General features: G+C 32.1%; 2 protein-coding genes across 7 annotated transcripts in view; both read left to right on the forward strand.

The window, feature by feature from the left end:
- Positions 1-16,068: 16,068 nt before the first annotated feature.
- LOC107164101 (transcription factor CP2 like gemini) lies at positions 16,069-120,507 on the forward strand. Of its 6 annotated transcripts, XM_089218587.1 has the most exons (15): positions 16,069-16,459; positions 25,188-25,969; positions 83,775-84,191; positions 94,621-95,623; positions 96,815-96,957; positions 97,716-97,878; positions 103,559-103,670; positions 109,600-109,694; positions 110,277-110,333; positions 111,266-111,364; positions 115,125-115,304; positions 115,413-115,603; positions 116,307-116,520; positions 117,987-118,051; positions 118,577-120,507. In XM_089218587.1, the coding sequence occupies exons 2-15, from the start codon at positions 25,395-25,397 to the stop codon at positions 118,707-118,709; spliced, it is 3,447 nt and encodes a 1,148-aa protein (XP_089074713.1). In that variant the 5' UTR covers positions 16,069-16,459; positions 25,188-25,394; the 3' UTR covers positions 118,710-120,507. The 6 variants fall into 6 exon arrangements, with proteins under 6 accessions (XP_089074713.1, XP_089074718.1, XP_089074714.1 ...); XM_089218592.1 differs by lacking the exon at positions 117,987-118,051; XM_089218588.1 differs by lacking the exon at positions 117,987-118,051 and having other exon boundaries at positions 116,307-116,566; positions 118,577-118,718.
- Positions 120,508-136,241: 15,734 nt separating this feature from the next.
- LOC107172055 (trehalase-like) overlaps positions 136,242-142,824 on the forward strand; it is a 17,657-nt gene continuing 11,074 nt past the window's right edge. Inside the window, exon 1 of the mRNA XM_089220456.1 lies at positions 136,242-136,820. The gene's annotated coding sequence lies outside the window, so the exon portion shown is untranslated. The remainder of the gene's footprint in view (positions 136,821-142,824) is intronic.

Raw genomic sequence — 142,824 nt, forward strand, 5'->3', positions numbered from 1 at the left:
AACGATTTAAATATTATATAGGAGGAAATTAGGTAACTAATCTGAAATAGAGTAAATGTTAAATAAACCTCGTTATTGAGTAAGTCACTCTAATGTATGTGTTATTGTGTTAAATTTGAATTAACTGATAAATCATTCAGATAAAATGACTCTAAACGAATAAGGTCTTTGGTCTGTCATTATATATTCATAAATATTTTTTATGATATTATTTTTATTTTTCTTAAACATGAATTTATTTTATTTCTCAGTAATAGATTGAATCGATTTTTTCCTCGAAAACATTGCATTTATTGTAATAAATAATAAATATTTTATCATAGTATTAGTGTAAATAATATATTTGTATAGGTGATACGTTATGTAGTGTTATTAACGACTACTATTGAATTGGTTCTCAATTTTGGATAAATTTGAAGTCAATCCTGAAAAATTTATATTTGAATTGGCTCCCGAAACTGTAAAATATTATTATATGACCAGGGGTTTTCATATTATACACGTTTATTTTCTAACGCTTTATATACCAATACTATTAATTTATACAAAAATGTATTAAATATAGTCTATGATATGATCTATATATTAGCCAATAAATGTAAACCTCGAAAAATAGTTGAATATAATATTTTTATTTAACTTTTTAATGAAAAATAAAATCGAAGCATAGAGTTTACATTGTCTGTGTTTCAATTTTTTTATAATTTTTAATTTATGAATAATATACATAATACATATAATTTATAATGACGTGCTTAGATATTATAATAACTTTTGTGTTTTAATTTATTAATTATTGTTGAGCTTTTATTATTTCTCGTTTCTTGTGAAATCTTTGTATTATATTTACATGTTATAATCTAAAGTAGATATTATATAACTAAGTAAAATATACGAATGCAAAATCGTATACCCGACGTCAGCATTTCTAGAAAATAACGTCCAAGTTCAAATTATTAATAATATTTTGATAACCAATATATTTTGAAAAAAAAACTTTAGGAGCCAATTCAAAGATAGTAATTGAGTGTAAAATATTGACTACCTGTATTCGGGAGCCGACTCAATTGCGCCCCTATTAACTTCTGAGTCAATAGTAACTTACCGTGGAACGGTTGACAAGGTATAAAAAAAGCAATAGCATACAATTAGTCTAAATATTTGGATAATATCATTGTGTATCTATATAAAATATAATAATAAATGTAACAGTTGCAAATCCTCAAGAAAAATATTTAAAATAATCATCAAATCGATTATTTTGAGAACTAGTTTTGAGTAAAAAATCTCGTGTTTATTTTTTTCCCCCAATTATATCAAAATTGGCATTTTTAACTTTCTACCCTCAAAATACCAATTAGATTCACTATTCCACTAGCAAAAATAATAAAATCGAAAATCGAAGCATTTTTTCAATTATAAAATATAAATCATGTTTTACATACACAAAAAAAAACACATTATTATTGTAAAAACAAAACATTCACAATTTGTGAGATAGAGGGCAATTTTTAATTTCAATTTTTAAATGCTTGAGTAGGTATCAACTAATTTGTAATACCTACATAGCACATAAGTAAAATATTATATTATACAATTAATACTGGTACATTATACTTACTGGTATATATGTATATATATTGTATTTTTTATTGTTATACTTTATGTCTTTATTATTGTTATAGTTTTTATAAACTTATCGAACTGATATTCTTTAATAATATGCTACTTTAACTATAAAAATATAAATAAAATAACGCAATTGAGAAATAATATTTATTTTACATTATATACTCGTATTATTATGCAACTAAGTAGATATAATTACTATGAATAAATGCCTACTCAATATAATATAATTTACAGCATTTATCAAACTTCGTGGTGTTGATTAATGATACATTAAATTGAAACATTAAAACGTTTAACAAAACAAATTGTGTATGTAACTGGAAACGATGGACATTTTTAGCTGATTTATTGAGAATTGAATTAATTTTATAAATCATGTGTATCTACTAGTGTGGAATCAATATTTACAATAAGAAAAGTGGTATTAAATCATGTATTTATTATTATTAATTTATCTAATTTATTAATCTAATCACGGATTGTGGTTTCTATTCATAAACCAATTATGTACCGTACACACACATCAACTTTTCTATACCATGTTTACCTTTCATTTATACTAATATTTATTATAATGAATTCCAAATAGAAGATAAATTATATCGATGAAAACGTTCACCTCAGAGAAAATCGTATATTAGAAACATAATGATGTAAAAATGTTTTGTATAAATAATTGGTCGAAATTATCGTTGAGATTGTTGTAAAATATTTATTTTATCCCATTATCAAGCTATTTCGTTTAAGAAAACATGCAACATAATATAATGGCTTTAGTAATATAATATGTATGTATACTGTATAGGTAATAACACGGTTATCCATTGCAGGCGTATATTGAAAATAGGCCGTACGGCGTAACTGTTGTATACATTTCTCGTCAACAGATTTAAATGATAACATTTTCAAAATATTTTATAATCAGTTTTTATGAATTCCCAGAATAATACAATTTACAGTTTAAATTTAAATACAAAAATAAATGAAAATAGAAAATGTAACATAATAATATAGCAATCAAATAAACATTATTTTTGAATTGGATTAAAAATTATACAATAATATACTATTTAGAGTTTAGACTTTAGACTATTATAAAACATAATAATTTATTAATTTTGTTTTATTAATATAATAAACTTTTCTAAATAGTTAGGAAAAACAAAATGCAGATTAGGGAAAACGGGAATTATTATGTAAAACCAGTTTTTGACAAAATCGATTTTTTTACTTTTAATGTAATTTAAAAAACAATAACCATATACCTACTTTAAATTGTTCAATATGTTTATGTATATTAGCATTTTCTATACATATTGGTATAATTTATAAAATATTTTGACCCATTTTGAGCTATTTATAAGCATGTTAATTTTTCGCTTGATCAAAAATATTTAAAATTGAAGACAAGGTTGTTATTAGTGAAATTGCGAAGATAATGAATCCTACAAATCAAGTTTAAAGAAGAAGACAAGACTCCAATATTTAAAACACAAATGCATCTTAAAATCAATATTAAGTTTATAAATATTAATAAAATTATAAAATATAATATTATGTTATACATCGAATATTATAGTTCGTATTTTGTTATCTTCTCATTTTATCCTTTCATAACTATCTAAACAAACTGCTGTTGATGCCAAATATATTTAATTAAAAATCAAAATCCTGTTTACCAAAATACTTTGATAATAAATTATCAAAGTATTTTTATGGATATAAAATATATAGCATACAATCAGAAGGTTAGGGGTGGTAGTATCTTACAAGTATCAGTATAGTTTTCTCATTTACAGTCGTTCACTCACGTCACCAATTAGTAAATATCAATATACTTATATTTTATGTAAAAGTATAATAATTGTATATGTTTTGTAGGTATTTTTGAATGTTACAATAACTTTAATCATGTAAGATATAAGACATTTCTAGGCTAAAAACATGTGTTGTTGAAGCCTTAAAAATCTTTAAAAAAAAATAAAACACATTTCTATAAGGACTGTTTTATGATAAAACAATTATTATGTACCTCCTTTGAAACAGGATTATCTATATCAGAATCGTCATTCAACTTGGAATAAACTTGGTTTGGAGTGTACTCTGGAACGTTGTCAGAATCATAATAACATATAGTATATCTGTTTTTGAATTGCATTCAAAATCATCACTACTCATAGCACCATACTCATACAAACTAAGTATACTGTCAATACCAATTATTGATTTACCATCATTAAATTCCTATTTAAAAAAAATATATTGTGATTATACGGCACAAATCAAAACAAAATAAAACGTTGAAAAAAATGAACTGTTACAGTGTTCATTATGCTGTAGTATTACGAGTTTAATAATTATAGTATTATGCACATTACCAACTACTACAGACTACAGTAATCATAGAATCCTTGTTTCAATGACTTATTTTCCTAATAAAATTAATGCCCACCTATTTTGATAGATTGTTAGTATAAAAGATTTATTGACACTTACAGTTTTTTTTTTTTATGATTATATTAATCCAAAATGCCACAATGATGGTAACTATATGATGGAGGATGATTATAGGGATGTCGAAATTAGTAGGTAAATAAAATCAAGATACTACTTTTATCGCCAGTAATTATTTTTTTCAGGTCGTAATTAAACATACCTTTTTTTCGTTGAAAACTTAGTTTCTGGGAGATTTTATAAAATATAATTTACAATCTCTTTGGCTAATCTTTAGAGTTTAAATACAACCTTATTCGTTGGTGATTGATAAAATCACGCTCTATCAAGTGGTGATATCCCAAAACTGCCAAAAACAGAATTACGACCATTTTCGCTGCAGGTTTCGATTTAAGATTCTAACTAGTTTTTGTTTATCCAAAAAACGCAGGTATAATTCACATTTAGGCTAATAACCTAAGATGTTAAAGCCTTATCATTATTAAAAAAAAATTCACATGGATGACACTGTAAAGAAATTCTTTTTGATTTTGAAAACAAATATTATCATCCTGGCTGAGATGTGAATTGTGCAACTGAACTGAATAGTCACTATACACTATACAATCTGTGTTAAATATCAATACCTGCATACACATATTATATTCCATCACTGGCATCACTGTACCACTGAACCAGCAGTATATGTATATCAGAGTAGAAACACCTGTGCCTAATACTTTCTAGTAAAAGTCTTATTGGTTACACTGATGACTGATCAATGATCAAAGTGGAGTCCATGAAGATTAGAGATAAGGAGACCAAACTCCGTATACAAAATATGGCCCGACAAAAGTCGCACGGTTATTCTGCCACCAGGAGCGCGTCGTTCGATTAGAGGGCTATGTTTTACCACATATTATACGTATTTTACTATAAATGTACGTTTTTTTTTGTATTTGAATGAAATATAAATTATCATTCATTACTTATTACCTGCTTATATTAAAGTGTACTTAAATATATAATTAAAGTTCAAAAGGTGTTTCCTGTAAAAAAAGTTCTTTTCATTGTATGCTTCGTTAGATAAAATGGCAAGTTTGGAAATATAGAAGGAACTGCCCCTGCTTTTAATATGGGTCTAATTCTTTTAATTTTATTGACTGTTCCATCATTTAAGATAGTCTCGTCAAAAAGTAGAATATCATTCTCTTCGAAATGCAATTCACATATATAGCACTTTTCCGTAAGCATTTTGTCTCTTCTAGGTATAGCTCTATGCCATCTTGCTAAAAGCTCTGTGTTCTAAATAACATATTATGTAACAAATAATTAAATAGGAAAATTATTATTCATAAATAAGGTTAAGATATTTTGTTTTTTTTTTTTTTACTTTGGGTGCTTTAAATAAACTTTTATTTTTTAATCCAATTGATTTTTGTTGTTTTACATCTAAAGCATAACCAGTATTACACCCTGGTACAAAACAGCACTTAACCATTTTTATTTTTTAATGTTTAGGTAAAAAAAATAAAAAATACAAATTACTCTGGTTTTATGTATAATTATTGTATTTAAATAATCAAACTAATACAAAATAATAATAAAAATTATTTGAAACCTTATCATTGTATACATTGTCTATTTATAAATTTAATATTTTGATGGATTCAATAAATAATCATATGGAAATCATCCATGCCCATGTGTTTAATAGTTAATTATAATAATATATTTGTTTTTTATTATTGAACCAATTTTAACCAATATCCCCCTTATTCTGTATATATGTTTTAGATCTGATCTAAATCATAAAGCAAATAGCAATACATTATTTGCAAGGAATAATAAATCATGTTTAATTCGAAAAACATACATAATTCCTATTATAGTACATGCTATAATTGTAAAATGTAGCCCTCTAATCGAACGACGCGCTCCTGGTGGCAGAATAACCGTGCGACTTTTGTCGGGCCACTTTATAAACTGGCGGCTCATAGGAGTTTGGTCTCCTTATCTCTAATCTTCATGGTGGAGTCTTAGTTACAAGGATAATATATTATATTATACAGGTAATGTTCAGTTCTGTAACAAACATAGCATTATCTAAATATTATGTCCAACATATATATTAAACACCTGCGTATAAAATATAAGATATTAAATTATACTCATAACTTATCAGTCACTTAATTATGAAAAATAATTCATCACAAATTATCAGTCACTTAAAGTTCAAGAAATTATTTATTTATTTACTAATATTCAATAATATTTATTTATATACTTACGAGTCAGTGGCGGTTTTTAGGGGGGGGGGGCGAAAGGGGCGTTCGCCCCCCCCCCTTGGATTTTTTTGTGTCAACTGTTATGTTCTGTAAGTTATATATACATAATTATATAAGTTATATATGCAACTATTATGGAGGGTGGGGGCACAAAAATTGAAAATAGCCCACCCCTTGATGTTTTATCAAAACCGTCACTGTTACGAGTTACGGTTTATAACGACTTTCTAATAATATTATACTTTTCAATAAATGCATAACGCATAGGAAAATGAAGTTTTTAAAAAAAATGTTTGCACCAAATCGTATTCATATTTCATGTAATTTGTTTGTAGGTATATGTATATTGTATATAAAGTACGATACGATAATAAATAATTACATTTAAAATCACTTCGTTCAGAATCTAAAATGAAGAGATCTTAATATTTACGTAGGTATATGACTAATGTTTGATATAAATTTATTGATTTTTTTTTTTAAACACTTAATATTTATTTAATAATTATAATAATTATAATAAGTTACAACGAATATTTACTTAAAAATATATTTTAGTACTTTTCTCAATTCTAGATATTTCAATAATTATATTATATAAATATATTTTCAAAAAATCTGAAGTGCATTATAATAAATTAAAACTTAAAAAATATACAACGCATTTGAAGTATTATTTATTCGAAATCATGGAATAACCAATGATAAGTTTTATTTTAGAAAACACTTAAAAATACTATTTTTTTATCTTAATGGCTTAAAAGCATGTACAATAACCAACCATCATAAAATTATATTAAACGTTTAGAAACATTTCTTTATTAATGAAAACATTTCGTCTGTTTGAATATTTTTATGTAAATTAATAAACATGCATAATATTATTAAATTATTTAAATTGAACATACGCCTTTAAAACGTTAAAACAGATTAGTTTTATTTATACTTATTTCCTAATAGGTTATCGATTTATAGAACGATTTTCATATTTTTGTATTTATAAAATTACTATATTTAATAAAATATAAACGTATAAGAAAGATTTAACGCATTATTATATGTTAAGTGCAGTTATTTCTTATTAAGAGCTAAAGCTAAGTATGGACATATTTCTAATATTTGTCAAAAACATAATCAATATTTGAATAAGTTAGACAAAAATGTTTTGGCTTGACTAATTCATTAATGGTTATCACGTCATATATTTTTTGGTAGGCAAGTATGAATTCATTTCTGTCGCAATATCATACTCAATCGATTCGGCTCTATGCCAGCATCCATCTTGTTTTTTTCTTCTGTATAATATAACGACTGTTAGCGGTCATGTATGAATACAGACGATTTGTGGTTTTTTCATCTCTGTCGTATAGTGGTGTTTTTTTTTTGTTTTAGATAAAAATCGGGACTTCTCTCTTCTCTTCTTCTCTTGCCCACATCAAGACCCATGTCCAAACACATAGTCCATTCTTTACTCAGGATTGATTTCTTATAAATTATCATCATCGTCGTCCGGATGATAATATACACACACGCACACACACAGGTACAAAGAAGTATTTTTTAAGTCATCGAGATCTCGGCGTACACGCACATGCATTAATCGACCGGTGCCCGGTACTGGTGTGGGGATAAGAGCGGGGTGAAAAGACCGCCTGCCGGTGGTTTTTAAGAGGCGACAGAGACAGACGTACAACGCAGGTAGGATGGAGAGAAGGATTGTAAAAAGGTTTTGAGAGAAGAAATAAAATATATAAATAATATAGGTACAATATATATAGATATATGTATATGCCGGTCGGCAATAAAACGAATACGTACCTATATAATATTATATATATGATAGTGTGTATGTGTGTGTGCGTGCGCATAGATGTATGTACAAACGTCCAGATGAAATAAGGCTGAACTCACACCAGACGAACCGCACGGTAATTTTTGAATTATTTACGGCACAACGCTTTACACACTAGACGTATTGATTAAAAGAAATACATAATAATATATATATATAATATTATTGATTGTAAATTCAAAAATTATGAATACGTTTTCTACTATGAAACGGCATTAGTTACATAAATATTATATTTTTTAATTTTCAATTTCTCATACAATAATATTGGACCAATATTAATGTTTAACCAAGGTAAATTAATTAGTCGTTTTCCTAACATCACATAGGTATATGGATGGTATTAAAACAATGAAATGCTATAAATAAATACTCATTTATTACAATTAGGTACCATACCTGCAATTTGGTGAAATAATGAATAGTGAACGGACCCTACGTGTCAAATGGACCCCAGTCCCCAATATGAAACCATTAAATCGTGTTAAAGAAATAAAACAGCCTATATTATGTACGGTCTTCATTCCTTGTTATGTAATAAAATATTTTTCAAAAATTATTTTTGCAAACTTGGTGTTCAATATTAGTTTTTATTTAAAAATTATACATTTTAATGTATGAAGTAGTGATAACTATATCATTAAAAATTAGTATTTAAACTACCGTGAAATTAATCTTTGACCTAATATACTCCATACTTTGATACTAAACGAGACGTGAGTTTATTGTATATAGGCATATTATTATTCGTTTAAAAATGATTACATAGTTAACTTACTTTTCAGATAAATTGTCAATACAATATAATTTAAAACCCATTCATATTTCCTTAACTCTCTTAATTTGCACAATACAAATATTTTTATATAATTATATTACAATATATAATAATATTCAATACTTGTTCTAGATAATTTAGTAATGTTTATTGAAAAAAAATAATTCTATAATATTACATGATCGTTTATACTACCTACAAGAAAATTAAAATAGTATTACATATTCCCTAAAGTTATAGGTTTACATATTACATTATTCACAAAATACTTACATTTGTATGATTAAAATTACAAATATTTTATTTTTATTTTGTATTAAATTATAAATTCTATGACAATAATGGATTTTATCATTATATTATGTTTGATGTATCTGATAATATTGCTACTTTAATAATTATCAAATCAGCCAGTTATTGAAATATATATGATATATCTACTATTTATTTATTCTATATATCTCTACCTATATAACTAATGTATAGTGTATTTGCAAAATAGTATAATATATTGTGATCGAAAGGTCCATACACTAATAAAACGTCAACAAAATATTACGATACTTGCTAATATGTATTATACTATTAGCCATTAGGTATGTATAATACATTAATGATTATAGAATACTAGTATAAGACATTTTTTAAATAATTTTATGTTAAAAACAAATTTAATAACTTATTTGGGTTTTGGTATATTTTTTTACATTCAATTTCAATTTTAAAATATTTATTTTTCAAAATCACCGAACAAATATCTATACATAGTGTCTTTTACTCTTTTATATAGAATCAGGTATATGCATGTTTATAAATACCTATACACTATGGTCGTCCGTCCATTAATCTTGATAATAACCAAAATATAACCATTCCAACCGACAACTTATAAGAAATTCATATAATTAAAAATATCAGTGGGTCCGTTGTGATAAAAATGCCAGTATTCAAATTTATAAACATTTATCTTTACTCTAAATCTCTAAATTCTAAATCGCGCGGAGTTGTATATTATTTGTTTATATATATAATATAATGTACACACATAACTATAGTGGAAGAATAATGTAATATTTTTTGTCGAGTTTTATTTCGAGGTAGAAACAAAATGATTTAAAACGTTGGGACCATTAGTTTGAGTCGGCTTTCGGCCTTTTTAGCTTTTTGAACATGCAAATGTGTTTATCAGCCATTATATTATAACTGATTTATTACGGACTTGTCATGTTATTTTTAACACGAATACGGATCGTCGTGTCGTTTACTATCCCGATCAGATATCAACATCTCCACCACAATCATATACATTTTGATGTAATGAAATTCCAAATTCATTTGTTTTTCTTAACTATGTAAATAAATAGTATGCGTTGTATTTTGAAACTGACATTAAAAACCAAAATAATAAATTGTCGAACAGAAACTCAATTCCACTCACCAAGATACTAAAATAATCTTTTATAAAATTATAGCTAAAACATTTTTATTTTATCAAACATTTACTTATATGCTCAATTTGTGTGTATATGCGTGTCGTCAACAAATAGCAGTAAAATTACCTTTAACATTGAAAAATGTATTCATTCAATATAGAATATATTGTAAATTATTTGTTCATTTTTCGTACGTGTTAAACCCTGGTAAATACCTTGGTACAGTGGCGTGGCGAACTCGAATATTTTCAGAGGCAAGTATATTTTGCGATACCCACCCACCCATCAACCATAATTTTGTCTCTCAATTGGAAATAGAGTGGGGGGGGTGATTGCTTTTCACAGACAATTGTACTTATTATGTAGGTATTATTGCCAACTAATGGTAAGTAACCACTGCCTACTGGATACTAGCTTTCGTTTATATCAATATTAGACAATATTTAAATATCATTTTCTGTGTTATTTTCCTAAAATTTAAAACGAATTTAAATTATTTCCCATTCACCCAGTGTCACCCATCACCCACCAAAAAAACTGAGAGGCGGCCGCCTCTCGATTACCCCCATCGCCACGCCACTGCCTTGGTAACTACACCTACTGCCTACTGATTGTAATTACCATAAATATTATAAATTATAATGTTTGGATATATATGATTAATCAAATTAATTTAGCTCTTTAAAAATTAATATAAATTGCAAATCCAATACATGTAAATCAAAAATGGCCTACAATCTACACCCATTTAATCTAAATATCTAATTTACACATCTAATGCTCTTATCATAATGGTTTGACTCTGTTCAAATCTCTTTTCGTTTTTAAAAGTACCTAATTCATATAGCCACCTCGGGCGATTTAATAATGACGTATACTGCTGAGTGACAGCCAAATATACCCGTAATTTTTGTTATCTATAATTTACACGTTGTCTGTTATCGTGGGCACATAAAGTTTTTGAAACTAGCGTCCTAATAAAATGAATTATCCCTTCTAGAGTTTTAAAACCCTATTATTTTTTAAGTTTCAATACTGTATGATTATATGATATATTAATTTTTTAATTAAATGTACGGCATTACCAAGATAATAATGTTATAAAATATTTATTTTTATTTTACCTTTTTATTATTTTTAATATTGAATTTTCTTTATAGGGTGTTGTCCATGGTATGATTTTCATGTCATTGTTAAAGATACATTTTTATATAAAAGTTTTAATCCGCAGTTAATATAGCATAAGCATTAAGCAACATAATATATGAATCACCAACCATTCTAATATTATTTTTGTTAAGTATTCAAGGTAAACCAACGAATATTTCCTACCAATTATAACTGAATTATTAGAGTACCTAACTATAAAAACAATATTGAAGGTTAATGATTTTTAAATTTAATTTAGGTGATGGTGATTAATGGATGTGAAATAATTAAACTGATTAGTTACCGATATGTACAATATCTGAGAATTATGTAAGAAGGTAAATTTTATCTTTTAAGGACAGACACATTTGAGGAATGAACACATAGGATTTCTGTATAAAATGGATATGTCGTAATATAATACAATTTTAATTTGAAATTGTAGATCAAAATGAAAAAATTCCAACAAAAGAAAAATGTATACCTTTAACTGAAAATAAATAAATAACGTAAATAATAAAGTAAAAACATATTATGTATAAGTGCATTTAAATTTTGGATCCACGCTATAGTTATAGGTATATATTTATTTAATTTGATTTAAGGTATAAAGATACCTAGTCAAATAATTAATTTAATATTTTTATATAATATGAATAATGATTATTATTATTAATTGAGCGTTATTGCAGGAATTACTTTTTATTTTCATAATATTATATTGTATTAAATTATTTTACGCAAGTTTGTTGGATTCCAGAATTTGCTCGACTCAAATATTATTTACAAGTAAGATTCATAGGGATGTAATGATTTCCACTTAAGCAAAACGTCTTATCCTATTAATAATAATATTACATCGATAATGTGTATATGATTAGTAACTATTGTAATTAGTAGATGGTGAAACAGTAAAAAACATGATACAGCGTTCTACTACCTGTGGTCTTTGACGCATATTTATAGATACTATGTACGCCTAAATAATAGAATAGAATGGATTGGTAATTTCTATAATACTGTATGGGGTAGCAAGCAAGGATATCACCTAAAAGTCCGACGAACAAAAGTTCGGTAAAAAGTCTCGGGAAAAAAGTCAGATGTCGTAAAATTCTGGTTTATTTATTATATATATTCATTTATAAGTATACATTTTCAGCACTGTATATAGTGTATACAACTAAAGGAGTTTAAATATAATTTGTAAAACTTGAAAATGTAATGTTTTATCATAGCCTATATATTTTTTTAGTCCCGACTCCCGGATCCCAATCTCTTCTATTCTATATATCATATAAAAGTCTAATATTGTGTACACAAACATTATAATTAACTTATAAATAAATATACAAATATAAATAAACCGGACTATTGTTTGCCGTACTTTATATATATATATATATAAACGTGTGTTGCTTGAAAAAAAAATGACTTACGTTAATGACATAAAAAGTAAATTACACATAGCTTATAATATTCAGGAACTCTCAGGTATAGTCCTCCTCCTCATATCAATTTCTTTTAATTTATATGGTGATACTCCGGATACTCGATGATGAACTCATAGGCTATAAGTATGGGACTTCGTACTGTTACACTGTTCGGCGATTCAAGGAAATCGTTACTTTACAAGTGCTTAAATATTATATATTATATACGGTCCATTATAGACGTAACGTGCAGTGGAACAGCACAGCCGCCGAAAATATCCCAGATTCATTGTTGATGCTAAACGCTACCGTTTGGCGTTTGTATACTTACAATTTGTGACGTAAGCATAGTCAATATGGCAATTACGATAATTTATTTTTACCAAAATTAATATAAGCCAATCATTACAGTTTTTTGATAAACATCCTCTGCTCATTGCTTAACCTTTATTGTAGTTCTCCACGTATATTGGCTGTCAATCATATACATACATATTAGTAATATACTAATATGTTATAATAATATATATTAATAATATATTACATATATAACGACAACTCAATTAATATAAATGAAACATTTTCCTATGACTTTTGAGTTTTATTAATTATAACGTACAATAATTATGTTGTTTTTAATGTATATACTGTATAATGAGGTAGGCATGATTTTCAAATTAATTGCTAACATTTTAATTAAAATTGAAGAACCTACACTTTGTTTGCCGTGTTAAAAATTCAAAAGATAAAATATTATGAAACTTGTATAGGTTTATTTCTAAATCTTCGATCTAATTAACTTAAATACTGAATTACCTATGTAATTTTAAAATTAAATTTCTTATTATTTACTTCTTATAAAGTATTAATATAAATAAATGTTGTATTTATAAAATAACTGGTACCTATATAATAAATTATGTAGCATCTTACTGCAGTATCTCACTGTAAATTGCACAATATTAGAGTACATGTGTGTTTTAGTGACAATTAAATTTTTTTCCCACTACCTAATGCTAAATTTTTATACAATCATTATTCATTATTCAATCTATCTATAACTACATTAATATAATATTATGTTGGTATTGCAATATGTTTTTAATTACTTTTGAATAGGATGTTGTCATATTGGGTTAATTGTTTGAGTTTACTTCTCTCAAATTGCCCGCAGTGTTCAATGAAAAACCAATACATATTAACACTTAAGTAAATGTGCTGGTATTACATACCAATAATTAATAAGTAATAATATGTAATAAACTCGGTGCCTTAATTAATATTATACACGTCACCGAAATGTGGTAGGCGTAGCCATCAAAATTAATGTTTGAGTAATTCAAAACTGTCGTACTGACCGTTTTTTCCAATTTCGTAATGTATTGAGCACTATATCAATGATAAGGTATAATATAATATGTATGATATAACTAACACATTATGCTTAAGTTTGGTTAATTTAAAATTGAAATGTTTAATAAATACATTATTAAACATCATGGTTTGTGTACTCTTGCTCTATAGTTTATAGGTTAGATATATCTACGCAGTGGCGTAGCCAGGATTTTTTTTAGGGGGGGGGGGTTTAATAACAGAATACATTTTACCACGACCAAATGATTGTATTCCTATATTATAAACATTATATTTTTGATATAAATACGGCTGAGGGGGAGGGTTATAACACCCAACCCCCCCCCCCCCTGGCTACGCCACTGTACCTACGACATAAATACAGTACAAATCGGTACAGTACTATTTACATTTTATACTCATATATAATCGAATATTTTAAAACGTTTAATAAGTACCTATTACCTAGTATATATTAATATAGTTGTATAATAACTTAAACGCATACTTAATAAATATTTTAAGATGTTTATATCACGAAAATCGAGGCGTCGCAGAAGTAGCTTATTTCCCATAATCGTATAGTTTTTCGCCATATGGTGTACATGCAATTTGTGGGTAAGTACATTATAGGACTATTATATACATCACATAAGATTAAAAATACAAAATTATGATTGAAAAAAAAAAATACGAAACTTTTTCCTTCAGATTCATATAATATTATCATTATGGTATCTGATGTTAAGCTGTAATTCATAGTGCATCAAGGTTTGCTGCTCGGAGAAATGCCTATAACATAATATATCTTTGTTTTTTATTTTTGCTCGGCGGATTGTCACACACTACTTCGAAGACGTTTGCACAAAACATCCAAACAGCAATTTGGATGCCTTCCCCCAATGGAGTTTGGTGTAGGTAACGATGATTTTACAAGGGTCTTGACTCGTGAGATGAGAGCAAAGCCATCACGGCACAACAAATTTATCACCGTCGTACTTACACGGGGGACAATAATCATAATAACAATAATATTATTGTAATATTATCATAGTAGGTACTTGGTAAGGCGGTGGTCACCCCATACCGGTGCAGTGGCGACGAGGAATCCGATGCAGCGAGACCGACGCGCGCACTTATCGCGTTTGGACCTCGGGGCTACAACACGGTCCGCCGCCGTCTCTGACGGTTAGTCTTGACCCTCTCACCCCCCGAACTCCCCACCCCCACTAACGACGATCGGCGACCATCAACCGCCACTGCGTCGCGGCCGCGTAGGAGTGTCTGAACGTGTGCACGAGCGAGCGAGACGGCCGGGTCGGTTAACCGCCGGGCGCCCGACGGAGACGGCTGACTTGTACCGCGTCGAAGCGGCGGCCATCGCACGCACACGCACACGCGCGCGCGCGCCCGTACATAGTACGATCACCGCCGAGTCCGAGACAACGGGCGAAGGAGGCGGCGGCGTCGGCTGCTGTTGCACAGGTGCGCGGCGGTGGTGGGGGTGGTGGTGCGAAGACGGAGAGCGCGCCGCACTCACACGCACACACGCGTACGCACACTACACACGTATAATAATCGTACACGCAAACGCACACAATAAAACCATAGACGTTAGCTGGCCAACTCGAGCGCGCGCGCGCGCGTGTGTGTGCGCGTATAGGTGTGTGAGTGTATGTGTGCGTACGTATGCGCGCGCGCGATTCCTAAATAAGAAATCCGACCAGTGCCATACGGACGTAGAATGCACCACACGTATTCGGCCGCCGTTGCCTGTTGCTCCGTGGTTACCGTGTAAACATATTAATAAAAGCCGATAGTCTTTGTCGTCGTAAATAGGCGAAGAGTACGCGCACGTACATAACAATATTCTCTTCTATACATACATATGAATGTGATATTATTTATATAATACACGTATACATAATAAAATATGTTATAAATCGTTATTCGTCAGTATTGTATTAATTTTATGTTTTCGCGGAGAAAAATTGTTAAAATTAAATTTTCGTCGTTTTCCTAGTGCATGTGTGTGTGCGATTTTCGTCTGCGCGCCGCCGATCAGATTTGCCTAAAAAAAAAAAACGGATTATACACGTCCGAAACCCGAGGTAAGAGACAACTGCAATAATAAAATAACTCGGTGTATTGCACCACAACGACTGCGGCCACTACTATTATAACTATGTTGTAGCATATCGCTCTTAACTAAACTTGAACTTAAACAATTCATTAACGACTAGCACGTCATGCACAACGATAAACAACAACGGTCGATTTCGTACGGATTTTAATATTATATTGTAGACACTACACCGTACGGGATGACTACCGCGACGTTACTATTGTGCATACAATGCCATGCCGGTGGTGAAACAATAATGCGACTGACTAGTAATATCATAAATTGGTGACCGTGCACGCCGACCACTATGTACAAAACAAGCTGCGATACTAGTTACTGTGCGGCACGCGCGAGTGTGTCGCCGCCGCCGCCGTCGTTACGAGTTATTAATTGAAAACGACGACTAGGACTGGGTCGGAGGTGGCCCCCCAACAAATCAAAAACCTGTACTCTGTAGTAGTCGTTTCCGACGGAACCTGCCGAGCGCGGAGACCGGCCCTGCGCGGCGTCTACCGACAAGGCGGCGCGTGCTCGCGTATATCATAATATCGTCGTTGTACACGAAAAACTGGTTCTACGCGGTGACCGTGTGCGCAGTGGCATTTGTGCCGCAGCCGCCGCGAAGGGGTTTCGGCCGGAGGCGGCGCTTGGCGAAAAAACCCGGACCGGAACCGGAACCGGACCCGCCGGCCGCGGTGGGGGTGCGCGGTATCTGGCCCGATGGGTAGAGGACAGGCCTGAGGATTTCGTTTTTATTTACTTTTCGTGTTTGGTCCAGTCCGTTGCATAACCTGTTGTTCCCGTCGTGCGTACAATACTCGTTTTCGAGATCTTTTGGTCGCCCCCTCCTCCTTATCATATCCATCAACCACAACCAAACTCAACCAAGGTGTCAGTGGACGATGGTCCCGATGTCGCGTAACTGTACCAATAATAATATTGAATTATTATTTACTTTTTCCGAAGACACGAACCCGTTCGGCCGTAACGTGTCGGCCCGCGCTTTTGTCCATTGTTGTTTGTTGGCTCCACTGGTGCTGGGCCGAGACACTTCCGACACCGGCGGTGATGACCTTGAGCCCCGTCTCCCTCCGCCGCCGGTCGACCGGTCCGTCTGTGCGGCAGACACAAATACATAATGCGCCGACGACCGCACAATAGCCACGGACAAGTGTATTTTCCGAACGGGTTGTTTATCGCATAGACTTTGAGACTACGCCACTACGGTACATCCGATTTGCAACGAGTTACCGAATGTGATCTCTGCCTGACGTTCAAACCTCGCGGTGTTGAGTCATCGGACGACGACGAGTCATAGGGTTATTATAATATTATTTTGGTTGTTATCAACAGTCGCGTTTATAAATCAATACGTGAAGTCCCAATTATGTAACTTTGATTTCGTCTGATACTCAACAACGTATCCGACACAGTAAATTATTTATATAATGTGCAGGTAATCGACAAATAGTTGTCATAAGCGTAACACAATAATTACGGCGTAATTGAAATCGCCCGTCTTGACAATTATAATTGTTAAATATTGCAAGTCGATAAGTATTACGCACATTATTATACCTACCTATACCGTTTCAATTTGTATAATATTATATCTAATTCCAATTCAACGCGAAAAAGAATTTTGTGTACAAAACATTATTATGTGTTTAATGTTATTAATATTATGATATCGGTACTTTCGTTTATATTGAATGTTTACCCATGACGGACTTGTGCAGTGTACCTGCACAAGCGCAAATTTCGTCACGCATATCGTTCGGTTCGTTTATACATTTAATTATGGATTATTCAGAGGGATTTCAAGCGATTATTGCAGACATTTATAATAATAGAGAATCTGTGTACATACGCCTTTATAGCATTCATTTTAATATTGCCTTATGTCACATTTGTTACTCTTATAACATACAACATACAAGGAAGGTAGGTCGTTGGTGGTATAAATAATTGACCGAGTTCCAATAACACTATAATAGAATATGTTGTTTATTGTTGCTATTATAATGAAGGGATGTATTTTGAAGAATTCCTTCCCCTCCTTATTACTTGACCATTACCGTAAAGGAAACCTTATTGTGTGGAGGTACCTACCTATAGTTCCTACACTCTGACAGGCTACAACACTGTACACCATCGTTGAGCGTTTTATATTTATTTTATTTCTGTGTTACTAATGAAACGTTTGTGATCAAATCGATCGTAATAATGCGGATTCATTCTTATAGTATATTAAAATACGTTTTAACCAGTGGTACACGAAACGGTATTCTTCATTTACTTTCTCTTGCGTGTAATCGTTAACAATTTTCAAATGGGGTGTAATTCGACGAAGGTCGTTGTTTTACGGTTGCCGTGTGTGTGTAAATATTATCAAGTCTAATATTATTCAGGATCTAGTTGAAAAATCCGTCAATTTTTCGACAGTCATTCGTTGTTAAGTGTACACGCATACCTTGGACTAAAGTAGTTTCACTCCAAATCGAGGGTCATAATAACTGTAATATTGTAAAGTGAAAAATTCTATTACTAGATTATAACTTTAAAAGGCAAGTCCAAACACGGTAAACTAAGTGTCTCGGGTTTAATATTAACAAGAAAGAAATATTATTTCATCTTTAAAAGTTTACGCGAATCTAGACACCGCTGCCTTTTGGAAGGAAATTACAATTTTTTACAGATTAAAAAAAATAAACAACTATTTTCAACATATTTTTAAATATGATATCATCGATATTTAAATTAAATTATGTTTTTGATAACTGTCTGTGATGTAGGTATGATATGATTATCATTATATTATAAATTATAGTGCAAAGGGGAATTTTTAGTCCATTTTAATTTTGAACTACTAAATATTTGTTTGCATTATCTCTTAGTTCTTACTCAACGCTTGCAGATAAGTATAACTTATACTCAATACACCATTAGTTTATCGTACATAAAGACCATCTGTTGTTCGAAACACATTTAATTTTTAATTAATAGCTTGTCAAATTTTTACGATTTCTAGTCTATAATGAACTGGAGATTTTGTTTTTGAACTGTTGTAAATATAACTTATATTAAGTCATTGAGCCATAAAACATTGAAACTAATAATAAATATTTAGGCACTTTTTACGATCGTTCCCTTTTGCTATTTTTTTTAGTGTCGTGTCAATTCATTGATAAACCCGAGTCGGAACAACGAAATCATGACATTCTTTGTCATGTATAGTTTTGAAAATGTATTATTTTACAGTTTACAGTTTAGTTGCGAAATTTCAATTGAAAATAAAATTTCTGTTTGTAAGGTCGAACATGGCTTAATTGTTAAAAATGTTAAATAATCAGAATAATATAAAAAATGTTCCTGGTAAATTATGTTTCTCTTAACTCTGCATATTATTATTGAAAAAGGATATACCTAACCTCGATAGTTATGGTTGCTCTATTTATAATAGTAAATAACAAAATAATAATAATAATATATTGTATAATATTATTGGTTGTTTATATTTCCTTAACTTTAATAAATTAATTCCATGCAGATAGTCAGATAGTCGTCTATTAGAAAAAGTGAATTTCACTATTATTGCTGTTAATACATTTTTGAAGGTAAAATATCCGTTGGATAGTTAAATCCAATTGAATATTTTGAATTATTTATACTTTTAGGGATTGTTTTGATTATAACTTCTAAGTTTATAACTATACCCAAAACTATTTTAGCTGATAGTATTATTATAACATTTTAGAGGCACGTTTTAATTTTAGTTTTTGAATCGTTATCGTTATGGAAATGTTATTTATATAATTAGGTTATAGACAAGTCTTAAAAAATATATATTACAGGTTTATGTGTTTACTTTTATTTCAAATCCACTTTAGTCTCTTAAAAACTTTTCTAACTATTATTAATATTAAATCACCAGTATTATATTGTTAATAACATTAACTTGATATATTATATTAAATCCTTGGTTAGGAATCCAAATACAGTGTCGGTATACAGTAACACTGTTCAGTATTCAAAAAAACAATTTTGTATAGTATCAACATAATTTAACAATATACAATTATAATGTTCCATACCATGTGTTAAGTTCGGATGCTCTTATTTTATATAATACATTAACATCGTATTTCGTAACTCATTGTTAGGTTATGCATTTAATGTTTATTATAGTAGGTGTAATGTGTTTTTTCGTGATGGTAATTTTGTTTAAAACAAATGTAAAACAAAACTAGTTGATAGTACTTGTTACCTCTTAATTAATGCCTACAACTTCATTATTTATCATTTATGTAATCATTATTTTGATATATGATACATATTTTGATGTTGTCCGCCTGGAAATCTGTATTACTGTGATCAAATTCATCCGTTTTATATTCTCTATCAAATCGTCAAATATGAATTCGATTAATCGTTTGTTTGTAATATGTATTGCACTTTTACAGTTTATATCGTTTATTGGTTCTGTATGACTGTACTCATCTCCTCACTCATAATTTTTGGCTAACTTAACATCTATACGTAGGTTAACTTCCCATGTCTCTTTATTTGTATACATTTTGAATATATATATATATATACTATATAATATGCAATAATATGCAGAATATCAGCGCCAACCCTCAAGGTAATATAAAATTATCAAAAACGCTAAATTATGTCGAATAACAATTAAATTACAATAAAATGATTTGATAAACACCTTACTGTTTTCAGATTCATGCATTTAAATAATTTATGATAGTAAGTATCATACAATGAACAAAACAAAAATGTATATAGGAATATAGAATAGAAAATCATTTGATAGTTGACAGTCTGTAAACTAAAATAATATATACTTATGCATCAGGCTTAATGTTTGAAAGTATTTCGATCAATTTTATAAATCTATTTATTACTATTATGATTTATAAATTATTGTGTTTCGTATAGCACGTTGTATTTATAATCAAGATGAAGTGTCGGTAAAAAGTGTTCGTTGCCGAAGGTCGTTGTAAAATGTTATTATTTATAATAAAAATTGCATTTCGGTAGGATACATTTTATAGGACCTCCAACGTCAACATATGTTAGAAATTTCTTCGACCCTTGTTGATTATTATTATATACGGCACCTGTAGACGCGTTCCGATGGGATCGGTCGGTGGTGGCAGTGGCGTCGGCTGCAGATAGCCAGTGATGGCGTTGGCTGTGGTGGGGTCATAAACTTGGCAACGTACGACTGACTACCTACCTGCCTACCTACCTGTGTGTATTTTTTTCAGGCAGAAAAGGAGGAGAACAACAAAGACGTATAATATAATATAAATGTGTGATCGAGTGTGCATACGATTGAAAAATCGCCCAAACACCACTGTATAAGAAATTTGTCCGCACGTTCGTTTATATGCATATGATGCTCATAAGCACTCTGCACACATATTTATGTACACATTAATTTCTCCCATCGCCACTATCGTTGTATATATTATCGTGTATCGTCGCTCTCGTTATAAGTTTTATAGAATTTTAGGTATTACATATAGATTATGTAATATTATTATTATTATAATATACCATGTATAAGTATTTTTTTTTCAAGCATAAATGTATTTTTCTCATATATTTACATTTTCTATACTTACACACACACTGTCTTATATTATATACATACATACCTAATCTGGTCGGTTATGGTAATAATCTTCGGATTCCTTTCGTGCGGGCCATTAAATTTACATATTATTATTATTGCCCGGCAGGTCGTTTCACCGGTGCCAATCGCTGTCCAGCTTCAGCCGCCGCCGATTTTGCGTGCGCATCCGTGAGAGAGTATAATATATGATATATATATATATGTGTGTGTGTGTGTGTCTGTACTTATATATAATATATTAGATATGTATGTGCTTATGTGTATACTATACTCGGGCAGATACATTATCGACGACAGCGACTTAAGACCGTTATATTAAACGCGATCGACCTTGGCCCATGCATTTAAAGAAAAAACAATTTTAATGTCAAATACGGATAACGACGATGGCGTTTCTTCTTTTCGGGTAGAAATCGAATAAGTGTTTTTCTATTCGTTTTCTACGTGCCTTCAATAATTATGTATATAAAATAATAATAAAAACCACTCAGATTTTATTACTCTAGAGATTTGTTCTTTTTTAATTCGCACCTGCAGCGAGCTGCCGTCTTTTTCTTATGCTCACGAATACGGGATACTTATTATATGCCATATTATTATATTGAAATAACTAAAATAACTCAATATTGGATGTTTTTCTTCACACCAAATGCAATCGTGTAAATAAAAAATGTTATGCTTTTATGTACGAATTATTTCTAAACATGTGGCTAACATACTACGCAGGACGAACTATAAATTTTAGTTAATAATATTTTTTCAACAACACCGTAATTTACTCGTTATAACGAATTATAGAACCCAAATACTGTTAAGTCCATACTTTACTATAAATTTACCGAGTTATAATGTTTGAAAATTGTTCAAGCTTAATTGTTAATTATTATAGATACTACCGAGGACTATTGTGCGAAATATGTATACTGTTGAGTATGTGCTCATTATTTAAGCATTAACACTTCGAAATAGTTTATAAACATAAAAATGTACACTACCTAGAACGCCTATAACATCGTCAATCAATAATTATTATATTTAATACGATTTAAATGTTGTTAAAATAGTATTTCACTATAAACTTCTTGATAGGTACCTGAATTATTTAAAACTATTTTTGATCTATTTAACGTGCCATATTCCTCGGTTTTGTAAATAAATTAAATTTTTAGACTAAATGTCTGCTCATTTGAAGAACCGACTAGGTGTTATTGAACATTTAAATTAATTTCCACTGACATATTATCATTAAGCTATTGATCGATCAATCAGTACTTTGAAGGTTTATGTCAATGACCAATTGTGTATTTACGATTACGATTCAAAACAATTTGGTAAATCTATATCCATGGGAATGTTGAGGTTTATGTATAATGATGTTTAATTGATTTTATTGTATGAATGGCATTAAACTCGGACAGATATTGTATGACGTTGCTCTTTTCCATACAACTACTGCCGTAAACCGTCGAAGACTATGCGCACCTGGGGATATTGTTATGGAAAAAAATGAAATATAAATCTATTGTTTCTTTAATGGCTTTGGTCGTTTTAAATAATTCGAGTGTTTATTGCTTCTTAGCATACAAAATTTCGTCTTTTGATCTTGAAAATCGTAAAATATATTTCTCGAGAACTATTAATTAAGGCGATGCACTTAAAAAAAAGTATTTGTACCTGTGGTACTTAGGTAGTCTCTCTGGCGCCTATCATGTTTTGAGACTGTTACGGTCTAATGCGCGCAGATGCTTTCTGGCAATAAAAAACGTACGGCTAATAATAAAAAAAACATATTCTATTGTATGTGAAAAAATAACAATAATAAATAAATAACAACCGCAAGTAATTGTAGTATTCCGACGTACCTAGTAACTATTTATTTCTTCTTACACATTTTGAACAGATTATTTTTACTTTCAAATTAATATTATGTCGTTGCTAGGAAGTTAAGATGTAATTCCTCAAATGTTCTGTTTTTCTTTAATTTAGAACTATAAATTTATTGATCGTCCCTGACACGAACATCTACCTAGGTATTTATTTTAGGAATAAATATATTTTTTTCATTCAATGACGAAACTCTAATATGAAATTCTAATAGGCTGTGCCTGTAATAGGGAAAATAAGAACTATATTGATTTATTATATGTAACATATACATTATCAATTTTAACATTGAAATCTCTAAGTTGATTAATGACAAAGAGTGGCGTCTGTATCTCATTGTTACTGTTTTTAATTTCAACCCGTACACTTACCAAGATATTACTACGATTCATATCTGCAAACAAAAAGATAACAAGTTAACTATAACAATACGTTTTCTTCCTTCCAACCCTCTATATTATTATCTTCTTAAATAATTATGAAATAACAAATTAACCTATGCAGTGAAGTCAATTACATACTTACTACGCTTGTTACAAAACAAGAACACTGTTAATTTATCAGATTACTCGCAGTTTTATACTTTTTTCTTATTTACGCTCAGTTAACAAGTTAATAGATATGTTTTATGTCAATTGTCGTAAAAAAAAATACGTATATATTAAGGACTTATGTGAGTTTATATAAGAAGCAGTCGTTCGGAGAGAAATGTCGGTGATTGCTTTTCATCGAAATCACTATTCGTTTTGATCGTTCGGTTGTGTGCCCGCTGTTCTCCGGTGCGGTTGGTGACTATTTCCACAGCAGCTGTCTACTGAATAAAATCATAACGAATGGTTGTCATCGCTGTGACTACACAACCTTTTATGGCAGTTTTCTCGATCTCGAAAAGATTTATTGCTACAGGACAAACGCTACGTACCTATATATAATAATAATAATAATGGGTATTTTATTCGAGAACTTATGTTAGAATGAGTAATTAAATAGCCATACACAGCGACAGTATAAAAACAATATTTTAACTTTTTTATTGTTCACTGCCTATTATTTCGAACAAAGACTTCATTCTAACCCAGGTCTTAAGACAACATAGACGTATAAGATTTTAAAAAAAATTGTGCGTCGTCCATAATACGAAGACAACAATAATTGTATCATAAACGTGTTACAGGCAATATGTGGAACGGAGTGGCCGGTTGCACGAGAAGCAGAGATTCGGTGACTCAGTGATAATTTCCGCGAACCAGCGGAAGAAACCGTCGTCGAAGGCTTACCGACACGACACAGGACAGAAACCTGAGCAGATCCGATCAGCGCTGTCTTAGTGACGGTGGTGTCACCGCGTGTATACACACCACATAACCGAGGTGATAATCACATGTCATCCGCGGTGGACGGACAGCAACAACAGCCGCTGGCCGGTGGTTCGCCGCCCATGTCAGTGGCGTTGACCCGAGATTCGCCTGGCGTATCGCCGCCGCACCCACAGTCCGTCATGTCTCCGACGTCCGTCCAAGACATGCCGCCCGAGAGTACGTCACCGGTGATGCTGGCCACCATGCAACCAGTGAGCGTGGACGATTTCCAAGCGTCCGAATATCATCACCAAAACCACCATCAGCAGCAGCAGCAACAGCAACAACAGCACCACCACCACCAACAGCAACAACATCAACAACAACAACACCATCACCAGCCGGACGATCCGCTGGACCAGAAGACCGTCATTTACATACCGGGCACTGATCCACAGCAGACCATCATCTACGATCCGCAGAATCCCGAAGGGTCGCTGCCTCCGGGCATCACGATCCAACAGGATCCGGAAAACGGTTCAGCAGTGTCCGTGTTGGTCCAGGGACAAGCCGGACACCACCAGTACCTGGGAGCGCCGGGTACCACCGTGTTGGTCATGCAGGAACTGGTCGACGACATGGGTCACATACTCCACAGGTTAGTCTAGTCTTATTAGTACTTCGTATAATATAAAGTCTGGTATTAGGTTTTATGTTTTCTGTTTACAAAATTGTATACCGGACCGATTATGACATACGTTTGGCATAATATGTTGTGTGAGGGTATACAGTGTATCGCAAGAAATTCCCAAGGCACCTTTTATTGAATTTAAATATGTTTGTAGTATATTATAAATGTATAATTTATAATTATATAATAAATTAGCATGTGTGTGTGTGTGTGTGTGTGTGTGTTTGTTATGGCAATGCCAAAAGTATCCAATGCCAGTGTAGCCGTGAGGTCGTTGAACGCATCGCGCGCGCGAAACGAACATTGCGAGTGTGTTGAACCGACGCTGCCGCCGCGTTCACAAATGTCAATCTCGCGTCAATCGTTTGAAAGTTCTCCGCATAATAGTTATATAAATCGTCGCTAAAGTATAATACAATAATTAGCCATTAGGTGAACGTATTTAAAGAGGATGGCACATCTATATGTGTGTTGTAGTAACATGGCAATTTTGTGATAAACAGTTCCACCTGAACGTGTTTTTTTTAGATAAAATATTAAAACTAATTAACCTATGACTTAGTATAAAAATATTACTCGTTTTCGTAACTGGCTTCTTTCGATATTTCAATTTTCTGTACGTAAATGTAAAATTGTTAGTAAGACATCGGCAATATTCAACTTTCTCATAACTTTGGAAACTAATAGATTATATTAAATCGTTGCGTTCGAAAAACGATTATACTCAGATCTATACAGATAATCGGGGATAATACGTAAGTACTACTGCACAGCGTGAATACGATAAAGATTTATCTTTAAAACGGACGCTTGTCAATCGTTCATGTTTCTTCGGAGTTTGGCTTTGAGGTTCACTTGTAAATTACCATAGGAATGTTCTTAGCAGCGTTTTTTTTTTTTTTTTTTTAATTTCCCTAGTGTCTGTAGAAGAATCGTGTTATTAAACTGAATAAAGACGACGCTTCGTCACTAGATCATTATAAATCGCTGTACAGCCAGATTTTTAAATCAATCGAAAACTTTTCGATCATCGATTAGTCGAAATATAGCATTGGCTTGATTTTCAGTATACATTACTCTAGATTTCTATCAGCAAACGAAATTTATTATAATATGGGTTTGCATGAATGATGTGTAACGTTCGCTTGCCCAATTGTAATTATTACAATAATATATAATATTATACTAATCAGTGTGTGCGTGTTGCAGTGTGGAGTGTGTGTGTGTGTGTGTGATTTTTCACTGTGTTTTTCCATGGCATTCGTATAAACACGCTAATATAGGCGTGCGCGCGCGTGTGTGTGCACCTGAAAGAATTAAACGTAATCATTCCCAAGGTCGTTACCGCCGCACAAGAAAGTTCAACATAATATTCCTATATAAACTACACGGCAATAAGGCAACAATATAATAATATTATATATTGTAATAGTTGTAATACGTACACACACCGAATCTCGCTTGTTACGATGTATATTTACCTATATGTTTATAATGTATACTGTATTGTTATATTTACACGCGCTCGGCGCACGTACAAAATACGACACCGGCTATTTATATTAGAATATTAATACTTGAGTATTACTCCGTTTAGCTTATCGTCCCTCCAGCACCTCACTTAAGAGCTTTTAGGTGTTAAATAAACCCAATGACGTCCAATATATTTAACGAAAAATGTGAATTAACGATTTGGATCAACATTTTCGTTGATTATATGAATGTAAAAAACACATATATTATACTTATAATAAAACGCAGATCCTCCGATTAAGTTTCACTTTAATTCCTGTTTAATACAATGCCCGGGGAAATCTAGTGATGTTTTGTTAAATGCGCGGTCGATATATTATAAATATGTATATACATAGGACACTTTGAAGTGTAGGTATAAGCCAACACAATGACTTGTACGCCGACGGTTGACAATATATATATATATAAATATTTTATAGCTATAGGTACCTGCCTACTAAAGATCTACGGCGATTATCATTTAAACACAAAACACTCCGTAGGAATCGGATAGGCAGACAATAAAACTTTTTTATTTTATTAATGATATTCGGTAATCGTAAAAAAAAAACGAACGCGTTTTCCCTCCAAGCTATTGTAGAACAAAAAGGAAATTTACTGTTTGTACATTTTCACTGCGCACGTGCGCAAACCGATGTTTACTAAGTAAACTGTACATTAATGTAAGAATATATGGTGTATTTTAAATGTGTTACCCACCTATTCCCATCTTATCGAAGGATGTAGTGGCGGCAACATTCAATCAAAACTGAATATTTTGGTGTCATTAATCAGATAACGCATTAATTTTTTATCGTGATTCGTATATTGATAACAACGTGGGTTGCCATGCCGTATACGTTCATACATAATATATTGAGTTAAGTGCACCTGCCGAAAACGCCTTACCGCAACTCTCTGTACGAAATATAATATTATATAGCGGCTGTCATTTTCGACAAATATATTTACTCCCCCTGATAACGAATTGATGATAAACACGTTCAAATAAAATATATCGATTATCATGCTGCAGAAGCTGTCATGACTTGCTAAATAATTTTCCCATTTTTAATAGTCTCGATATACCTACCTGTAGATCCATACCTCATGCACTGGTAATTTTATGTAAAATATTTATTGTATTAGTTGATTCATTTTTTTTACATAGGATTACAATAGTACTATTAGTACTAGTACCTATCTAGCTGATAATTTTCACTGAAATTCTTATTTTTGTAAATATAGTAAATACATGATCTTATTTACGATAAATTTTTCTAAAGTTTATCTTTAAAGTAATGTTTAGAGCAATTATGATAAGTAAATCTAATACACTATGTAGTTATACCTGTAGAAAGCATTTTTTTTTTGGGAAATTGGCTTCTTATGAGGATATATAATTATATTCTTAAATATATTGATGTAATTATGATGACTAAGTGGCTCGATAAAAAATAAGTAATTATGGTCCGTTCGAGTCTTCAAGGTAACGTCAAATGCTATTCTGATGGTTTTTTATTTTAGTCAGTTTGGAAGATGACGTAACGTAACGAGAACGACGAGCATCGAATTGCCAGACAAAATGGATAGATCATATTAGTAATGATAAAATAATATCTAATTGATTATTTTCAGACATTATTTGGTTTATAAATTTACAGGTAAAATCTGAATGTATGTGATTTATCATATCTGCATACAACAATGAGTAATAACAAAATGAATATTTGACATGTAAGACAAATATTAAGGTTTGCTGTATATTGTATATAATATACAGCTATAAAAACGTTGATCAACTAAAAAGAACTATGGAGATGGGCGTCATAGTCGCGCTTATTTTTTAAACGAGACCTGAACGAAAGAATAAAGTCGTGATATTAAAGTTGACCTCAATTGTATGGTAAACATTTATAACGACATTGATCCTCCGTAGGCGGCTGCCAATGTATTTCGTACAAAATTATGCGCAGAAATCGTTGATATAAATGTGTATGTACATTATACAATGTACATAATATGATGCAGAGATTGCAAGGTTACTTAATTGATAATTAAATATAATATATACACGGAAGGGGGCTTAACCTCACCTATATCTGTTAAAATATAGAAATTTCGTTTTCGTATACTTTTGTTGAGAGTTAAATTCAATTACAAACAAAATTGTTTACTCTATGCACGTTATAAAATTGTATTCTATTGTTAGAGCTTCGAGCGTTGAAGTCCTCAATGACGGCGCGCGGCGGTACTACATAATAAGAATAAAAAACGTTTTCACACCATCATTCCCGCGCTGCAGTATTGTAGCTTTACGCGTTGTATTTTTATTATTTGTATACGACCGTTATCTCATCAACCCTTAGTGATTAAAATTGTCTATTGTTTTTCGTTCGTTCCCCTATAGGGTGCAGCATGCATAATTATCATCACGTGTCAATATGATTAATACCTAGTGTACACCGTTAGGTATACGCGGGTTTTTTATTTTTAATCTCTCCTCGACCTTTACTAAACATAAAAACATAATATCGTCTGTTACTCGTAACCCACGACAACTTGCTTCAGCCCTACCAACCATATCGCATTCTCGCAGAAATCATAGATACCTACGATCATCGCCGCCCGACTTAACTCGTTGAAAATACAATATACATTTATATGCGTTTTTTCTTCCCAAGCCAGTGCGACGACGAGGTCGTATTCATTCGGTCGTCGTCGCACTCGCATTGTCCAATGTTCTATTGTGTTTTAAATTAATATATATATATATTTGTATATATATAGATGTATACATATAGATGAACGTGGTTCCGATATAATCACAATAATGCGTGCACTCCGCTAGTGAGATATCTGTTATCGATTAAATCGTTTTTCTTTCGAACACGGCATCACGTGTAAAATATACAATTATTGTTCCCTTGAAACACTTATAATAATGCGCCCATATGGCATTCAAATATATAGTATATATATATATATATATCTGTTTTATTGTAATTAGGTTTGTTGCAAAAACCTTGGTCGATTATGTTGATAATGAAATTAATATTTTCGTCAGTTTTTATGTTTTTAGTATTATTATGTGAATAATAACAATATGACCATCGTTGTTTGTTTGTGCGTGTAGAACAATAGCTGTGTATAATAAATACAAATCACTACGAATCCTCTAAAAATACTTGGTCTGGCGCCGTTAAGACTGCGCTCTCCATACGACCATACGTGATGCTAGGTAACAGGTATGCCGGAGTCGAATGAAGGGCCCAGACAGGAAGTCTCCCTACTCCCGCCCACCATAGTCGTATACCATATTGACAAATGCATGCAGACGAATAATGTAACATTTTGCTGTGTTCTCATAATATGACGAGGTGTTTGATAATAATAAAATATGTTGCGGCGTTCGCGTGATTAAAATGTAATATTATCACGGCAGGTCTCGCGTCACGATCAAATCGTACACGTTTTTGTCGTGTTCGCGCCAATCGCTAAAAGAAGGGGACTTGAGCGGCGGCGTGTATATCGTCGCATAGACATATTGCATATTTTATTACCTTGACATTGACAAATTGTATTTTAACACCGACGTGCCGTTATATAGGTACGTACTACGTACCATATGTACCCAATCGCTTAGGACGAGCGGCAGTTCCTATGTTATATTGTAATACACAAATCATCTGTCTCCATAATATTATTATCATATAGTTGAGACTTGCGGTTTAAGTACCTCGAAAAGTGAACGGATTATGATCACAATATAATATAATATTATGTATACAATGTACGATGTACGATATTGATAAGTCGAATACTTGGATTTTTGTTTATAATTTGAAAATCGTTCATTGTGTATAATATAATATGTTTGGTATAATTCAAGAGTAATAATTTAGTATTATTTTGTACGTGAACGAGTAGACGATGAGCGAATAAAAGCGAAACGAGGGTTGTTGGTCACGAACCGTGTGGTTTTGTTAACCGGCGTCTAATCGAAGCATATTGTGTTATAATATTATAAAATATGTATACATTATTATATTATAGTTTGATAAATTAAATGTGTGTGTGACCAGTCAGCCGTCTGTGCACAATGGTGACATGACTATACAAATATATATAATAATATTAGAACATTTTGGGAACCCATCTACGTCGCGTTGCGATCTAGTAAGTCTCAGAATTCGCGGCAGCAGTCAATTAATAAATCCTCGGTGGCCCCATCGGTCCCACTCGAAGAGTCTTCGCCGTCGTCGGAACATTCGTGACCGCCGCGGCGCTGCCATAAAGATTTCATGTACAAGGTCGTCGTCGACAAGGATCGCCGCTGCGTGCATTATTTTTAAAAGCGCGAAAATCAAGAACGTTTTGTTCTCACATTTCCATAAGCACACGTCCTCGTAGTTTTGCAGCGATTTTATTTATACTGTATGAGTAGTTGCGTCTCCATAACGAAAATTTTCGCCAACCATACTGTAACACGTCATCGTGTATATTATGTATATATTACATATTATTTATATTTTATGTTTAGATATACAATACACTTAATCATAGAGTGGTGTTTTATGGCGATATTTTTTGTAAATCCAATTTATAGAACGTGGTATTACATATAACTCGAATGTGGACAAACAAATACCGTAACTATTCGTTTATGATGTATTCCGATCGCATATTTCCACAATAACTACAATAATCGCGATTCCTTACAAAGCAATCTACTAGTCATCAGCATCATCATCATCAACGTCGTCATCCGATGGCGTGTACTTAATATATACGGGAAATCGTTATTTTATTAATCATCGCACACCATAATATTGTTGTCACATATTATTCTGAACACTATATATAATATATTATGTGTATAATAAAAATTTCTTATTTTGAACAGAAAATTTCTTCGAGTAAATGCTGTGACTTGTAAGGCCGCTCTTTAGCAAATCCATTTTTGTTCAGTGTCGTTGACGCGTTTAATTATTTCTAAAATCGTCAAGATTAACCAAAACACGCGCTTTTTACTATGTATATATATATTGAACGCATTTAAAACACTAACGTGATTTTAGGTACAAGGTTATTATATCTACTATATATATTATAATGTGTGACTTTGAGTGCCAAAAATATAATAACACTATTTCTTCTCAGTATATCTGTATAATTTTGTAGGTTGTATGTAAAACTTTATCTTTATTTCCATCATTGAGCCGCATACAACAAAGAAAAAATTTGCATCCTTTCATAATGATATTAAACATTTTGGTATTTCGATGTTTTGTGCGGTGTGGGGTGCTTAAACGGTCAAATGCACTTGTTATAGTTGTTTTCTATATTGTAATGTACAATTTTAAACAGAGATTATATTTCAAAACCTCAGATACGAGGCCAAATTGGGTGGTTTACAATGTTCTATTATATTCGATATGCGAGAAAAAAAAATTTTGAATTTCGAACGAGCGATTATTATAATATATATATTTTATTTAAACCAATAGATGGGCTATATGCCTATTTATACAGTCACGATGTGCGTATTATTATAATTCGTATTTGCAGTGAGGTCATATTATTATGATTTGATGGTGGATTCGGCGAAACGTACGAAAATATACTCAGGCCGCCGCAATGTAAATCATTTTATTTTACAACCTATTGTACAACAAATATTGGTGTGTTATAATACACACGCGTATGGGTTTTGCGTTATTATTTTTTGTTTTTACCGCGTCCGTCACGACCGTTGTCGGTTGAAATGATGACGTGAAATATTACCGAACATTGCGGCGCGGGGGCCAACGATCTCCAGCGATAATATCGTATATGCGTAATAATAATATATAGGTAGATAATATGTGTGTACAATAATGATGATAATAATAATAATAATAATAATAATGGTAATTATTATTATTTTAAACGCGCGTGTGTAATATTTTCGAATGGCTTATGTATCATTTCCACCGAAACTGTTTCGCCTACGCCGCCAACGACGACATGATGTAAATTCTTGGGTATATAGACATATAGTATTATATACGGTCCATTGTGGCGACTCGGCGGGATGGTGGACGGAAGGGGGCAGGCAGGACCACGCCTGGTTTAAAAGTATGTCCGCGTTTTAAAAATAATATATTTATAGCAGACATAACACCATAATAATAGTAATAATAATCATATCTCGATTGTTCTCGCACGCACTCTAATATGCGCTTTTTATTCGGTGGCGGTGATTTAACACTAGAAGCGAATAAAAAATCCGTTTCGAAAACACTGAAACTCATAATTTATACAATAAAATACGCGCGTACCTATTCTTATATATAATTATCATGTATATTGTATGGTCGTATAGATATAATATTATGTATATACCATGTGCGTGTATACTAGTATACTCGTCATACCTATACCGCTACAGGTATGGCGCAACAAGAACGTTTTATTTTTATAATATTATAATTTTTTGTTTTTTAATATTTCTTATAATTTTTCTGTTTTGTGAAAGTGACCGACGGCTCGCGCGTATGGAAATTCGTTCGTCACACGTACCTCTATACATACGTGTTATACCTATATATGTATGTGGCGATTTAGTTCACGGAGGAGATACATCCGCCGCCAACCCGATAACAACTTGGAATATAATATATACCAACGATCGAAATACTTTCTCTGTAATATACGCGCGTTTATGTTTATATTGTGCACCGGATCATTGGGGAATATTATAACGACACTGCTGTGCACCGCTCTCAGTTCAAATGCAAAACACCTCATTTCCCCGCGAGTCGTTTTCGTTGCCTATCGTAACGTTCTAGTCTCCGTGACGTCTCGTTTAATTTATATTGATATTTGTGTTGGTGTGTGTGTGTATCGTACAATTTATTATATTTAAATATATATTGTAACACGTATATTATGCGTTGTATATTATTATTATTATCATGTAGTATGTACGGACAGCGAACGAGGTGGTCGCGGGCCATAAATTTTCTCAGCTTCTGTCACGAATGTTACGACCCCGAGATGCATACGTCATGTATATTATTATAAAGTGTGCGGTGCCGCAGTTTGTGCACTCCTCGTTTCCACTCATGTACGCCGCTTATATGTAACAAAATAATATTATATTATACTATGACCAACGAAATCCGAACCTTTTCGCACGCGGCAGAGAAATTTTCGATGTGTCTCGTTCGTAGGTAACGCGATCCTAGAACCACAAACCATCGAATACGTTTACAGATATATAATATACGTATGCCCACCACCACCACCCACGCTTAGACGGTTAGTTTTCACCGAGTTTCCCGTGTTTAACAGTTGGCCTATATGTATTTGGTTACGAGCTTATAAGTCGTATAATCCTATATAGTGTGCATTATACTAACGTACTTTAAACATATTATTATTATCATCGTCATTATTATGTTGTATAGTCGCTGTCGTCATTACTCGTTACCACGGTTGTGTTGAGGTACACACAGATGATAATAATAATAATAATACGAGCAATTAACTGCGACTTGCAGTCACGCTGTTAATTGCTCGTATTGTATACCTATATATCTTGGCTCGTGAGACTTTCGTATGTAGCAATAAAAATATTCCATTACAGTTATTAAATTATTATTACAATTTAATTATAAACCGTTTGGAAACTGATGTGCATTGGTTATATTTGTATATTTAATAGTAAGTATACATACTATTTTACATTCTTTATGGACGACCCGCATACACTTTGCTTGTTTAAATTATACTTGCGCATGAAATCAATACGTATAAAAACCCACGTTCAACGCGGTCACCCCGCATATGTATGGTGGTACGAATTAATCGCAAAAGTTCATCGAGCAAAAATTTGCGTTCTCGATTTGCCCACGAGTGCCTATGCCGCCGCCGGGTCGAAACTAAATAACGACATCGTATCCACCTTCCGTCCGACTCATTGATAATATTGTGATAAAAACAACAGTATAGATAGTCATAACCTCGGGGCGTAATAATATTATAAATGGATAGATAGTGTTATAGGGATATAGACGTAAAGCCCTAAAAAAGAATTTAAAACAATAATAATTGTTGGTTACGAAAGGATCGTATGCATAGATTTGGGATAGTGATCGGAAAGCTTGGTGGCACCGCTGTCACCCCCCAGCCCATACACACACTACACACGCAAACATACCCCGGAGGGTTCTCGGCGTGCATAGGTTTCACGATAACGACGGTTTACGTTACACTGCTGCCCGAGGGGTTACCGTCGATGATGACGAAGACGGCGGCGGCAGTGAACATAACCGCTTGCGCAGCAACGACAAAAAAAAAACAATGAATGTATCTTTCGGGTTATTATTTTCGTTCAGCCGATTATCGATCGTATATTATTTATATATATATATATATATATATATACGGGTATTATAATAGGTAATATACGCACACGCGTTTGATACTCGCGGTATATAACATATTAAAATAGACGTGTGTGTGTGTGTGTGTGTGTGTGTGTGTGTATGCCTGCCCGGTGTGTAGAACAATGGCCGTAATCAGATGGCGGTGAAAAATAAAATATAATAAAATGATCGTATGAAAACCTAAAGACACGTCTTATTAATTTGAGGAATCTGCGTAAAACTGATACTTATAAGTTTCCTATAATATATGATGATTCATATTATGCATTTTACGAGCTTCGGCGGAGGGGTACCCAAACAGGTGTCCAGGACGGGACGGCTACGACGACAACCTACTTTCGGACTGTCACGGGACTGACGCATTTCATAGTTCCACACATAGACAAAACGATTTGACCTAGATAACAGTTATTTTTCCTAAATGTGTGTGCAACGTGTATATGTTAGGTTGTTTACAGTGGACACCCAACATTAATTTATGTATTTATAATTTATTCGTCGTATAGTCCTAAAAAAACAATGCGTTTTAGGTATTTCAGATTTTTATCCATTAGTTTTTCTTTGTAAACGGTATCACTGGTATTAGACATAGTCGCTGTTTCTATAATATCTATGACATGACATTTTCTTTCTCGATAAAATTACACTACTGTAATAAACACGTGGGTGATGTTAACGGTTTGAGTAAAACCATGCAATTATATTGTAAAATGTTTATCACCGTCGTTATTTATGTGTGTTGTTCAAAAAAAAAAATATATATATATGTAGCTATTATTATAATAAGTTTACTATTGGTCGTAAACTCGTATTATAATATAGTATAAAAATTATAATATAATATACGATAATTGTTTTTTTTATTGATAAATTTCCATCGTAAATTCAAATAGAAGTTGAATGTAGACTTTTCCACAAATAAATAATATGCTATTTCTATTCATAACGTAAAATTTTAACTGTAATTTATTGGTTGAGTAGGTAATATTATTCTGCTGACTTTGGCTTAGATAAAAATTCGATAATGACTTAACCTATTATCCATATACCTGATTATCTTTTGAGGATGCAATTTTAGAAATGAAATGAGTATTTCATAATCTACAATCATTTGAGTCTCATTACTCGTATAAAAGCGTATTTCAAATGATTTAAAATTGTAAAAAGTTGTCGTGTCACAAATTTATTGCGATGACACTCATCTGAATATGTACACCTAATTCGTATTTTATGCCATACCTACAATTGGTTGTAATTCATTATCCCAATCACGGAATGACAATCTACTATTAACATCATGAATTCATGACACTTAAAATATTATATTATTATTGTTTGGAAATCTTCAACGCATGCTAAGCCTCTTTTTTCCGATTATACAAGAAAACATGACAATTATCAATTTCATTTTTATACATTAATATTTATTATTTATGTGAACGGACTTTTTTCTATATATATATGTAGTGGCAGTGTGTGCAAAATAGGACGTCATCATCTACACGTGTAAGACGTCATTCCCTTTTATAAAACATGCATATAATGTTAGACATGCGTTCAGTGTACACTGAACGCCTATACATTTACCTGATATATTGTATGTATGCACATGTATACAACGGGTAGTTTTCGGACTACACGACTTATAGTTTTCTACGATGAGGACCGACAAAACGTAACACACATTATAAACATAAATACCTAACCTAGGTATATTGTTATATTTATAATATGTACGCACGCTTACATATAATATATAGCAACCGGTTTTCCACCCGGCGTGCATTGTTGTAAATTCTCGTGCAACAGATAGAGTCATCTTTTTCCAAACGGGATAAAAAATAGTCCTCGTCGACTTTTTTGACGTCCGCATTGGACACGGGTAGTACATTATATTTGAGCGGATTTTTTCCTCTCCAAAGTTTTTTCCTTTCATTTCTTTTTATATATATATGTAAAATGTACATCATGCAATACACATATTATATGTTTGTATATATGCACACAATCTTCCCGAGTCTTTGTAACGAAGAACATAACTCATGCCATTTTTTTTTACTACGATAAATTATAATCCCAACATTCACGGATTTATATAAATAATGATGATAAAAAAATATTTCTCCCTCCCCGTGTATCCACCCGTATTTATATTTATGTTCTTCCTCTACCTTTCCGTTTCTTATACTCGTAATATAAATTATGCTGCACAAGTAATAAACGTTTATAATACATCCTTATAATATATACGTACATAAAGCTTTACCTATATTTTGTTTTGCTTCTCACCAACATTATAATTTGAATATGGCTAAATATAATATCATGCCTGCTATTAAATTCGCTGCGATGTATAAAGATGAAACATTTCGTGACACTATCACTTCGCGTTAGGTTAGTATAGTACCTATATATAGTTTATTCTCACACTATTAACTGGTCGTTTTCGCATTATGTGTGTATAATATAATATATTAATATATGTAATAATATGTATGATAGAGATTATTAAAATATTTTTGACGTTTCGGAAAATGCTATCAATCTCCACTTTCATTACATATGATCCCCTCACGTCACGGTTTTATTGGCTGCTTAGTGCCTTACAATTGGACGGCCTTAATGAAGAGGTTTTTTTGTACGTGGGATGCGTATAATATGGGGAACGCCATCGATGATCTCATTATTGGACGTCCCACATTGAATAATTATGGTAAAATTTGTGTACTCCTTGTCGTTTTCTCGATATCACTACTACGCCGTAAACAATTTTTGTGATTTATTTTGGAATCATACAATGTTGTAACTGTAGAATGAATATTTACATTTAAAACTATATAGCTAGAATATTTTGTAAGCTATAAGTATATGCAATAAACATTAAATAGATTTCGTTTTGTCGAACGAAAATTATAGTAAATATCGCAAAAATCTGTATATTTTGTTTATGCAAATGAATATAGTGTATGTGCTATAAATATATATGTATACAATTTGCGTTTGGGCGTTTAGTTACCTAACCTAACAGAGTCACACGGATCACACGAGTTACAGGTCCACGAGTTTAGTTATTTTTTCACCAATAGGAATTACAGCTAATGTAGTTTATAGAGAAATATTATATTAACGATAAAAATCAGCTTAATAAACAATTAATATAATATAACATATTTTTGTAAACAATCTTATTTAAATTTAATTAAACTAGACAATATTTAATCTTACCAGATAACAACAGTTAATAAACCCGGAAACGACGGGTAATTCAGGTAAGTATAGTAACTGTTCACTATAAATTTTGAAAAATGAGTTTTGTTTATAAAATGAATCAGCGGTGACCAAGCCTCGGCTCGTATCTTAGTTTTACTATTATAATAACAAGTATTATTATTTATTCCTACTCCTATTATTCCTATGTTCTTCAAATATTTTTTTATTTTAATGGGTAGATCTTGTCACCCCTGATACATCCAGTCGTATAGAAACTTAAAGAAATGTTGTTAGTTTAATAATCATAATATATTCTCATTGCAGGAAAACAGTTAAGTCTCATACATAATCAGTTTGAGGCATTGCTTAAGGATTAAGGTATACACTGCATGTCATGTAATTTGAGTCTATCTGTCATTTGATTTTTTTTTAATTGGGCCGGTGAAAGTTTTACAACTACTACGGCTACTGAGCCAGTCATAGTAGGTATATCCCTCATTACCATTTGCCAAGTAAACTTATTGGAAAAAGTAATCAAACCATATTAATGTGTTTTAGACTGTAAAAACTATATAATTAATAAATAAAAAGATAATAACTTATTAAATTCAACATTCGATTTTTACATATATATGTATATAGTATATGTGTAAAATATATACAAACAAAATAGTTGTACACGAAAAAATGTGTAGAAGTGTATAAATAATTATAGCATACTTTCGTGACATTAATAATATTATGTTAAAATATCTTAACCCAATATCTTTTATTATTTTTAGTTATTATTAATAATAATAATAATAATGAGTTTTAGTCTAGATTAATGAGGGATATATTATTATATAACATATAATTGGTATATACAAATAATGTATACGGTATACCAATCTAATTTGGCAAATATATTAGCATGCACCCTAAGGTATCCCATATGCCCTCCTAAATGTCGCTTATGTTGCAATACGCATGTATTATGGATTTAAAAGACAAGACACTAAATTCAGCTAAAAGTTCAAAACAGTTATTGACGAGTTTATTGATATACTGTTGGAGAAATTATAAATAATTTTTTTATTTTTTATTTTGAATTAAGAACATTTAACAATCTGTACTCGTGGTACAATAAGCTTAATAGATATTTGAATTACAATAGTAATAGAATTAATACAAACACAAACGCAACAGCATTAAATTTATATGTAACGCTATTCTTATTTTACATAAAAATCTTGAATTGAAGAGACTGTCCAGCAACAGCACTCCGGCGAGAATTTTTTTTTTTTATAGTTAACGTATAGTCCTATGTATTATGCTAACCAGTCTCTGGGCCACTTACGCTGGAGTCTCCTTACCGTATTACCCGGAAGGGAGTGTGATGAAAGATCTTTAATGAGAGGATTGGTGTGGTTTATAAATAATAATAATAATATTAGTTATATTATAGTACGATTTTTACTGAATTCCAATTAGTATAATTATACATAATATTTTCTCCAATACTAAAACAATGACTTCTACTCACATTTGACATTTTATTATTACGTAATTGTTGATTTTTATCTGAAAAATGTTAACATATTTAGTACTTAAGTTTTTGTTCGATAAAACGTGTCTTCTATATTTCATATTCAGTAATTAAATAATTACTGAAGGGACCGTAGATCATATTATATATCAATTATTAATCATCGATTAGATGATTCTGATTCATATTATGTATATATTTCGTGTTGACTAACCGAAAAAACATTAGCATTCACATCAAATTTACCTCTTGACTGATATATTATACATTAATAATAATAGTAATTATTAAATATTATAGTAATAGTATAGCATATCCGTTAACATTGTAACATAGCGGTCGCATTTTGACAACGGTGGCCTGAATGTATATTATTATTATTCTTATTGCTGCAGTTAATAATACCACATGTGTGATATGTATATCATGGATATAGGCGACATATGCCTCGGGTGGCATCTGTACTCTACAGATAGAGTTTTCATGTTGTATACACATCGATATCGGGCCGAATAGACTACAAACCAGTGCTAATTGAACGGTAGAATATACGTATAGGACATAGGTGGTACGTCACGACGATGACTCGTGGATATTATTATACTCGTGTATGCGCGTGTGTTTTAGACGGAGAGTTTTAAATTTTAATTCTTACGTGTTATATCTATTATTAGCCCGAACATAAGGTATATTATGCTTCGTGTTGTCCGTCTTATATGTCGATGTTTCATGGACAATTAGATTTAATTATTAAGTGTTATATTCGCGTAGTAGGTATATTATAACTGAGTGATATATTTAGGTATATATGTATGTGGCCTACTGTGTATATCAGAGAAATTGATACAGCTCCGAGTGATGACCGAGGACCTATAACGCTTCTCTTTTTAATGGGCTAGTCTTAATGCTTCTTCATGACCGAATTTTACATTTAGTAGTTACAAATTAGTATTTTTTTTTCATAAAACAAATTCTGTTTTTTTGAAGTAGGTATTCCCAATAGTTACTCCTTAATCGTATTATATTAAATTATGAGTTTTCGAAAACATATCTTGTCCTTATTCGTGTAAAAAATACGCAATTGCATGCATTGTGTACCTTACTACTCATAACTATTTAACAATGACGACAAAATGTTAATGCGTAGGCGGCGCGGTGGTTAGTCCTACCTCAACTCGGTCGGTCGTCTTCGTGCGACGTTTTTTACAAATAGGTAATTATTTTGTTTCCGGAGATGATTTCGCGCCGGCGCTACAGGAACAAAAGGAAACTCGCCGTCAATTAACCTCCGCCGACGATAACAACAATGACCGCAGTGTTTACGACGAACGCCCTCGCGCTCGTGTTGTATATGCGAGCTTATATGGTATATTAGTGTGTTTACAGCGTTTACGCTTAACATTCAGATACTGTATTAAAATAACGTGTTGCGGTATTATCGACCGTGACTTGTCCGAAACGTCATTTCGACGACCAGACGCCATCACAGCGTTAAAAATATTTATTACGTAATCGCGTGAAAACTGTTTGTGCCAGTATATTATAATATATATTAGTATATTAGAGATAATTGGTCGACCACTGCTACTATAGTGTATTACTATTTAGAAGTTGAGTATGATTGCTATATGAAAAATCCAGGTTCTCCTCCCTCTCTGTTCACAACTCTCATGTACGTTAGGTTAGGTTAGGTCATAATGGTGTTTTTTTTTTTTTAAATTAGCCAAAGTCGACGAAGTTCTATGTGTGTGATCTGACAAGCACTATTTCATATATTATACCATCTAAGGTGAGTGGTTAGTGAAAATAATTAACCTGAGTTAAGATTAATTAAAGTTAAGAACGTTAAAAATAATAATTAATATTAATTAATTCGTAATATTTAACTACAACGTTGTTGATAAGTATAAATATGATATTTTCCAAATTAATTGGTAAAAGTTATGTCGTTTTAATGGGTAACCGCTACTTCTTAGACCCTAGCCTAGTTATTAAGTTAGATAGATAGTTAGAAGTTATTATCTTAGAACACTGACCTATTTGTAGGTACATAACAATTTATCAATAGTGAGACAGAAATAATGGCACTGATTTTACTGGTGTAAAATAATCATATTTCGGTTTATACGAATTTGAATCATGAGAAACAATAAATTCAACAATACCATTCATTATTTATGATAGCAAAAATATGAATAGTGCGTGCGTAGCGCACATCATAATAGTATATAGGTTGTTGGCCGCCGACGTACTACACACCACTGACACACAGACAATAAAACGTCAGTGCATAATAACAGTGCAATTGTGCGTCACTTGGTCGTCCTGATAAACGTGTTGGTACATTATGATTATGACGGCGGCATTACGCGTATGCAAGAGTGCCTTGTGAAGGTAAACTTGTTGCGGGTAGACCATCGCACGCCCGCTCTAGACGGCGGCGGCGGCGGTGGTCGCTAGCAACAGGTACCTATTCCGCCGACTCTATTGTCATCGTCGGATCCGCGCCCTTGTAGCGGTCGCCGCCGCGCGGGTGGCTGACCCGTGAAATCGCGCTCGCATATTTAACCAAATCCCGAGGGCGGTTTACTACAGGTGCCACCAAACCGGCTCAGCCACTTCTTCGAAGACCGTACTGCTTTTTTTATAATAATAATATCATACTTCCTCGTTCCGGTGCACTTTAATGCAGCTTTAGCCGTTGTTTCTACTAGGTAAATACACTTGTTGTACGACTTGTACGTATGCATATTTCAATAATTGCATCAGTTTGCAATTTAGTTCACCCTCTCTCCGGGCTCCGATATTGTTAGTAATTTAACACGATGTATCTCACAAAATGTAGATTATAATTTGAGCGGGTACTCCAAGATGACAAGAGTAGCGAAGAGTAAATATCACTCCGTACTGGTATTCACTGTACACGTCATATGTTTAGTCATTTATGCGGTCAACTATCGTTAGTGTATAAGTAAATTGTTTTTAAGTTGCCCGTGTATTTTTATAATTCTTCAATTTTTTTCAAGTAAAATTGAAAACCAATATTGAGCAAGAAAACCTATTTGATAAAAAATCTAAATCCAAACGAAGTAAAGTAAACAGTATCTAGAAGAGATGGTAATAGATTTATTTTTAATTGAATAATTTTAAACAAAATATCTTGTGACAAACTTTTTATTTTTAGTAAAGAGTGTACCAAACAAGATTTAGTGATTGTCGAAGTAAGGTACTTACAGGATATTTACAAAAATTGATGTGTCGTCACAGAAAATAATAAATACACGATAATATGGTATATGCATAGGAATATTAGGAATCATCGGTGATCGTGTATTCGTGTGCCTACGACATAATTTAAAACTCGAGGTTTGCACGTGTCTTGCAATTAAGTGCATTGTTTATAACAATGTTCTAAGCACCTTTGACGATTATGCCTCTGTCGTGTGGCACGTGTACGGACAATCGGGACGAAATATGAATAATATGGTACGAGTATGAGGAAACACACGTGTACAATGTATAAATAATGTAGGAATTACGTTATTATTTATAGGTCTATAGTCAATACTATTTGCAGCATTAGTATTAATTATTAAAGTATAAGTATATTGAGATTGCAGCTAATGTCTGAAGAAGACTGTAAACAATAATTACTATTACGTTAGGTATATTAATTGCTAATAACAACGACGATCATAATAATGTGTGTGGGTCTCACGTACCTATTCGCCGTCTCCAGCGTATATTTTACTTATAGACCCCGCCTAAAACATCCTTTAACATAAATCCAAGGATTGCGTGCAATTTCGACAGCTCCATAATGTAATTATAATATAATACTATTCCGCGTTTTTACGTACACGTGCGGAAAAATAATAAATTCTGCGAGTAATAATATCAATCGTTTTGCAATCCATAACTGCAGCATTATTGTATATTATTAAAAAATATTTATCATGCGATTTTTAACCACAACCGACGACCGTGCATTTCTGTTCGTTTTCGTAAAATTATAATTATACAATATTACTTGCACAGAGTACCTCCCATAAATTCACAATTTGATAGTCAATATCTGTTGTTAAACTATAATAATATGTAGGTACAGTGTACGATAATTATTTACGAATAAGCGCAACGAGAATTTTATACTAAATCATCGCGTGCACAAATCTTATATTCGTACGACACATTTTATATTTTTATCCGACCAGGGATCGATTAGATGTGTATAAAATAATAATAATCAGCCGTTAACTATTCAAAACCAGTTATTAAAAACGTTCTAACTGCCTTTCATCGACGCTTGAATTTACCCATTTTATCAACCGTTTTGTTGCCATTTTTTGTCCGAGAATCTTCTAAAATAATGCAACGCCGCACCTTTAAACACTTTATATATATGGATGTAAATTTATTCCTATTGACGCCACTACGTCACACGTGTGTACAACAGAAAAAATAACGTGTTGTATATAGATTTGCGCGCTCACAGATCAAACGAACTGAAAGATTTACGTTTTCCTCCTCCGATCACCGTGCAGCAATGTTATATTTATATTTTTACTGTACGTCGTCGATTCATTATTATAACGTGTTGTGCGTAAATATATTATGTACGTGTAACTTGTTATCATATGCACTTAAGCAAAAATAAAATCACCTGCAATAGCTAGAGTGTTTATTCACGAATCTAATATTTTCTCGTGGTATTCATCACCAAATAGATAATATTATTTTTGTTTTTATAATCAATATAACAACCGTGTTTTGTTTTACTTTGTTTCAAGAATTGAATGATGAGATGTAAAATATTATTATTATATATTTTAATATGTCGTGCAATGATGAAATTTTATATTTTAGTCTATATAGTACCTTTAATGTGGCTGTATAATATAATGATGTGTAGTATATAAACATTAAACATGCAGTGGTATAGTGCATACGAACTATTATAATATTATGTTTTATATACGTACCTATGTATATATTATAATATGTCATGCTGTATGTCGGCACTGAGATATAATTTAGGTTTAGGCTCGTGATTTATGTAAATTGCTTTTGTTTAACCACTTAAATGATTCTTGGGCGCCACTATATGTAAATAGGTGAGTGACCCAATCGTATGATTGTAATTTGTATTCGTGCATACATGGTTTGTGGTGGAAGTGGTCTGAGGTCATCTATAAAATAAAAATTTGTGGGGATCTATAGTTTTTATGTATCAAATTAAAAATACGACGAAATTATTTTATTACCTATAGATTTACTTTTGTATTTCTAAACAGTTTTTTAATATTAATTTCTTTGAGATCAATATAATATTATAATCGTTACCTATCATTAAAAAATGCAAATAGGTAGGTATTATAATAATTCTTATATTCAATCAAATAAACTGGTTGTTTTATAGCTTTATTATAAATTACAATACTATAAAAGTTACCTATTAAAACTTCTTTTCAAAGCAAAAACGCATAGTTCTTTTTTTACTGCACACTATAGAAAAATAAAAACACGAGGTGCAATCGCGGTTGTGCTCCTGTTAATACATATTAGAACACATGAAACATAAATCGTGGCATAATATATTTATACACAAAATATTTTGCATAGTAATATGATATTTTTCCCATATTTTTGCTAAGTATAAACTTATAGATAAGAGAATGACTTATTCGGCGGTTACTGGATCCGGACACTAATCGCGGGTTGTAGCAGTCCGCAAGTTTGCATTTTCAGAGACCGCGAGTATGATCTTAAATAATAAATATATTTCAATAACAATAATAACACGACGTACATCACATGCGAATACATACGTGAACAGGACCGGGGACGTCACTTGATCAGTCACTGCTCGCTTACCGTTATTAATGCACAACTGCGGAGGGTAAAAGGTTAAGGCGTTCCGCTGGCCCGGTTCCAGCGCAGCTCCACCTCGGAGACTTCCAATATTCATATATTTGCCTATAAATATAATATATAATATTATATTATATTATCATTCCATATATATATGTAAGAATGAATTTACAAGTTCTGTGCTTCTATATGGTCCCGGTGTGCGTTTACAACAGTCCGCTCGGATATATTATACAACATTATTTTATACTCACGGACAGACGCGATTTGTTATCTAGCACCCAGACGGTTAATTACAAAACGTGACCGCGGGTCTTACCCTCTTTCTCTCTCTCTCGTGAATCCATCGATTACTAAAGTAGCGTGAATTTTAATTAACTGTTTTTTTACGATTATTATTACTTTTTATTCCTTTCTTTATATATTTTATGCATATTATATATGTTTGTATCGTGGCCGTTGTCGTGTACGGCCCGGCCCGCCTATATAATATTATATATATATTATAAACTGGACAACCGGGCAATACTTATACACACACATGCACACACGTACACGCACGCACGCTAAACGGAGACTAAACGCGGCGGTAAAGAGAAAAAAATTATTAACGCATGTTTATCTCGGGCATAAGGTTAAGAAGAAAAAATAATGATAATAATAGCGTGCCTTCGGGTGGTTCGGCCCCCTGTTATTATTATATCCCGGGTGGAGGGTTGGAGAAGAACATAACACTCGATATCCCATAGTCATAATACATATACATATATTATATATATTTATAACTTGTGTGTGTGCCAGTGCGTCTTTTATTATGCGTGCGAGAGTGAGTGTAAACCAATTAACATAACTCGATCGTTTTTCTGCCTCCCGATAACACACCAAAATATGATTTTCGTCAATTAATAATATACGTTTGTGTGAGTATAAATTATGTACCCGCAGCTGTACTATTATAATTATTATAATATATGCGCGCAAATATCTACAGGTGCTTAATAACGCAGTATAATGTACACTGTACACCATACGGTATACTACAATGTATGCTGTATGCACGATGTATATATCTATATATTTTTATTTTTATCACATAATATAATACTATATAAATGATATTATACAACAAATTCTTGCCATTGACGTAGTAACACGACAATTCAATGTTTAACCACGATCGAAATCGTTTCCTCTCCATAGATAATATATACATGGATAGGACATCCCTATACTTAATACACACGGTATAATGTGACCGAAGAGAATATATGTTACCACATTGGTTACATGTGGTTACATTAGTGGTTAGGTTAGGTTAGGTTAGGTTAAACTATGTTATCAACACAGAGTATAAACATAGATAATAATTTGCGAAATCAAAAAAAAAACGAAAAATTAAAAATTAGTTCAACATTTACTAAACTAATTCTTTTTAAAAACCAGTAATAACAAATTGACAAATGAATAAATGATAGTATAATAACTATAGTCTATAATATAATTTTACTAATAAAAAATGAATTTATTTTTACTTTTTAAATTGTGACGTAATCAATTATCAATGTAGGCTATTGAGGATAACACAAGTGTTAACCAGACATAACCATTGTGGTAACATATATTCACTTTGAGCACATACCAAACCACCTAATGTCCTATCCATGTATATATTATCTATGTTTCTCTCCCCTTTTTAAAATTGTTTTTAACCCGTCACGCAATCTGACGTCTAGCCGATGGACCTTGATCGCTCCTGCGTTATCACGAATTTTACGAATTTGCTCCTTCGTCGTATACTTGTCTTCCTCCTCCCTACACCATCTACATTATCGTCTGGTCGACGCTCGGCGTGGCCTAAGCTGCAGGACTAGGGTGACATCTTTAAGTCAGTTAGTCGATGTAAAATAAATACATTCGACTTCGATAAAAAAAATGATTTAATTCAAATTATTACCCTTATGCCTTATAAGAGCACTTGGCAGTACTTATACTACTTAACAACTCTTCGTTTGTTTAAAACAGGATTGCTATGAATGACTGCGATAATTATTAGGTACTCTTTGTGACGTGTGTCATATTTTGTAATAAAAATAAGATAAGAGTGGTTTTAATCTCTACGCATGAACATTTAATATTTTATTTTGACTTGGTAATAATTTTACGATACACTCTATATAGATTTATAGTTTCCAATACACGACGCCTTACGAAAAAATATTGGGGATATGTTTGTATATCGTACATGCCAGTAGTGTGCAATGTTAGATTTTGCAGAACTGTGCACTTTTAATACTCGACTTGTTTATTATCTAATACAAAATATTATAACATTATATATAGTATAAATAGTAAATACCTTTGCTTGCTTCGATTTAATTACTTACTTTAATCGTGTATGATTAGTTTAAGAAACAATGTCTCCAAAAATAGATACTATTTGGTGCACCTTTAATCTAGATATTATAGTATATATAAATATTTGACAATTCAATTTCCTTCTCCTTATCGTGTCAATATTGTGGTGTCTTAATACGTTAATAATAGATTATATAAATATTTCATATTATTTAAATTATTACATGCATTACGTCGATACATTATACCTATTATTATTGATAGTTTCTCTTTGGTTTTGTAACACATGAATGATGTTAGTTAATATAGCATAATACAATATAAGAATATAATTTCATTATAAATGAATAGTAAACTGTTTTATTGAAATATTAATGAATGCTTATTAAATTGTAAATCATTGGAGATATTCATCACCATATTATATCTTATATAAAATAATCTAATCTACCTAATATAATATAATATAAGCACTGTGCAATTATTCTTAAAAGTAAATAATATGCAGAACACATCAGAATAACATTATGAAATGATGTACATGTATCATGTGACAATATATTGTTCATACCTTGGGCGTTCTATTATAAAAGGCCCCACACTGTCTATATCATATTTATTTTTTGGTATACGTGCACATCACAGAATTAATGCACATTCGCTGTTTGGGTTTTGAACATGACTTTTTACTTAGTCAATTCAAAGACATTGTTAAGCTGCCGTATAGTCATATAATAAATCTAAACTCTGGTTAGGTGTAAAAAATGTCGGAAATGCACAATTCCTAGCTTATGTTGACTTCCGTGGTCATATCGGCGCTGTCTGATAAGCAAGTCAAGTGATAATCGCTCAAGTCATGAAACCACGAAAACGTGGACAACCTTCACCGGCTGCCGAGCACACCGTGTGTCTTACGCCAAAAATGCACTTCAAGCAGTTCAAGCACGTGGTGAAGTTCACGGCCAAGTCTAACCGGACCGGACCCGGTATGTCGTAACCGCGCTGATACCACTGACAAACTTTGGTGACCAAACATTACTTTAAACACCTTCAGATACTTCGTATATGTTTACCTACCGTGTGTCGAAAGTTAAATGAATAATAAGTATAGTCAATATTATTAATATTATAATTTTCGTGGAATTCTAGATTACCTAAAGATTATGATAATAGTTCGTTCGGATTGATCATGCACAAGTAAATTAACTAAAATCGAATATTAAAGTACATTAATCAGTACCTATGTTCTTGAATAATATAACCAGTCTATCATCGATGATTTAATTCAGATTTAAATTAATATAAAAAATATTATACTATACATGATCGTATGACGTGTAGCGTAGTGGCTGCAGGTGACCGCTGCTGCATCCAAATATGCATAATTAAATAGATTATACATAATAATAAAGATGATATTATAATTTACATAGTTTAATAATATTATTCTCCCGCTCCCGTCACCCAGTGGGGGGGGGCAATTATGGTTTTATATTACAACTTTATCCGAACCCAAGCGCGTATAATTTATTTTTGTGGTTTGAAATTGCGTTATTCGAACGATTTAAAACATCGTCCGCACTTACAAAAATGTATTTTGTTTCTTAATGGACAATATATGGACTAATCATAACCAAACTAAAATAATATATGCTGCCCGTGGTCTAATCGAAGTGACTACTGGTGGCTATGTATATGAATATCATATATATTATTACACACGCCACTCTATATAAGTACACAATACACTGTAAACAACATAATTCGCATACATAAAATATTATGATACATTCGTAAGTAGAATTTTGCACATTTTACTAGTTCGTACCTATATACTGCATAAACATAAACATTAAATTTTTCAAGGGGTTTTTTTAACTCTCCTGCAATCCTGTTTATCAGTTATCGCCATAACTTCATTGTGCATATATAATCCTTTACCTAAACATTAAATCAACTTTAATCGTTGACCTATATTGCACGTTCCCTAACATGTGTCTAACAGCTTGTTTCTTTTGATATCTTAAAAATATGCATATTTTATCATTCAAACCGTACCTACTATAAAAAACTTCATCATATTTGTATCTATCAATTCGATGAAAAAAATATCATTGTTCCGATCATTGCGCTGGATGGTTGTTTCAATTATAGTTATTGGAATTCATCGTTGGATAAATTCATTATAACCACAGGTCAGGATTGTGCATACTTATACTATACCCTTAAAAGTCCTGAATGGTATATAAAATATAGCTGACCACGACGCTGTACAATAAATCTGCAATATATTGTGAAAGTCAGCTTTAACCTTGAGTGGTGCGTTGTTTGATGATTTCTGACAACAAGTGTTTGTCGAAAAGTAGCCAAATATCCACTCTTAAGTTCACCGTCACACCGGTTGGTTAGGTTAGTAGTTTTTAGTCGTAAGTTGTAACCATTGCCGTTATACGGCTGTCCTCGCAGTTGTCTTCTTAAGAGCTCCAACCATATCGCCGGCGTCCACTATAGTGACGTGAACGTAACTGATGACCAGTTGAATATTGTGGTAAACGTCAGCAGTGGGTATTTTTATTGGATTCCTAGTGTGCGACAAACACGAACAGTCAGCAATAATATGTGTCTAGATCCCGGTTGGTCATATTCTTATTATCCGTTACCCGTTTATATTTTAATATAAATTTATTTAGATTTTCTTCCACCACCATCATTCACCATTCACTCAAAGACGCTGAGACTGTTTGCTTGCATAGTAAATTACATTTAGTATCACTTTTCGAAAATAAAATATAATAATATTGTAAACTTAAACTCCAATACATAACAAAATACGCCAATATCCCCACATAATTATTATTCATACGTCATTGTATAAGGAAAAAGATTCTAAGCCAAGACGGTTCGTCAAGCCTACATTATTAAGTGAGTTCCTATATTTTATGATAAAGGTTACCTAATTCTATTACTATTACTTATAAAGTAATTAATTTGACTATTACTAATATGGTAGGTTGAATAAATTTTTCTGAAAACATTACATTTATTAATATTAATAAATAGCATTATATATCATTAAAATAATATATAATATTTGTATCATATCATTCGTATCTTATCGTACCTATAACGGTGAGTGAATGTGTTCATGGTAGTCAATAGTATAAAATTAAACTAAATGATTTTTTTAAATTAATATTATTGTTATTATTATTATATTATATTATATAATCTGTATACCAAAATGATACAGTAAGTATTTGATCTTATATACTAGGCGTGGTGACGTAATAGAAGGAAGCATCATCTATTGACACTACTTCAATTCTAAATGTTTTAAAAATGTCGTTGTGGATATACAATATTATATTATATAAATATTTCATGTTCCAACGGATAATATTTTTGAATTTAAAATAAATTAAGAAAATCAATAATTCTGAAAACTAGCTTAAATAATGTTGTGTCTATAAGTTAAATGTATATACATTATACATTATAACGTATAAACATTAAACAAACGATATTTATTACCATTCAAACTTATAATATACATATATTTCAATAAAGTATATTATTACTAATTATATTTTATGGCTGCTTGGTATAGCTAGGTTCCTCAAAATATTTATGTGCCACATAAAAAACAACTTAATATGAATGTCATTTGATAATATAAATGAACGTAATGTAATATTATGCAAAAAATATTAAAAACCTATATGGTATATTTGAATATTTCTACAAAATTTATTGATAATTTGGATTTTCATTTGAAACCTGTTTTGGTCGTCTCAACTATTTGAAACCGTTCTTAAACCGAGCGCAATGATATAAAAAATAAATCATTAACTCAGGACTTTATTATTCTGTAAAACTGTGTCATACACACACGCAAGTGCGGTAGGTGTATAGTGTATAATATATTATATCAGACTAATAAATAATCTAACATATAAATGTCTATGATTCAAATTCCTACGCACTTAACGCCAATATAATAAATATGTATATACGCACACACGTCATAAACCGATGGTAACCCATCCGAAAGACTCGTTTTTACACACATGCGGAAAAGACGCACTTAAACGCATGATGACGTATGTATTATATTAGTGTATAACCTACATATACAATATTTTAATATGGTGTATGTTGTGGATAGGAACATCGAAGAATTTCACACGCGGCGTGCATTGTAGTTTATAAATAAAAAGTAGCCATATAGCCGGCCCAAAGATCGGGTATCTCGGAATACGGTCGTAGACTATTGGATTATGTTTTTTTCATTTTATTTTTTTCTTTAATTTGATCGTTTGGCCCGATAACCTTTCGCTGTCGATCCGGGGTCGTCGTTTATTTTACACAGCCGATATACCTATGCATGATACGTGCAACAACGTCACTTTATAGACATATAATAATAATAATAATAATACTTATAATATAATACTATGTTAAGTACTATCGGCGGTCGCTGATCTCCCGTCCTAGGTATATGTACGTATTCATCATCTATGCACGGTAGAGGCGTCGCAAGGCGTCACGGGTCGAATCGAGCAACCGTTAAGTCGCGCACAATTAAATACAAATACGGTATCCTCACACCATCCCCCGACTTAGGGGCACGCAGGCGATAACCCCGCATCCGGAATTGGCGGTGAAAAAAAATACATTGAAACACGCACCCCATATAAATCTTTCTCTCCCGCCGCCGTCACCGAGACGACCTGTTGCGGTTGCTGCTGCTGTGCGGACGTTTGCCGCATCGGTTGGTAGCGTTGCGGCGGCGGTAGGACGTGCGCCGAGCCGGTTTAGGTGGCGGGCGGCACGCGTAATCGTCGCGGAATCTGACGCTGCGGCACGGCGTGGCGTGCACCCGAGCTTATAACAATATAATAAATATGCAGTTGCAACATTGATTGTTAAACACTAAATTAATTCGTTTTCCTTACGCCGTTTCAATACATGACGATTATAAAAATCGAAAACAAAACAGTATGTGATAAAATTGCAATGTTTTAATTAAATAAAATAATAGTAGGTACGATTTACTATGTGTTTAATTACAGCACTATATTATAATATAATGCGTTACTTATGGTCTTTGCTGTCGATGTTATTTTTAGAGATCAATAAAAAAAAAAAATAATAATATAACGCAGTACCTTGTATACTGTATTTAGACTTTAGAGGTACCAGGTACATTGACATATCTATACGATAACGTAGTTTGTATAGATGCATGTAACAAATAACATGATATATATATATGTAATAATTAACGCTGCAGATCAACAGAAGCTCGACCGTATAATATTGATCCAACGAAATATAGATATTTAATGGTCCGCATTTATGTAAGATAACGTCTGAACACGACAAAAGTAAGTTCACTGAGATCTGTCGTAAGAGATTCGAAAATAATTTCTAAGCTAAGCCGTTAACTAAAAAAGAGAGACAATATTTTCTATTGGATTTCCTATAGTTTTTTTTTTATATATTAAATATAAATATAACGCATCTCGCAGCATATTATACATTGTTTTTATTGATTTATTTTCTGGTTATATTATTGCTATAAATACTAGTTTATTGTTTTATATTTTAAACTAAATGTGATTTATGCAATTTCCAATAAAAATCACAGTCTTTCATCTTGTTTTTAGCAATTTTCAAAAGTATTTAAGAAGGATAGATCAATAAAGAACATTGGTGTGATGAAGCGACGGCTCTTTTAAGTATACTGCACATATTATGAACTATTTGCAATAGATTGTATTTATATAATCGTATAAAGCATATCTGTATTATCTTGTTCAAGTTGGCTGAATAAAATTAATCACGTATTTTCGTTTGAGCTCGACAGTTGGAGAAGACGTCTTGAAAAAACGAATAACGGATTAGCTTATGAACAAAAAGCGCGATCATATTTTGTGAATAATAACAATAATATTATAAAACCACCCTACAACAGCTATTATATTTTATTCCCCGCGTATAGCTCGTATAATATAAAATGTAATAATAATAATAATGGTCGAACGATTTTCTTTTTGCCACGGATACCGAACTGTACGTTATACGACACCCTCCGACTACGGGTTACATAACAATATTTCATCATAGTCATCGTGTACCTATATGGTTACTACGAGAGTTGCACAGAGGTCTTTGATGTGGGTGGAGGTAGAAGAACCTGCAACAGCAGCTTCAGGATAATACACCTCAGCAGGAACCCCTTGATCGCACATAATTTATTCATTGGCTCTTTTTCTCCCCTGCGTACACGATACGAGGAATATTCTCCCTCGCGCTCTTTTTGTATTTCTTCAGCCATGCATTGTATCGTAAGCGCGCAAAGTCGATTAGTAGACAATGCACCGCACTACACCATCTAAGATTTTCGTTTTATTTCTTATATAATACATATATACATATATTATATACACACTGTATAAGGTAGGTACAAGACATTGTATGGAGAAAAGATAACAGTGCGTGAACACCAGACCCAGACAAAAAATAACAAAAAATAATAATAATCGTTTTTCTGTTTTTTTTTTTTTATATATATATATAAATAATATAATACAGCGCGGCTACAATATATATATATATATATACTGTAACTCAATAGTATTGCACTACGCATCATATTATCGTACTTACAATCAATAATATGATTATTCAGATTGTATCATTGATGCTGCAGATAGAACTATTGATATTTGCAAGCATTGCAACGATTAAAAAATTATGGTTACATTATTATTTAGGAATAGCCTTATAACGAATAAGCCACTGCAGAATTCTCCAATATATTATATATAATAGCTAATATATACTATATACTCTAGTCAGCGAGTAGGTTTGTATAAATTACTACTTGGTCGAGCTGATTATAAAGGCACACAACTATTTTTCAAACTCATATAACAATAACATGTCATTAACTGTTATGTGATAATATTTCGTTTTAAAAATATTTGGAATAAATTGCATATTATGTTTTCCTGCCAAAACTGGCGTTACACAATAATAAAACTCGTGACTGTATTATAGTTTATGGTCTTGTTGTTTCGAACACCGTACTGTTGATCACGAACGTTTTTTTAAGTAAAGGGTTTTAAAATCCCAACTCAACGTATAGCGTTTGTCTTGACTTTTTACGAGCACTTGTGGTTCGGTGGTCCATTGTTTACGACTATATGGCTTAGTCATGGTGAAAAATGATGCAAGGGTTCTAGGTTTGAAGTGTTTGTTCAGGACACGGTTGATGTTTAAAAATAATAATAATAATAATAATAATAATAAATAGTGATTTAAAAGGTCTTCCGCGTGCATATGCATGAGTAGTAGGGGAAAATTATGTGTTTAATGAATAAATAATATCTTGAAATATATATTCAAAGGACTCGAACTAGAATTATTCATAAACAAAATGATTGATGAACCGCAAATGGCAATGACATGAGCAAGCTGGTGTCTATATGCCCATACTGTTTTCTGAAAATACCGTTTTGTACAACGGACTTTTTTTCTTACTCCCGATAAAATCGATTTTTCTTCTTCTACTCCGGTGGAAACGACTAAAGAGAGCTGTATTTTTACTTGCGCCGTTAAAGTCTTTATAATATGACATGTGTAAACTATGAACTATACATTCTACGTACGCGTTTTCATTGGATGGTAAAAAAAATACGGTTCTTATATCGCTTATGAATCCTCTACAGGGTGTATAGTACGATCGGTCCCGTTGATCTCGGTTCTCGGATGAATTACTTATCTATGTAATATTGTGTGTCGTATACTAAGTTATAGTAATAATATATTAGCACATAAAAAGGGATTAACGTTTCATAATAGTATTAAATTTAAACCTAGCTGTCTCTTTGAATTATTATACTTATAACTATCTTTTTTTTTTTGTTTCAGGTAAATATTAATGTACAATCATTATATTATACGGACGGCCAAGAAACATGCATGCGTGATTTATTCTACGGCTTGGTAAATTATTTAATTTTTTTTTATTACCTTCGTCTCGTCCACGCATGGCGTGTCGCTATTTCGGTTATTTTTATTTTTTTGGTATGCACGTTTTGTGTTACATATAGTTACGTGCATTATTACTATTTAGCACGTGATTTGGGGAAAACGCACTTCAAACTGTTAAAAAGACTTATACCATAATATGTGTTAAATTGAACCGAGTTTATTTTTTCTAATATCCCTGTGTAGTGTATAGTATATATAATGTATATATGTATGATAAATGTATATAAAATACTTAATTTTTACTAAATAATATTATAATATATGTTAGGTAACTTGAATTATGTATTTTGGTTAGTGTTAGGCTTTTTGCAGTGGGATTTTAAATTTTTTGTCAAATTAAAATCTGTGATGTCGGTTTCACAATAAATATTTATAATTGACATAGAATAATTATTATAATTAATTAGCTGTACTAATGCTGCAGTGAGTAACACGAAAGTATACATATTATTCATACTCTTTTCAAGTATAATAGATAAAAATCTACTGTAAAATAGTATGTACCACACTCTTATGATTTTTAACTGAAACCTCTGTCACACAGTGTCGTACTCTATTCTCAAGTATGATTATGGTTATTTATTTATGTAAAAGAAAAAACTATGTCATGATGATGACATAGTCCAGTAAATGACGACGTACAAATTGTTATCCTTTCTGTAATATGTGCGTAATAATATACGTACAGATTACTAAGTTATAATAATATAATAATATTATTATAATACATTTTAAAGCAACAACTGTTCGTATTCCTAGCATGTACCGTATACCTGTATGGTAGCAGGTAGCATCATGGGAAAACTATTAAACCCGGAACCCGGAGTACCTATTTTAAAATGACTTAATTGCTTTGCGCCCTATACGTATAAACCATAATAATATTATAATAGAGCCTACATTAAAATAATAAATTAATAAAACTATAAAATAAACCGGCTACATACGTCATAGGATACTAACTATAGTTTGACGTTGTCCAATTCTATATATTATTATATTAATGTTATTTATGTATGAAATTAATTTTGTTGTTCCGTGTACATAAATGCAATAACAGTGAATAACAATAATATTATGATATCGAATTAACTTAAAACCATAAGAATTTTTTTGACCAGTAGTCGTAAAAACCGAGTGGACAATAATGTTATTATTGCGGTAATATTATTATGAGTTATGAGTCTGTTTTATGACAAACTCGTTTCAACTTTCAACTCGTCAGTCGACGGTGAAACGTCACAGGGTAGCAATTATTATAATTATTGTTGTCGGTAGTCGGTACTCGGTTGGTATTCGCCGAAATCTGATTGGATAAATTCGTGCCGCAGTACACTATATAATATCTGATATCATATAAATATATGAGATGGTATTGTTTTGGACGGTTTCACAAGAAAAGTATTCTAGGGCTCTATGCCTATAAAATAATGTCACAGCTCTTTTCGTATGAACGCCATTTATATATTTATAAGTATTCTAATAAAACAAATACATACTTGTTTAATGTATAATATGTCACATACTCACATATTATTAATTACTACCTATAAAACATATTTTGTAGTGATCTTCCGATTTCCTGTCGATCAGGGGTTCGTAATGGGATTTATGTTTTATACTCAATGCTTGTTTAATTGCTTGTATACGATACTTTATATGATAATATATCAAGCCTAATTATTGTTCGTTAAAAAAAAGACCTAATGTGTGTAATATATTAAATTTATCAACCATCGAGTTAATGGTTTTACAGTGTTTTCATCGATTTGTCCCCTGAGTGTCTTTCGATTATCGTTTTTTTACACTAATGTCATGTATTTCTGAAGCCCATGCACTTGTCAGTGGCGGCCATTGAGGCACTGAATGCGCATTCCGTGACTAGTGATTACTTAACATATTACTGTTATATATATGGAGATTATATTAATAATTAATAATAATAAGTAATAATAACATACACTTGCAGAGATGGATCGACTGTTTCGCGAGTTTTTCTTTCAACACAAAACTAGAACGTATATAACCACAATATCGTACAACAGCCGCGAGTATCGCTTCTATGCATATTATTCCATGTTGTAATCGGCAGTTATTATGTATAATATTTACTATGTACATATGTACCCGTCGGTAAATATTCTATGGAAAATCTCAAATCTGGCACCTTGAGACTTTACGCAAAACGCTAATAAATTTACCGTTCGAGGCTGCCAATGTGTCTCGAATAGTTATTTTCTTCTCTATGGAATCATAATTAAGTAGTATAATATTATAATAAAAATACATACACGTTTATATATATTTGAATTTGTGATATTATAATTTATACGCATAAAAATGTATTCATACGATATGAAGTCCTTCGGCCATTTAAATAGTATCGTTACACCTAATACACATATAAAGAGAAAAAGCATAGTTATTTATTCTTTAACAACATAAATATTACCTATCAATACTCTATAATAATAATAATATAATATAATGATGTATTGCAGAACGCAATGGCTATAGTGTCGTTATAATATGGAAACACAAACCCGCGCGCATATTACGAAGTATATTATAAATTATAATTATATTATATATATATAGTATTTGGTATAGCATAGACTTACATAACATAACGAGTCAAGATTTACATTAATTATCGTGGGCAATTTCCATCGCATTATTGGATTCAAAAATAAAATAAATAAAAATCTTTGGGAAATTACCAATATCCACCTAAAAAAACACTTACGAATGATTAACGACTTAACGACAACGATGCGTGTACCAAAGCGCGTGTACAATCTGACGTAATTGCTTTTTCATGTAAACCAATCTTGTACATCGTCCGTCGTCACCGCCGCCGTTCTGCAGCCAGCGATATACAATAATATACCCTGTTACAGCAATCGTTTCGTAGGCTATTATTATTTATATTTTTCTGATATTGTTTTCGTTTATAAAACATTGTTCATTTATTTTATAGCACTATCGTCACTCAGTAATCGTATAATTATCCAGAAAATATTGATGCGGCCAATGCGGAAAAATAATGTATTGAGTACCAATTGAAAAATGCATTAAACCGTTCCTATATATTATAATATATTGTTATTATACCATACAATTTTCAGATTTAGTTATTTTTATTATTGCATTTATATTTTAAAATGTTAAACCTAGATCGTATAATCACCACGATTATTCTTGCACCAATCCCATTCGTTGTTTAATTATTTTATTTATTTAATCATGTTATTATAACATATACATTAGACAGCTCGCCAGGCGTACCCGGGCAGGCAACTACTAATGCACGGTTTCAGTTAATCATGCGGTTAGTCATGATTCATTGTACACACGTTCCGCTGGTTCATAATCCGAAACATTAAATCATTTGTAGGATCATGTTATACCTACTTATTTTCTGTACCCAGAAGTAGACGAATTAATTGTGTTTTGTATTAGGTAACAATTTTGAAATTAATCGAAACAATTTACAAAAATGTTTGGATTTAATTTTTAAAAACCGGCCATTATTTATGCAGACGTTACATTATATCTAAATTAATACTCGTAAGAACAACGCCAACAGAATTAATTCCATAATATTCTTATATCAAATTCATGTTTTAAATTACGCATCATGCTATAATCGAAAATGGGATCTTGAAATATAAATAGGTAAGTATCAATAAATAATTATACTTATTCTCGAAGAACCAATTTTATATTCCCGTGTATATACTAATAATTCAATTTAAATTGTAGATTCGAGTTTCTCGGGCTAGCATATTATACTCGAATATTATTATGATTAAATTGTAAAAAAAAAAACGATATATATTTAAAAAAATAATGATTTTGATAATTTTGAGATCATGCGCTGAATAATTGTGATGTGCACGGGTGCATACAGCTTACATTTGACAATTATTTTAATAACGTATAGCTTCTATAGCTATAATATATATTATTATAAACTGTGTAGTGTAGTTTTGTACTACCCGTATTACACGCAAATATTTTATTGAATAATAATTACTAATTAGCGAATATTATATAATGCATACAAATAGGTTTATTATGGAATTAAAACAATAATGTTTTACGCTTGATAAATAATCCACGCTTTGTATACATTGATCAAATACAAAATGAAAATTTAAAAAATAAATCTTATACCTGAGTCCCAGGAGTCGGTAGCGAAATAGTGAGAGAGAGAGAGAGCAAGAAAAGGGACTATTTAAAAGAAAAACAATAACAACTGCGCTGTCCGTGCAGAACAGATGCGCCGTTTAAAAACAATGTTGAAACTATAGAATGTATAAGACATAATCCCCCGGCCATTGTTTATACTCTATATTATAATAAAGTTGCAGTCCATAACGCAGCGACGTGTCTTGCGCCCATGAGAATTCCCCAGACATACGCGTTCCGTTATAATTTTGTATATATTCCGGGTATACAGGTACATTAAGTATATATTATATTATATGTCTTACATTATGACTAATAATAACAATAATAATAATAATAGGCTTGTGATACGGCGGTTATTTTTATTTTTGAGTGGAAATCGACCGTTTCCGACGTGATCATTGCTCTCAGTTTATATTGTTTGAAAGCGTTTATTTACATAATTATTCACATCATATATATTATATATATATATGTTATGTGACGTCTTTTTAAGTTTGTTGTGTTTAGGAAGCGATAAAATACAAAACAAAAATCATTTTCATTACCACACCTGAGTCCGAGTGGTGTCGTTGTTTTGTATGACAATTACTGTAAGTACTCCCTACCTCTAATATTATGATACAGCTATATTTTTTAGTTTTTTTTTAGTATTCATTTGTATGTATTAAATTTTTCATTTGGCTGTCAAGACTGATTTCAACGGATGAAACGCGGGAAAGAGACATTATACTATTGCTGTTATTTATATTATTATTCAGTTTGTTCCCAGAGTATTAAAATAATATATTCAATGAATATTTTACGTTAAACTGTATTATATGCTAAAACCGACTCAGAGCCAATACCAATTTAGTTAAAATATGTCGTCGATGCTTTGAGATAATATTCCTTGTTAGTAATTCCTTGCTGGTAATAGCTGCAGCTATTTTATTATAAAAATAATACTTTTTTTTACATTTAGTTTTATTCATATTACTTTTGGATTGCTATTGCTACATGTTTTGTGTAATTTAATTTAAAATTATATTATTCAGGTTTATACATATCATGTATAAATATTTGGGAGTACTGCAATAGTAAATTATACAATAATAATGCAATACGATTAAAGTATTATACATTATATTTTTTGTATATAATATACCTACAATAACTTATTTTGTATCTACTATGTTTGAATAAATAGGTAAATAATATTTATTTAGTGCTTGGTGGTTGTCCTCAGTCACTTATTACGTGTTCTGAGGGCAAACATCGGTCGGCGTCGCTATAGATCCCGGATGGGTGATTTAGTGACGAATAATCGTCTCACATATACGTCATACACGTAATCCTCAACCAACCGTGACCCCCTAAAAAATGCTAATGGCCATAATATTTCCGATGTTTAAGATTAATAAAAAAAAAGTGGGTATCGCTCTGCTGTATAGTAGATATGAAGAGTAGTTCATTATAATGGTCAGGTTAAAATTGAATGCAATGACAGGTATCATTATTGTATGCGAAAAACGATTCTGAACGGAGATGATTTTTCAGTCTAGGATATATTATATTACCTATATTTAAATTATAATTACATTTTATACGTACCCAATATTTAAATATAAATTATATACGTTCACAAAGTGTTTTCTATATTGACTCTGGAGTTTTTTTTCACAGTTATTTAAAGAAAAATTTATGGAGAATTTAGTGTTAGAATTTTTAACCTTAGGTATAATAAATCACAACAGTTTTATGAATTTTCAACTTTATGATTTTAACATATTTCGTAAACCATTTTAACTTTAAATGCTTATAAACAAAAATTTGTGACTAACGATTTTGATTTTTTTTTTACTTCGATAATTACAACTTATAATAAACCTTGTAAAATTTTTTAAAGATTTTTCTAATCTATATTATATATTATTATATATTTTTTGTTTTATTGTTTCGTTAGTGACACTTTTTGACTTTCTGCAAAGACATTTGGCGATTATTACCTAAATATATATATTTAAATAACGGTTCAGCTGTATTTATTTTTCAAAAGACTACAAAAAAGTTTTACCAACACAATAAAGAAACGACATTCCGATCATCAAACTCCGAATGATTTAACGTGTATATTGTAGGTATAAACATACGCTTATTAAAACATAATAACACTGTGGTGTAATTATATACGAATATTATATTGCATCAAAATTCAAAATATATATTTGACTCGGTTTAATTACGGTGAATATAAAAGCGATATGAATATCTTTTCAGAAGTGACGGCGGAAGTATTATTAGTAGTAGTATTATTTATTAAGTATATATAACGTAATATGAATAATATGCATCAGTGGCCACAGACATATAGAGTGATTCACCATGCAAGCATACTCCCCGCCATTTTAGACTTTTAATGTAGTGATTAATGTACCTATTGATTTTACAATGGTGTTTTTGATTTGTGTCTATCAAGTCGCTTTATAGTAAACAAAAAAAATCGAAGGAAATTTATGGTACCTATCAGATTGGATCGAGTTTGGATGTACTTGAAGGTTTCAAATATACCTAAATACATGTTCATATTAGTAAAAATTAGGAATCATAAAAAAGCTTAATATGTGTTTATTATTTCTTTTTAATGTTACATTTAGGAGCAGTAAAAATGCTCCAACTTCCAACTTTGAAAATGCGTGGTTTCTGCTAGAAAATTTGGATCTCGTATAGTATTCGGAGGTAATTCAAAGTACTTACCAATTTTTTGAAAAAAAAAAACATTAACCAATGGTTAATAACCATGGACAATTTAATTATTTACGTTAAACCAAGAATCAAATCTGATTTTCGAAAACTACTATCGGAAACTCCCCTAACAGTTATTATTTGGACCGGTATAATATAATATATAGTACCGTACACATAAGATAACAAACAAGTAGCAGCGAAAATAACAGCACAATAGTGTGCTAGTCGTAGTAGTGTAGGAGCAGCAGCAACAGTAGTAGTAGTAAACAGTAGTAGTAGTAGTAGTAGTTGTAGTAGTTGTAGTAGTAATAGTAGTAGTAGTAGTAGTAGTAAAAAGTATAGTAAGGTAGGGTGAATAAAAATTTTTAAAAAACCAAACCTGATTTTCGGTGTGAGTATTTAATACATTATTATCATCGTTATTATCGTGTGTGTATAAGCTTGCGGTAATTTAATGGTGGAGAGGTGGACGTGGTGAGAACATGTGGCCGTCACGTCTTAGAAGGTGGGGGTTTCGTCGTGGTTGGGGGAGGGAGTTGGCGACCAACGGGAGCGACGCGCTTCGCGCCCCTCCACGTTGTTGAGCGCAACCCTTACAACGCTAGTAAACATATCACGGGGCGGGCGAAAGGGCCGGACCGAGAGTGTCTACTTTGTGGGTGTCAGGCGGGGAGGGATCGGTGGTGGGGAAAAAACTAACGAACAGCGAAGGCGATGATGATAACGAAATCGTATTGATTAGGTATGGGTTCGCGCGCGCACGCTTATAACCGATATTCGTCGCCGCTCGTTGACGCATTATTTCTGGGGGTCGGCCGTGTGCGTACGCTACTATGATATTATAATTTTATGATAATAATAATCATAATAATAATAATAATAATTAATAATATAAATATAAAATATATAATGTAAGAAAATGCTGCTGCATAAAAAAAATACCAAATAATAACAATAATGACCAAATTCCAAGGGCAGTGGTCTTCGTCGCGCGCACGCGGTCAGTAATAATATCGGTCGGTCGCCACCGAGAGCAGTAGTGGCAGCAGAAGCATCACCACCACCACCACCACCACCACCACCACCACCCTTCGACGACGGTGACGTAGTTCTGAGCGTTACACACGCGCACGCACACAAACGCAAAAGGACGACCCACCGACCGCAGATCGCCGTCGGCCGCCGACGTGTTCGTGTTCGATTTTTATTATTATTATTATTTTCCATTCCGCCGCCGCCGTCGTAGTTTACGCGGGACCGACTGATACCGCGCCGGGCGCACGCACACACTTGTTGCTGGGACACCCGCGAGTGCGACAACGCCGCGGCCGCACAGTAGTTGTTAGTCGTTGCTTACAACGCCGACCAGTCGCAACGACACGCGTGTGTATTTACGCCGTCGACACACCGCCCCGCTTGGCACACGCCGTGTGATATAGTGCGCTTTTAATTAATTACATTTTTTTAATTATAATATTTTTTCTCGTGCCCGACGAAAATTTCCGTTCGTTTGTGCTCTATACATTTCAATTCGACTTTATCGAATTTTTATTATAAGTTTTTTTTTCGTGTCAATACAGTTTTTATTTCGATTGAAAACGCAGTTGTGTACGTGAACTTTTAACAGTTATTGTGAGCTTCCCGAGGAGGAATTATAAATAAAATACCCACGTGTACAACTTATACGCCATCCTTGTCTAAAGGTAATTCTTTATTTTTACACTTTTTTTAAAATCTTTTCGGTAGTTTCATTTCATTTTTTCTTTTTTACTTAGTATTTGGGAAATCTCTTTATAACGTGATCGACTTTCTCACGCCAGTATAATATTCAACTGTAAATAATAATTTGAGCAATTATTTTCAAAACCAAATATCTAATTTTTAATAACTTAGCGTTCAGCTTGTATAACAGACGGCATATAATTTTGAGTTTATACAAAGTCTATATTTTAATATAGTCTAGATAGGTTATTATTATTCCTTATTAAATTTTATTTTATTTTCTTATCTTTTGAACCTATCCTTGAGCCAAAGAAAATAACTTATATGTATATATATATTTTTAATTGTGTACTATTTTTTAATTAGCACAACATTGTTGCGTTAATTATGATTTTATGTAAAATGACGTTATACTCGAGAGATTTCCCCACTATATTGTTTCCGCCGCTATGTATAAACGAGAGCCTTCTGTGTGAATCAAAAATCATTGGGAAAAATAAAATAGGTAACGAATATTATTCTTATCATTTCAAGGTACGTGCGTGATCATTATTAATTTTCTCGTAGAAATCATCGTGTATAAAATAAAATAAATAATATATTATTTGTGAATAATAATTTTTCTTAAATCCAAAAATATCTGGAAAATTTAATCGATAATCATAGAGTGAAAATTGATTAATAGATATGCATAAAATATAAAAAAAACTAATGTAGGTACTTAAAACCTATACGCGTCTAAAATCGAAATGAGTCAACAATTAAAATAGATACCTTCATTACAGTGGTCGCCAACCTTTTCGAACATTTGAGCTACTTTAAAATTTTTAAGTATATGGTGATCAACCATTTTTTATTTAGGTAGGTATATTAATATTATTATACGCCGCACAATGTAATTAATTTGGTACATAATTATCTGCTTTCATTTCCATCGGAAAATTTTTTCCGGCTAAAAATACTTTACTTTGTAAAATGCAAAATTATATATTAAAGATTACGCACGTGATCAACCATTATTGGTGTAATTGATTTTTAAAATTATCAACCAATATTTACCTCTAAAAATCGACCTCTACTCTATAAAAATGTACTATTACTTAGATTTTATATTACAATTTATTATATTAGTCGGTGACCACATTTCACATGTCAATCGAAATCAGATAACTGCTGACATATTTATACCTATATTATAATGAATATTAAGCATAGATTATGTTATTTCAAATTTCTAAATATATGTAATCTCGTATCGGCATTACAATACTGTGTATTCGTGTAACGTTACATATTATTAAAAAACGTACACTATTAGATTATTATACATATAACATGGATTAAAGTTCAACGGGCTCGATGATAAAAAATAAAATAATTTATTCCGTGAACTATCGTCCAAAACTGCGATACAGGTGAGAGAGGTTTGGATAGGTATAGAGAGAATCGCGTGAAGGGTCTTTTCGCTGCTTGACGAATATGATTTAATTTTTGGCCGTTAAAACAAAAACCTCAGCCTGTCTGCTCGTTATTATTATTATTATTATTGTATTCGTATAATACACCATGGTAGTGTCTCCGTTGTCCGCGGCGAATTATCATATACATTAAATGCACAATAGAATTAGTTGGGTGTACAGCGTGCGAATGGCCGGCCGGTGGTGGTGGCAAAGACGCGCACATATCCTCCTTATATATAAGCACAGGCACACACGAATACACACATCATATGTATATATATATATGTAGTGTGTGACACGGACACAAAAGGGCCAAAGGGGGAGCTCCGACCGACCTTTGTCCAGCCGCGATTTCTGCCGCAGGGACATCGTAGGTATATACGTGTATGTAGTTGCGAGCTGCAAGGACATAAGAATATATCATGGGAAAATACTCTCTAGGCGGACTCTCTCTCATTCTATACATATATAGCGATGTACATTACATTATGTTTACGCATACGGGGTCCGTTACCCCAATATTATATACATAAGTATACGTTGTGCTCGCAAAGGGAAGAAACGGCGACTACAATATATATCTACGTGTATGGATATATTGTCCGCTGCGCCTGACCCTACCGAATGTAAAATATTATTTAGGTTTCGCTAGTCGATTAAAAATATTGTACATCTTCGTATATTGACGTGTGCTTATTATTAGTATGTTCCCGGTATTACGCTAGATTGATGTACAATTTGTGAATTTATACTTACATGTGGGCTTATAATATTATATTCTCGACTTTAAATAAATCAGTTAAAAATATGTAATTGAACAAACGCCGATGTATGTTGAATCATTATTATTAGGTGTAACGTGTAAATATGCTGAAGGTTCAGCGGGAACATAGTGTCTAATTATATAATTTTATTAATTTCATCATGTTAAAAAACACGTGTATATTTCGTCGGTAACCCACGCGTTTCGGTCAATATTTTTTGTATTTATTTTAATTATAACTCATTATCATGCGTGTCGGTTATTTTTTTTGAATATTGTAGAAGCATTATTGTTTATTACATATAAACTATTTAAATCGTAAAATCGTGTAGGCATAATAATTTCTAAAAAGTAAAATTTTTTATACTTATTACTTATTATTATTAGGCAAATTTAAGTATAGTAATTTTAATAAGCACTTATATAGATATTATAAAAACATATATATGATTTACAAAGCTTATAGGTTGGTACGTATCATAATATCATAAAGTCTGATCGCATTATCACGGGCTACTTCAAATGTCCTAATCGATTTATGATTAATAATTTGTGGGTTCCGCGTGAGTAATATATATAATGTTTCGAAATGTTCTTATAATATATTAATTTACTGTTGAATTTTAAAATTACTGTAGGTGTCATAAAACTTATAAAAGTGTCTTTATAAAGACTGGTGTTATTGGTCTTACTTAGTATGTGTAAAATATTTAGAGTTTTTCGAAAATTAGTATATTTATATCCGGATATGGTATTGGTATAAATAAGCGATAAGTGATTATTGATTACTATAATAACCTATTTAGTTAATCGTGTTTTCGATGTGGTTCGAGTAATAAAAAAAATAGGTTTTCCCGACTTAGAACATAGATAGGTACATCATATATTATATAATATACCTATGTTATAAATCATTTATCGTATTCGATTTTGTTTTTAATTAAAACATATCTATTTGTTATTTTTAAAGCATCACAATAATGACGTGAGGCTAGTAAAAAATTTAAAACGTTCATTGTCGTTCGTCTTATTCTTGGCTGTACAGACGATCGTTAGAAACACGCATCTCATCGCGTACGTTATACGCCAATACGCCATCATAATAAACGTACATATACTTTCAACCATTAATCAACGGGAGGGAAGAAGAAAAAATAAATACTTAGTGCTCTTTATTAATGAATGCTTTCCGATCTTCCGATCTGACGATCGACATGCGTCTATCAATCATTATAACGTACCCATATACTAGTGTAACATACGTAAAAAGAAACGTATCTATAATATTAGGTGCATGTAGTATAGTATACTAAGTATACAATACTAGGCACACGTTAAATCGAAAAGAAAACAAATCCCCGCTGACGACGGACAGACGGATATCATTATTATGATAATTATTCTTATGTTATATAATACGTCGCCGCGTAATATTATATTATATTATATTATAGACCAATACGGCACTTTTAACTCCACAGTCCACATTGTTTCTTTCAATCACTCCGTATGTTATCCCTTTAATCAAAAACGTAATATCTATAAAATATCAAGTAGGTCTACATAATACGCTCATCGTTCAAATGATTCGTGGCTCGCGTTTATATATATTTATTTTTAAAGTGCATAATTCTCATTTGAACTACACATGGCACATATCACATGATAAATGAGTACGTCGATGTATACACGTTAATATAGTAGCATTTAAGTTATAAGTTATAAGCTTATAACCTATTTTATATTTTATAATAAATTAATAATATATTGTAATTAATATTGACGCTTGTTGTCCGTGTGGGCGCTCGTTCGCTTATCCGAGGTGGCGATAAACACGATCAGAAAATAAGGTGCACCACGCCACGATATATATGTACGTATGTTGTCATTTATCATTCAATTGTATATATACTTAAATGATAGCATACATTTTCTCTCAATTCGTCAGTGGTACTAGTATTCGTTATCATCCTGAGCAGGTCATTATATTATTATCGAATGGATTCCCGCGTTTTTAGGTATTATTTTCATCCATGCCATAACTACTTTTGATTGCCCTTTTGTATGATTATTTTCGTAAAATAAAATGCATCTTAATTAAAATAATATTAAATTAATAATTAATAATAAATAGTGTTAAAAATAATTATAATATTTTAGGAACCCGTGGTTAGGCAACCCAATATGCATGCATGACCGTGTGCGGTATACTCATTAAACCGTGTATTTATTTCTGTTAATGAAATAAATATGTTTTTACCGATCGAAGTTTCGTTTGAAACACGCCCGACAATATAGATACAATGTATAACGTTCAAATCATTGATTGTATTTTTTTTCTTCTTATTATTAATATTACCATTATTGCTTACCTATTAACTATTCGGCATTTTTATTACTGTAATGAATAGCTAAGATGTCGTTACATTTTTTCAACGTGAACAAAATTATACCCGTATCAGTGAATTGCAGAAATATTATCTATGATATATATGTACGTAATATATTATATTAGATTGTCATCGTGTAAAATTTGTAATAGTAAATTAATTTATAATTAGTTATTTACTAATTAAATTACGTTTGTGTGTTCACACAATCATTATAAAACCACTTGGATTGGTTATTGACTCCTGTAATTTATCGCACACATACCTATATATTATGCTAGGTCTATCGAAAACACTGAGTGATAAAAAAATCCTCGCTTATACTATACTATCCTTGAAATCATTTTTCATCGAAAGTCGGTGTCCCCGATGAAATCTTTGATTTTAAAGCTGAAGGCATATTTTATTTTATTTTCATGGCGTGCATATTGCACTAATGGAATCGCATGGCGTTGATTTACGATTTGAATCCAATAGAAATTTATTGTATAAAATATAGATATAGTCTACCTAACGCGCGTGACGAACGAATTTGTGTTGATATTGAACCATACAATAATATACACGTGCCGGTATACTTTCTGAATGTTTGTCTGTAAAGCAATAAATAATGACGTAGGTAATTTAATATATATATAAGGGCGAAATTGACTTTGATTGCAAATTTATGATTTAATTTCATATTTTATAACTTATTTACCTATAGGGTTATAGAATTATAAATACAAAATTATCCATTGAAACAAATTGTTACAACTCGTAATTGACAATTGTGCAGTGTCGAATAAAATAAACTTAACAACACATCTGTGTTGGACAATATTTTCGTTATTACTATTACTTTTATTTGTTTTTTTTTTTCAACTACATTTAAAGAAGAACGTGCGTGTATGCAGGTAATAGTAATGTATAATATAATGTCTTAAAAATAATCACATTTATTAAAGATCGTTTTCATATTTTATTTTTATTTATTTATTATATGCACTAGTTTAGAAAAAAAATCGTTGTCGTAAAATTAAATTTTTATAACTTTCGAGTTCGCATTCTAATTATATACATAGATTATATAAATGTATACAAATATATTGTATTATATTATACATTGGCATTATAATACATTGCGCGGTGTATGTGTGTACCTACTTATAATCTATATGAGTAATAATATGTAGTTTTAATACATAAAATAAAGAAATTTTTTACAAGTTTATTATTCAGAGGCACTATATTTTAAATACATACCCACCAGCTATAATAACATTATATTATAGCCGCACGTAAAAAATTCTACTGGACCGAATATATTGTAAAGAAATAAAAAGCAATTCCCGGCTATAGGTACCTACGATATTCGTATATTAAAGTGCACTTGTATATATTATATTATTATATTGCGATACGACTCGATCTAACATTCTAATTTGCGGTATATTATCTAAGTATACCAGGGTAGACGCTTTGTATAATATTATCTATTTTATCGTTGTGGCTTCGTGTACCTATCCGCATTATTTTCTATCATTTTATTATGTTGTAATGTAGGAGACATATACTTACATTAAATGATCATAAGTAACAGTATATAATATGATATAAAATATTTTTAATATAATACTTCTTATGTGTATACATATAGTTACAAAATGCACATCACGATGAAACGTATATTTGTAGCTATTTTGTGATAAAAAATAATAAGATCGATCATTTTTTCAAGTGAAAAATCGTAGTCTTCCGCAGTTTATTTTATACATCTATACAATACCAATACCACGCGCACTTTTACCTCATGCCAATGATTCAAAACGATATTGCAGTGTTTACGGTATTGTCTATAATATACTCTATTATATATATATTTATATATATATCGTATACCATAACTTATAAAGTCATAAACCTAAGTAGATAGTGTAGTTACAATCTGCAATTGTATACCTATAGAAAATTATAAAATAGCGAACCGTAAATATGAATACAAAATTATTTTACACAACGCGTAATTTATAATATGCATTATTTTATTATCATATAAATAATATATATTATATATTAGTATGTGTATATATAGATAAAAATCGGCGCCGGGACGACGGCGGATGGCCGGTTATAGATAATTTTATCGGCAACACGAGTTGACGTTTATATGCGTATTCATGTACGTGCGCGCGCATGCGTGACGCTATACTATATTGTATCATTATTATGTATATGTGTGCACAGATTTGATTATTTATCATTATCATTATCTATTGGTCCAGCAAAGCGCACTTGTCGTAAAAAATAATTAAAAAATAAATAAAGCGATAGCACGCCGACGCCGCCCGGCTAATGGTCGCCGCCCGCTCAGGACGGATCCGACCAATCGGGAGACGTTTGACTGAGAGCGCGCGCGCACGAATTTATTCAGCTTTATCGATTCGGCCGCCCGCTACATATTTTCGCGCGCAATGTACTTCGTCGTCGCCAGTCCGTTTTTTTCGTGAACGACAAAATTATTATATTTCATGTACCTTTGTACACAGCACATATAATATATATTTTATCATATATTTATTGGCATGTGACTATTTTTTCTGATATTATATTATTATATACTTACCTATATTTTATAGGTACACTTTTTTTTATTTTATTATTTTATTATTCTCATAAAACCCTTTCCGAGCACAATGCGAATAAAGTTCCGAGTTTAGAATTCTATGTGCGTGAGCCAAACTCCACCGACCCTCTCTCACTCTCCCTCTCAAACTATAATATCTGTCTCTCGTCTTATATATATATATATATATATATACCCTCATGTATAAGTACCGACCGCCGCGGGCCCCGCCGACACTGCCCCAGCATTATTATATTTATATATAGGTACTTTAATTGGCCATAACTATATACCCGGGACAGTATACAGGAAGGAATGAGAGTAAACGTAGAGAGAAAAAAACGGCAGATATATCAGACCAATTTATTTTACGACTGACATCAATCGTCGGCCATTGTCGTCGTCCCGGCTTCTGCAGAAAATGGAAAGAAAAAAAATTATATATATATTATATTCTGTTGGTATATATAGATACGACGGGTTTATAAACTGCTCGCAAAATGTTTTATTGAAGGCGTATGAAAAGAATGAAAAAAACTGAATAATAATAATATATGTAGTTGAGAAATCGTCGTCTTCGACGCAACAGATATTTCGAAACGACTACCTGTAGGCTGCAGATAATATATGTATATGTATACTTATAGGTATGCACGAAAAAATAAATAAAAGGGGACGCGTATTACGATATAAATATAATATGTAATTGTTAAATGGACCGTGTTCTGTGTTTGCGTATACAACGTTTTCCGGTCTTGGGTATATATGCGTATATTATATAGGTACGTCGTGTTTACGCACAGTGCGATTATAATATAATTAATAACAATAATATGCATATCATATTTTAATGTTCATAACTGGAATACTTACATACTATTATTGTGTGTAAATATTATGTTGTAGGTGGGCGGTATATCCCGAAAATGACGATCGTCTGTCGTTTAAACCATGTGCGTTTCGTGTATACATGGCCGAATACCCGTTAGATATTATTATTTTTATGAATGGAAATGGCTTACTGCACCATTTGACGTGGGTGTCTTGCTTGTGAACCTATTTATAGTAATCGTAGTACTGTTGTAAGTAGTAGTAGTAGTAGTAGTAGTAGTAAATATTAATACTAGTAGTATAGCAGTAGTATGTAGTAGTATCTTTAGCCTCTCTTGCAGCCAAACTAGTATGCAACAACCTGTATGCATACATATCTATAATATACACTCGGAACAAGTTCGAGGGTCCGGTATTTCAAGAAATTACCCTCGACGTGTGGCATATGTACTACCTATATAGGAACTATTACAACCACGTGCCGCATGGGATATAATAATAATATTATTGTGTTTACCTACCTAATATACCGGTTTAAGACCCCGTACGCACTAAACGGACATTATTGTCATCTTAATTATCTTCATCATCATCATCGTCATCATAATACAATGTAAACATGCGAATCTCTATTCTCTAGAATAAGTGCGTTGTAGCTTTTATGCACCTGTATAGAAAATGTGGATACCGCTATAACTTCTCGAATAAAATAGATCTTGCATCTGCAGTACAGCAAACGACAAAAGTTTTTCTCTGCAGATATATTGCACTCGCGATGTCCCGATCGAACGTGTCACGATTGGAAAAACATCGTCAGTAGCGTTGAAATTACTGCTACCGCAGTCGCAGTAGGTATATAATACCTACGACGATTTAATAATAACATTATAAAACGTGGGTATATGATTCTAAGCATAATAATAGTCGTCATTACAGCTAGCCCCGCACGTTAGCTCTATAGAGATCATCGTCGTTGTCGTTGTTGTTTCGAGCAAGGCATTATTTCGAACATTACGATATTAATCGCACGCGCTCGGTTCTAACTTGCGTGTCTAATACTAGCCTGTTGTACGCGTGTAAGCATAAAGCTTGGACGAGAATTTATATAGGTATATGTAATTTATTAAACACGGACAATTAACCGCAGTCGTCGATCGATGGATTGCAGTGCGCTCTGACTGATACGAATCCTGCTGCACCAGTTTCGCAATTGCTGTGCAGTTGGTGACTAATACAAAAATTACTTCAACCTTATAATATGAGGACGATGAGATGTATTCCGTGATGTAATCTGTCGGAGACGCATTGAAAATAATATTGGAAGTCGAGAACAACACGACGTTCCGACCGAATTCGGTCTTTGACGAAACTGATACCTCATACCTATTTATACAATGTGATGTAACTGATACCTATATGTACGATGCGATATTACTTCAGTATAATATATTATTACCAAATCCCCGATCGGGATCGTTCTCCGTGTCTCGGTCGGGGAAAGATCGAGCAGTCGATGATTCCAGGTAAGGAACGATATGGCCCGTACGTGATACGAATGTGCGAATAGGAGGAGAATCGTCCAGCGTACCGTGTAACGTTGAGTACCTATATAGTAAATAGTAATATAATGTTATGAGAAGAAAAAATACCAATAATAATATATAAAACTATGAGAATTTTCCTCGTGATTTACCTATCCGAAGTGCCGCCATAGCATGGCCTCCGCCATCGACGACTGATCAAAATTCTTTGCGCGACACTACGCTATTACTTATTATTATAATCATCGATGTCGTACCTGGATAAATAAACATGGCCACACACACATACATATATACATGCTACTCCAGCCCAAGTATTTCAATTTCTTTTCCAATGAGCGTTGTATTCTTTTTTTAAGAATGCTGCCGGTAGAAATAAGTTCAAATACGTATGATACGCAACCCTAAATTCTAATATTATACATTACATAATAAAATATTATACTGTCGAGTCTTACCCCCAAAGATATAACGCCGAAAATAATTCCAACGTGTACTGTCAAACTGACGATTTTGTCATTTTTCGAGTGAACATTACATTGTATTGCTGATATACATCATATTAGATTAAGTTCGATCGTGTATTTATGGTAATATTTATATATATATTCAAGTACCTGTCGCATATACAATAATTTTATTACATGCTTATTATATAATATAACAACTCGCGTCATTATTTACGTGCTGCTGATAGTATTTCCCTGCACGTGACCACGTTCCGTCCGGGTGTTAAAACGTTCTCATCAGATATTCAGATTTTCGGTCGGTATACCTAAGTGGAGTATACGATGCGCCCATGCACACGCGAGATCCTGCGCAATGCACATCACACCTCGTTTACGGTACATATAATATATAATACCTCTGTTCTTTGTACGTATTATACGTCGATATTAAACACGTATATTTCTTGTATAAGCAATAGTACACACACACACACATTCGCTGCACATATGAGTTGTATGAGTCAGATAATACGCGATAATATTATTATATGAGATAGACCGACGGCCTTTCACCTGCCTCGCGACCTCTGCGGTGTTCCCACAGCACATTACACGCTTGTAGTTGGTACCCATACCTAGGTGCCATAGGTTCATAGATATAAACATAAAAAAAATCTTATGCATTCAGGTAGATTATGATATGTGTATGTGTCCGCAGCAGAATCCTCGCTCTCCGCCCACATATTGTTGTTGTTGCGTCGCTGTGGACGAACCGCTAGGTCCTCGGGGTTAAATCGCCGCGAAACATTTTTTTTTTAAATATTACATTACATTCGCAACCGTAATCATTATATTATTACTACGATTATATTGTTCTTGTAGCGATCATCCTGTATAGGTACAATATATTAAAATCTGTAGTGTTCACCGTGTCTACCTCCGCCGCACATCATCGCTGTGGGCCAATAGAAAGCTTCGTAACATTGGTATATATTTTAATTTACAATAATATCGTTATAATATCGTTATAATATCGCACCGTGCTAATTTTAATAATAATAATAATCCTATTATAAAGATTTTCACTTTAACTTCTATATAATAATAAAGTCTTTACTTATTATCACATATCACGCTTCCTCCCATCAACGATGGAGTTAGATTATTCGATTGCCTACGTATAAATAAAAATTTCCATCTCGCCACGCAACGTTGTGCTTAAATTCTGGCAGAATATAATTTATTATTTCATTGTTGTTAGTATATAGGTATAGTTTTAATACTTAATAATTACCTAAGAGATCGTCTAGATTATTTATAACATATATTTTTGGCGTAAAAATTAGGGGATGATGAATACTTAAGCTATACCGTTTGTATTATAACGATCTTACTTTGATGTTTTCGACGTTCAATACTTTCTAATTTATCAGTAAAAATGACTATAGTATATCGTGATTCGTGATGACTAAATATAGTTAACGATTGGAGTACGAGTAGCTACTGAACATAGGTTCACTTACGCGTAAAAGCTCGCGTATTTCTCGGTCTAAGTTGACGAGTTATAAGTCATGTGGTATTTGCACACTCCTTATACACGGTTTAGTTATAATAATCATATTATTTATATATTATACGCACTCCTCTGGGTACCCTTGAACGACGCAAATGGCGATATCTTTAGTAAAATATTATATCGTCTCGTCGCTGCATCCCGGACGCACGCGCGTGCACTCGTCACTGGACTTGGAATTTCGTTTCTAATTTACCGTCTCAATGTTATCTAGTTTGTTGCTATATACAAACTATTGTAAACACGTAAGCATATACATATTTATATTGAACACAGTTATGCGGCCGAATCGATTACACACGTCCGACAAGATGTAAAATGACATACCTATGTCCTATATATCGGTATCATTATCTTCGTGGTTACTAGTTACTGCATTTTATCTGTATAATACGTAATCGGCACAATTATATTTTATCGGACGATAATATGTCCTATAAGTATAATTCAATATTACACATAATATACGATAATACCTATTTTCTTCGAGGTAGCTGCAAAAATATAAAGAATATTGTATAATGTTCGAACTTCGTATCCGCAATAAATCTTCAATGATTCCTTATAGATTTTTAAACCATGCATAATAATATGCTCGTTGTTATCTAAATGCATTGCATATACCATCATATTATGTTTCATGTACATAAGAATACGGCAAAGGTGGGCTAATTAATGAAAATAATTAACTCAAATTAAGTTACAGATGATCGATTAGTTAAAAACTAACAAATTAAAAACGAAAATCGAAAAGTTAAACGTTAATATGAAAAAAATAAATATTAACTTAACTCTGCAGTTTATAAAAAGTTAAATTAACTTTTTAACTTGCTAATCTCCACCATTGAGATACGGGATAATATATTAGACTATGACTAGGAACCGCGTACTTACCCACAATATAAGACGCGTATGTACGAGCGAATAATGATGTATTATAATAATATTATGTGCAGCCCACCGTGTGCGAGACATAGGTTTTTGTGGTCAGCGAGTAGTATAATATATGCGTACCTATCATATTATATAAATTATATTATATATAGGTATGTTAGCTGGTTATGTATTGGTACTAGCGAAGTATAATTTACCGGAGCAATAATCCATCTCGCGGATACACCCACTTCGGCTAACCTATTCGTACGTATATAATATATATTATATATATATTATATTTTGGTACGTGCAGTCGTAAAACCGACATGTACATATTGTAATATACTTTCGGCCGTTGTTCAATTTCCTAGTCAACGTCGAAGATATTATGTATATAACCTATGTATATAAACTCATTTATATTGCCCATTTATATTGTATACGTTATTTTTCTTTCGATACCGAATACCTGATGATTTTCTTATTTATACCTACCTACTTGCCGCCTTTCCATGTAAAATATTATACCGTCGAGATTCAAGAGATCGAATAAGTTTTCTACCGATTTGGCAACCGAATTGTTGTGGTAAAACCTTCTCACGAGGTGATGTACAATAACATTCAATTTATGTATAACACTTATCTTTACAAAATCATTATATATATGTGTGTGTGTGTACCCTGGTGTTTCACTCCAACATGATGTCCTTGTCGTTTTCCGTCGCTAAATAATTCGTGCTGCGCGTCTGAGACAATTCGGTCGTGGTCTTTCTTGTCCACTCGGGAGTACCTACAACATATTATAATAAACAATATGTATCGGCTGCACACCAGACATAAATAATATTAATTACGGGTGACCGCGCATTGTGGCATATAAAACGCGTTCGATTTATACACAATATATGTACCCATATTACATTATATGTATATAAAAACAATTGGCCGTTGAGGGCTAACCGCTTCTCCAGACTCGGGTGTCGTGCTGCGCTATCGGCAGATATCTATCGTCATGTGTATATATTATATTATTATATGTCATGTAGCAAGTATAATAATAGGTATATCTATAATAATATACACGTATTGGCATCGGCTTGGGCGCGGGCGGGCGGACGTCCTTTTTGTTTTTGACACAGCGTTCTCGGTGGCGGCAACCTTACGCAAAACAGGAATATCCGGTCCAAATACCCTACATCGTTGGCATATGATATTATAATACGCACATGGGTGTGAGTGTGAGACTGTGTGTGAGTGTGAGTATGTAATCGGTTGATTTGATCGATCGATGGATTGTAGCTTTAGGGGATAACGCACACATGCTCATGTTTAAAATAATTATGCAATTGTAGGATATTATATTTTATGATTATTGTGCACGGACAGAAAAACGTTATTGCTCTCTAGGTCGATGGCACGCTAGTTTGCCCAGCCCGCGTTAATTTATAAATCAACATTTCTCGTTGACACGTTTCACGACATCAGAGTATCTACTCTTGTATTGGTATATAACCTTCCCTGTTACCTATATATTATAACTGGGTTAAGTTGAACGGGTCTACTCGTAATGTTTTATGGCATTTTTAGCGTTTGCGAGGAAAACATATAATAATAACACACACGACGCACATGATGATATTATTGCATGGTATTCAGCGGCGGGTCACCAGTTTTTTAGTATATACGCCTTTACCTATGCATGTGTTAACATTATTATCCCTTTTTCGCCCCGTTGTCCCCCCGAATAAAATGTATGGTACGGTATATAAAACGTATACTATCATATTGTATATACACCTATACATATGAGGTTTAAGCCGAACAACAATAGCATCTCGAATCATATATTTATAGTCGAGGTACCTGCACTTATATACACATATAGAATTTACATTTTTATCGACTTCCATCTCGTTTGGGGGTAGATATCGTATTATATTGTTATTATATACTATACTCACGTATATGTATGTAACGGGGCGACTACGGTCCCGAGGCGCAATCATCGTGATTACAGTCATTTGCATATATGTGTAATGTGTATGGTCTGTTCAACGGCATGCATATGTATAGTATTATAACTCTTCGGATAACTCCGTGTACCAAATTAACGGTGTTATTTCCCTTCTGTCCATGTATAATATTTATATATACTACGGACACACCGTCTTGTCGCTATATATACATACATGTATGTAGTTATTACTTAGGAAGGTAATTTTTTGTTTATTATCTCCCACAAATCATTTGCTCGGCGACGGCGTCTGTGGGTACTTTATCCACATGTATTTATGTGTATGTGTACGAATATTTGTGTGTCTGTGTGTATTATACACCTATACGATTATATTAGGAATAACTATGTATAATGTACACACCCGAATAGGTATAGTATACGAATGGCGACGATGAGGATATTCCCATGAGATCGGTTGCTGACAAACGACGAAAAACCAGTAATCAAAAAATATATCGTCGGTAAAAAACTGACATTGTTGTTTACGTATATAATAATAATATTATATATCTAATTTTCGTGCGTAGTGCGTACCATATAAATACTACAAGGTATATGCACCGTCTGGAATCAAAAACAACAAAAAAAAAAAAAACAAAAAACATCGTTACTCGGTCGGCGCCCGCGGATAATTCAAAAATTACATTGTTTGTTTTCTTAAGTATAATTATGGTAGTTGTCCTTTTTCTGTCCTACGGATAATACCTATACCTTTGGTTTTCATGGGGAATGTTGAAGCGTGTGTATCATTTCTTTTTTTTTTACTCGAAAAACCCTTAGATTCCACTTCCGCCAATATCTATAGGGGAAACTCGTAAATGGTGACCTATTTACTATCGACTATATACCACATCAGCTGTATAGACTGACGATCTCTTCTACAGAAAGGGCGTACGGGTATATCTACCTAGTAAATAAACCGTGAACATATTTGTCGAAATCATGAGAATTTCAAGCATCGTGGTGATGAAAATAACAATAATAATAAAAAAAAACCGTTACTCTGTGCACACACAATATGACCTTTTTCGTTTATTATTATTATTATTCTTTTAATCGCAATATTTAAATCGTACGACACGACTCCTAATCCGCGCGTACGCCGCATCATATATTATATCTCCTTCAGTCACACAACCATTATAATACCAGCTCTCGAAAAAAAAACAAATATCGAAACAGTGATAAACGCGCGACATGCGCTCGCACTCGGCGCGCTCCTCATTTGTCAATGTCGACCTTTAAATCCTTTTCGCATCAAATAGCCTCGGGCCCGGCATACCTATAATACATATTATAACTATACATATATATATATATATATATATATACATGGTATGCAGTGTATGTATAGGCTCGGTTACCCATTGTCGTCAGCCAGAACGTCGCCGCATGAATAGATCGCGAAAAAAAAAATCACTCGTTGCGCAAGACCGCCGCTGTTTCGTAAATGATTTTCAAAAGGGTTGTGTAAACACGGACCGAGAGGAAGCCACGCATAGCGGGGCGCAGTGTGTACTATATATATACGTACACCGTATAATATGTACCCGTCGGCGCAAAACGCAGTTCTCATGCCCTCCGATCACTGTCTCATCCCTCATCTCTCCGAGCACATTGTGTGGTGCGCGCGCTATATTTATTCGGAAATCTTATAAAACAATTAATCACCCGGGGGGGCCGTGCGTCTTCCGACCCGACATCCGCGATTCGTCGCCAGTGCCTGGTTTTTTTTTTCCAAGGTTTTCAATTTTTTTTCGAGATCGCTTCATCGTTGACGCGATGACTTTTTTGCCACTTCATACAGCATACAACGCACATTTCCTACTCACCCTTATCATCACCGCGTCAAAACTAAGAACGCGGAACAAGTCGCCTAATTCGGCTATTTATTTTATAAATATGTTATGGTGACGATCTCAATACAGTACGCAGTTATAATATTATGCGGTTAAAAATACCATAATATAGTGATGCCGATATTGTACGATTTTGGTCTATTACGAAAAAAGTGCGTTTTATAATAATAAAATATTTCTGATTATCGTGTACCGATATTTTCTAACATCAGTACTACTGACACTCGAGCGAAATATATAATAATCATAATTCATAAGTGTATGACATTACACGTGGTCGCGGCGTTTACACGGCCACGTGGAGCGGAAAACGAGAAAACGGCGACGACACTTGTTAATGAAATCGTTTGGGAAACTGTTGTTGTGGTCGGTCGAGTCGGTGTAGTGCGCGGCGCGCGTGTGCAGTGGCACAACAGGTTCAGTTTTTTTTTTTAACGAGACCAAAGGTCACGGCTGTAAACATAATATACTATTTATACAAACAATATAACACGCACACAACAACAACTATAATAACTACAACAATATAATAACAATAATAACTGGTTATCATCGTATACCCGTATTTATACTGTGCGGTGTTGCGCGCGTCGCCATTGATGGTTTAGTTGTGTTAGGTGGCGGGCGGGCAGAACGAGTTTCGCAGCCGCGGTCTCTCGGGCACACTTCGGTCCAGTTCTTCGGGCGAGCGACGAGCGACCTAACGTGACGGGGTGACCCCCCAAAAAAACAACAACCGAGCAACGGTGGTATATAGACAATAGACGAGTGCTTCGCGTGACCTTTGTTTTAGGAACCGTTTTTCATAAATCACCTCATGTAGAATGGAAGAGACTTGGTGGTTTTCGTTGTCGTCGCCTGTTTCGCAGTGTATGTAGGTCTACTACTGTAGGTAGCCGTCGCCGAGAACCGGTCGATCGAACCGAACCGGTCCGGTCTGGCGCGCGCACAATCGTGAGCCCCTCGGCGCCGGATATCGCTCCGTCTACCGCATAATAATAATAGTAGTAATAACAATAATAATAATGCAACAACAATGCGCTGTCATTCATCCGCGGTCCGCGCGAATTCATTCACGAAACGCGTGCGCCGCTCGTGATCACGCTCGTCGTCGTTTACTGTATAAGTAGCAGACATATTGTTATGCCGTGTACTTAGACGTGATCTCTATTAGGTCTCTTCTCTCCGTATATAATGTCGTCGTTATATCATACAACGTCTCTCGTTAATTATCTGCTATTATTGTCAGATGCGATCGATCGGCGGATTTCGCTGGGAAAAGAGTGAACTTTCGTCGGCCGATTAGTGTTGTGATGCCGTATAGTATTGCTCGGGCACGTATTCGATACAACACATACCTAAACGTACCTATACGCGTATATAGCGCACAATGCAGTGAAAGTCGGTTGCAAAAGTCGTTTGAAATCTATAACATATTTTCACCATTTAGACACCTGCCCAGTCCCCTTCCTCCAGATCGGTATAGGTTTATGTATATGTCCGCAAGTATGTTACAATAATAATGATATACGCGATCGTTTTCTGATAAAATAAACATTTCTCGACAAAAACGCGGCGATTACTTCAATATTATATTATAGGTGTCACATAGTTTTTGATTCGCAAAGGCTCTGTCGTAGGCGAGCTGGGTGGGCAGGGATTAATGGAACAAATAGAAATGAAACTGGCCATAATTTAAATCCCTTAAAACTTAAGTCTACCCACACATCTACCTGTGCGCTAGTGATACCTGAACGGAGGACGTTTTTTTTCGTGGGCTGTTTTTGTAGGAGACGGCGGGGTAGCTGCAGCGAGGACGACGAAATCACCGGCGCCGTTGTTGACGGCGACGGACAGCATCACCACCGCCGGCGACACAATCATCACCGCGACGACGGCATGGCCGATTCGGACACGAACGGTGGTGGTGGCGCCGGGGGCGGAGGAGGCGGTGGCGGCGGCGGCAGCGTGTCCGAACAACCCGCCGAGCCGGGTGGCTGGAGGCAGTCGTACTACGAACATCCGCTGACCGCCGCCACGTCAGCCATGCTCAACATTTCGGGCGGCGCTACCGGAGACGAACAGGGCCAGCAGTCGGGCCAGGGACAGGGCCAGGGCGGTGCACCACTCAGTTTCGTCTACGAGTATTACAAGCTGCCGCACCTGTCCGACTCCGTCAAGGACAAGCATCTTGCCGACATATGGCCGTAAGTGTCATAGCACGCGTGCGCGTTTAATCTGCGTGACCGCTGCCGCTGCTACCTCCGCCGCCGCCGCTTGTCTTTTTTATTCATACATTTTTTATCGCATTTAACTCGTATTCCTATGATATAATATTATATTATGCACTTATGTGTCTTGGCCGTTTGTATTTCGTATATCATTAAATAACACAATAACCAAAAAACAAAAACGACGATGCATCGTCGATCATATTACATAACATATTAATAACCCAATAAATAATAATCATAAACTTAACATCATTATTTTGATATATATATATATATATTATGTATGTGTGTATAACATTTTTGCGTATTCTATTTAAGGTCTGCTTTTTTAACAATACGCTTATGAGAGAATTGTCTCCGGCAATCGGCTCGGTTCGGCCGCCGTATATCGTCGCTACGCACGTGTGTGTCGCATGGTAAAAACAAGTTTCCGAGTTGTCATCGATTGGGAAGTTATTGTATTTTGTATGGCCATGTAGCCTCGCAACAGTGCACTTCAATACTAAAATAAAACGATATTTTCGAGGGCATCTTGTATAGGCGCCTCGTTTCATTTTGTTACGCCCGACACTAATTATTAACTATGTTATACCTACATCGCGCTTTATGGTCAACGATCGTCTGAAATACTGCTTTTCAAAACGCGCCGACATCGTTATTGACCAATACTTAGGATATAAAATTATTGCGTAATGCTCTCAAATTTATAATATCGTTTTCTAATAAACATAAATAATATTATTTATGATGAGAAAAATATTTTATTACTTATTACGCGTGAACTCGGTTTTGCAGTTTACTAGTACAATAACAACAAGTAGTAGGTATACTCGTATACATGTAATCGGTATTTTTACTATTTCGTCACTTTTCGTTGCACACGTATACGTATAGATACCATTATATTATTGATATAATAATGTCGTCAGTCATGCTTTTTTAAAGATCATGTGAAATGTTTGGGTACCTATAATAGTACCTACTAGTTTTAGACGATTCGCGAATTTAAAGTGCTTTTATTTCACATTAAATTACAATAATGTTGTTATTGCCTAATTTTATAATTACAATATTAACGTCTACGGCCTGCGACTTGTGTAACGACAATAACGTTCATCGCTTAAATTTATTTAGGTACCTTTATACATACAATTGGTACAATTATTATCTTAATAATCTCATACAAGCTTGGCGTCATTATAACATTCATTCCGTTCGATGACAACCGCACTACGTACCTTTATCATATATGATTGTGTGTGTTTCCCTTCATTTGTCGTGATATGAATATAATCTGTTATTGTAAATCATCCAGCGTAACATATTATTATGTGTTATTTGTTCGTTAGGTACAGCTATATAATTATTGTCACAATTAGAAATCTAGAAATAAAAATACACCTGGTTAAGTTACACGTGTAATCATATTATATCATTACACTAGTTTTAGACATAGTGGGTAATATAAAATAAAATATTTAATAATATCAACATACATGATGCTTAAACCTATTCCTGACCGCATCTTACGTGATAAAAATTCAAACGGATTTTCTGTGCGAAATGTGAAATATTTAATTTATGGATAAATGATGAAAACATTCATAAACGATCACAATGGCCCCAAGACCTATTATACATGGCCGTATTACTCTTTACTTTTCCATTGACCATTGTCATAATAGCCTTTAAAACAGCAGCCATGGGGTTCTTCCATATTGCGTTAGTTATATTATTATAATATAAAAGGTAGAAACGCCTTTTACATGCCAAACTTATTAAAGTATTGTTCTTTGCTAAGCCTTATATTACAGAACATGACGTAACTTATGTCGTGATTGTAAATTTTTTTTTGGTCATTAGTTTAGTGTTAAATATTTTATTATATAGTAATATACTTAATGATATTATTTACCTTAACAAAATTAATAATCCACGAGTTAGTTTGTAACTTATGAAGGTACGCGTGTCTGCAATATTTCTAAATTAAATATATCAACATCTATAAATGCCTAATAATAATGGATATTATAATATAAGGTAATTGTATTTTCTAGGACTTCTGTAGGCATTTCAATAAATTGTAAAAACACCCATAAACATCATATTTTAATATTTGTTTGAAAAACCTACATACCATTTTCATTGAATTGAAATACGTACGAATAATGATGAATAAAAATATGTAAACTTTTATCAAATAAATAATTTCCATGTAACAGATTTTAATATGCTCACGCATTTAATATAAAATTCTTTAATGAATTATGCATTATTGGTAGCAAGTTTTATGCGTTCGTGTTGTTACTTGTTAGTACGAATAATCGTACTGCAATTTAATCGCATTGCCGGCAACGGCGGCAACATATAACTTGCATTATACTTGTGAAATCGTGCCTAATATCAATTACTGTATTTATCAATAAAAAATTATGCATGTATCCATCTACTAATCGGGCACATGTACTTTTCCAGTATCGGTTTAACGACAATTTTTTGTGAGTTCACTAGAAACTCGTGTGTATATAAATAAATAAATATATTGTAATATAGATAGGTATTTAGGTATAAAGATGCGTTACATTTATTTGCACATTTCACTCGAAAATATATACGCAGACGGTGAAATGTATTTTTAACGAGTTGCACGCAGACGTTTATAAAACTTGATATTCAGTCGTGCTCGGGGAACACTTATTATTATTGTATATATATTGTAATAATGATAATAATATTATACGCTATTGTTTTAAAAATATAACACTGCGACACCGACACTATACCTACACAATATATCTGGTTTGTGGCGGGTCGCAAAAATCGGTTTTTTCTTTTTTTTCTTATAATAATTGGTTGGAAACAATAGAGATACGTCTTTTACCTCTTTAAATCAGAAACCCCCGCTACTGCAATGTAATGTATATATATTTTATTTTTTTTTGTCGTTACGCAGAAATGTGATGCGCATATTTCAGTCGCGTGAGAGGGTTACCCGTACGGCTTCGTCATTAACTCTAGAATCGGCGAAGGCGGTTCGTCGCGTATTTTACAATATTATTATAATATATTAAATAGACGATATTATATCATTACATAATAATATTATATTATCCAAGCGATTGGCTATACCCGTTCGCGAGACCTTTGATATTAAGAATATCGAATTACGAGACGAGGCCGGGGGCGCGCGCGTACACACAAAAATTAGGCCCTCCGGGTTCTTTTGTGCACAAGTATTTATAATATTGTTATTGCGGGACGTGATCTATAATTTATAGCCCCGGCACACACACACACACACACAAATACCTACCTTACCTTTAGTACGATATAAAATATGTAACGCGGATAGTAAGTTGTGCGCTCGCAATTATAACCCATTGTCGTAACGTATTCGGCCGTCGTAATATTTCATAGCACGCGGGCGCGAGCAACCCTTTTTTCTGTATACGTTCCTATATAATATTTTACGTGTTCCTGCCGCGCGTTATAGTGTACGCTCGTTCGTGATAATAAATTCAAATAAAACGTACGGGAGGTCCTTATAAGCGCGTGCAGTTGCGTATGGCGCACATTATAATATCCGCGGCGGCTGAATCGTCTCCGAAATCTGATATTCGGCATCGTCTAATTGTCGACATTTAACGGACGAATAAATCCGAAGATTATCTCGCTCGCGGACCACTCCCCTCGCGCGCACATCCCGTGCATACAGCGTGGTCGCAATACATCATATTGGTTTACCTTATGCGTCGTATGCTTCTGAGCGTAATAGGTATATATAATATTATAATAGGGTTGAGACACACGTCGACCAATCGGAGACTGCAACATTCCCGGACGTGACTGTCGTATATATAAAATATGTATGTAGGCATAAGACTCGGAGACGTGAGAAAAAAAAAACATAGCCTGCACGATGTACGTTACTTTTCTAACGTATGGCTATAGTATATAGTGTCATGTATTTTGGTATGTTTCCGATACGTATTTTTTTTTAATTTCCATACGAGAGCCCGCCACCGGAGCACCGTCGTTAAGCATACGCTGCGCGTGGTGTCATCCTCGGTTTCCAGTCCATTTAATTCGGCATTGGCTCGCGTCCGTCCGGATGGGCGTGGTGCCCGCCCGAGTTGTGTGTACGTTCATATACTTGGGACTGGGAGGAGCTCTCGTCGGCTGCTGCACCGACGTATACGTGTGACGATATCACGAATTCACGAATAATTTATATATTAATATATATACCTATTGTTACACTGTTATACGCACACAGCGTGATGGACAGTTGCCGTATATATATATATTATATACCAGTTCAGAGCCGTGATGTTAATCGTTTAGGATAAAGATCTAAAATCAATCCGCGCCAATAGACCATAGACGTGTGGTACTGCACTACTGCCTATATTATAATGTATATATATATATATATATATATATATATATATATGGTTTCAATGTTTATAACGGTTTGGTTATTTTTTTTTGTTTTACATAATTTATAATGTAGCGAGCGCGATACCTCCGCCAGTTTCGGCCGCTGCAGTCTTTTCAACGGATCCGATCGGTAAGGCCTACTCTCGTATATTATTATATTATTACAGATATAGATAATCGCGGTGGCCATTCGTGCGTTAAAGTTTCCTCTGTATAGGACCGCAGCCGCCTCTCGTTTTCGCAGTCGTTTTCCCATTTCATCGACCCGATCGCCACAATATTATTACAGATAATCCGTGTTGTGGCTGTTCTTATCGCACAACGATCGCAATCTCTGTGGCGTATTTTATTATATGTTATACCTACGGTAATATTACATCGTCTTCTTTATGTCATAAACACATATATTACTATAAAATATATCGTTATACGCTGTACGCCGCAATGTGTGTAAATATAAATCAATTTGTAGACATGTAGTCCTAAATTATGATTGAAGATCTTAATGTTTACATTACGATCGATTTTTACGACCATCCAATGTCCATATATATAACCGCCGCTGTGTATTCGCGCGCCAATTGTTTTTTATTGGTCAATATCGTCATCGACAATAAACGTTATATCGACTCACGATCTCGGGCACACATATATGACGATCTGCTATACAGCAGATGACGTCCGCCATTATATGATTGTATATTCCCAGCGACAATAAATATAATATTTTATTACTTATTTCATCGACCACGTCTGATATATAAGCTATAGATTAGTATAATATTACGCTGTATAATATAACTGATATATGTGAAAAAAATCAGAAAGAAAAACCCGATTATTTGCATCTAGCGCCGTCACTGGAATGAACGTTATTATAATATAATATATTGGCATAATTATCGAGAGTGGCTTAGAAAGTTATCTATGCGGAAAAAAACTGTTATCGGTTAGGTTTTTTTTTATTAAATATGCGCCGAGCGGCAGTGGTGGCGGTCCAGGAGTGCATAACGGCAGGACTGATTAAATCGGTCTCTGTCGCCGCGGCGGCTGTGTGTGTACCTATATTATATAGGTATAAATGTTATATTCAAATATAATATATTACACACACACACGTATGGCCGAAACAACTTTCTAATTAGACTTGTGCAATGACATTTGGGAAGAACGAGCGCGCGCCTGTGTCTTGATGGTGAAAACCAGACGAATAAAATGGGTACATTAATTTTGGCGTTTTTGACAAGTTTAAGCTGGTGCTGCAGCGAGGCGAGTTTTCTGATTTTTTTTCATTTTTTTTCGTTTTTTTTTTTTTCACTTACCTATATATTTCGTTTTATGTGAGTGCGTTCTTCGGCTTATGGCTAAAAACCTGTTTTTTCTAATATATTATATGTCGTCGTCGGTCGCGCGCGCTCGATCGCTCACCACCGCCGCCGCCGCAAAGATAGACGATCCGACACGCAAGTCCCGCGTGTAACATTACGACGTATACCGCGATATCAAATGTCCAGATCCGGTTCTGCAAATGTGTATAATGAATATAATATGTGTATATTATTATGTGTGTATATGTGTCGCAGTGGGTATTTATGTATACGCGTGCAGTTCGCCGCTGTACCTTTTAGAGGAGAGGTCTTTCACACCGTTTGAACTCGATTTTTTTATTTTAAACACGCGTACGTACACGCTTTAATTTCGCGCTCATTACACTATCAATTGAATAAATCGTTACACGGACGCTTCGTCGGGACAATCATATATATATTATAATATTATATATACGTACTAGCGTTGTATGTTATAATAATATCGTATCTCAGTGTGAAGCGTATATATAATATATATGTTTATAATATGTGTATAATAATATGATGTATCATGTATGTATGTATGTATGTACGTATATATACAACACACTAATGACCCGATGTCGGGTCGTGTGACGAACGTAGTACAAACGTGGTGGTGTTTGGTTGTAAATTGACACGTACCGAAAAAACAGCAGTGGCGTTGAGTGAACGAGTGAGTGATGCCGTGACGAGTTCATTATGACAAGTTCAATGAAGTGATGGGAAATCGGGTATTCGGAAAGGGTGCCGGAGCAAACGCACTTGGACGCCGCCGCCGCCACCGTCGGCTGCCGTTCGTCTCCCTAATTTTTTTCTTTATCATATTATTTATTATTAAAATAAACTAACTAGAAGAATCCGTTGGTGCGTAATGTTTTCCAAAGGGGTTGCTGCCGCCTTTCACCCTTATACCATATATTGGTGTACACACACACGCGTATATATATATATATATATATATATATATATATATATATATAATATATAGTACTGTTAGGTATATATAGTATTATTGGGTAAGAATACGGCTAAAAAGGGGTTGTCGTGCGTGTTGTAAAACGAAACCGATCCCAACACCTGTCCTGCGCAGTGTATATAATATGCAGTCGCGATCCTATTTATGTATATAACATTTTTTTTGTGTAGTGTATGCATATATATATATATATATATATATTTCGATGCAACAGTTTCCTGCGATGACCTTGTCGAAAACCGATAAATGGTTAATACGCCGCTTCCTCGTCTATTATATACATGGTACGAAGGTTTTAAATTATGATATATAGGTGTTATACTACACGTATTATACGCATTCATATTGGATACACCGAAAAATCAGAACCCATATAGCCTGCACAGTGCAATTACCATATTGCGTCGTGGTTATTACTGTTGAAACTGTACGAAGCCATAATAACAAATTATATTATAACGTCACTAAACCTACGCCGTAATAATATTAAAATATCAAAATATGTACGAGCTTAGCCAAGAAATGTGTGTGGTTGTAATGGTTGTATATAGTATAAAATTTTTTGCTATTTTTTATTTCCTCGTTTCGAGGTTGTGTCTCTGGTGTCGTTCGAACGCTATATTCCGTTTGAACGAAAACAATGTTTTTTTCGCACAATTTCATCACATTTCATCGAATCAATATACATTGATATTAATACTATTAATTTAAACGAAATCGACTGCTAGTTGTTGCACGAGCACACGCTGCAACCGAACAACTGTCATGACAATAACGCGCATATCAGATTTTGGCAAAACTTTGTACTGCGCGTATATTATGTAATAAATTATAATATATATTTATGTGATATTAATAGATATGTATGTATAAGTAGGTACCTACCATACGCACGTCATATATATAGGTATGTGTATTATGTAAATAGCGACAACGTGTTATTAAAATCTTGGTAAATAACTTCGGGACGGGGATTAGATTATTATTATAATCATTATTACGGCGGCGTTATTGCTTTTTAAAAAGCCATTAAGTGTCCGGTAGTCGCGTTTATCGATTAACTGGAATGATAATTAAAATATATACACGTATGATATCATAATAATATAGCTTACTATAATGTATATCAGTAGCTACTACTTTATATGGATGGGAAAAAAAATTATACGTCTTAAGTAATAAGTGTTCTAGTTGCTGTGTACCTATATATATTATACGTACGCACGGTCGTTCACATTGTTACTGTATAGTGTGATCAAATATTATAATATTAATAATAATACGATTTAATATGGATGTGGTATCAACGGGGTTCGGACGGGTGTATCGGATCGATCGAAGATGCTGCATCGCCGCTATTAGCTGCACGTCCATCAAAACGAAGTGCACATGAACACAATAATGTTATTAGTATAGATCGCACGTGCGTAGCAATGATATATTATACATAAAACATTTTAGGTCTGGGAAACGATATCCATCAAGTTATACTGTATTATAATTGTTTCTCGCGGAAATCTCTAATTATTAATCACCTCGTTGAGTGCAGATGTACATATTATTATTATATTATCGTGATGATGGGTTGTGTTCTTGTGTGTGTGTGTAACCGACAATATGAGTGGTTAACGATAAACGCTGTGCACAAGTTTCGTACGAGAAAAACGATGCGTTTAAAAACGCATTACACGTCGTCGACGGTACTTCTTTAATAACAATCATATTATCGTCATGACTCGTATAATGTATAATATAATATAATATAATATATTGTATAAAATTATGCGCCTTAAACAGACCGCTTTGGCTGTAAAAATAGTATTAATCGTGCCCGGTGGAGATCCTATTAATGCAATGTTATAATATCGTATAGTTATCTAATAATAATAATACGGACAATTGAAAAAAATTAATTCGTCTCGCTATAGACGGACATTAAAACGTGATTATAATAATAAGTAGTTATTCGATGACCTCTGTCCGCGGGTCAACTATATTATCAGCGCGGCTATATTTTATCATGTTTCTCGACGATTTACCTATCATTTCGCGGGCCGTGTTTGAATCTATTATAGAGGCGGCGTGCGGACGAGACGAAACGGCTCGGCCTTTTTTTACGGTTGAAAAAATCATTTATACCTCGCGGGCGTCGTCGAAATCGCCGAATTGAAATCTTCGCCGCGTATATCATATTATAATTGGCCACCGTTCGGAGGAGGAGCAACGGCAGCAACGACTGCAGTTCGGTGGTTATATATACTACATTACTATACTTACTACAGAGGTATATTATATAGGTGTTGTTGAGTATACCCGAACTTCTCGCGTGTGGGAATGAGTTTTATTACAACGGATTTATACTATCAAGATTAATTAAAAAATGCCTTACAGTTATATTTAAATGAACGTTTCGTAACAATGGCCCGGCTGTTAACATATATTACTCACTGTATAGGCGTATAATGTTATATTATATTATGTACTATTATTTTTAATATTATGTATCCCTTAACAATACGCTAAAAAATCCTTATCTCGTAAACCGGTTTGTGTGCATAATTTCCCGGGAGACGTCGCGATATTGGGTGCGTATACACTATACAGGTAGCAGCAGCCCGTAGTTAGGTAATAGTAATAATAATATATTATATTATGTACTAGAACGATGACTAGAGCCCTGCGTGCACAGAAGGGATCTCGCGCCGGTCCGCGTGTGTCGTCGTCGTCGTCTCTCTTCTTCGTCACTGCCGCCGTTCCCGCTTGTTCGCCTTCTCCTCAAGCTCGTTTATTAGATAATAATAATAGTAATAATATTACTAACATTCGTTGTGCGTATTTCTAAACCGTAATCTCAATCGTAAAATTTTATGTGTCATTGCGATTAAAAAATATACCGGTATTGTGTCGCATCGTGATTGTATATAACAAAATATTATGATTTAGTATTTGCGAAAGTTTTACCGTTCCGGAACTCCTCGAACGCGTTTAAAATATTATGATATTGTGGAGTATGGTCATCCGGGCTTTCTAATTTCTAGTGACGTCAGAATATTAACTAAAACATGTTTTTGACCTAGTACGAGTGCCCGGAATCCGACGGGACGCAACACAACGTCCACTAGGACGATTTATCGTTTTATTATAATGTTCGTATATTTTTATTTTATCGATCGTGTGCATATATTATTTATTAACTCTAAGCGACAGAATAATAATTTGCGTTAATACGAATAACCGCCATGTCACGTCTACGAATAATATAATAATAATAAACTAGGTATACGATGTTTATTATAATGGCCGATGATTTTATTTCATTTTATTTCTCGTCATAATTAGTGACCGAGACGTTATTCTTTTTTTTTTTTTTTTTGGTTATTTATGTTTCATGCGTCTATTAAATTTGCATAATACAACGACTAAACGACGAGACGAGAATACCAGATCATAGTTTTTACGAGCTGCATGTTTTTTCTTCTCTCAGCTTAATGGCTTTGCGCAATCGGTGATTTAATGGAAAACCAACGAAATAATTTTGGAAATAAAAACTTTATTTTATTAGAACATTAATAATAATAATAATAATACATTTTTATAAGGCGTTTTTTAATATTTTTTTTTCTTCTTTTCGCAGAACGACATCTTCGCCGAATGGTTCGTTGCTACCATCGCAGCTAAAATCGTCCAACGGACTTATCGGTACGGGACCAGGAGGACTAGAAATCGGCGCTGGACACCTGAGCGATTTGCAGGGACTTTTCTTGCACCAGCAACCGCTTAAGCGCGAACCCGAGGACCTGAGCCATCACCGCGGAGGCGGACCACCGAACAAGGGCAGCAACAATGCGGACGGTTTGAAAACAATCGGAGGTCGTCCTAAAGTGGTGTTGGTCGCGCCCGGTAACAACGGCGGTCAGCAGGACCAACAGCAATTGGTCGTAGACGTCGTGAACAACAATAACAATCAACAGGCGAACAATAACAACGCAGTGGGCGGCGTGAAAGAAGAGTACGGCGGTGGACACCATTCACCGCAGCACAACAGCCGGTCGATAAACGGCACACCGTCGTCCACATCGTCACTCATCACCGAGATGAATCCGCCGCCACCGGCCATAGAGTTAATCGCCACGCCGGATGGCCTGAAGCCCATGTACGGCACGCACATATTCACCACCATGACGGGACAACACGCCGACAGCGGTACGCCGTCACCCAACTCATACGAGCACCAGCAGTACACCACGTCGTCCGTGTTGTCGGGTGGCGGGGGTGCCGGTAACCCGGGTGGCTACATCACCACGTCTGGTGGCCGAGCCCCGTTCGCCGACCCATACACTTACCGCGAGTACTTTGGCGGTGGCGGTGGCGGCCCCGAACCGGGCCCTTACGGCTCACAGATCGGCGCCGGTGGTGGCCGGCAGACCGCGTCCTCCTACGGTGGCGATGCCTCCGACCCCGGCGCTGTGTCCAACGCAGCGGCTACCGCGTCGTTTGTCGAACGCTACGTCCGACAAAGCTCGTACCACAATAAGGGCGTCATCGCAGCAGCCGGGCTCACCGTCGACCTGCCGTCGCCCGATAGCGGCATCGGCGCAGACGCCATCACACCACGCGACCAAAGCGCCATCCAACAGGTATATTGTTATACAAATATTTGTGAAGATCATTTGTGTGTGATTATTATTATTATAGTAGTGGCATCGAAACAATTAATCTTTTCAAATGCAATAGCCTCCTTCCGGGGCCGGTTATAGGCGTAGGCGACCTATAGGCACAAGCCTACGGCGGCAAAATTTATAATATTTATATAGAGGCGGCATATAGGAAAAGTTATATGATAAAACAAGAGGCGTAAATTTTGATCTTTGATGCGTTTAAAAATTTGACTGCACCGGCCCTGCCTCCTTTCTAGAATAATTGTCTTTTTCGTCTCGATTAATTGGAATAACCTAAATATCTTTTCGATATAATATACGTAAGCTGTTTTTTTTAAACAATTTAAATTTTGGTATCATTAACTTGACAGGAAAATAGAACAACAAAATAATAACATATAATTATTTTATTTTTAATAGTTTGGACAGTCTTCTTAAACTCTTTATAATATACAAATATTCGATACCAAACATTTTTATAATAATAATAATAATTTTTTTTTATTAAAGTCTCAACAACTAAGGTTATTGGCCTACATTATCTACAACATTAATAATACATTATGATAATATAGGATATTTAGAAATGGAACTCCTTAATTCAAGACTTGTATGCATTTTTTGATATCATCTAAGAAACATGTGGTGAAATTGCTTAGAGACTTATCATTTGACAAATTAATAAATGAGTAAAAGAACATATTATAATGTCATCCATTGGTTAGGCCGGGTGTCTTCTTCCGTCAAGCGTTATTATTTTACAATAATTTTCTCGGCACTTTCTTTTATTCTATATTCAAAAGTAAATGTGTTGATAGTGTATATTAAAGAGAAAAAATATATTAAGTGAAAAATACCTTATTCTATACTTTTTCTCGCTAAATATTATCATAACTGTAAGGTATTAATTGGCCGGCTTCAAATAGTAACTAACAAGTAACAGTACTCAAATGGTATGCTGTATTCAAGCATTGGTGTAACAGTTTTTTTTTTATTTTATGTTAGTAGTTAGTTTTAATCGGTAGATAACGTACCAATATGAAATGTTGGGATAGTCATAAAATAATATGTTCACGCATGCCATTTTTTCATAGTCTAATAATTATATTTTTAACGATCAAATATTTGTTATAACTAATAATTGTTTGAATTTGTTTTGTGCCTTTATAGTCTTTCGATTACAACGAGATGTGCCAAACACCTAGCATGTTAGGCGACCACCAAACACAACGAACGCCCACCGGAGGACGGTCGAGGCCGTGGCACGACTTTGGCAGGCAAAACGATGCGGATAAGATACAAATACCAAAAGTGTAAGAATACATTTTTTTAAGGGAAATATAATTCGAAAGTCTGATGACAAAAAAACAAAAAAAAAAAATAGTTATGATCGATGGAGTAGATATACTTTCGCAACTTGTTTTCTGATGGTATTTTTTTTTTTAATTATAATTTAACATACTTTACGTGGTGATTCCGAGAGAGCGTTTGTCAACGTATGTATACGAAAATATATATACATATACGGTAATAAATTCAGACTTCGACATTTTCGTCTACATCGTTAAAATTTTCAAACCAGTTTCCCGTCGCGTGGATTTTTTTTCTGTTTTAGATTTATTTATACGCTTTTAGTCTGCCCTCCGGTCCGCGTGTGCCAGATATCCGTCGACCCACTTTGCACGCTAATTTTAATCAAACGCCTCCGGATGTGTCCAGTGTCCACCGTTGTTGGGAATTTAGTGTATTTCTTTTTTTTTTTTACCGAAAATATATAGGCGTGGCTGAGAGACTTAATATTTCATTGTAAATAGCTGCTCTTGGGCACTAAGTCTGTTTTTTAATGTCATTATTTAAAAAATAATAAGGAACGCTCTAGAAATGTTCAAGTTTTTACTCTGAGAAGCAAACTGTTATGAACAATTTTAGTCATCGTAGGTGTATGCTTGTTCATAGTATTTATATTTTATACTATACGTAGTATGTATTTCATGTAAAAATACGAATTACTATAATTGTTAATGAAATATATCAATATAATTTATAAAATAATCTACGTGTTTATTTATAGATTCTCCAACTATGGATTCCGCTATTATTTGGAATCTCCGATCTCCACCAACCAGAGGCGTGAAGACGACCGGGTGACGTATATTAATAAAGGCCAGTTTTATGGCATTACCATGGAATACATACCAGATCCTGATAAGCCGTTGACCAGTCAAACAGTCAAGGTAAGGCGTTTTGTCAATTTTATGTATATTTTGTTAAGGAGGATTACTGATTATACTTAGACACGGATTGGGTTATAATACTTTATAAAGCTGCAGGTACTTTAAAAATAGGAAATAAAATTCTTAAAGTTTATTCGTACATTATACTTTTGATTTTATTCATATTATACTGTACACCATATAATTTATTAGTTTGCAGGCCTCTAATAATATAGCTAAAAATCTTGACAATAATTTAGCTTACTATAAATAAAAGTAGTACTACATTTTTCAGGCCTCTCGATTTGTTGTATGAATATAAATTTTGCATAGATACTTTATAAAGATATTGGCTCGATAGCATTATAATTGCTTACAGAACATATTGAATTATGTTATATCGCTTGTCACCGCACGTATTTCTTTATAATATACGTACATGCCGTGTTGCAATGGATTTCATCAAATAACATAAAAACTATCGTAAATTAAGCGCTGATATATTATACATCATATAGGCACTTATTTAATAAAAAAGTATATTTATCTTGTCGATTTATTAGAACTATCTTGGCGCTAATCGGCGTCCACGTGAAAGTTACGCTAAGCGTATATAATATTATCGAGCTAAGGCCGTTAGCGTTGATATCTGAGCCCGATACGTCACATATATAAGTATACTTTTTTTTTTGTAACTTTATACAAATGTGCCAACAAGCGGTTCATAGGGGAGCCTGCAGTCGTCGATTGCCGAAGAGAGCGAAAGCAAAAAATCTATATATTATCTGTATTTAATATAATTCAACTGCCGTTGCATAAAATATATTATTTATTGGAATATACGAGTATAAATTGCATGTGTGTAAAAGTTCATATGCACACATTATGTATAAAAATGCTGATGTTCATAATTTTTAACGGTCTAGTGTGTGGAGGGAGTGGTGGTGATTTTGTCCGTTGTTTTTTTTTTTTGAGGTTGTTAAATTTTTGTATTTTTTCAGAGGTTATATTGGTGGTTCTTGTTTAGTTTTTTCTCAATGATGGAGAAAAATCGTTGGGAAAAACTGTTCGTCTATATATACGACTCATTTTTTTGTTATTATCGTCCTATACAGACGTTACACACATATTATCATATGTGTTTAACCGCTCCTAACACGCACGCCGCTGCACCACTATATATACATATATATATATATATATATATACACGAGTAGACCGTGTGTGGATAATCATAATAATAATAGCGCCAATCGGCGGTCCATATTTATATTCATATAATATGTCGAGGCACTAAAGATAATATATAATAATATATTTATCTTCCGGCAACGGTCAATGGGTAAAATCTCGCTCAAGGTGATTATTAGACGCGCGTGTGTGTGTTGTGTATGTCTATTTATATATATGAGCTAAATGGTTGCAGGGTAGATTGTGTTGTTGTGATTGGTATACATATATACAGGAGGAACTGAGGAAGATGAGGGAGGTACAACACACTCATACATACTCGTATATACACACACACACACATACACGGGACGGTGCTGAGGCGGGTCGATGACCAGTATCTGGAGAGCATAGTTTTGGGCACTTAACGTGTTATTATATTATATACATACATATTCCATATACATAAATAGACGACTATATATATTTTTCCGTTCGAAAGAAAGTAATTGGACCGTCTTCTTGTAATGATCGCCTGCCGACCGTATGCACTGGCCTACCTACGCTCTTGTCTCCTATATATTATTATACATATCTAGTCGAGATTTTCATCTATAAGAGCATTCAGTCTTTTTTTTTACCTCACTCGATGCATATTCCTGACGTTTTGACTGCCAGCCGTGTGCTTACTTCTACTGCCCTACCTCAGTCAACCACCTCGAGCCGCGTATCCATTTAAAATTACGACTTAATAGTGATATAGCCTATACTTAAGACACGTAATCGCACCCGTTACAAACGGTGTGTGCGTGTGTGAACTTGTGTTCGAATTTATACATTGTATAGGTATTATATAGCATATATAATATATATTAATTCTGCTGGTTGCGATGTGTTTATGCATTTGCGCGCACACGCACATACACATTATACTATAATGGATCCATTATGTATAAGATGTATATATTTTCATAGTGCATACTATGTAAAATTTGATCTCTACGGTCATCGTTTGACTGCGAATTCATCACTGAAGAGCCTGTCTCTTCGATGTCCGTATATTTAATATATGACGATAACGCCTGTGCTCTGTATAATAGCACTCTCTGATATAATTATGGTTTGGCCGAGTGTGATCAAGTATAATGAATTGTTATTGTTTTTCCGCCGAATTATAATCTACCTATTGTGTTCTATGACTGTACCGTGGTAGTATTCGTTTTGTTGTCGCGAACACATTTTATTTTTTAGTAATTTCGTGACCTCTAAAGCTCTCCTTCTGTAATGCACTTGATTCAATTCAAAAACACTGTTATTGTTTCCTCTTATGCACCTAATGCTTGTTTCCCAGGTATATAAGTACCTAGGTAGAGGGGGCGCTCCCTCATTACGATACATAAATCATCCTCCTTATCACCTTACCCTCAGAAATAATTTAATATAATAATACTATATTTTAATTTAATTGATATCCACATATAGCCATTTCTGATACAAATCGATTGCTTTTAAATCTTGTATGCATATGAATAGTGAAGTCCATATAATTATATATCTATCTGAGAGGGGAGCGTCTGTGTTGCGCTACATTATAATGTCTGATTCGGTAATTTCAACTGCTGCGCGCGCGTACATGTGTACATTGTTCAAGTACGCGTGCTGTATGTATGTCGTATGACCGACTGATAAAGTAGATACCTACTTATTATACCTATAGAATATAGATAAATACCTATACCCCGTAGGTAGCGGCGATTGTACGCCGCAGAAGTCAACTGACGGTCCAATGATTTATAGTATTTGTCCGAGGAATAAAATATAAAAACTCACAATCCTTCGCCATATACATACCTATGTAATGCCCTGTGTATGTATAAAATGGTAATACGAGTTTAATAGTCTCGGACAGATTGGTAATAACTCTGAAATCCGCTGCGACAGTCGGCAATTCAATAATTCATAAGTTCCACTACCGTGGTATGGTGGTATGCCCCCCGCCCAGATACACATGTATAGGTATATAATGTATGTACGGCGGAAACGGTTTGCAGTCGGCCACTGTCCGGATTGATGATTAAGGGAGGAGGGGTGCTTAAACACCTGGTGTAACTCTGTGGTGCACTGTTTTATTCATTTATTTTTTATTTTTGCTCGCTTGCATGCCGCGGGGGCGGGTAAATCAGACGACTCATGTGTAGTGATATAATATATATAACTGGGAAACATGATGCAGTTTAAGTGGACTGCATATGAATTTTCGACTCCTACGTGCTTGGCGGTGCAGCAGTTTCGCACCTGTGTATAGTCAAACGCAACGAGTGGTTTGTGTTTATCTAAAAAATTCGATTCCACACGGTCGAGTAATGTTTTATTATTTATTATTATAATATACACTCTCACCGGAGTTTAATATGTATCGTATAAAGTAGATACGCAGACATAAAAGCAATAAGGAATATATTTTGAGAAAAAATACTCATAAAAAAAAAAACACAGTATATTATATAATACACTGTAATGAAATATATTCTTCGGCGAAGGAAGATAAAGGGTAAAGGAGGCAATAATGAAAACGAAACTTGACGGGCGTTAAAATCTCTTCTCAGGTACCATACCACCATACACTTATAATGTAGGAACAACCACACATCAACGATTTTGCTCTTTATACACACACACACACACACACACACACACACACGCTTGAAGTCGACTCTAAAAGGAAATTCTTGTTTTGTGAGATTAGGCGACGGCGTTGAATTTATAATGTTTTTTCTTCTTTATACAGACACACACATTATTATTATTATTATTATTATTATTATTATTATTATTATTACTTTTTTATGCGTTTATAACATTGGATGAACATATCGTATTCTTAGGGTCAATTGTCAACTCATGGCTATATTGGATTTCATGATGCCTTCTCCACTCACACACACACAAACGGATAATGTATTATGCGCGCACTGCAGTTCTCACGGGACACCTGTCTTACGAATTTATCTTTTATTTTTCCGCTGGATCGTCGTTGCTGCAGCGGATTCCGATGGAAATTATCTCTTTTTCGTATCTGTCAGATCGGTGTCGCGCACATAATATATGCATATTCCAAAGCAGCGGCGTCGTTCGTAACACATTTCATATTTTTTCTTCTCATTCTACTACGGTTATACGCTATAAATTATACATACGCCGCAATACTATACATATTATGTACTTATAGGTATTTGTATGTAAAGACGATCGAATGAGAAATAATAATTTGAATATTCCTTGTACTTATACCTTTTTTATTGCCCGAAGCTTACAGACAGAAGCTATTATACGAAAATTACATTTTTATCGTGTGAAATTCGAGGCTTTGTCCTCTTGGATTTTTTTTATGAAATATGTGTGCCTATAAGCGTCATAATCATTGTATACATTATTTTTCCAAGTAGATAATTACTTTTGTTCTTTTTAAGACACTTCAATCTTAGATTGTATACACATGACTTTTTTATATATATACTCATATATATTACGTCAACCGTCAAGTTGATCGGCCGACATTTTTGATCCTATAATATAATATCACCGAGTGGGTGAGAGGTTATAATTGAGGGAATAATATAATAATAAATAGTAATAATAATCCACGTACTCGTCGGACATTTTAAGTCTGTATCTATACTACCATTCGATGTATATATAAATACTTGGGAGGTGGTGGACGATTTTATATTTATACTGTTGATTATTGTTTTAATTTTACGTGGAGTGTGTACAGGGAACTAAAACCACACTCACAACTCACTTCTCACTATATATAGAGGGAAACACACAAATATAAAATAAAAATTATAACTTGTATACAGAGCACAACAACGTAGTTTGAACCTAACCCACGTTTCCTCAAGGCCATGATTGTAAAAATAACACACGTATACCGAATCTCATTACTGATTGTTATTACCTATAGATTGCTTCGTTCAATTAATTCGAACGATTTGATTTTACTCATTCGTTTTTTATACGTATTTATATATAGTTATAAACACATAATGCCCGCCGTGCGTTTTTATTGCTTTTCCATGGAAACTATATATACGAAAAAACTACCAGCTTCTAAAATGGTCCGGAGATTAAAAATTAATAGCGCGTCTTGTGGCCAGCAGAACACGCATGTGTTTTTCTTGGTATATAATACTACCGGCCATGTAGTCATTTAATTTCATCGGGAATCCGAAGGTAATAACAGTAAATTATATCGAAACATGCGAACGTCTGATATTATGTGTAGTCGAGTTACTTTATTTTGTTAGTTTTTTTCACTCAAACATTTATACGCGTATATAAAAAAAAAAAAGACCAGGAGATAAACCATTATAATATGATAATAGTTCGTATATTATAATTACATTAGTCATATATATTTTTTATTATGCACTTATTTGTGTATTGTGACTCATTGGAGCCATCAAGTGTTGCCGCGCGCGTAAAATGAGTCATATTTGTCTGACGATTTGTTTTGTTGTACTTGCAGAGCGTGGTCATGCTCATGTTCAGAGAGGAGAAAAGTCCGGACGACGAAATCAAAGCGTGGCAATTTTGGCACGGCAGACAGCATAGCGTCAAACAACGAATACTCGATGCCGGTAAGTTGCATAAAGTAATTTTTAATTTCAGAGACGCTTATGTAATATATATGGAAAACGACTCGGCAGACTACTCCTCGTGCTCGGTTAAACAGAAAAAACCCCAAAAATGTCGAATTCCTTAATTTTTTTGTTCATACGGCGTTGTTTTCTATCGATTCCCCTTTCGAAGAATTGATACGTTGAAATCCTATACCGCCGCCGTAAACGTTAATACTTTAATGGAAAGACGCGCGTTGCCGAGAAATCAACGGACCGTGTACCGCAATCCGCGTTCTCGTGTTACAATTCGTGCGACGTCGTCGGGTTGACAAGTTTCTCCAGCCTCTCGTGGCCGAGATAGAGTGAGAGACAGAGAGACGAAAAAAGACGGACAACGCCGAGACTATAATAATATTATTATATGTATCCGTTTCCCATTACGTGTCGTTTCTCGACCATGTACGTACATATATACTATTCTACATGTATAGTACACTTATATGCACACGCGTAGTACATAATATTAAGTATGTATATATATATATACCGTTACCGTAGTATCGGTAGTTAATAACAATTGTAATTTATTTATCACCGTGGCGGTATAAATATTATAATTATTAACGTAGTCGAGTATGTTGGGTACAAGACGGTTTTATATTTTTAATCCACGGGATACTTGCGGACAATTTCGTGCGCATGTGGTAGATGTACGTGTAGAAAAACTACGAGCGGCGGGAGTGATGGCCGGCCGAGGATAACGTGTGGGCACACACATATATACATACACACACCTATGCTAGAGATTATAATATACTTCGACGAACACGATTCGTTACTTCGCGGGTGCGTGCGTGTGTGATGCTGTCTTGTACGCGCATATGATTAGTGACCGTATGACACGGTGGCGTATAGTGTAAGCACACCGGCCGAGTGTGTGTGTGTAATATTATCCCCTCCACATTTTCCGAGTGTGTTTATGAAGCAGCCGAGGCGTAGTAGAGTACGTATATACGTTGCCGCCGATGATGTTTCCGACGTTAAGGAAGTTTTTTTTTTCTCTTCAAATCGTAAACAATATTATAAATAAATCGTCATCGTATGCATTATTTATCGTATATATAAAACGACGCAGCCGCCCGGCGATTATAGCCCGAACGAATAATAAAATGACGATTCCATTTAACGGGCGGTCGTACGTAATTTTTTCGCGCGATCAGTGTCTCTCGCTACGTATTTACCTACATACGATATACTATATTATAATGGGACATTTCGAATGATATACGTCTATATCGCAATTGCCAAGGATTTCAAACCTGTTATCGACTACCTATATAAATGTGTGTATATGTTTATTATTTTAAATTTATATACCTACCTATAATGCTATATAGGTATTTGCGCATGTTTTAGTTCAATGATTTTTTTTTCGTTTTCCGTCGTCCCATTACACACCACCGCCATTTAATATAATATCCACATGTACACTTTGGCGTCTTTGACTCTATAAATGCATTATAGTCCACTGAGATATACGAACGCCGCATAAAAATTTACATTTGGTTAAACCTAGTACGACCATAATATTATTATCTAATTCACAGCTCAAACTTTAGACTGTATTGGCATATAATATATTACATATAGGGACTTATAATAAATAATATTATACAGTACCTACTTTAAAATGAAAATATCGCATGTTTATATCATTGCGTATAATATGTATAAAAGATTTCTATTTGAAATCTTCGGTTGAATGATGCAACGAATATGTGTCACGTGTGTATATTATATTATTATGTAGGTACTAGGTATCTGGATGTTTATGTAGTGTCTGTGGTTCAACTCCCTTTATTTGTACAACTTGTATTTTTTAAAACTCTACTGTATTGACCTTTTAAGCCTTATATTAATTGTTCTTTCCCTTAAAAGAGTCTTGTATATATATTTCCATCTGTTCTTATACGGTGGACAGCGTAAAGCTGCGCATACAAAAATACAACTTCCCTATTCCGTTTCCGTCGGTGCAGCCGGAGAAAAAAAATCGTATCTATCCGTATTTGTCACACACAGAATCCGAAAATGGTCACACATCGCTGCGTTGTGTACGTGAACTGCAATCCGTCGGTGGATTACGTGCAATCGGAATGTCGTTTTACACGCACATAATGTACCATTACTATTACTTGAAAAAAAAAAATATGTGAAAAAATCAGATAAATTAATTCCGACGACTGCGTACCGCCTCTTTCGCCAGGGATATCTATGCAGCTAGATTCCATTGTATTCGTTTGTATCGATCCGTAGATTATCCAATTATTATAATTTATGTAATATATTATAATAAACATGCGCATAGTACACTTTTTCGTATAAAATTATCGTCTCTCCCATAATAACGTCAGAATTAAATATGTATAGTTAATTAAGATTAAAAGTGGGGGATGTCGTTTATAATACATAAAGAATCTGAAGTCTAAATCTCCTTGTACCTACATAATAATATACATATACATATACAAGTCAGCCGCGTTTTAATTACGTCACTTTTTTCCTCTATATATATTATACCTATATTTATATATTATTATCTTAATGTGATATTTTTTCCATCTGTGTTCCCGCAACGACCAATAATTATTATTCTAATGGATTCTGATGTCAAACAGTGTAGCGTTGTCGGGTCTGCGCGTAGTCAAGCTTAAAAACACACGAAAATATATTACCTCCGTTCTAAGGTCAACATCGATCGGTGAACCTTATATAATATAATAATTTATAAAAACGAAAAAAAAATATTATGTATAAATGTATCCCGTGATGTGAAATACGACCGACCAAAATAAATTAAATAACACCGGCGAAGAAGCATTTCCCTAATTGACGTTATCGGTTTGCTATCTTCAATTTGGGTTTTTTTTCAGAAAACTCGTCACGATGTATTTTTCGTAAGTAAAAAAAATCGCGTGCGCACCTAAAATCTACATTGTTCTCTTTGGATGATATTTATAGTTTTTGTCCACGACACTTACGGAAACTGAAAAACAAAAACTCAACAACAATGGCCTACTGTGTTTTCGAGATCGTAAATTTTTTCATCCTCCTGTATCACGTGAGCGTGTACGAATGTCCCATTGTTTCGCATTTTTCTTCGGATTGTTGTTCTCGTTTATTTTATTTTCATTTATTTTTTTTTTACACATATATGTTTTTAGTTATAGTTTATTGTATTTTCAAAATTCACCTCGGCCGCGTTTTATCGGTAAATGTACTTATTTATTATAATCTTTTGTAGTAGGTATTATACTGGTCCGTATATGAGTCGGACCTGTCATCCTGACATCGTGTATTCTTATATCTAAAATTAAAGCATAAATATTGTGCATATACATAACTTTAATAAATATATTTGTATATTTATAAACAGCTCTAGTCACAAGCACGTTATTTCTCTAAGATATCATTTTTATAATGAAACGCGTAACGTCGTAACTCGTAATTAACCGGCATAAATTCGCACGGTCCCGAAAATAAAGAGGGTGGGGAAGATAATAAGTATGCGTATAATCATAATCGTCAGAACTCAATTATTTATAGTAATAACGCGTTTAAACTGGTTACTATACAGCCGCGATCTGTTCGGGTCTATATTAAACCATACCAAGATAACCCTTAGGTTGTGCGGAGGCTGTACTAATATTTCAATGCATTGGGTGTAAGAAAATGTTTTTTTTTCTTTGACATGGGGGAGGGGTTATCACTGTTTCGCTCCGAGGAAATCGTGAACATTGGACTCTCTCTAGTAGCCTGTAATTATAATTATTATTATTTCCATTTTAGACACACACGTACACTGACCCAAATCGTATACAAATAAGGATTATAGTTCGATCCAGTATTAATAATAATGCGGGCGCACACGACAAGGAACGGATGGTTGTCAGTTGGAGGTGAAAGAGACGAGGGGGCTATAGCGTTTAAAAAGATTTACATTTTATGTGTATTATATTATATATGTATACCCTCTGCACGTATATAATTTTTTTTTGGTTTTACTAATTTATGTAAATTCGCCCTTCACAAATATAATACGTCTATCTAGTATAAAATTAAGTCATGAGTGTCTAAAATACTTGCATATAGTGTGTACGCGTGTGTTTATACTCTATAATACCATTAAAAAATAGTATACGCAACATTGCTTTTAGATGATGTCTCAAAAATTCGCAAAAAAAAACACCAAAAACTCTATATAATACACATTAAACAAAAAAAAAAAACAATATAATACATAAAAATATGTGCTGTTTAAGCGGGATTTTGTTTCGAGACATCTATTCTGTCAGATACCTATATATTATACAATATGCAAATCCACCGGTTGGTGAACGTGACGTGTCGTTTCTCATTAGGTATTATAATTGGATATCGGCCAGCTCGTTTAAGCGCATCATCGTCCATATTATAGTGAATCTCATTTGTTTTCCGTCGCCATCGTACATGATAATATATAATATTGTATTCGTTTATCTCGTGATAATGATATGTGCATTATATGATCTTCCTCTCTCTATTTATTTGTGTTATTTCCTGAAATCATTTCGACCACCGCGTTACCAAGTAACACGTCCAAAAATATTGTTATGATATTATTATAATCGCATATTTTCAATGCGTTTAGATTCTATATAAATATATCATATAAATACATAAACGACACGTCTTCATATCTCCAGGTCGGTTATGTGTATTTTTTGGCTTTAATTGTGTGCTGACTGATTGACTGACCTGCGTATAATTTATTATATTGGTACTTTGGAGAGGGGGCTGGTTGGTTCCCGAAAAATAACAGTTTTTGATTTCTGGTTAGTCGGCGTTCTTGCACTGCATAAATACTGCACATTGCCTTGGTACGAAACGCGTGGGTGGGTATATGTAGGTGTATATATATACATATACTAATACAACGCGTGTCGGCGGGACCGGAAAAACCTGATAACGAACGCTGCACTGACCCATTTGTTCTTTAACCGAGTGCGGCGGTGCACTGTACACCAATGCAGACGTAAGGAGCAAAGGCCACTGGCTATATATATTATACAATCAGGTTCCTCTTCCTCTACACACACTCATAAAATATATATATTTACCCGCGTAAGTAGATGCTACTCGTCGTCGTAGCGTATAATATACATATTATATAGATACCATATAAATAGTCGGTAGTAGCGTCGGGACCTGTTATTGAAATCAAGTTATATTATATCTTTGACGTATAGCTATAGTTACTATTGTAGTACTGCTATTATTATTATTATACGAGCGCCACTTCATTCATAAAAATCGAAACCGCCTCCGACGATATTGTGCAGCGCCACGGTGCGATATCCAATCCACTTCTCCGTGCAACATCTCATCACGCAGCTTCTGCTATATAGGTAGTATAGCGATAATATAATATTATGTATACAGAAGGTGTACCCGTTACACTCGTTTCACGCCGACGCTGCTAGGTGTACAATTTTTTTAAAATAATTCACGTTCTTTGCGTTCGCTGTAAAATTAATTCATTACCAATATTCAATGTATTATTTTCTATGTGTGGTTTGTGTGTGTTTTGCTGCTGGCCAGAACTTAGATGATTACTGTAATTTACCTGAGCTGCGAGAGGAGTTTGCACCATTAAGGATAAATTAAATGACTTGGCGAAGTGCCGAGAAAAAAAAACAAAAAAACATTTTTTTATAAATGCAATTTTATTATATTGAAGCTAATTCTACGCAGATGTTTAAATTTATACAATCGTCTGTTTATATTATATTTCCGCTAATTTTATTATTTTGTTTTTCGTATATAAATTGCATATATAACATATAATATTATAAAACGAATCTTTTTGCAATAATATTAAGTATAATGACGAATTTATTTATTTTTACAGACACGAAAAACAGTGCCGGCTTGGTGGGATGCATCGAAGAAGTATCACACAACGCCATCGCTATTTATTGGAACCCTCTGGAGAGTCCAGCAAAGGTAAGTTTCATGATATTTTTTGATGCACACACACGTACGAGACGCATACACAAGCATGCCGTACATATATAGGAGACAATAATTAAAGAGTAACGAGAACAATTTTATCTGTTCTTTAACCTGTCGTCCGAATTCCTATCCGTCTACGCATTTAATGACCGGTATTTTTTTCTTCTAAGGAAATCGCACCGCGTATTTATCTTTTAATAATGGTAATTAATATCTACATCACGTAGTAGCCACGGAGAAGTGAAACGAAAAGAGATTATTTTATATTATATATATAGTATAATATATTGCTGAACTCCTGGCTTGTGCTAGTCTCAATATCTATGAGAGAGAAAAAAAAACAAATCGCTCGAGGGCCGTTTGTGTGTGTGCTAAACGAGGTTAAAAAACCCATTCGGAGATGCCACACGGCGAGCGATTTTGAAATCGAAATTTACACACAATAATCCGGATTACCCGCGGCTTCAGGTCCAATCAAATATAATCACACGGTGTATTATAAATTATAATATATGCACAAGTTTTTTTTTTTATTAAATATAAATAATATAATTTTTTTTCTTTCTATTTCAGATCAACGTCGCCGTGCAATGTCTGAGTACGGATTTCAGCAGCCAAAAAGGCGTAAAGGTGAGTTTCTGTATATTTTATTACTCAACGCACGCGAGAGCGTTCCCCCTTTTTGAAACGATAATAAAATAAAGAAAAAATAAACTATTAAAAACGAACTCACGCTGTTTTCTTCTCTCTACGGGGGCGGCGGGGAACGTCTTAATTGGAATCTCAGAGGTTTCTTTTTATGCTCGGTCCATTGGATCCCTCGGTCGAACGAAATACGCTATGGTTAAAAAAATGCGATTTCTTTAATAGGCATATATTGTATTGTTATATTCTTAAATCCGTGCCTACTTGAATAGTTATCGCATATAAACAAGTCCAACTGTGTTTTTAAGAATAATTATTAGCGTTACACACTTACACTTAACCGACCACAGTTTTAAATAATAAAACAAAATAAAATATCAAATAATATATTCATGGTATAAACAGTGCTGCGGTGATGTAGATACAACAATATATACAAGCACAAAATCGCATATGCTAATACAAAACTCGACAAGTAATATTGAATCATAAATTAACAGTTACATAATAATAATATTATCATACAATTACACCTAAGATAAATAAGAAGAATAAAGTATTTATTTATAAAATATAATAAATATAAATGAACATAGTAATTATTATTTTCTCTCGAATAAACGCTCTGTTCACGGGATTTACTTTTGCGTCTATCTCGATTTAATTATTGCACAGTCACTACTACCTTGGGCTAATTGGAACGGTATTCGATCTGTATATCTCAAAAACAACTATACATAACTATCAAATGGAATAGTCTTATAAGTCGTAGTTAGGTACGTGTTCAATGCTCACGTATATAATGGTGATTGACACGGGTTTTTGCAATTAATTTAATTATTATCAACCATTTATACAATATATATATATATAATATGTGTATAATTTTAAACCTACGATTTCGAATTTGTTTTCAGGGTTTGCCGCTACACCTGCAAATCGACACCTACGAAGAACCGAGAGATGGACCTGTGTACCACAGGGGATATTGTCAAATCAAAGTTTTCTGTGATAAGGTAAGATTAATTAGATTTTAAATCTTATCTTTTATTTTTATTTATTGGATAAATTTATTGGTCGCTTTAGTGGCGGTTAATCTAACGTAAGAGATGTAACAAAAATACGTAGGTAGATATGCATAATTTTCGCACTGCCATTTCGAATAATATATATACGACTCGAATATACTACTCCGTCACATGCTTTATGGTTGAACACGAACTCGATGGCAGTTATACGACACGTATATATATATTATATATATGTTTATGTTTATGTTTACAAATACAAGCCGCGTATATAACAATATATAAGAATACCTATATAGGTATATATATATTATATCTATTATAATAAGGTTGTGTATGTAATATACTACTCGTATATATATAGTGTGTATGGCATCACACGTAGAAAACTATGCGTCTTGTCTATTAAAACAGTGCTGAAGAGGTCATTTATTTTTTCGTCCCCCAAAAACTCTTCGCTCGTATCTTACCGGTAGATCAGACATGGACGACGACGCAGCTGGAAGGTATATGTGTGTCTTTTTATACACGTATAATATATTTTTTAATTTTTTTTCCAAGTCGTATACATGTACAAATGGTCAGAGGCTTCTAATTTACTGCACGCATCTCCTCTGCGTGTGTGTATAAATATATATGAACGCTACAGTCGGACCACCAAAATTAACAACCTCCGTGTAACGTGTTCTTGTTTTTTAATATTTTGTCCGGAAAAAAACATACCATGTTCTTTCAATCTCTTCGAGATACATATATAGGCAAACATTGCTCAAACTCGTACGAAGAGTGCTGCCAAGCTGGCTGATAACACCGCCGCCCGCTCGGCAGTGTAGTGTCTTGATTTCTTGTCAGTTGTGACCCCCGCAGACAGACAAAGGATGTATTTAAAATGCTATGTATTTATTCGATTCCCGCGGGGTATTAATGTTAGTTTAGAGTAGGAAATAATAATAATAATAATAAAAAACCTTAGAAATAAAAGATAATGTTTCGAGAGATTTCAGAATCAGATTTGAAACAATACCCCGAGACAGCAAATTGTGTTTTTGGTTTTGAAGTTCAGCGCGGTCACAGTTCGCGTGTGCACTTGTCCACAGTAGGTATACTACAATATGAGTACAAATATGACATCTACACAGGTGTTAGGTATATTAATGATTGTTGCAAATGATCACCTGTGCCCCCCGTACCCACGAACTATCGATCCAAGAATTACCGCTGCAGCGGTGTTTCTGACGTGTCCCATACGATACCAGCTTGCAAATAACATAATTATAATATTATTTTTATTTTTCTTAAGTAAAAATGTACCTATATTATATTGTGCGTGTAAGTGAATTCGAGTGCGTATATATTATAATAATTCAAGATTCTATATGTTTTGATCCGATGAAATTAATCTTTGGATTAAATAAAACTTATAAAACTATACATCAAGTCGATATTGCGTTTTCTGTTTCCACGTACGTTTATTATAATGTGTATTATATTCGTATTGATTAGAGATAGGTACTCTTATTATATATTTTTTTCATCGGTAAATTAATGAATTTTCTCGACATTTCGTAAGCACCCATAGGTTTTTTTTTTATCGACCGACGCATTAGAATAAAATAATAAATAAAACTCTTACGGACACATTATTCATCGAGATAGCGTGTTATAAATAATAGGATTCTCTGGGGTGCATTAGCTCCAATAAAAGTCATTAAAATTTAGTTGTAAAGCCATAAAACTAACAGCGGACTCATGTCGAAAGTGTCGGCAGCGGCGTCGTACGAATTTCGGTTTGATTTTTTATGTACATAATTATAATATTATATATGTATATGCAACACAGGTAAACAGCATCGATGTACGTGCTTGCATGTGCCCAGTGCGTGTCCGATTGAAATTAGGTATCAGATTTATCTTGGATCTGCTTCCATAGTTGTATACTAAAATATCCTCGCGTATAGACCACTCGCCACACACACTTGGGCAGTAATGATATTTAAATGTCCGTGTATTTTTATCATTGGTCAATTTTTAAGATTATTTGTCGCTCACCACAACGTTGATGTGTGACACTACACAGCAACCGATGTCATTAATAACGATATAATAATATAATATCAAAAGAGCCGATATAGCAGCCTTGAATTCTATATTAAATTTATATTAGTGAGCTTGCTCGGCTGCTCAGCTATAACTTATAATGAATCCTATAATATGAGATTACAACAATATATTATATATTAGGACGTCCACCTTAATTTTATAGTTACGTAAAAGTGTGACGGTGCGAGAGAGTGTATATATTTTTTTATATAATGAGATCGAAATGAGTAAAATAAATTAAATAAAAATATCAAGACATCGTCGTCCAGCTGCATTCAAGTTAGTGTCCGTCGTATGAAGCGGCAATGGATAATATTTTGAGGAGGCGCTTTTTGACAGAATTCTGTGTGGGTTGTCGTCACTCACGAGGGCTATAGAAACATATAGGTACATTAATAAATAATATTATTATAAATTATAATTATATAATCGTAGTTATACATGATGTATACGCGTATACGCTAGAATAGCAAGAACAAAAAAGCCGTTATTGATCGTGGTATAACATACATGCAGTGATACCTATTATAAGTGTATGTATATATGTATAATTTTTTTTTTTTTAATTACTACACGAGAAAAATATTATACCTACATACTCCCGCGTATAGACGTAACGAATAGTAGAGGTATACCTATCATACATATATAATATTATAATGTAGTGAAAACATAAATAGCATGTTATTTATCGATGTCGAAAAAAATAAAAATAAAATAAAGTTCAATTTATAATTGTGAGCTACAGTTAAAAGATTGTTGTACGTAGTAATAGCCTGCGCGACTAATAAATTTGAACGCATGACAGGGTATAATATTTTCAAATCGCCTCGGTATGTACCTATATATAATGGTATTATACCTGTATACGTATATAATAATATACAATACGTTCTCGCTGCTTCAGTCGCCCGAGTACAAAGATACCTATAATATGTATATGGTATATACCATATACATATATTACATTATATAGTTTCTACGTGTGTATTTAGAGAAAACAAATCATAAATTATGATATTCATGTTACGCCATCAGAGTTTTCCTTGCGCGACAGTTGCGAGTACCTCTATGTGTAAAAAAAAAAATACTTTCCCGATTAATAAAATTATACTATAGATACATCCGTTTGTTATAAGAAAAAAAACCGCATAAATTGAATGGTAAAAAAAAATCGTTTAATTACGGTTTTATTGATTTACTAGCATACACCAGCCGGCAGACAGTTTATGATTTACTGACCGTGGAAAAAAAATAGTTGGTATATATTATTATATAATCGTTTAAATTACCCGGCGGTGTACTCGGAACGTGTAATCTTTTTTTATTTGAGGATTTATAACGCCTGGACCCACTGAGGTTCCCAGAATATATAATAATAAATCCCATTATAACGCATTAATAATAATAAAAATTGTAGATATATACATAAATGGCTTTCGTATACGATGTATAATATATATTATATTATGTGAAATTACTGGGTTTGCGACAAATTAATGACTGCACAAATTTCGGCGATTTCGAAATGTTACTGTCTAATATTATAATTGGACGATCCAAAAAATCGTATATCACGTTATAAAATTTTATTGTATGCATTTTTTGCGTTTTCTTTTATTAACGACCGTTACCATTTTGTTTTTAGGGAGCCGAAAGGAAGACCAGAGACGAAGAGCGGAGGGCGGCCAAACGTAAAATGACTGCCACGGGTCGCAAGAAGATTGACGAACTCTATCATCCGCCGTGCGAGCGGTCCGAATTCTATTCGATGAGCGACCTGAACAAACCGCCGGTGCTGTTCTCACCCGCCGAAGACATTGACAAGGTAAATATTTTAAGGGCCCTGTGTTTTTAATAAAGGACAATATGATTTAAAATAAACTAAATATTCCCTAAAATATCAATATTAACGATACGTTTCTTATCATTTCAGCTGACGTCGATGGAACTCCAGGGATTCTATGGGCACGACACGGATACGTCCAGCCTATCGAACGGCGAACCCGGTTCGATGAAGCACTCGTCGCCTTTCCTGTTACACTCTGGCGTGGCCAACAAGCCAGCTGGTACGGCGACCACGCAGACGCTCAAATTCCACAATCACTTCCCGCCGGATACGCACAAGTGAGTTTAACGACGCATATTACGATCAATACTTCCCAATTATTTCAATAACAGTAATAGTAAAATTATTAATATATTATGAGAACCCTTGAGGTATGTGTATAATACAACATATAGTGTATAGAAATGGATGGAGCCGGTCAACTTATTAAACCGAGATCCCATCTCCAACACACATTGCTTTGGGGTCGATCAAAGATAATCACCACATTTGATGTTAATAGTTCCATCTGTTGATATATGCTAAGCCAGGGGTCGAGACTTAAAGATTTGCGTGTTCGTTCAAAATAAATTGTTCAGTAACTTACGCCTGGATTTCAAATTTAAAAAAAAAAAAATGTTTATTTTCTTTTTTTTTATTGATAACCTGCACATATTTTATACTTTAATTGATATTTAAATTTAATCATAAGAAAGATCTATCGGAATAGATGAACGAACCGATCTTTTAATATTTGGTGTAATGTAAAAATTATTTAATACATATTTAATAAACAATTTTAAACCTTCTTTGCGCATTAAGTCCCGAACCTTGGTACTATTTAATGATACTATACACATGACTAAAATATTATCTGTATAATCAATTAATATCTCCCCTGCAGTTTTATTTTATCCTAACCATAATATATTATAATATACTCTTGCGAACGTTTGGTTGCGTATTCATTTATATATATGAGACATGTTTTTTACACATCAGCATATCTTATTACAACAGCGAGAAGAAAGAAGTGCTGGACCAGAGTGGACTGACCACGGATGGTACAGTGTTCTCGAGTCCGCCCAACAAGCGAACGAAGCTGCAGGTGCCGCCTATCAACGAGCGAGTGATGCTGTACGTGCGGCAGGACGCCGAGGACGTGTACACGCCCCTGCACGTCATACCGCCAACGACCCAGGGATTATTGAATGCTGTAAGCACAGACTTCATTTATTATTGAAGTACTTATTGACAAACAAGTATAAATTCTCTATTATTTTTTTTTTTTAATATATACTTATATTATATAATATATTCTGTACACGTATATTATTTTATAATCGTTTTAAATTTTAATTACATTTTTTAATCGAGAAAATATCCGTGCTGCTTTTGGATGATATTATTCTGTGCTCGTCGCAATTGCCGCACCTCCTTCCGTAGTTTTCCCGCTGTCAGCCTTACTCCTTTCCTACTGATTCATCTCCAACGATAATGGCGTTGTACGTTGTTATTCTCGCTGCACCTGTTTGGATCAATGTTCGCTCATCCAACATAACTCATCACTATACGTTGTCATCTAACAAAACAATTTTCGCTTTCTTATATATCTTTTATTTATCGATTTGTACTCTATATTATACCAATTTATTAATATTGCATCATAATGTCATTTTCCAAAACACTTTTATGCGTGTCTCCAACATCCCAAAGGCAGAGCGACTACAATTATTTCCATCTGAGAATCATGATATAAATAATTAAAATTAAAATGATTTCTTCAATTTATTTATTTCTTAAGCAGAAAATGTCATCATTCTTTTCATGTAACGCTGGACCCTATTTCTATTCATTGCGCTCAACACACAGTTCACCATATCCTATGCAACTGCTAAACATATTTGTCACTAAAAAATGATAACAATCCTTTTTAATTTTTTCTTATATATTCGTGAAGCTTTATTAGATTTATCATTTATTTATATTATATTATAAACTTAATTTCTTACAAACCAAAAATTTAATCACGCTTTATTTTATTGTTCGTTAAAATATTTTACTTATTCATTAACCTTCTAATATTATTATTATTTAATCACAATTTCACAAAACCACAATGTGTATTGAAAGCTGTAGGTGATATTTTTCATCGCTTGGAAGTCGGAATAGTCAAACGTTTTCGTTAAAATCATCACTTAACTTTTATAATAAACTAGAGCTTAGAAATACACATTTTTGTGCTCAATGTTTTAGTCAAAATCTCGCACCGGACTCTAAACACAATAACTATTACTTCTAGAGCATTGAAATAACCATAATGATAATATATTCTCATGATATGTCATATTGCTTGTTTTTTTTAATGCAGCATGGCTTATTCTCGGATATTTTCACCTTCTTTCTGGTAAGTGGTACATCTTTTTATCTCTTAAGTATGTTCTTACCCGCTTTGCATGGCTACTAACATAATTTTCCAGTGATCCTTTTTCGTCCAAACCATCACGATTATTTTTATATAATATACAGATTTAAATTTTCAAATCAAAATATAACTTAAAATTGAAAAATTAAGGGAAAAAAAATACTAGAGATGTTTGTCCATTTTTACTTTTTACTTTTTTTTAACTTAGGAGTATATATATACTCCATGTTAATTTTTATTTCCCATTATTTTTCCAGATTGAGGCTAAGTACAAAATTTCTGCTTCCAGCATTAGTAACATGTATCGAAAAAACAAAAAAGGGTAAGTGGAAATGTTTGATTTTTTTTATAAGTTCTATTTAAATGCTTTCCAATTTTTAAAGATACTGGGTTGACATTGACAGACCTATTTGCTTTCCTGAAAATATATTTTATTATTTAACAATTCATAACACCGCTTTAGCAACTAATTTACTTTTGAGTTTATAAAGCTCTTGTCTACCTATATTATGTGAAAATAACCAAATTTAAAATAATTACTGAAATTTGGGTCTATAGAAGAGCATCCTCAAAAAAGAACCAATAGGTTTACCTTTATATACTCAGTTTTTGAAATGCTGTGTTCAGACTAATGTTCAAAAATTCCATCATGTTAATTGGCTAAGTAATTCAGATGAATTTCTGTTAATGCTCATATTATATCTATCATAAAATTGCATTTAAATACCTAATCAAACACATGTATTATTAATTATTTTATTATAATTCCTAACTAATATTATATTCAAATATTAGTTTTAAAACTTGATGATATTCCTTGTTTTGATTATTAATTTTTTTTTTACAGGATTACGGCCAAAATTGATAATGATATGCTCAAATATTATTGTAATGAAGATTCATTTTTATTGGAAGTCAGACACGCTGAAGATAATGAGAACATGCTTGATATTATACTGATTGAATTTATGGATCACTAACAATTAATCAAATTGTTTTTAAAATGAAGAAAAAACTTAAAAATTCCTATCAATTTACCAAGCTATACTCATTTCTTTACTCTATTACATATTTTGTTTAAGAAATACGCGAAATTATTCAAGTCGATTTTGTTAATATTATATAGTTTTAATTAAAATAGTATTAGATCTTAATAGAACAGTGTACATAATTATAATATTATAGACTATACTTACTTTTAATTGCCATATGAACATCCATGACTTTATATTTATTGTACTTAAGTGTTGGATTCATGACACTATTATATGACAAAAGTTCTGAAATTTTGCGCACGCCTAATGCTCAGTCAATTTATTTTTAATTTTTTTAATGAAACAGTATTTTAGAGATTTATTTAATTGGTCTAATAAATTAAGTTTATACATAAGTAAATACTTTTATATGTAAACATATATTTTTATTAAGTAGTGATTACTATTTTGCAGCCATCAAAAATTAATTTAATGTGATATACAAGAATAGTTATAAATAGTTATAAACTTATTTAACTTTTGGATTGTATTATAGCATTATGTATTTAAATTTGATAAATATGATTTACAAATTTTGACTGTAAAGTATTCAAGACAAACTTTTGCTCAATTTTTATTTGAGGAACAATTTAGTTTTAAATCATTATGACAATACATTTTATCAATATCGTTTAATCGTTTATATATTTGCTCATACAACATTGTCAATGGTATATCTTTATGTTTTGTTTATTTTTTTTTTTTTTTTATCGAGGGACGAGGATACTATTATTATTATAAGTAAACGTAGATCAAAACATATTTTGCCATGTTACTTCGAAATTAATATTTTCAAAACGTTTTTTGTACTTCTCTTTTTTTTTTGTAAATACATTTATTTTAATTATTATAAAACAAAATATATTAATGTAGAGTTAATTAGTTTTATGTACTTAAAAGTATTATGTTTTGTTTTTTATTTATCTATTGTATTTATAAGTTCAAGTTAATTCGTGTTATATTTTAACTTTACCCAAATTTATATAAAATAATTTTATTAAATGTAAATAATATAAAATGTAACGTAAAACATTCCAGTTAACTTTGAATTGTTGCTCTATTTTTTAGTAAAACGATAAATTTCTTGCCATTTATGTTTAATTTTATTGTTTTCAATTAATACAAAATGTATCTATCTTGAGATCTGTTAGGTAATAATGTAAAGTGGTCTAAACATCTGAAATTGCCAATATTAGTATCATTTATAGTAACTTTGATCTCATGTTGCTGGTTGTTCAACATAAGGTGTTTTTTTTTTTTTTTTTTTTTTTATCAAAATTAATTTTTAAAATTATTAAAGTATTTAGTTAGTATTGAATTAATTAAGGCTAATCCCAGTACGCATGACAATTTTTTGTGCAATTTTTAAGCTACAAATATTTCTATTATTCAATAAAATTATTTACAAATGTAGCCCATACAGAGTGCCATTTTTATTTATTTTTTTATCCCGAATGATTACCTATATGATTTTAAAAGACACATATGTTGCCACTTATTAAACCAACACAGTTCATTATTGTAATGATCATACTATTTATTTTTATTTTTATTTTTATTTTTTTTTTTTTGTCGATACTGCCAATACTGAATAGTAATTGAATAACATGTTTATTATTATCTTAACCATATGATTGTCAGTAATATATATATATATATATATATTTATGATATAATTATAATATATTTGTATGTTCAAGTGTTTGTCGCCTTTTATGGTCAATAAAATGGCATTTTTGCAATACTTTTGAAATTATAATTTTAGTTTTGAATTGTCAAAATTAATTGTCGTTATGTTAAACATTGTATGTTGATTGCAAAATTTTAGTTTAAAGTCCAATTATTCTTTGGTATTTTATATATAATATATATATATATTTATATAATTCATTTGGGTTATTTATTTATTCCCACACTTATACTGATACAGTGCTGTAAGTTACAAACTACTGGTTGGTACTGGGGCTGTAACCTAACCTCCAGGCTGTTGTTTATATAAACAGTGAGCAGAAAGCCAAACATTTTGATTACAACTTTTTCCTTAAATTATTAATTTACAGTAAAATATCTTGACAGCCATCATATTATGACTTCATATCATTTATAGTACTGATTTTGTATTACAATTTAAGAATGGTGGTGCAAAAATAAATTGACAGAAATCATTGGTTTTTTTAATAGGTCACAAGTTGAATACGATTAAACTTGCTATTATTAAAATGTTATATATATCTTTTCAAAGAAAAATTAGTATCGGACTCATCTACAGATACCGATTTTGTGGAATCGACTACATTGTTCATGTTGGCAGTGTTGTAAAGAACTGAACACAACCGAAAAAACTCATCAAGAGGGTCTAAACTTTGTAGCCGACATGATTTCAAAAACATATGTTTCATCGAGTACCCAGCAAACTCAAGCTGTACCACCTGCACCCCACAGAAGTGGGCATGATACGCTACTCTCAAACCCGAGAGAAAATCCCTCATATGCCGAAGCCGAAGCAAATACACCACCATCCGATCAACTTCTCCAAATCGTTACAAGTTTCCTTAACGAGCTAAAATTAATCCAAAACCCCCTCCTAGCTGCTCTAACATCCCTAATAAATAAGTTTCCACTCCTTAATTAACACACGTATCACATATCTAAAACGAGGTCGTGGGGACGACCTCCAACGCTAAGCCCTAAGCCACTTCTCAACATCCAAATCTTCACTCTACGACTTCAGTTAGGTACTTATAGTTATACTATTGTAAATATGTAAATATCAGAATATTGTTGCAATCTTAAAATCACCAATTGCTAATATTATCCTTAGTACTTAAAAAAAAAATTTTTAATTATCATGTTATAATGTTAAAACTATTACTATTAAAACTGTCAAATATTCTTAGATTTAGATAGCCTTAGGCTAGGAATGTCTTACGTTTAAAATAAAAAAAAAAAAAAACCAAGTACCCAGAGTAACTATACCTTTTTTTAACTCAGGTCCATCATAACTCAAGCCTCAAGGTGGTATTACATAGTAAATCGAGAGATATTTTCGATTTTAATTGTCTGAGCGAGCGAGTGACCACACAAATGTATAATATGAAAATACCATAAATTTCCTAACTAAATTCCTTATCATTGTCAGAATACTTCACTTTATAAGCGAGTTAATACATAAAAAAAATTGCAAAAAAAGGGAGTTCGGTAAAACGGAACATTTCAAAAAGCACTGTAACACGAAACGTTTTACAAATTAGTAAAACTGTAAAACCATGAATAATGCAAATTTTATAGATTCATTAAATTAAAAACTATTCATTTCCGATAATTTAATACGTTTTTTTATCTATAGGTTTACCGTTTACCTAAAAAAAAATGAAAAATTTGTTATAATCATGATAAAATAGAGCGTTGTGCGTATGCGTGAAACACAAAAATCGTGAACTTCGTAAAGCTATAACGTAAAAATGAATGATTTGCGCAAATTTATTTTCACATGATCATTCTTAACTCGTTATAATACATAAATTTTAAAACATGAAATTTTAAAAATTCGTGTTGCCACCGAACTAGATTTGCGTTCCCATTTTTAAAATAACAACTTTTTAGTGAAGTACCTCCAACTCTACTAGCTGTGCTTACTGCTTGCATTGTTTTTTATCCCTACCTTTTACCATTCCATTTAAAGTTTGTTCCATATCTAAATTAAACTATGAAAGTTCATGAAAAAAAAATAACAAAATGCAATTATCTACTTAATATAATGTCTTCCAAATATTAGAATTTTAAATATTTAGAGCCTGTATTAATTAATGTAATATTGATCGTAATACTTAATACAATTAACTTAAAAAAAATTTCTAAATTAAAAATGCAACGAAAAAAATTTAAAATTAAATTGACTCATTTCTGTATGAAATTGTATACAATTTAATTAAACATTAAATTAAATTTACAATGTAAGTACAATATGTACAATGGAATTGCATATAATGGCACCGAACTACCAAAAATTCAGTATGGCGAATATCAAATTTTAATGGTTACTAGTTTACTACCTCCCCCCACCTACCAATTTGTGTACGTAAGATCATTTTATTCCAATTTCAAATTTAGACATGAGATATGTGCCACCCATTTATTCAATGAATAAAACCTTACAAGAACAAAATGTAAAATGACTTATTTTATAGTACAATTCGAAAATAAGAGCTTTCTGTTATTCAAAATTCATATTGTTCCTTATGGTTGTATCCTCGAATTGAACTTCAAGAAATGAAATTTGACTTAAATCTGTATCGTCATATTTTTGCCACAGTAAGATATTATATTTTAGAGTTAATATATTAAATACATTCTAAAACGTAATTTAAAATGCATTAACGATATAGGTATATACGCACCATAGTCTATAATGCATAACTATTTTATAGACGATTTATGTGATCGATTAATTTAATTTTACTTTATAAAATTTAATTTTAAAATATATAAAAAAATCAGCATTTGTTTGTTCATCTTCTTTTACACAAACAAATTGTTTGAAACAATACACATAATATGACATACACGGCATCGAGTCTATAGGTAAAATTTAATACACAGGTGCGTGTATCGAGATGTGCATGATGTGCGATGGTACTTAAACAATTTAAGCAAAATTGATTTTCATTATTACAAACTTTTATATTAATGTATTGTATTTGTTAAATGCTTAACTATGTGGTGTTAAGTCAAACTGAACAAATTAAATGTTTCTAACAAAATGGGTACAAATATATTTAGATGAAACTTTTTTTAAATTTGTTTAAGAAAATAGAAACAATTTCTAAAAAAATGTTCGTTATGTTTCCACAAAGAAATAACTAAACGTAAAAACGCGAATAACGTGTGCATATGAAAAAAAAATAAAAAAACAATAGGAAAATGTCATGTTTTTGGAATTTTCAATAACACGTTTAATTACATTACGTCTGAAAACATTATAATTTATATAAACTGCATGTTTTAATAATCGAAAAAATATTTTTGAATAAAATAGGTTCAAACAATAAAAATTGAAATGGCATTTTTTGTAATGGTATCAGATAAAATATCTTGAAACTAAAGTGCTATAATTTGTAATTACAATTATAATTAATAATTCATACCAGTGTAAAATTAGTTAACTAATTTATCAAGATGTGAAGATTTTAATTTTTACACGACTATGTCTAATCTATAAACGATTATTAAAGGAATAATACTATATAAACCAAATTAATATTTAATAACCGATTTATCGTAATATTTTGGTAAGCTGGTAAGCATACCAACAAATGTACCGTGAGGACAATATAGCGATACAGCCCAATATATTATGTTCATTGTTTTTCGCTGATCTTCCGTAGGCTGTTCGTCGTGCGTTACTGTTTCTTCACCTACTGCACAGGTACCGGAAATCGACTCGTTTGCCGTTACCTATTTGTACGTATACTGCGTAGATTTATAATTACTGATGCGCTATATCACCCCGTCGTCGGTTATATTGTTACGTAATAATTTATTGTCGAGCGCTCGTCATATAGATAGAAAAAAGGACACCGTTACCCTGCACTATGTCCACTATAGGTTATTTTACCATATTTGATTGTTGCTGACCACCGAATCGTTAGTATAATATATAATATGTACCTATATTTACATTAAAATCACGAAATTTTGTAGTTTACCAAAGTTTACACGATATCATATCTGAGAGTTTCGAGGTTTCGACACAGTAAGATACTATACATATTTATAGGTATCGGACTTAAGTTCCATCTTCTTTCGAGTTCGTAGCCAAAAAACTTACACATAGCTATAATAGATATTTGATTTTTTTTTATATACATTTTGTGAAAATAACAAAAGTCGCTTGCATAAGACCTATAAACTAATACATAGACTAAATCTGCATGACCATGATTTTGAAAATCTTGGTTGATCATCATTAGCGACGCTGCCTGCACGTCTAGCATTAAGGTAAGTCAGTATAAGTGTCAGTTCAGTCCTGATTAAGTCACATTAGGTGAGGAATCCAGTTTTGTCTTAGGAAGAGTTACAACCAAAATGTTGTACTTCAGCACCAATAAGATGGTTATACAGAATAAACATTTGGTGGGAGGGGTTAAGGACTTAAAGTCAGTAAGTATTGACCAAATTTTTTTAATTTTTAAGTGTAGTTCAAAGTGGCCGCGCCAGTAAATGTTTAATAAAATTACAAAATCAATGAACAAGACATTAAGAAACAATGCAGGACAAGACATTTCAATAGTACACAATAAACAAAGGCGCTTACACGACGTTATAGCTGACACAGATGTTGATATAATCACTAGTGGGCCACTAGTCATGTTGCATGCATAGCTGCAAAATATTATCGTCGACAGTTCCGGTAGACGAACGAATCAAAAAAGTACCGTGATGATGACGCGGCATCAAGAGTGACTTTATCCGCCGAGTGGTCAGTCCATGTGACGACAGCAATGATGGTGACGATGAAAAAAATAAATAACAAAACGCGGATCGAAGATAAGTGATACCACGGAACTGATACTCTCTATATGGTTTTTGATCTGCATACTGTCGGTGGACAGTGAAGAAAGCTAGTGAGCGTCTTACCACCATACGCCGAACTACGTAACCTAGGTTACCTATCTCCACATGGCGTTATTTTGTCTGGATGACTTCGACAAAGTGCGAGGCTACGGCCACTACACCACTATTATTAGCCTAGGAATCAACCGTTCGATCAGATCGTCGAACGCATTGCTCAATTCTACGTTCTACACATCACCCGGCGTCTTATTCTACTCGCGCCATTCGGTGCAGTGTCTATGAAAGTCGATTATCGTTTTACAGTAGTCTCGCCGTACACACCTCACAACGAAGACAGTGTTTAACATTTTGTGTCAGCATAATCTTAACTTTGATTTTTAAAATTCAAACACATTAAGTATGTATATTTAATATGTATTAATAATAAGGATTTATTTATAAACTATAAGGTATAGCTGTATTATCAGCCGTCCAAGCGTTTGTCGTGGTTAAATAAAACCGAGACAGGTAATCCAACATAGGCGTGTCCGCGGGTCATGCCTGTCATGCACTGCCAAGACCTGAAAATTTGATCAAACTTACATAGTTCATTTTGATGCATAATATGAACCTTTTTTTCTCAATTTCTATTTTCATATAAAATTTTTTGTTTTTCATCATGTGTATAATTCAAGGTCATATCCCTAAACCCTAACAGAAATTTTCATTTTTAAAATTTTTTTTGAGGGGGGAGGATTGGCAGTTTCCCCATCCCCTAGATATGCCACTGTTGTGCATGGCCTGCGAATGAGGCTGGACACGCCTATGTAATCCAACTAATCCAACTACGCTGATTTACGTTGGATAACTTACAGTGGCAAGGACAGTAAGTGAGCTCTTTAAATCGCGAGTTGCATTTCATCGCCGAAGACTGGAATTGCCTTCCTGCATTAGCCACACATACTATTTTTTGTCATGCCTCTGCATTCGTCTATAACGGCAAAGGTGATTTAGGAATCTTTGTAAAAATCAGATTATTCTATGAAAACAATTTCATGAATGAAAAATGATTATACGTCATGCAAGGAGGTTATAATATAAGATTCAATCAAAAGTTTATTTTTTGTCAATACCGTGGTATAGATCTCAGTGTCTAGTTTTGCAGTGGATACGTCCAGCAATTTTAAGGACTCCCACTTTATCACCAGCTTGACGAAGCAAAGTCGTTTTCAAACACTTCTACCGTCATTGAAAACTTTACTTTTGGTGCAGGCCACAAAATGATAAAAAATATATTACTTATGTACTTTTTAACTTTGAGTTAAATATCTCTATGAACATTGTTTATAGTGTTTATATTATGAAAATAATATTACCTACTCGTATGATATTGATACATAATCTATATTTAACTATTTATTGATCATTATTTTTAATTTTGGGAAGTATGGCAAACGGAATTTCGTGGAAAATATTCTATTGGAAACATAATAATATATTAAATGAAATAATAGAATAATATTTTATATTACCTACAGTAAAATCGAATTATTGGAAAAGTATTTGCATAGAAACTTTTTTCCAAGGAAAATATTGCTATATCTTTTAACAAAGCTACAACGATTGTATGTGAAATGGTACGTGTTAATTTATTTATTTAAAATGTTTATCTATATAAGACTATAACAGTCGTCAGTTATTAATTTATTATAATAGTTAATACTTATGTAGTTGTGTATGTAAATTGCTTACAATACGCCGTACATATTATGTATATGTATAATATATGTACTATTTATAAGAAAATGTTTAAATTTTAAGTGGCTTTCAATCTAAATGGTTAAATCATCAATTTATGAAAATAATTAACGTGTATTATTTGTATAACTATACCTAATCAAATAATCTGTGAATAAATTTAAATCACTAAAATCATTATACCCTAAAAATATTACAAAATAAAAATCCAAATGATTACATTTATAAAAAATCAATGCATAAATTATATACTATAGACTATAGAGTATTGAGTATAGTGGCATAAAGTATGTAGCTATGGAGGTAAGTTATAAACTTATAACTTATAGGTAGCCAGGTAGGTAATATAGTCTACAGATAATGTTTTTTTTTCTGGGTGTAAGACCATAAGGAACTTATCTTGTTTCACTCACGTCTTGGAGAAGTGTATGCCAGTGGTGTGTTATTATTAATTAATATGAAATTTAAATCGAAGTGACTGACGATTATTTTTAAAATAATATGTTTTAACTTCGAATATATGTACTATTTATAAGAAAATGTTTAAATTTTAAGTGGCTTTCAATCTAAATGGTTAAATCATCAATTTATGAAAATAATTAACGTGTATTATTTGTATAACTATACCTAATCAAATAATCTGTGAATAAATTTAAATCACTAAAATCATTATACCCTAAAAATATTACAAAATAAAAATCCAAATACATTTTTTTTTTAACTATGAGCTTTATATACCAATACATTTATCAAAATTATCAGTAGAGTTTGTCCTAACACAGGTATTAACACTCTTTAACAATTTCTGTGAAAATTAAAAAAATATATTAATTAACTTTTTAAAATAAATTATCAAATATTAAATTGCATTACATTGCTGTTACGTATATGGTATATGACATATGTATATAAAACGAAGGTGTGAAAATCATACCATAACTTGGAATTATTAAGTAATAATGCAAAGACTTGCACCGTGATCCTAGTGCATTTTTGCCATGATTTGGAAACAAGTGATAAAACTAGTTTCTAAATGCGTCTCGTATTGCCATCAATAACTTTGCTAACTTGGCCACGCAATGGTTTAAATCTTCCATGAACCACAGAGACCAGAAGACATAAAAAGAACAAGGTTTAAGTTAACATATCGTCGATTTTTTTCACTCCATATTTGTCTAATACTAAATACTAATAATTATGTGAATTATTCACTAAAAAAAGTTGTTATTCCACCCTCCAACTAAAAATTTTCATATTTTATAAAATATTAACAAACTTGAAAAATAATAAATGCCAACAAACAATTTTTCACAATAGAATGTCATCAAATACAATAAAATACTCGTATTGTGATAGTTTCATATAATAATTCTTAGTGACAAATTTAATATTACCTATTTATTTATTTATTTAGAATATATAAACGCCATACGGCAATTTTAAAATATCAGATTAAGTATAAGTTAAAAGTTAATAGATACAATAATAGTAATATAGTATAATAATACAAATACACAAAAAAACAGAACTTATGGAAAAATACAACATAATATAAACTAAATGGTAATACCTTAATTTAAAAATATAAAACTATAGTAGGTACAACATATTTATAACCAGTATATTTAATTACATATTAAAATCAAAATTAAGATAGTTCAGATTACGAAGCATTCTAGCTGTGCAAGGGGTGATTATGTCTGTATAATGTATTGTGAGTTGGAACTTGGAAGAGTGAGTGATTTTTGGAGAAGAAGGAAGGGATACGAAAACATATTTTAGAGAGGAGATCGGATTATTATCAATTATAAGCTATTTTTATTTATAGGCTATCACGTATTACTAACAAAATAATAATGACTTTCCCAAAGCTCATAAATTATTATCATGAAGATTCAATAATTAAATTGGAAATCAGACACGCCCAAGAAATTGAGAAATTATAGGTACTTTCCAGCAGTGGCGTAGTTACGGGAAGGGGGGGGGGTGTAAGGGGTTTCCCCCCCTCAACCAACCAAAAAAAACTTTTTATATTGGTATTGGTATTTTATCTTCTGTGATACTGATTATTTTAAAGTAATCTTTTTTTTGCATTTTTCGATGATGGAATTAATACCAATTTGAAACAAAATAAAAATTACGTTTAGTTTAACTAATAACTTGTAATTTGTGTCATAAAAATATTTAAAAAACATATTAAAAAAAACCAAAAAAGTTGAAAAATTAAAATGTCAGTAAACAGAGCAAAACAAATCTAAATATTTTGAAAATTTTATCAAATATATAAAATGCCTATATAAACATTCAGTGAAAATTTCAAGTATCTGCGGTCATTTGTTTTAGAGTTACATCAAAATAAGGAAATCGCTAAAAGTGAAAATCCAATGTTGTAAAAAATTTAAATTTCAAATGCTCATAAAAATTTAATTTGAATTTCTGGTTGAATTTTTATTTGTGATAAAGATTGAAAAACTTGTAAGGAATCTTGTATTAAATTTTGAAATCTTAGATTTAAAAAGAAAATTTTTTATGAATTTCTAGCTTAAAATAATTTGTGAATTTTCGTGATTTTTACGTTTTTTGTCAAAATTCAAACTTTTAATGCTTATAAAAAAAAATTGTGACTATGAATTTCTTTTATTTTTCAACTGCTATTGTAAAAATATGTTAAGAGCCTTGTATTCAATTTTTAAGCTTTTCTGCCTAACTAATAAATTTTTATCGATATTAATTTAAAAAAAAACTAATAATGATCGAAAATTTGAAATGCCTATGAATAGTTCAACTTAAGTCGAAATTTTTTGAAAATTGCATGGTGGATAGAATATACTTATATAAACATTAGGTGAAAGTTTCACGTATCTATGGTTATTTGTTTAAAGTTACATCAAAAACCAAAATCGATTTTGTCGAAAAATGAGTGTGCGTAAAATTTCCCGTTTTTCCCTAATTTTTTTAGTTTGTTTTTCTCGATTATTTAGAAAAGTATTAAGAATTTTTTACTTTTCACCCCAAAGTACCAACTAGATTCACTTTCTGATCGAACGAGGTACTGAATTCAAAAATCGAAGCATTTTTACTGCCCTAAAACGTGATGACAGACACAAAAAAAAAAACACACACATTATGGTAAAATCAATACATTCATCGCTCCGCTCAGAATTTAAAATAAAATAATTTTGAATGCATTATAAAATCCGTTATTATATAGTACAAACGTACATTATACTTTAGCACTCCAGAAAATTTTGAAGAACGATCCTAGGATGGAATATTTCCGAGAATACAAAAAATCGTAAAAATCGCAATTTTTTTTAGTTATTTTTTTTAAATGTAGAAGGGTGTATGTCTTGATTTATGTAGGTACTTTTTACTAAGTAGGTATGATTATATTATTTTTTATACTGAAATAATTTTAACTTCATTATAAAATCCGTAATACTATAGTACAGTTAACAGTGTAGTTATTGATCATTACCTACAAGATAATACAGATAATATTTTAGTAGATGAATATTACGAATTGAAATGTGTATAACCAAAAAAATTACAATTTTCGATAAGGATAAGTAACAATAAAATTTTTTGTGAGAACAGGGCAACGATATGAACTCATTCATCCTTCATCAGCTTTTGTTGTCACAAATCTAGAAAAACAATTATAATTATACATTTATTTATTTTTTTAGAATTCAATGGGGTTAGCTTTGATTAGTATCAGGTTGATTAGATATTTGATCATTTATCAAAACAATATTGTTTTTTTACTAAATATAGTATGCTTGCAATTGGTTCTCGTAAGAATAAAATATACTGATTATCCGCCGCATATGTATTGCCAATCTCGATTTCATATACAATCCCAGGTAACACAGACTACAGAGTAATATACTATTTAATAAAATAAGTACTGTTGCTAGTATATAAGAATAAGTATTAACATTGAGTATAGATAGTATATTTATATTTATACTATCTATACTCAATGGTATTAACTAATAAACAATAAAGTAATAACTGACAATATAAATATATTATAATAAACGGTATATTTTTGGCCAAATTTAATTCAACCTATCATTTTAGTAATATAATAAAATAAATTACAAATGTTTATATACATTTATAATAATTTAATAATAATATGCTTATAGTAATTGATATAGGCTGGCATACTGTCTCCACTAAGAACCGTATTTTTATACAATGATTTATCATTAATTATCAATTCAACACATATAAATTACAGTCATGACCTATTCAATGGTGTGACGCCCACAACTATAGGTACCTACTTACATCAGACCAGGTTCTCCGGTTTCCGAGTTTTTTTCTCATTATTTCTGCTTATCTACAATACATACAAAATATGTTTATTTTTTAACATTTCGATAATATTATCGATAACCTGCAACAATCAATTCAACTGATAATATTTAAGTTTAAATGTAGATGATAAATATTATATTTTTAGAATTTTTGATAATATATTATAATATTCGTAGTTTTCATCATATTTAGATTTGATGCGAATCGTTTTTAAGGAGTTTAATATAGGCAATTTTTCAAGTATGTGCGTGTTTATTATGTAAATGGCATATTAATATATGACGTATGTGGTTGTAGGTATTTTGTAATGAATAAGAAATAGCTGAACACTCCTGCACGTGCACACATACAACACAATAACTTGTTTCACACAGTATGGAATAGTGTGATGCGGGGTTGATTTTGAAACAAATGTCCTCGGTATACTCGTATTTATGAAAAAATTATATTTATTTTATTCTTTGTTTATTATTTTAAATTAAATATTTTGAACACTTTAAAATTGTTAACGCATGATTTTTTTTTTTTTGTCAATTTAAACAAACCTACTTTAATAACGACATAGTAATTATTTATATTATAAAGTAAGTGAATGAGAAACTTACTAACAAATAGATAAATAAACAATCAATGTTTTCATTATAAAAAAAAAATTATCGTTTTAGTATACCATCAATCCTAATTTTTAACAATGACTCATTGACTGTGTAGAGTACCTATCGACAATATATTATACATAAATAAATTATTCATCAATGACTGAACTATCGGTTTGTGTGTGAGTAATAATAATAATAATAATAAATCGAATTAGTATGGTTGTCGCAATATTACATATTACATATATATATGTATATATATATAGTATGCATGCCCAGAAGGATTAAGGAGTTTAAAAATTAAAAATTAAAAATCATTATTATATTTTTATATTTCCTCCCGACTGACAGTGATAATACCGGATAAGCAGTGCCAGTTCCTATAAACTACGCATTCATTAAATTCATATAATATACTTATTTGTATGGTGATCTTTATGTATTTCATATTTAACGATCGTTTCCGTTGTGTCCGTTCTTCCTGCTTGCTTCCTTTGTCCTACACGTATCTCTCCGGACATAAGAGCTGACTCTCTTCGTCTGCCGCGTAATATATTATTGACAGTATTATATTCATAATTCATATACATTATATTACCATATTAACCCATAATACTATAGATATACTTATACTAGTAATACTAATACTAATACTATAGAAATGCATCAAATGGCGTAAATAATTATGGTGTGAAGCAAACGAATTTAGTTTTATTATCCAATATTGGGCAAAGTGAAAATCGGTATTTGATGCGGTCTAGTGATCAAGACATGCAGCAATACAAACGGAAAATATAAAAAGTGGAGACGGAAGAAAAAACGTAGTATAAAAAACCATGTGATCATATTTTATACTGATCAGTACCTATAATATGTATCTATACTTCCAGAAATAATATATTATACCTACCTAATCATAACTTTCCAAAGAAATTATGTTTGTGTAGCAAAAAAACAATAAATAAGTGTTTAATTAATTAGGTAATATATTGCTATTATAGTAGGTTCTAGGTATTAATAGTTATAATAATTATGAAGCGCAGATTTTGACACACTAAAAAGTATCAAAATGTGCTAGTGCTATAATTATAATATGCAGTCAAAACGTAAAGATATAGAAGAAAATTTCAAATATTTATATCACATATTTTTATTTTTTACTTATAATTTAATATTGTAAAACGTTGTTAATATATTATACTTCATGCATTTTTCTTCATTAAAACTGTGATGTTTATCATCTGTCAATATATTTTTGTACTTTTTTACTGAAAACGATCGTTCGACGTCAGGCAATTGGCAAAGCGGTAGGGGTAAATATGAAGCAACTAGATATTGTTGGATCTTATTAAATATCATCAAGTTGAACGTTTTCGCATTATAATCCTGCATTAATTTGTCGCAGAATTACCAAACCTTTATTTTTATTGGAAAAATGAAGAAATTTTGTTTGATGTGTTACCCCTTTAAACTCAGGAAAACCTTGAATTATTTTATTTCATCAATTATTAAAATTCTTTCATGAAGTGTCATATATTTAGTATCTAGTTTCTTTTGTACTTACACTAAAAATTGTAAATTAGTGAATATAAATGTTAGTTTGTTGACAACAGTATACCACGTTTTCAATTATACCTAGAACTTTCATTTAACACTGCGTATCATTCTTTGTCAGTTTCTTGATAATTTTTTATATTTCCTTGGATGATCTGTGAAATATAATGATGCAAGATTCCATGTCAAATCGAACTAATAATTTTCAGCATATTTACGATTTAATTTACTATTTACTATTTAGTGTCACAAATAAATTTTTGATTTTTCCACGACAAAATATTATTGTATACCTTTTGGATTCTAAGCAGAGCGATGAATACACTGATTTTATAATGTTGAGTCTGTGTACACAATATGTTGTCTAAATAATTCTTAGATTTTCAACTTAAATAGCTTTTCCGGTTGAAAAGTGAATCTAGTTGGTTCTTGGGGAGGTAAAAAAAGAAAAAACGGGCATTTTTTACGCAAAATAAATTGTTGAGAAAATCGATTTTAGATATTGGTGTAACTCTAAAACAAATTACTGTAGACACATGACATTTTCACTGAATATTTATACTGACAATTTCTACACGTGATACAATTTTCTAATCTTTTAAAGTTATTTATAGACATTTTAAATTTTCAATATTTTTAGTTTTGTTTTTTTATAAATGACAGTCAAATCTTATTCGTTAGGTAAAAATGCTTCAAAGATTAATACAAGGCTCTTAATATATAGTAACAATGGTAATTAAAAAATATTAAAAATACATATAATCATAATTTTTTTTTTAAAGCATTTTAATTTCGAATTTTGACTTAATACATAAAAAATCACGAACATTTGCAATTTATTTTGAGTTAGAAATTCCTAAAAAATTATCTTTTTTAATTTAAGGTTTAAAAATTCAATGCAAGATTCTTCATGAGTTTGTCTACTTTTATCAAACAAAAAATTTCTATCTTAAAGTCAAATTAAATTTTTATGACCATTTGAATTACAACATCTGATATTCACTAAATTTCTTGTTTACCGATATTTTTATTTAAATGTTATTCAATAACGAATAACTGTAGAAACTTTAAATTTACACAATATGTTTAATTCCTATACATGATATAATTTTTAAAATATTTCGTATTTAAATTTCGTAAAAATATGATTAAATATGCAGAAATTCGTAAAAAAACATTTTGCAAATAATTTCAAACTATTATGATTCGTAAAAATTATTGACAATAATCCAAAAATGTTAAAAGGAAAAAATATGTAATTATATACAAATCTACACTTTTGTTAAAATGCACATACATAAATATTGGTATAAAATATAGGTACCTATAAGTGCTGCATATATAATTATAATTCATGCTTTAATAGTTATTATTATAGCGTTAAATTTAATTTTCAGTTAGGTATATGTATAATCAATCATAAACATACAGATTATTGCTTATACTTATTATTATTTGTAAATAAAAGTCATAGTACCTATATGACAATATTAAATCATACATCATACCGATTATTATATGAATAATGTTTATATTAATTATTCTGAATATTCAGATATAGAGTGAAAACGTAATTTATATCATCCATACAAAAAAAATAAGTATACATGCAGTATTACGTAATTATTTTGTGTAAAATAATCTTGAGGCTTAAAAAAAAATCAAACTTTTTGAATTATTTATTATTTTTTTGCTGTGCACTGTTTTTTCCAAGAAATTATAAACATTCACTGCTAATATTGTTGACATTAATTTTTTTTTTTTAAAAGGCGAGTATTGGTGGTTCATGATATTATCTACCGTAAAAACTTGGAATAATGTATTATTTATTTGTAATTAGGTGGAAGTTATCCGATACATTTACACGAATTTCATATATTATAATTTATAACATTGAATTAGTGTGATGTATTTTAATTTACAAAGCCGGAAGTGAAAATTGTTATACCACACGCTATATGCGCATAGGTAGTTAACAGTTAACGAAAAACAATTTTTGTAGATTCCATTATGAACTCGGGAGCAAAGAACCTATATTAATAGGTGGGTATAATTATGATAATATGATGTAGGTTTAGTGACACAGTAAAAAAGCTATTATACGAGCATTGATATTGGTTATTACACCGATTAACATTGAAAAAATAAATTATTATCTGTCAATTGCATACTTCGTTATATTATGTTTATATTTTATAACATATTTTAGTCATCTATAATGAAATATAAATTTTTAGGCAATATTAAACTCAATCTCAAAAAGTATTGATTATATTATTCGCGCAGTTTACAATCACAATTTACCATTTTGACTGGTGTTCAAGTGTAAAAATAATATGTTCTATAGGTACGCAAATATCGGTATATCGTCGAAAACACCGCGATTTAATGTTCAAAACATTTTCCGCCAATTTTTTTTTTGACGGCTGAAATTTCTTGTTCTTGAACAGAAACAGAAACACGTCCGTAACGGAACCAATAATATATATTATAATATTACGTATAACTTGTTATGATATACATATATGAACGCGGAATACAAGACTGCTTGTTCGGTTATAATACAGTGTGTACACGTCATATGCGTACCTATATAGTAATAGTAAAAACATTACCTAAACAGTAAACGGGTACAACGCATTCACGTTTCGGACGCATACACACGGCGCGCGCGATTTAGACACACTTAGGATTTCTGAGCAGCCGGTCGTCCGTCGTGCCTATAATACACCGATTTAATCGCATGACATAACTATAACTACAGTATTATGTTATGTTATATTTTATGAGTATTTGTCGTATTCCGCCGTACGTAAAATACATATCACAATATAATACAATATTATATGTGTTGTACGCGTACAACTCAGTGTCGTTGCTTTTATTGTGCACCGCTGCACATGCGCGATAATTTTTCACCACGCGTGTACTTATATTATTATTATCATTGTGAATCAGTAGTATAAAACATATAATGTCGATAAGTCAATAAAGTAATGATTTCAAGCGGTAAAATAATATCAAAATGTATATTATATAAATTAAATTAATTTAACGATTTCGGCCAATGGTCATAATTAATATACCTACTATTACAGTGCGCTCATTTTCCGCGTAATTATAATATAATATAAATATTAGGTACCATTTTGCTGTTGGAATCACTACAGCTCGACTACGCATCTGTGTTTGCGCTAGACGACATAGTTTTCACCGCGGTGATTATAATCTCCATTGTGACTGTTAAAACGTTTTACGATAACTGGTAAGTTGTTATAATGCATAATTTTCTCTACACCAAATTATTACATTACATTTCAAAATGTACATGACGTCTAAACACGAGCTGTCCGTTAGAACTCGTTCGCGATTATTACTGTAACGTCTGTAACGTAGTTATTATCCGCATGAACTGCGATATTTACGAGTATTCATATGACTGCCGACGCAATGTTTGCACGAAATCTGGCAATAACCTTTGATGCATTTTTAATCGTCACGTTTTAAACATTTTTTTCGACTTTCCATCAGATATGACATTGTGTTTTTTTCCCCTAAAATAATGTCGACCACCTACATAGTATACTATAAAACTATACACTTACTTTATATGGTAGATATACATATTATAATATATTATATGTATGTATATAACGTAAAATATATACGATTACATACCACGTAATAATAGTACCTATATTATTATGATATATTAAATTATTGCGTGCAGATTTCATTATTTAGTGTTTTGAGAATTAAGATCTTACATTAATAGTGTATTGTGTCTTAATTGGCACCATTCACATATGACATATTATTGAAATACGTTTTCAGTTAATCATACAAGTAAACACGTTGTACATAACATTATTTAAAAACCATAATAACAGCCGAGAACCGTTATGGGTAATTACTCGGTCAGTCTCTGAACGCATGTAGGACGTAGGTAGGTACCTAAATTATGTACTTAAATTAATATATAATATGTATTAAATGTATTAATAATTCAATGATTTAATATTAACGAGTTGCAATAAGTTAATCTTCTCAAAAATTATTTTGAAAATCAAATATGTTTCTAACAATAGCATTATCACATAAAAAGTATCTATATTGAATATTGATATGTATTTGACATTATTATTTATGTTAACTTATTGTAGAAAAGCCACTTTTCGATTTATAGTGGGTAACACATTTTATTATAAGAGTCATTAAAAACAATATCATTTGTACTAATTAGCTTATATGATTTCTGATACATCAGCAGTGTATCATCACTGATAACCTTTACTTTATTAACGAACTAGTATGTTTTGTATCAAGGAACGAACCAAATAAAGTAAAAAACCATATCCTTCTAAAAACAACTTAATTAATTAATTATACTATAGGTGGTGCAGCCTTAATGTAAAAACTGATTATTAAATTTTTATGGAAAATTATGGAAACGTGTGAATATGATATATGTATACTCATCACTTCGATAACACGTAAACTTTTAAATAAAACCATTTTTTCTCTTATAATACTATTAGTAGAACTTTGATTCTTCGAAAAATATGTTATTAATGTTTCTTCGAAATCAAAAATCAAAAACTAAATGATATAAAACAGTAACAAATTAAAAAAAATTAACTGATTCGCTTATTGTAATTTATCAATAAACGTTTCTTTACAAAGTAGACAAAACATTTTATTATATGACGTGTAATTGTAATCAAAAAAGATTTTTTTTTTTTTAAATAAACGAGTCGTCTCTCAGTATAGATTTGATGTTAAAGTTAAAAAAATTCTGGTTAGTTATATTTTTTTTTTTATACAGACAAAAAATCAGGAAAAATGTTCTGGTATTTAGGTACTTAATATATTTGCATTCTAATATATTCATTACGACATCAATGTTGGAGAAGGTAATTTTTTCTTAAAAATCAAACGTTTCCGCTAGATTTATAAATATATAATATATATATGAATATAAAATATCTGCCTGTCATCGAGTCCAGTTTCCATTTCATACATAACGTGTATCTGTAATATAATATTGACGATTTGAGCCATTCATGAGATACAAATATATTATGTTATAAGATACGTATAATATTATTTGAAAACAATATGTAGGTATGTGTGAAACAGTTGTGGACGTTGTTATTAAACCACGAGTATTTCGGTTTTAAAGAATATCAAAATTGATTCGTGAAATTAAAATCGTGACGATATTGTGCAAAACATTCAGGATACAAAACTGCATAAAAGAATAAAAGAAACTGTGGTCGTAGGTATATATGTTATATATATTTTTCAATTACTCACGCGAACTACGCATAGTTCGTATATTATTTAATATTTTAATATAAAATATTACAAAATGCGTTTCGTTTAACGTAATTTATATGAATTACGTAAAAATATAATTGCATGTTTTGAATTATATCCTATTGAACGCGAAAAAATGTAGTGTAATAATTGTATATTCATTCCGATATATTTTTTCAAGATTCTAGAAAATAATTATCTTTAACTATAGATTCATTGTTTATTGATTATTGATTTCATACAAAAATTTTTATCTACCCTAATTGGTGTATTTAATCTGTTGATAAAAATAAAAATATTAATGAATATTCTATACAGTCTATAGCTTTAAATTATATTTACAATAAGTTGATGATAAGTTTTTTCTATAAATAATGTTGTAAAAACTAAAAATATTTTCGACGAACAATTATATAGTTCAATAAACATTTCATTTAAACTTATAAATAATAATAAATTGTTTTGTTTTCTTGTTTTGAATTGTTTTTACATATGTCTATGTACATATTATATAAACTACAGTCAAAATTATAGTAAATTATTATTATTTATATTATTTAAATATAAGTATGCTATATACTTAGTTTAACAGCTCTGCATTTCTAAAAAGTTCACAATTAATTGTATTTAAATTTCATCTTTGAATAATTCAGTGAACTGTAAAGGTTTGAAAAATCAAAAAAAAATCGTGCCAAATGTGAGTATACTCCCGTGGCCATACGTTTATATATATATATAGGCTATGCATATACAATGGTATTATTATTATCACTATTGAATACAGTCAAACAACACTAAAATATAATTAAACAACATTGCGTCTAACACTTCGAAACAGTCCTTGACCGGATAGATTTAAATAATATTATGATTTCGATAGTTATCGTAACATTGACTTTGAAAAAAAAAAAAAAAAAAACAATTACAAATTTTCTGCTAGTTAAAATTGTATTTGGTTATTTGATATACTTCAGTGGGTCACAGCTCCAGTAATATAATTTTCTCCAAATATTTTGCGGTATAGATTCAAGGTCACCGATAAATTGTCAAGTGCGTAAAAATAATTGTGATTATTTTACAAATTATGCAAAGAGTATATAAAATTGTTGACTACGAGTTCTTGTCATTTTATATTTAACTACACCTGAAATCAAAAAATCCTAATCATTAAAAATCATGAATATTTTTTTATTTATATTATATTATTATGGTTGGTAAAATTAAATAAGATTTTTTTCCATATAATATCAAATATAATAAATAGAATTAACTATTATTACGTTACTAGTGAGTGCAGTGACTAAGCCTAGCAGAAATAAGTACCGCGGACACGGGTGGGTTGTGTTGACGGACATTGCAGTAAATATCATTTGCAATAAATAATTTTTAATCTTGAAATAATTTCATCCGGAGATAATCACCATTTTTATTACAATGATATAATTATCAAATACAACATTTTATTTTGCATGTAAATTGATTAAGAACAAAATATTTGTAATACATTTGAAATATTAATATGCATAGATTTCTTACAAATTGGGAAAAACGGTTTTAAATAAATAAAATAGACTACAGCATAAAATATACCACACACTATTTTTTATCGAAAACCCAAATACATTCCGGACTTTAAAAACTTTTACTAAGTTCCCCAAGAGGTTTGGTAGAAGCACTAATTTTGTTCAAAGTTGTGATATTGTGATCATCCAAAATTTAAAAATTACATATAATGTTTAATACAAATAAGCTGAAAATATTATTGTAACATTTGAAAAATTATTACTTAAAAAGTACTTATCTAACACCAATTTATTTCAATTTTTTTTATATAAACGATAAATAGTATAGATTTTTTACATTTAAAACTATGTAAATTTTTAATAATTATACACCTTTGGTTTTTAGATACATCCTAAAAATTAAGTCTGTGGTTTAATCCACTAAAAGTGTTTGGTTTTTGAATTTAACGATTTTTTATGATTAAATGTAGGTAGGTAGGTAATTAATTATAAATTATTAATATCAGTATACCATGTATAAAAGTCAACATTTAATTAACCCTGACTGATGTGGTTTCTCATAACTTCACATTGAGGAATACTAATGTATTACATTTACGCAAAATCTATTACTGTCCCTCGATCACTGTACTCGCTTAATAGTGACATGTTGGCTTGTTCTATAATCTGCGAATCAGAAATATCCCTTGATCTATTAATCTATTATAAAAAACCACGTTGTATACATAGGTATTTAGGTTGGGATAGACCAGAGGTCGAAAACTCTTGACTGATGTCGCAAATTTCTATGTTCAAGCAGCTTTTGTAATTTTTTTCAATTATTTAAAAGGTTTCGTGAATATTATTTTTTATTTTGACACCTCAAACTTCAAAGTATAAACTGAATCTATTTTTCTACCATAAAACGCCATTAAAGTTAAATATTGAAGTGTTTACATTCTGTTCCAAAAGATGATGACAGGCAGAAACAGACATACGAATAAAAAAACATATCATTATAAGACCATTATATTACTCATCACCCCGCTCCGAATTTAAAATGATATAGCCTTATAGTTCATTAATTATCACAAAATTGACAATTAATAATGAATTAAGCAATCTATTAAATGTTATAAAATAAAATCATCAGAGTTTAAAGACATAAACGCACATAATAAAGAAACTACCTATTTAAGCTTATAAGTGAACGTATGTGATCGCGAGTAAATATTACGTTGATATTCAAATTTATTTAAAAAAATTATTCAAATGTTTATTTATAAGATAATCGTAATTTTGTATCTTTAATATTTTTAAATTTCTAAAATTATATTTAAAAATTTTACTAAAAACCTTATATAACATTTTCAAGAATTTACACCCAGCAAAAATTTTTATCATTGTTTACGGAAAAAATTAAAGAAAATCAAAATTTTCAAATATCTATTAATAGCTCAACGTGTCCAAATATTTTGAAAATCCATTTCAAGTATCTATGGTTATTCATTTTTTTTTCTGTTTTAACAAAAATATGAAAAAAAATCGATTTTGACGAAAACTAGTTTTGCGTAAAAGTTGTCGTTTTCTCAAATTGAATTTTGGTTTTTCCTGTTATTTAGAAAATTACTAAACATTTTTTACTTTTGACCTCCCATAATTTCAACAAGAATCATATTTCTACCATAAAATATAATTAAGTTGAAGATCAAATCATTTATCTGTTATAAAAAGTGTCATCAGACAAAAAAACAAAAGACGTTATGTATTATCTATTTTAAAATTACTACATTTACTTCGCTCTAAATCCAAAAATTATAATTTTAATAGTATGCACCTATATTTGTGGTCTATGTTTAGTTTCTTTAATTTTCAATATGTTGAGATTTCTTGATGTAATAGCGATAACTGTTCATCTTCAATCATAATTTATACAATTTTCAGTCAGAGGTTTAGGATTTACAATATTTTATGATGGTTGTAATGGGAGGAAATATGGATAGAATCATTTCACTGTTCTACTTTCCCATTTTCAATTCAATCATCAAATGGCAATTGCTTATAGATACCATACAGTAGCTAGGTTGAGACATTATATAATAACATTATGTTCGACATATATAACTAACAATATATTACGTAAATTTAGATAATATTATATGAATGCCTGTTAAAGTATATTACTTGTAGGTAGATACTTACAGTTTTTATATACTATATTTTATTTATACAAACAAAACAATATATAAGATTAAAAATGAATTATTATTCAAAAATCATTTGTAATGTCAAATTTTAATAGTTAATAGACAATATTATTAAACCCAAGAGTAGGTACCTATATTTTTTTGACATTATTTTTAACATTATTTTATTCTTATAAATTGCATTAATTGTGTGAACAATTTTGTAACAATAACGTATGTTTTTTCGTTACTTTTTCAATCG

This window comes from Diuraphis noxia, unplaced genomic scaffold, assembly GCF_037042655.1.
Source record: "Diuraphis noxia isolate RWA-SAM2 unplaced genomic scaffold, SU_Dnox_SAM2 contig0002, whole genome shotgun sequence".
Taxonomy (NCBI): Eukaryota; Metazoa; Arthropoda; class Insecta; order Hemiptera; family Aphididae; genus Diuraphis; species Diuraphis noxia.

Coding starts and splice junctions, on each gene's coding strand:
- LOC107164101 (XM_089218587.1), top strand. CDS start 25,395: ATGTCATCCGCGGTGGACGGACAGCAACAACAGCCGCTGGCCGGTGGT. Junction 110,334..111,265: donor GCAGCCAAAAAGGCGTAAAG/GTGAGTTTCTGT, acceptor ATTTGTTTTCAG/GGTTTGCCGCTACACCTGCA. Junction 115,305..115,412: donor CCGCCGAAGACATTGACAAG/GTAAATATTTTA, acceptor TTATCATTTCAG/CTGACGTCGATGGAACTCCA.